Genomic DNA, 130,362 nt, shown 5'->3' with positions numbered 1-130,362 from the left:
TAACTAACAAACTTCATAGGTTTGAAGCTCCTGAATAATTCCTGAGCCAAAAAATCATAAAGGAAATGAGAAAATTCTTAGAATTATAACATATTAAAATGAGTGGGATGCATCTGAGTAGTACTGAAAGGGAACTTTATAGGCCTACGTGCTCATATTAGAAAAGAAAAAAGACTCATGAGCTAAACATCCAACTCATGAAATTAGAAAAAGAGCAACAGCAAAAATACAAAGAAGGCAGAAGGCAGAAATAATAAGAGCAGAAATTGATGACATGGTAAAACAACAGAGAACAAGAAGCCCTGACAAAGACCGAAACTAGTTCTTTGAAAAGATCATAAAACAGACAAACCTCAGGCAAGATTACTTAAGATTAAGGAGAGAACCTACAAATAAGAAAAATATCAGGCATGACAGAGAAATGGTCAATAATCCTTTAAAAAGATGTTTAACCTCAATAGCATCCACAGAAAGGCAAGTTTCACTCCCATCAGATCAGCAAAAAGATGAATCTGACAATATCGAGTACTGGAGAGGATGTGGAGTGCGAACAGTCAGCACTGTGACGGGGGTGTAAGTTGGGGCAAACACTGTGGAGAGCAGTTTGGCAAAATCTAGTGAAGTTGAAGATGAGCCACTGCCCTGAGATGCACCAATTCCACTCCTGAAAATGTGCCCAAGGAGACATGTACAATCAGCATTTTTGAAATAGCAAAAGAAAACCACCATCACCACCACCAACAGAAGTCCATCAATTGCAAAATGCATAGATAAATTATAGTACATCCACACACAGAAATAAATGAAACAGTAAAAAATGAACTAGAACTATACGTGTCAACAAGGATAAATGTTAACATCACACCATTGAGCCAAAAGTCCAGTCCCTTAGGAGAATGTAGAGGATTTACAGAGTAGACAAAGAGAAGAGAACTCGCGGACAGTGGCAGAGGAACTAGAGAAGCAGGAGCGAGTGCAGGTTTTTTCCCCGGACTAGACTAGAAAGCAATGTCTTGCCTGAGGCAAAGGGAAAAAATGTGTTCCTCTATGTAGACATTTCCCTGTATTCTTTTTTTTTTTTTCTTTACTGGCTTTCCCCCCCCCCCAAAACATTAAACACTAAAACACTAAAAAGTAGTTACTTTTGAAAAATGGAAAAGTAGGTCATTAAAACTCACAACAGCATTTTATAAGATTTAAATATTTTATTTACACTCAAAACAGAATTTATTATAATTTTTTGGCACCCATTTAAATTTTGTGCCCATGGTGAGGGCCTCGCTCTCCTCACCCTACTTCTGGTCTTGCTAGAGGTTATCAGGGAGTGGGAGTTGGGACAAGCGAGGTCTGTGGTTCCCAAGCAGTGGTTTCCTGGTGTGTCTGGGTGAGAAGACCTTCGCTGCATTTTCAAACCTCCCCTCACAGTAACCTCCAGGGTGGGTGTGCTTATGCTCATTTTAGAGCGGAAGAAGGTTTAGGAATGATAAGCTGTTTGGGCTCCCTGTACTCACTCAATTTCCTTATCTATAAAATGGGGATAATGATGGTAACCCACCATTATAGATAATTCACGTTATAAGGGTTAAGTGAATTAATACATAAAATATATTTAGAAGAGAGCTCGACACTTCACTGAACTGTTCTTAATTTGGAACCTGCTCAGGATGACCTAGTTATTTAAGAGTTGAGAACTGGGGTTCAACTCCAGTTCTGTCTATACCTGCACCATGAATGTGGTTAGTCTGAACGGAGATATGCTTTGAGTGTAAAATACACACCAGATTTCAAAGACAGTATGGAAAAAAGAAGGTAACATAGCTCATTAGTAATGTTTTTATATTAATTACCAGTAGAAATGATATATTGGGCTAAATAAACACATTTATTTCACCCGTTTCTTTTTTTTGGGGGGGCGTTCCTTTTTATTTATTTATTTACTTATTTATTTTAACATCTTTATTGGGGTATAATTGCTTTACAATGGTGTGTTAGTTTCTGCTTTATAACAAAGTGAATCAGCTATACATATACATATACCCCCATATCTCCTCCCTCTTCTGTCTCCCTCCAACCCTCCCTATCCCACTATTTATTTATTTTTTATTGTGGGTACTAGAACATTTTAAATGACAAGGGGCTCATGGGACAGCACTAGCCCACCCCAACGTGCTGTACTGTCTGGTGACAGCAAGGCAAGGTCAGAAGTATTCCTTTGCAGCTGCTGTAGGCAGCCCCAGTTGGGCTCAACTGGTTGCCTCACCATTCCTCAGATAGTTCTGCTTTCTTGCACCTTTGCCCCAGGGGTTCCTCTCCCTGGCTCATCTTTTTTCTGGACTTGTCTTTCGCCCAGTGAAAGCTTCCACGACCACGCAGTCACACACCAAGTTCCTAGACTTACTCTGTATATATTATAACCAGTTCTGATTAGTCTTTTCTCCAACCAGGTTGATAACTGCACCAACCAACATTTGTATGCAATTTAACTTCTACAAAATATTTTTTCTCAGCCACAATCTAAAGTAATCCACACAATCTCTGATATAGGAATTGTGGTTATTGTTATTTCATAGATAATGGAAGCTCAGAGACGTTAAACTACTTGGAGGAGGATGCACAGCTCGTCAAGGTCAGGAACTGAGCCTTCATTATTTCTGGGTCTTCTGTGCCTTGCACAATGCCTGCTACCTAGTCGGTGCTAAAAAACTGCTTAATGGGGAATTCCAGTGGTTAGGACTCTGCGTTTTCACTACTGAGGGCCCAGGTTCGATCCCTGGTTGGGGAACTAAGATCCCACAAGCGGCAGCGGGGCCAAACAAACAAACAAAAACTGCTTAATGAATGAAACCCATTTGGATGGAAAGCGGCTGTTGCCAATGTGTAGATCCCAAGTAAGAGTGTTAGGGGGAGGGGAGCACATAGGGTAGGTTCAAATCCTAGCCTGGTGACCTTGTTCAAGATACTTAATGCCTCTGTTTTCCCATTTCTCATCTGTAAAATGGGTTTTTGTGAGGATTTCAGTAAATTAATATAACATATGGAAGTGCTTATTATTGTTATTATTATTATTATTAGGAGCATCTTCAAAGGGGATAATTCAACCTGCTTAGTGAGGTTGTTGACAGTAATGTGCCTGGAGCATTATATGAGCTTAATAAGCGGCAGCTCTTATAATCCAGTGTTTTTTAAATTTTAAGAGAGCAGAATGGAACACCTATTCATAAATGGAACAATGGAACACCTATTCATAAATCAGGTAAAAATCTGAATTCATGTCACCTATTGTCCTCTCTTCCAGGCAGCCCAGGTTCCTCTGTGGAGCCCTCAGTCTCCAAGGAACAGGTTGAAAACCTCTCTTCTAATCCACCTCTGTCATTTTACCACCAAGGAAACAGTCTAAGGGTGGGGATGTAATTTTCTAAGATCACCCAACAAATCAGCAGCAGAACTGGAACACATCCCCCAAACCACAATCAAAACCCTCGTGCTGTAAGCATAGAAGTGACCCTATTTCGAAAAGCTGAAAAGGAGTGTTTCCCTGAGATGGATGCCCTTTGCCGAATGTTGCCAAGGCCACCCCAGAGTGAGACAGGAAATGGTGCTAGCCGAGTTCTCAGCCCTGGACATGAATAAGAGACAGTGTAAGCCTTTCTCAGCTCCCATATCCACTCTCCCACTTCTGGAAGCTTCCTCCCTGCACCCCCGCAGCCCCAGTCCCATCCCCCTCCAACTCTCTTGCCATATTTCCCTTAGAAAACAGCCCCCCACCATCAGAGAATGGCTTACCCCACGCAGAGTCCAGCCTAGAAGAGGGATGCCGGGGTGGTGGTGGCTGGTATTTGTGCCTCACCCAGGCCTGGCGTGGCCACCAACCTATGGTTATTGTGCAAATTAAGTAAGGCCAGGAAATGCAGGCATTTGGATGGAGGTCCTAACAAGAAAACATCCGACAACAGGATGCACAGAGCAACAGGAAACCCAGCTCCCTGTCTGCCTTCCCTCTGAGCAGATAGAAATCCCTTTTGGAGTCAGAGCTTCTGGCTTCTAGATGAACCTTCCTCCCGGGCAAGGACTGGTCTGAACGCCCGGCACAGAGAGAGACTCAGTGCTTGCTGTGCTACACAACTGTTCCAGTTCCACCTCTGCATGGCTTGTCATGTGACTTTGGGCAAGTCCCTTCAGCTTTCTGAGCCCCTCTTCTCATTGTGAAATGACAATGACAAGACCTGTCCGATTCTCCTTGGGAAAACCAAATTGGCTGGCAATCTCCCCCATGGCTCTTTAACCAGGTCCATGGGGAGGCTGTGATGGGGTACCACTCCTTTCAAAGTGTAGGTAAGACTTCATGTCAGTGCGTTTGTTAGGAGGAAAGCGTTCATTTTTTTTTTTTTTTTAATCAGCATGTCAGTGGAGTTTCAAATATTAGGAACCACTGATGCGTGTGAAAACATTTTGTGACTTGACATCGTACAAATGTAGTATTAAAAGAGAAGCAAACAACCAAGTGCTTTTCCCACCTCAGAAAAATGCCAAACCCCCAAACTACATGACACTCTTTCCCCAGAGAGCATGCCCATGCTGCAGTGGGTGTCCAGGACCTGGAGCCCTGACCCCTGCTGAGTGTCTGCGAAGTGCACATTGAGCGCCGGGAAGCTGCTCAGGAAAAGGTGCGCCTGGGGGTTTACTGACCTGAACTGAAAGTGTGAAGTGAAAGCATGCCATCGTCACAGCTGGCCCCTCTGTACTGCTGTGTTGAAAGCCCAAAGGCACTGGGGACCATGTGTGAGTGAGAAGGAGCTGGCCCTTTGATTGTGGCCGCTACAAGTGCAGTGAGAAGCTGAGACTGGAGGCCGGGAGCCAACATATTTATTTCTTACTGGGAGTGGGGAGGCCTGGGTTCCAGTCCCTGTTCTGCCACTGAGTGACTTTGGGCAGGTCCTTTCTCCTGTCTGGGTCTTTCTTTTCTCATCTTTAAAGCAAGTGGGTTGCTTAGGTCACTTCTTGGGTCTCCTCTGGGAAACTCACAATGTTGGATCACAATGTCACAGGCTTGGCAACCAAACCTCCTTGGATTCAACCAGCCCTGGATTCAAATCCAGCTCTGTACCTCGTGGGCTGTGTGATCTTGGGCAAGTTACTTCACCTATCTGAGCCTCTGTTTCATTCATCTGTAAACTAGGAGGAATACTACCCCTATCACCCTGTTGTACAATCAAGTGATAGAAATTTATGAAATGAATGGTGGCTTCCAGTATGTGTCTAATGAATGGCAGGACATAGTAGAATTAGTTTATAGGATTCTTACAGGATTCTGTGCTGGTCTTGTCCAACTGTCATCTGAGAACTTAGGCATATAGAAAGCTTTTCACTCATCCTCAGTGGACACTTTACTACCATGAAGTCCAGACCATCACATTAAAAAAGAAAAACCAAAGAAAACCTGTTTGACCTGCATGAATGATCCATTAGTAATAGACCAAGTTGAGGCTCTTGACTTGCTTCCCAGCAGGGCTCTTGGTACTGTGTTCAGCCATAGGAAGGGTGTCATGGGGCCTTCCTTCCATCTTTCTTCTCCTAGTTCCCCTCCGTGCTTGGTAGCACTTGGTTGCAGTTGCAAGAAAGTTTTGTGGAGTTTTGGGCTGTGGGCTATATTCCTTTGCCCAAATCTTATTTAGTTTTTCAGGCCCTATATCAAAAGCCACCTCCTCCAGGAAGCATTCTCTGGTTTCTCCTTACCTGTCTACGAGGATGAAACTCATTGAGTCCTAATGCATGGATCACCGTCTACCTTCCATTATTTGTGTCTTTTCCTCATATTGCTCCCTGTGAGCTTCTAATTTTGAGAACCTGGGTCAAGGATTGGTGGCATCTTTGTGTTCTACTCACCCTCACACCAAAAAGAGCCCACAGTAGACTCTTGGTGGAGATCTTTTGATGAAGGACCCAAGCTAGGCTAAGCAGCCCTATGGAGATGGAACTCAGCCCACATAAGCAAGGCAATTTGATGGCCCCCAAGCCACCACTCCCCATTCCCAAGTCATGGCAGACATTGTCCATCTGTCCCAGTCCTCCCGCGCCCTAAGCCTCACTGTGAGCTTCTCACTATAGTGTCCCTGGCCCACAGATCCAGACTTCCGGAAAGAGGCAAGAACACAAGCAGCAGGTTGAAAGCAGAGAGTTAACTAGAAGGTTGGCAGCTGTCCAGGATCCTTAACCTTATAAACAGAGCACCAGGATAGTCATTCCTAAAATGAATTTGCCAGGGGAGGTGGGCCAGCATGTGGAAGAAGGAACTTAAAATTTCTCCAGTGATATGAGTCGCAGGAGAAGGTTATCGATGCAAGGCAGAGTATAGAAATTGCCTTAGAGGAGAGATGCAAAGGGCTGCCAAAGGGGTTATTTCCCAAGCTGATTTCTCTAGTACTTTCCTCCTGGATTTCCAGCCCTTGGGCACAGGGCCTGGCAAAAAGTAGGCTCTTAAATATCTTCAAATCAACTTATTGAATAAATGAATGAACAAATGTCGATTAGGAAAAAAGCAGGTTTCTTCAGACAAACTTTCGTGTTTCCTTTTCCCTCAGCTGCCAGGAAGCTCAGAGCTAAATGCAGTACAAGCCAGCAGTGCTGGGTCATTCAAGGTTGGTTCCTCATTCACTTATTGCTCCTTTTAGTAGTTTCTAGTGTTTTTCTTTTTTTTTAATTAAATATATATATATATATTTGGCTGTTTCGGATCTTAGTTTTGGCACTCGGGATCTCGTTGTGGCTTGCGGCATGTGGAATCTTTAGTTGCGGCATGTGGGGTCTAGTTCCCTGACAAGGAATCGAACACGGCCCCCTGCATTGGGAGCGTGCAGTCTTAGCCACTGGACCACCAGAGAAGTCTCTCTAGTGCTTCACTTTTATTTCCACTGCCCTAATTCATAACATAGGCCACCTCCAGTCCTTTTAGGAAAGCATTTGTATTTTAAAGAATTGGGGCAAAAGATCATCATTGAGGTCTCCTCTACAATTCCTTTCTCAAATGTCTATTGGTCGTCAAAGAAACCCAGTCCCCATGAATCTGCCTTGTGGGGCTGAAGGATTTTGTCCCAAGTCTGCTGTCTACTCACCATTCATCATTCCTGCCCAGGGGTCTGTGGGGTCACCACCTGCTGTCTGGACACTCATTCTCCCTGGACCTTCCTTCATTAATCTGTATCACCTCCAGCCTCTATCCCAGGAGGAATTGAGCTAAATGATGCCTGAATCCTCTTTCCACTGTAGCGAAGGTTAAATGCCACATCTTCGGAATGAAGCATTGCAGGGTTCAAATCCCAGCTCTGCCACTGATGGGCTGTGTGACCTAGGGGCAAGTTACTCAAACTCTCTGAGCCTCAGTTTCTTCATCTGTAACTGGGGAAATTAATACCTGAATTCTTTTTTTTTTTTAACTGTTCACAAGTTTACTTCTGAGTTGCAAAAATATTTTCCCTGTAATACCAGCATTCTTGATGTGCAGATGAAATAATTATTTAAAACAAGCAGTAGCTTGGCCGCCTAATTGAACGACAGAGCGTGTGTGCAATGTAGTAGAAAGAAAAGCGTCCCAAGTTAGGAAGCAGATACTCAGGGTTTGAACCTGGCTCTGGCACTGGTTAATTCTATGCAGAAGTCACTTACTCTCTGTTGCCTCCATACTGCCATCTGAAAAGAAGATTGGAGGACAGTGGTGATGGGCACTCGGCATTGCACTAGCACTTTCTCTTCAGTATCTCATTTAAACCTGATATTATTATTTTCAGTATTTCATAAATGAGGAAATTGGGGTACAGGGTTGCTAAGAGACTGGCTGGGGGCGTCAGGAACCTGTGCTCTTGTTCATTCCTCTGAAGACCCAGGGTCCCATCCTATTGCTTTACACTCTTTACCTCCAAGCCATTACACGGTAAATTAACAAACCTGAAATCTGCCCACAGGACAGTTTTGTTGAGTCTTTTCAAATATCTTCTTCTTCTTTTCAACTACCTTATACTCTAGCAACTTCCCTTTCAGAGAATAGACTCATAAGGCCCACATTCAGATCATACTTGACAGTTTGCACAGCAGGGAAGGGCTCATGGCTATTATATGAAGCAGGTAGCATTCCTTGAGCAAATGGGTTTAGAGAACGCAAGTCACTTGCCCCCAGTTCACAGCAAGTGGCAGGCCAAGCCAGACTTGAGCCTTTATGTTATGACAAAGTCAAGTTGATAAAGGGACAGGATCTAATGCATGACACTGCCCAGGTGACGCCAGACACAGGCAATCTTTTGTCTTTAGTCCCAGGGTCAAATCACATCTCTTTTCTCTTTTTGTCTTTTTCCTCTTCTGACCAGTTGCACTCAGTCATGCCTCCTTTGCTACTATTAGCTGGCGTGGATTTTAGTCCTGTCCCCATCAGCCTGGTGAAGTCTTGATCTGCATGGATTTGCCAGTCAGGCTGATTTCCAGTCCTGGCTCAGCCAAGTATTAGTTTTGTGCCCTTGGATAAAGTCAATTACTTCATTCACTTCTTTTCCTCAGTTTCCTCATCTGTAAAATGGGAATAACATATAGTACACATTTCATCGTTGGTGAAGCACGAGGACTAGTTGGGATAGCATCATGATTAGTATAGTGCCTGGTACACAGTTAGCCCGCCACTGATGGCAGATTATATATGTATATATAATATGTACACATATTGTAGCTTTCTCCTCAAAAAAAAATTTATTTTTTTTTTGCTATGCCACGTGGCATGCAGGATCTTGTTTCCCTGACCGGGAATGGAACCCGCTCCCTCTGCAGTGGAAGCGCAGAGTCTTAACCACTGGGCTGCGAGGGAAGTCCCTCTCCTCACTTCTCAAGTTCTTTGTTAGTTGGCAACAAATGAGAGTGACAATGCCATGTCTGCTATGCCCTTGGGCTGGTGTGAGGGCAGGGGCGTGGTCAAGGAGGAAGGCAAAAGGCAGGAGAGAGGGGGTGAGCAGACGGAGAAGATCCTGTTTCCGGTCAGGACCTTTGGAGCTGAGTGAACAGGAAGCTGACAATATGTCTGGGAGCTTGACGGATTATTAACCAGGCTGCGGTAAAGAAGTCAGTACCCGACAGCCTGCAGTCATGAGGAGAGCCCTGGGCCAAGGAGATAAGAGTCTGGATTCCAGTTCCAATTTTGGGTGGAACTGATGCCTGAGAACCTCAGGCAAAACAGTCCCCTTCTCAGAATGTCCATCTGCACCAGATGAGATCTCAAAACCCTTCCAACCTGGTTCTTCCATTTTGTGAGTTGTGCAATCAACTGCACACAACTGGGGCGGGCTGGGGCGGGGCCGGGGCAGGGCAGAGGCGGGGAGTGGGTGCGGGAATGCGTCAGGTGGGAAAAGAACTAACAGTGAGAACGCCTGGAGCAGCAGTTCTCAAACTCCGTGGGCTCAGCACCTCTTTACCATCTCAAAAGTTACCCAGATCCTAAAGGGCTTTCCTTGCAGGTTACATCTTTCAACACCTACTGGGTAGAAACCAAAACTGACAACTTAGAAACAATATTTAATAAAGCTGTTACGTGTTAATAGAAATAACATGTTTTTAATGAAAATAATTTTGGGGGGCAGGTATCTTTATTGCCAGGCAGCTGGATTCTCATCTGCTTCTGCATTCAGTCTGTTATAATGTGTCGTTGTGGTTAAAGCGTATGAGGAAAATGAATTTTTCACTGTCTCCCGTGCTTCCTTTGTGGCAGGCACTACAGGAGGCATTTTACCTGCACTCTCTCCTTTATCCTGCAAACTGCCCTTGCAGATAGAAATGCTTTATTCTCCCTATGTTAGAGGTCAGGAAAGTGAGGTTCAGCTGAATGGATTTGCCCAGTGTCTCACAGCTTGTAGGTGGCAGGATCAGAACCCAAAGCCAGGCTGCTCTGCTACGGCTGGTGCCAGACCCAATCCTTGGAAGGCAGGCCAGCCTGGATGGAGGGGGACGGGGGTCTTTCTCACACTCTGGGCAACAGTCTCTTCCCTGGTCTCCTTTTCCTCCTTTCCTCCTTGGACCGTTTCCTCTAACCAGGGCCTCCAGCACCACCATTAGCTGCCAGGGCATTGACAGGTCAGCTCCAAGAGATCCGGGGTTCGTTGTCTGTTTTGTTCCCTGCTGCATCTCAGGGGCCCAGAATGCTGCCTGGTCCACGGCAGCTGCTCGAGGAATATTTGTCCAGTGAATTGGTTGAAGGAGTTCTGTGACACTTGTGAAAATCCTGAGGGAGGGCTACCTTCTTCAAGATTCGCAAAGTAGACACAACTGCTCGATTTATGGGGGAAAAGACGGACTGATAGAATACACATCAGCAGGAAGGGCACGCCTGGCTTAACATTTCAAAAGTGACTCTCAAAGCTTCTGTGGCAAGAGGACATAGGGAAAGCCTTTTAGAGCCTGACCTGCCCGCCTTGAATATATGGGCGAGAGGGGGATCGCAGGGTAGGGGGGACTGTACCTTAATGACAGTGGCTTGCTGTGTGCCAAGCACTGGGCTTTGCGTGTAAACTCAGTTACTCCTCACAACGAGGAGGGGAAGGTGGTGCTATTCTCACGTCCCTCTTTTACAGACGAGGAGATAGAAGCACAGGGGAATGAAGTGACTTGCCCAAGGTCATACAGAGGGTAAAGCCCAATTTGAACCCAGGCCCAGGCCCGTCACCCTCAGTCAGATCCTGAAGCTTTCTCCTGGGGACCTCTATCCTTTGGGGGGGGGAGGTTCTTGAAATACTGTAAGTACATAGGCTTCCCTCTTTCCTGCTTTAGCAGATCCCAGGGTTCAGAGTCCCAGGATGGGCACCTTGACATGCTGTCTGAAGACATGTGTCTTAGTTCTGCCCCTGCAGGGAGCATCTCTACGATTCAGGGCTTCACTCTGATTCTGTGCTGGTTATCTTCATCTTGATAATAGGAACTAAAGGCCTATCTTCCTCTTTCTTTTTTGTTTTTTTAATAAATTTATTTATTTTTGGCTACGTTGGGTCTTCGTTGCTGTGAGCAGGCTTTCTCTAGTTGAGGCGAGCGGGGGCTACTCTTTGTTGCGGTGCGCAGGCTTCTCATTGCGGTGGCTTCTCTTGTTGTGGAGCACGGGCTCTAGGTGCATGGGCTTCAGTAGTTGCAGCACGCGGCCTCAGTAGTTGTGATGCACGGGCTTAGCTGCTCCGTGGCATGTGGGATCTTCCCAGACCAGGGATCAAACCTGCATCCCCTGCACTGGCAGGCGGATTCTTAACCACTGCGCCACCAGGGAAGTCCCTATCCTCCTCTTTCAAAGAAAACCTATTACAGAAAATTTTAGGAACTCAATCATTAAAGTGTAAATGCCCGATAAGAGTCTCTGGCTTCCCCTCACCCTGGGGGTACTTGCTGCTGGTGGAAGCTTGGTCAGGAGTCAATGGGAAGCATGGCGGGGGGAGCAGGTGGGTTTAGGAGCATTGTTAAAACTGTTAAAATTACACCTAGAAGTGGCTGGTCAGCCCCCTCCGCCCATGAAGTGCTCTCTGTAGGACAAGCAAAGCGTTGTAATGGGGTAGGGGGAGGGGGGGCAGAGAGGCCATTAGTGGATGCTGAGGACTTTTCATGGTGGCTCCTCTCTGTATAGCAGAGAGTAGGAAAAGGTTAACCGCATGGTGGGTATTCTGAATCCCTTGTGGTTTCCTTTCAGGCTGCTCTGCCTCTTCCTGGCTTGGCCAGATCCCAAAGGGTGTGGTCCCTCCCTAATCTTGATTCTGGTTGTTTCTAGGGTTGCAGCAGTGGGGGTGGCGGTTCCAATTTGGGCTGGTCCCCGAGCAGAGGCGGGAGTGGTGGGGTGATGACGCGCAGAGCCCTGGAGGCTCAGCTCTTGAAACACACCGGTGCTCACGACAAAGACAGAAAGTGACACTGAATGAGCACTTACTGTATACTGTGGGCCAGACTCCATGCTACGCCCTTTACACATGAACTCATATATTCCACACGACGAGCCAATGAGGGAAGTGGTATGACTCCCATTGTATAATTGAGGGAACTGGCATCAGTAAAGAGGCTGAGTCGTAGGGCTGCAGGCCGCTAAGATGTGAGCGGTGACAGAGTGGCTGGAGGGTCACAGGGACAGCTGGACAGCGGCTGATGCTAAATGAAACCTAGTGTGGGCACTCAGGCCATGGACAGATAAGGAGAGGCCAGACATCTGTGGAGCTGACCCTCATGCAAGTCCCACGATAGGCTTTTGTGATAGAATGAATTCACGTGTGTTTGGGGATCTGTCTGGCTTCTGGCCTCTGTGGCCGTGAAGAGGAAAGCACATTACCATTTCTGGCCTAGGATTTGGGATCAGATCCAGCAATACTGATTCCTTCAGTATACCCACTTGCAGGGTAACCTGGATTTCTATCCCCTGCTTCTGTGAAGAGAGGTGGTGAACAGGTAAGGATCAGCTCAGAATAAGAAGGGAATAGTTAGAGGTTTAAGAGGCAGCCTTGAGTCACAGTTGTGAGTTCTGATTCTGCCCCCTTATTAAATCTGTGGGCTCTTGGGCAAATTACCTCACTATCCTGAGCCTCAGTGTCCTCATCTGTAAAATGGGGTTAATGAAATTATCTCCCCTCAGGGCGCTTGCGAGGGGTGAATGGGGCGGGCGGCAGGTAGAAAACGCATAACACAGTGCCTGGCTGGCACTTAACAGATCCTCATAAACGTTAGCTATTACGTTTATTGTTTTTGTGTGCATTTTTCTCTGCCAGATTACTTAAGGATCATATCCAAAATTTAAAGAGTAAAATAAAATAGAATGAGATGGTTGGACTAGACCATCTCTCATCTCTCCTGACTCAGGAACTATTTCACAGTAAAATATAATTTTACAAACCCCCATGAGAATTATTTGGGCTATATCATAATTTTCTATGGTCCATGAAAAAGGAAGTGTTTTTAAGTCAAATGTACTATTTTTTTAAAATTAATTAATTAATTTATTTTTGGCTGGGTTGGGTCTTTTTTGTGGCGAGCGGGGGCTACTCTGCGTTGGGTTACGCGGGCTTCTTGTTGCTGTGGCTTTTCTCGTTGCAGAGCACAGGCTGTAGGTGCGTGGGCTCAGTAGTTGTGGCTCACAGGCTGAGTCGTTCCGTGGCATGTGGGATCTTCCCGGACCAGGGCATGAACCTGTGTCCCCTGCATTGGTAGGCAGATTCTTAACCACTGTGCCACCAGGGAAGCCCCCTAAATCAAATGTACTATTTTTAATAAGTGTATTATTTCCAAAATTTCCCTAACATTTATTTTATTTAAATTATATGCATAATATATAAAAACAAATTTTGACTTCTCCCCACTTTACAGTGGCATATGTGCTTGATTTGCTTTAAATTCATGACAGAAGAAAATGCATGGTTGCTGAACAAATTTTAAAGTGATGTTTTATGGGGGGGCCAAATAGACATTAAAATAGAATGAAATGGGGAATTCCCTGGTGGTCCAGTGGGTAGGACTCAGCGCTCTCACTGCCAGGGGTCCAGGTTCAATCGCTGGCTGGGGAACTAAGATCCCGCAAGCCCTGCGAGATCACTGTCATGAGTTGGGGGTTGGCATTCTTGCATTTGATGCTTAAAAGTCTGATTTGTAGGGCTTCCCTGGTGGCACAGTGGTTAAGAATCCACCTGCCAATGCAGGGGATGCGGGTTTGAGCCCTGGTCTGGGAAGATTCCACATGCCACGGAGCAACAAAGCCCGTGCACCACAACTACTGAGCCCACGTGCCACGACTACTGAAGCCTGTGCGCCTAGAGTCTGTGATCTGCAACAAAGAGAAGCTACCACAATAAGAAGCCCATGCACCACAATGAAGGGTAGCCCCTGCTCGCCTCAACTAGAGAAAGCCCGTGCGCAGCAATGAAGACCCAACACAGCCATAAATAAACAAATTTTTAAAAAATCTGATTTGTACTTTAAAAGAGAATGTTATGTTTGTTGTATGGTAAGATAAAATAGCTCTCAGGTCCCTATTTGCAAGCACCTCTCTGCATATGCCTTGCAGGTATAGATTACCTTTATGCCCAACACAGGGAAAGAAAGAGTACATATTATTTTCTCTTTCTCTTTTTCTTTTTTGCGGTATGCGGGCCTCTCACTGTTGTGGCCTCTCCCGCTGCGGAGCACAGGCTCCGGACGCGCAGGCTCCTGGGCCCAGCCGCTCTGCGGCACATGGGATCGTTCCGGACCGGGGAACGAACCCATGTCCCCCGCATTGGCAGGTGGACTCTCAACCACTGCGCCACCAGGGAAGCCCTATTTTCTCTTTTTAACATTTTGTAACTCACAAGAATTTTTATGACAAGGTATATAAGGAATTTGATCAGATAAATGCAAATGATAAATCTTAAGACTTATCTGCGGAGGAGTCATCATCTTCCTTCTCCTATTTCCTTGTGTATTCGACCTCAGTGTTCACTTTGATTCCTTTATTTAATCATTGGTTCATAAGAGGTATAAATTAAACAATACAAGATTAAGAATAAGACCAATGTAAAACCTTGCATCAGCCAAAGCCACTCCAGTGGCCAAATGATGAACAGCCTGGTTGGGGGTCATGAGGTTATTGTTTGTTTGATCACTACTAACTGCTGCTTTTGATTCTTCCATTTATTTTATTTTATTTAAAAAAATTTTTTTGGCTGTGCCATGTGGCTTGCAGGATCTTAGTTCCCCAACCAGGGATCGAACCCAGGACCCTGGCAGTGAGAGTGCCAAGTCTTAACCACTGGACCACCAGGAAATTCCTGATTCCCGTGTATCTTAAGAAGCTCTCACCCTGAGAAAAATATCTTTTAAATGGCAAAATAATTATTCACTAATTTTTCAAAAAATGAAAACATTCTAATAATGTGAACCTTCTGGAACACCTTCTTCCCTGTTGGGAAGAGCTGGTGGAAAGTAGTGGAAAGACAGACCCCGGCTTGACTCTTGTCTTTGCCATTTACCTGCTGTGTCTGAGCCTTGGTGGCCTCATCTGTCCAATAAGTATTACGTGACAACTTAGAGAAGGTCCATGAAGCACCTCACTCCCCCCTGGTCCTCAGCAGGCTCCCATCTCCTGCTTTTGGCTCCATCAGATTCCCCAGGATCCAGGCAGATACACGGAGACACATAAAAGATGGACTCATTGAACTCTGACAGAGGCAACACTGTGAATGCAGCTGTGATTCTCAAAGAGGAACTCTGGAGTGGCCGCAACCCCCAGAGAGGAAGGCAGGGGGGCTTTGGTGGGAGGGACTGCTTCTGACTCACTGGGTAAGCAGATAAGGGGCCTCCCCTGTGCAGGTGGGAGCAGGTGGGGGAGGAGAAGAGAAGCAGCAAAACCCACAGGACGCCCAACCCACCCATGTTGTCTCTTCTGCCCGAGATCCCACAAACATCCTCCCCATTTGGATGGGATACCCACAGCTTTCCTTCCCACGCCTGGGTCTAATGACACTGGGGAGGATCCTCCCCACCTGACCTACCCCACTGATCTGCCCTGGTCTGCTATTTTCTTTCCTTTGGGGTCTTCGCTGCATGGGGGTGAGGGCAGGACACACCCCATGCTCTGTGGACCCTATCTCTCCAGGATATGGTGGGAATAGGGAATAATGGTCTTGTCCTTTTCTGCTGGAAGAGGGCTGACCCTGGAGCTTGCATTGCACCTTACTGCTTACGAGGCACTTCCCACAACTGTTTTCCTGTTTGATTCTCACCACAATGTACCGTGGTTCTGGATTCAGACACACCCGGGTTTGGGTCTTGGCTTTGCCACGTGACCAGCTGTGTGAACTTGAGCAAGGTCTTAAGCCCGTGTCAGCTTCAGTTTCTCACCTCTTAAATGTGGGTAGTGACAGCATCTCTCCCACAGGCTGCTGTGAGGATTGAAAAAGGTAAGTCTTCAGGGCTAGCAGAGCTCCAGCATATGGTGCTAGAAAGTTCAGTAAATGTTAACTTCAGAAAATAAACAAGCACCCCTTTGAGACAGGTAGGTAATGCTACCATAGCTTCATATTTAGAGTTGAAGACACTGAGGTTGAGAAAGGTGATGTGGCTCAGCCAGGGCCTCCTGACTAATTGGTGAGGGAGACTTGGGTCTTCCACAGGATTCGGTGATGGACAGCACAAGCTTTGGAACCCGCAGAGCAGGACCCAACGCTGGCTCCTCTCTTCGTCGGCCATGTGACCTTGAGCGAGTACCCATTGCCTTTGAGCCTTGGTTTTCCTCCTCTGTAGGGTAGGACAGCCTGTCTCCCTTCAGAGTGCCCTTGGTGTCTCCCGGCTCAGAGACTTTGCGCAGGGGTGGGGTGGAAAGCAGAAGCTGTTGGAAGACAGCCCTTCTTCCTGTCCTTTGTGAAAAACCTAAGAAGGTTAAGCTGGTGTCCCAGGTGGGTAGGGAGAGAAGAGCCAGCATCTGTGATCGAAAGCCGAGGAGAGAGGAGAGATGGCCCCACACAGGGAGGGGACCAGAGGTCATGGGTCCTTGAGTGTTGGGGACCTGGGCTCTGGCCTGGAAGTGCCTTGGGGAGACGGTGGGACCTCTGGGGAAAGTTGCCAGGTGGCATACCCTGAGGGTGAACCCAAGACACAGGGGATTCGAGCCTTGGCAAAGAATCCGGGCTCCAGGCTGGACTTCAGAGGATCCAACCCATTTGGACAAGGGGCATTCACCAAAGGAGGAGCCTGGGTGGCTTCTCTCACCCTGTGCTCTGCAGGTGACCCTAAGAGTTGATGTGTGATGCTTGAAGGTGGGGGTGGGGGCGGGGGAAGCTCCGTACACACTGAGGTTCAGTTACTGACCAGTTCAGGAGGATGGGGGCTCAGAGTCTTATTGAATGGGCTTTAATAAGAATGAATAGGGACTTCCCTGGTGGTGCAGTGGTTAAGAATCCGCCTGCCAACGCAGGGAACACGGGTTCGAGCCCTGGTCCGGGAAGATCCCACATGCCACGGAGCAACTAAACTAGACCCATGTGCCACAACTACTGAAAGCCGCGTGCCTAGAGCCCATGCTCCACAACAAGAGAAGCCACCGCAACGAGAAGCCCACGCACCGCAACCAAGAGTAGCCCCGGCTCAACGCAACTAGAGAAAGCCTGCGTGCAGCAACGAAGACCCAGCACAGCCAAAAAAAAAAAAAAAAAAGAACGAATCAAAGAACATTTTATGCATATCTGAGAGCGTGAGGTAAGATTCATAGATGCAACAAGATGAGGAAGGAAGAAAAGAGACTGGCGCTGAGGGCTCTGCTCAGCTGAGCCGGGCTGCCATTTTCCCACCTTAACCCGACCTTAACAAGCCAAAGGATGAAGGACATGCTTCACTGATAGAAATTGATGCTTGGCCCCAGGGCAGGTTAGGGGCCGTCTCGAGGTGAGCCAGAAGGCGGATGCAGAGCTGGGGCCAGAGTCGTCGGGTGCCACCTCCCAGGCCTCCCCAGATTCCTTCCCAGCCCCTCCCCCACCTCAGTCCTGGTCTTTATGCCCTGAAGGTGTCTACATGCCACCCGTTCCAGGGAAAAGCAGCGCGCAGCCTCATTTATCCTCATCTCTAATCCAGGGCCAGAGCAGGTGGAGTCAAGATCAGAATCTCCACCTCAGCCACCTGCTGAGCCCAGCACAGGTACCCATCCTAGCGCCGGTATCATCCCATCGACACTCCCACGAGCCTGTGACTGATGGTCCCGGGCCCAAATTTCTCAGAAGAGGAAGCTGAGTGGGAGAGAAGTGGAGTGATTTGTCTGAGGCCATAGGGCTACTAGAGGCTGCGCTGGGGTTCGCACCTGGGCACTGACCCCAGAACACACTTGTCAACACTACTGTTCGCTGAGTGGAACCTCCAGGGAAGTGGACCCCTAGCCTCCTGGGTCTAGCGTGGACTAGACTACACTACGTTACCGAGCTGCCTCAACCGGGCAAGCTGCATCTCTCTGTGCCTCAGTTTCCCCACCTGTAAAACAAAGGCTGGGACTCACCAGATGGTCTTTTCCAGCCTTAGTCTTTTGGGGTTTATTCCTGGCCCACCATCGGCTGTTTAGGCCTGTACCTTGTAAGGCAGGAGGGCCTAGTGGTTGAAGAGTGGGCCATGGAGCCAGAATGCCTAAGTTCAAGACCAGAGCTCTCATTTAACGCCCATATGACTTCAGGTAAGTCGCCGAGCCCCCGTCTGTAAAGTGCGGAATGGTTTAGACCGTCGTGAGGATTAAATAAACATGAAAGGCCCTTAGCGCAGCACCTGGCACGCAGCGAGGCCCTCTGCGGGCTGTGATCGTCACCTTGTGTCCTGACTTGGGCGCACATGAATGCTGAGAGCTGATTCTTGTCCTGTCCAAGGGTGAGGACGGCACCAGCCCTGGACCTTCCAGGGGTTGGTCCTCCAAAACCTCAGGAGTCCTCTACAACATCAATCCCCTGGCCCCAGGCAGTCGCACCCAGCTTCCTACAACCCTGGAGGGAAGGGGTAAGGTAAGAACACAGGTTTTCTGGAATGAGGAAGAAGCCCAAAATAAGACAACAGAAAAAGCTACTCACGGTTGTCCCTGGCTGAGCTCCCTGACCCAGCTGGATGTTGAGGGGTCCTGGCAGTTGTGTGTCTAAGGCCCAGCCCTGGGTCCCAGTCAGAGCTCCTGTGGGGCTGCTGCCCTCAAACCAGCGTTCTCTTGCTTTTGCTTTCTCACAGATGAGTGAGTGTGGGCAGCTCTGGCCTTCCGTCCCTGTCACCACTTCCCCTCTGGGTACCCAGTGTCACAAGGTCCTTGCCCTTACAGTTGAATTGTTTCTCATGGGGATCTCTGGCCAGGGCATAGGCCCTGGAGTCATGGGATTTGGGATCCAACCCAGCCTAGCTGTTATGATCTTGAGCAATTCACTCAACCTCCCTAAACCTTAGTTTCTTCACCTGTAAAATGGGGATAATGCACCCATTTTTTTTTTTTTATACAGATCACCTAAAAGGACATTCCATTCTAATGCTCTTCCCCACCAGACTAGAGCTTTGAAATCCAAATGCCTACAGGCACCAGGCAGATAACATAAATGGGTGAAGGATGCTGGTAGGGGGCAGTAAGGAGTGGTGGGGACTGCAGGGGAAACGGGGAACACATCTCTCAGCTCCAGGCAAGCCTTGCTACTTGGGAGTGCAGTCCCGATTGCTAGATGTTCCAAGCATTTGGAAGATGTACCACATTTTTCAACAGATACTAGAAAACCTGACTTTTATGTAGTGGCTTCCAATTTTAGAATGTTGACCACAAAGTCAAATCTTCTAAAAATGCTAAGTGGGTCAAATCATTTTCAGTTTATGTTTGCTGGACCATGCGATCCCGGAGGGCAGGGAGTGTGTAGCCAGTGCCCAGTCCGACACCTGATACAGTTCAAACTATTCTCACACCTGTTATGAGCTAGAATATTTAATGAGAACCTACTTCTCCTTAGGGATACAAAGATGAGTACAATAAAGTTCTCACCCCCTAGGGTAATGGCCTTTAATTATGTCATCAGATCTTTTCACCTAATGCCCCCCACCCTCATACACACACACCTCAGACCCCAAGGCATAGATCTGGGCCAGTAATTCTCAAGAAGGGAGATTTTGCCCCCGAGGTGGAGTTACTAGATTCAGCGAGTAAAAATCTAGGATGGTAATATTTGAGACATACATATACTAAAAATCATTTGTTGTTTATCTGAAATTGATATTTAGCTGGCCATTCTATATTTTATCTAGCAACTCCACCCAGAGGGGACCTCTGGCAATATCTGAAGATGTCACACCGAGAGGGGATCCTACTGACATCTAGTGGGTGGAAGCCAAGAACGCCGCCAAACATCCTATCGTGCGCAGGACACAGGAATTATTCAGCTCACAATGTCCATAACACGGAGGTGGAGAAATGGCTCTAGAACCAGCCCAGGTCCCTTCTGAGCAAACCCCACTCTGGGAGGCCCTTCATTTGATGACAAGTCTTTTGGGGAGTCCTCTTGTGCCTTTCCTAAGAGCAAGTAATTGACAGTAAGGATGGGAAGAGACCCTGGGATGCTAAGAAAGAGGAAAAAGGAGACAGGAGGTAGCTGGGGTGTGGGGGCCACCTGCAACCTACATCAGACTTCTGTCTGGACCGGAATTGGAGAACACCAAGGTTGAGCTGGCAAAGATCCAGCAGATGCTTCCATGACACTGACTCCCAGACCCCTGGTTTTGAGGAAACCCCATCATGAAGAAGAAAGGGGAGGTTGACCCCAAAGCCTGCTCTCCATCGCAGCCCAGAGAGTGGAATGGCAGGCTGAATGCATGAATGAGGAATAAATGAATGAATGAATGAAGAAAAGAAGGAAGCTACTTAAAGGCTAAGGTGGAAAGAACACTGGGAATCTGGGTTCTAGTGCGGTTCTGCCACTGCCTGGCTGTGTTACTTCCTTTGTCTGGCCTCGATTTCCCCACTTCTAAAATGATAGGTGCTTCTATAACTTGCGTGTGTATCAGAATCACCCGAAGGGCTTGTTAAAACACAGATTGCTGGCCCACCCCACCCCAAGTTTCTGACTAAAGTATTCTGGGGTGTGGCCTGGGAATCTGAATTCCTAACAAGTTCCCAGGTGATGCTGCTGGTCCTTGGCCACACCTTGGGCAGCACTGGACAACGTGATGGATAAGGGCCCGTCTTGCTCGGTCGGTCCAGATCTCCAAGTCCTCTGGCTATCGTGGGCAGGGCTGAGGGGGCCCACGCAGGAAGTCGGTTCTGCTTTTCCCCAGGGAGGGCTAGGTGCACCTGCAGGGGAGGGTCCAGGAGTCGGTTTTTTCAGTTCCTAGTGGACAGCTTCCCCCGGCCCTTGTTCTGTGAGACACTGCCATCTACTGGACGCATCTGCCCATAGTTGGGCCCAGAGCACTGCCATATTTGGGGCCTGATTGAAGGAGGAACATTCCTGGGTCGTGTCTTTCCTACCAGGCTTCAGGGAAGCCGCCTTGGTAACTTCTAGGCCATCTGACTCTTTCAGAGGACTCAGCTTCCAGTATACAGGGCACCTGAATTAACCTGGGAAAATAAAAATAAAATGCTCTGGCAAGCTTGTGGAATAACATTTTCACCAAACTGTTGCTATTTTCTGCTTAAAAAAACCCTGACGTACAATTATCTTAATCTACTAAATGCAGATATTGGTGGTGATACTTACACGGAAAAGGATTTGTGTATCTTTGCAAGTTTTTACTACTAGCACCCTTTTAGGTGGTTGCATAATGCATGCTTAAGTCATGGTTATTCACTTACCAAACTGGGCAAAAAAAACAATAGCAATGATGGAAAGCCTGTGATGAGACACTCTTGTACATTTAGTGGGAATATAAGCTGAAAGTAAGTGGAACTAGGTTCTCCAGTGTGGTGGGTGGTTTGAGTGCAGTCTCTGGAATTGGGCTAGTCTTAGGTTTACATTCTGGTTTGGGGAGAATCTACAGTTGCTCAGTCAAAGCACTTTCTTTTTTTTGGTCTCAATTTTTTCAACCAGGAATGAGGAACCAGGTCCCAGTCAATGTTTCTCAAACTTTAACTTCATCAGACTCTCCAGGAGAACTTATTAAAGTACAGAGATGCTGTACAGATGGCCAATAGGCACATGAAAGATGCTCATCATTGCTAATTATTAGAGAAATGCAAATCAAAACTACCATGAGGTACCACCTCACACCTGTCAGAATGGCCATCATTAAGAAGTTTATAAATAACAAGTGCTGGAGATGGTGTGGAGAAAAGGGAACCCTCCTACACTGTTGGTGGGAATGTAAGTTGGAGCAGCCATTATGGAAAACAGTAAGGAGGTTCCTCAAAAACTAAAAATAGAGTTACCATATGATCCAGCAATCCCACTCCTGGGCATATATCTGGACAAAACTATACTTAAAAAAGATACATGTACCCCTATGTTCATAGCAGCACTATTGACAGTAGCCAAGACACGGAAACAACCTAAATGCCCATCAACAGAGGAATGGATAAAGAAGATGTGGTACATAGATACAGTGGAATACTACTCAGCCATAAAAAAGAACAAAATAATGCCATTTGCAGCAACGTGGATGCAACTAGAGATTATCATACTAAGTGAAGTAAGTCAGAAAGAAAAAGACAAATACCGAATGATATCACTTATATATAGAATCTAAAATATGACACAAATGAACCTATCTACAAAGCAGAAACAGACTCACAGACATAGAGAACAGACTTGTGGTTGCCAAGGGGGAGGGAGGGTGGGGAGGGATGGACTGGGAGTTTGGGATTAGTAGATGCAAACTATTACATATAGAATGGATGGACAACAGTGTCCTACTGCACAGGGAACTATATTCAATGTCCTGGGATAAGCCATAGTGGAAAAGACTATAAAAAAGAATGTATATATCTTTATACACACACACAACTGAGTCACTTTGCCGTACAGCAGAAATTAACACAACATTGTAAATCAACTATACTTCAGCTGAGAGAGCCCTTGCCATGTCTCAGGAGGTTGACACAAAGGAGGTTGTGCCTCTCGGCTCTGCTGATTGTTCCTTGAAGGAATGAGCTCAAGTGGCCAAACCATATGACTTTTCAAGAGATACCCCAAATCTGGAATTCCTTGATTTTTTAATCAAACATGTGTTTAATTAAACAAAAAACACATCTTCAGCCCGGATCTATCCTGCGGGCCTCCAGTTTGCAACCTCTGCCTAAGGACCCTTCTGGCTCTGCATTTCCATGTTGTCCCATCCTCTCCCTCTCCAGCCCTCCCAGTGAGGATAGCTGGTAATTTCTCATAGATGAATGCACGCACATCCCCTCCCCAAGGGTACCTATTCTTCCCTTTTCCAAGGTATTGCCTTTGTATGTCAAAAGAAGGGGACGTGTGACTCCGCATCCACTCACAGCTAACTCTGAAATGCATCAGACCCCACCTTTGCTATTCGTTGGGTCTTTTTTTCTGATTATGAAATTAAACAGAAGTCACAGACAATGTCCACATATGTGCAAGTTAAAAAAAAGAGAGAAGCAGAATAAGACGTGTGGCATACTACTATTTTTGTAGATTAGAAAACACTTACACACAGAAAACAATACAACATATTTTACAAGGATACATTTAAAGTCAAGGTTATTTGGTGACCAAAGAGGTACCGCATAGAGGTTACCTGTAGTGGAGAGGGAGGGGCAGAGGGGAGCGCAGGAGGAAGGGGGATAAAAGAAATTCAGTACATCAATGAATCAGTTACCTGCGAGGAGGGTACCCTAGACTGGAGGGGGCTACTTAAGACAGTAAACTCACCCAAGGGGCCCCCCTAAAGGTGTAATAATTCTCATTACAGACATTTGGGAAATTTAAAATATATGTGAGGGAGAAGACAAAAATGCCTGCCTCCGATCCCTCTGCAGGGAACCAGAGAGCCACTGCTAGCTTTCTGATCTTTTGCTCTCGGCTGCCGCAAGTCCAGGCCAGAGGTGCTGAGGGCCTCAGCATGCCTGTGGGGGCCTTGGGGACAGAGGAGAGAGGACGGCTAAAAAGATGAATTAGAGGGTGGATCAACAGAGCCTGAATTTGGAGCCAAACTTTGGGCTCTGGTGCCCAGGCGAAGCATGTGGGTCTTTCCATCGGCTCTTTGCCCTGGGGGGCAGAGCCCAGCCAGCAGGGAAACAATTAGCTCTATAAATAACAGCGTTGGCAGGGGCTGAGGGCAGATCTGAGCCTGCTAGGCTCAGGGACCTGAGAGAGTTTAATAGTAGCCTCGTCTCTCACCATGGGGCTCAGACAGCAGTGCAAGTGCAGGCAGATAACCTCTGGGCTCCCGATCAGGACCTGTGGCAGGCGTCTTCAGTAGCAGAGTACTGGATTTGGATTTTCCAACTGGGTCTGGCCATGAGAAGCAACGCAGCGCGGTGGTTAAGCATCTGGGCTCTGAAGCGGATGGACCTGGGCGTCCATTCCCAGTTCTGCCACTGAACAGCTGTGTGACCTTGATCAAGTTACTTAATTTCCTTGAACTTCAGTTTTCCTTTGTACTAATTAATGCTCCCTAGCAACTAAATGCAAGAAACGGAAAGCACCATATAAATATCAGGGACAACTGTAAACACAAGGTTAATAAGACAGATATAGATGCCATCACTAAGACTCTCTCCCCGACCAAACTGTAGACAGGCTCCTCGGAGTCCCCTTTTCAACTAGGCCTTGATGTTGGTCCCTGTCCTGCCTTAGGCCTGCCCAGCCCAGTCTTAGCAAAGAAGGCTACTAAGTCATCCTCCTCTCCCACCATTGATATCTTTCAAATTCCTCATCCCCCAACTTTGTTTTGTTTTTTGGCCGCGTGGCATGCAGCAGCTTAGTTCCCTGACCAGGGACCTGCAGCGGAAGTGCGGAGTTTTAACCACTGGACCACCAGGACTGTTCCCTCATCCCCCAACTTTGCTGTCTCAGTCCTTGGCCTGCCTTTAGCAAGAATCCCCCTACCCTCAATATCTCTTCTTAGTAACTTTCAACCCACTGGCACCCTCACCCTGCGCCTTGGCTTTAAATCCCCAGCTGCCTTTGCTGTATTTGGAGTTGAGCCCCATCTCTCTTCCCTATTGCAATATTCCTATTGCAGTATTTCTGAACAAAGTTTTCCTTACCATTTTAACAATTGTCAGAATAATTTTTCTTCAATGTCCCCAATCAGAACAAAAAATTTAAAAGTTAACCCAAGAGAAAACCATCGTCGGGCAGTAAATCCTACATTCCCATCGTAAACTTCATACTATCCCAGTACCTGGCGCAAATGCCCAACCCACGGTGGGCGCTCAACAAGTATGTGTTGAATGAGAAAATGGGGAGTGTCCCCGGGGAGGGAAAAATAATGGGAATCATAGTGCTTAAGAGCTGAGTTCTATCTGCTCCCTTAGCTCAGGGGGTGGGATGCTTTGTGGAAGAGCACCAGGGGTCAAGAGATCTGTGTCCGGTCCCCAGGGCTGCCCTAGCTCTCGCTATGAGCCCCAGTCCCCTCATCTGTGAAATGAACAGGCTGGTTTAGTAAAAGTTAAAAAAAAATTTTTTTACCGTAATCCATGAAAAATTCATTTTACATTATGACCCATTACATTTCTAACATTTATACTCGGCCATAAAAAAGAATGAAATAATGCCATTTGCAGCAACATGGATGGTCCTAGAGATGACATGCTGAGTGAAGTAAGTCAGACAGAGAAAAACAAATATCATATGATATCGTTTATATATGGTGTCTAAAACAAATGTTACAGATGAACCTATTTACAAAACAGAAATAGAGTCACAGATGTAGAAAACAAACTTATGGTTACCAGGGGGGAAAGGGGGGGAAGGGATAAATTGGGAGCTTGGGATCAACATATACACACTACTATATATAAAATAGATAACTCATAAGGACCTAGTGTACATCACGGGGAACTCTTTTTTTCTTATGGAATAACTTTTATTTATTGAGCTTTTTTTAAAAACATCTTTATTGGAGTATAATTGCTTTACAATGGTGTGTTAGTTTCTGCTGTATAACAAAGTGAATCAGCTATACGTATACATATATCCCCATATCTCCTCCCTCTTGCGTCTCCCTCCCACCCTCCCTATCCCACCCCTCTAGGCGGTCACAAAGCACCGAGCTGATCTCCCTGTGCTATGCGGCTGCTTCCCACTAGCTATCTATCTTACATTTGGTAGTGTATATATGTCCATGCCACTGTCTCACTTTGTCAGCACAGGGAACTCTTCACAATACTCTGTAATGACCTACGTGGGAAGAGAATCTAAAAACTAGTGGATATATGTGTATGCGTAACTGATGCACTTTGCTGTACAGCAGAAAGTACCACAACATTGTAAATCAACTATACTCCGATAAAAATTAATTTAAAAAGAAAGATGAACATCCAGGACACAATACGACATTGACCCAGCTGTCCTTCCTCCCCCTCCCCCATATCCTTTAGTTTTGTGGGTCTTTCCAAGGGAAATCAAAGTGAATCATGCAAGACCATCTTAAATTGATTTCGTCACTTCTCTCAGGACCTTTGCTTCCTGCTCTGGCGAAGAGCATATGAATTATGAGCTGTGTGGAGCTGAGGCTATGCCAACGTCAGGTGAGGTTGTTGAACATGCATAGTGTGCTCATCCTCTCTGAATTATTTGAAATACAGAGCCAAGTGATTACCATATCAATATTTCCTTCACACGCTCTGTGATGGAGTTTGCTGGTCAAAACGTCATTATTTCTTTGTTGGACAGTTTGAGATTTGATATCTAAGTCTTTGAGATATTCCAAGTTTTCCATTAGCTTTTGTGGCAAGCATTAGTAAAAAAGGAAAATTGTACTTAAATAGCAATTTAATTACTTAAATAACCAACTATCTAAAAATAATAATAATAACATTTACATGCTATGAATAAAATTACAGCATCAATTTCATGTAACAGTAATAATCCTCTTTATTCTCTTCAAATCTACTCTGTTTTATTCTTTAAAATGTTATTTGTAGCCAAAAACATAATTTTTAATCACCCACAAACTGAAATTTGCAAACACTTGTTAGAGGGCCTCCTGTCCGGGTCTGGAATTCTGACCTGCCTGCATATCACTGCCTCTGCGTCTTTGGTTATGCTGTCATCCCAGCCTGTAGTGTCCTCTCCCTCCTGCTTCTCTGTCTGATCTTGACTCCTTCCTCCAGGCCTAACCAAATCCTTTCCCCTATGGATCTTCCCTGCTAGGTCACAAATCCCACTTCTCAATCTGTTTTTGGTTTTGTTTTCTTCTTGAATGGTTACATCTGTCAAATAGCTGGTAGGTATTTCTTTGCCTACTTCTGTGTCTAGAACTGTGCTTGGGTCTGTGGAGGAGTCCAAAAGGCACATGTGATCAGCAAGACATAGGGAACAGGGAACAGGAGAACGCAGCCTGGGTGGGGTGGGGGCGGTTTGAGTAGCGGGCGATGTCCTGGAGGAGTGGGGAGGGCAGAGAACCCTCTTTTCACTTCCCAATTCAGAGAAATGCAGAGAGGGCAAAGAGAGTTAAGGCTGAGGACAAAATGAGCCCGAAGGCAGGGGAGGAGCAGGAAGGACCCTTCTTTAAACAAAGAGGAGGCAGCGCCCAAGGCCTCCATGCAGGGTCAAGGGAAGTGGGTCAGAGGGAGGCCCTTCCTGATGCCTGACTGGCTGGGCCCGGTGATTAAGTAATCTTAGGGTCAGCAAAGGTGGTTTCCACTCTGGGCAGATTCCAAAGTGTCCAACTGGCTGGACACTCCTGACTCAGAGTTGGCTCAAGAAGCTGTCGATAGGTTTATCTTGAACCTTCTGAGAAAAGAAAGTTGACTGGACTATTTCACGTTTTTTAATCGTAGACTGAATAGCAATAAAGATTCTCTCCTCGACCAAATTCTACTCAGGCTCCCCTGAATTTTTCAATCAGGCTTCAACTTTTGGACTTTCATGTTCATCTCTGCGCTGTCCAATTTTAGCAAGAATTCTGTGAGGTTGGTTTAGTTAGAATCCCCCATCCTCCATGTCTGATCTCCCTCCATATCTAATTGGCTTCCTCAGCCTCCACCAGCCCCAGGTGATGTCTGATCGCCCTGGCCGGCCTTCAGCAGGAATCCTGTTAGGGCAGTTTAGCCAGAAACCCACCCCTCACACCCCTTACTCCTGATGTTGCCTCTTAGTAATTTTCCATCCACTCACACCCACCCTGCCCCTTGGCTAGAAATCCCCACGTGCCCGTGCTGTATTCAGAGCTGAGTCCGATCTCTCTCCCGCTGCCAAAAACCATTGCAGTGGTCCCTACACTCATCATAATGCTCCCCTACCCCCAGCCCTTGAATAAAGCCTTTCTTACCATCTTTAACAAGTGTCATGAATAATTTTCCAATAGCTTTCAGGACCCATGAGAGGACATAGGAGACAGTCCACAAGCAAGGGGTTGTGGGGAATACCTGAATGGTTGAGGAAGCAACGGTGGAGGCAGGACTGGATTGGGGTTCAAGTTCTAGCTCTGCCTCATCCTGGCTGTGTGATCTTGAACAAGTCTGAGCCTTAGATGCTTCTCCTGTAAAATTAGAGGATGGGGTGGACCGCCCAGCTCTGATTTTCAGTAGGTACTTAGTAAACATGCATTGGATAAATGAAAGGAAAATAAAAACAACCCCCAGGTATTGAACCCTCACCGTGCACAGTTCTAGACACATAAGCAGACAAATAAATACCTACCAGCTAATTGACAGATATAACCATTCAAGAAAACAAAAACAAAAACAGATTGAGGGGACTTGCCTGGTGGTGCAGTGATTAAGAATCCACCTGCCAATGCAGGGGACACAGGTTCGAGCCCTGGTCCGGGAAGAGCCCACATGCCGCGGAGCAACTAAGCCCGTGCGCCACAACTACTGAGCCTGCGCTCTAGAGCCGACGAGCCACAACTACTGAGCTCCCGTGCCACAACTGCTGAAGCCCACACGCCTAGAGCCTGTGCTCCACAACAAGAGAAGCCACTGCAATGAGAAGCCCGTGCACCGCAACAAAGAGTAGCCCCCGCTCACTGCAACTAGAGAAAGCCCGCGCACAGCAACCAAGACCCAATGCAGCCAATAAATAAATAAATTAAAAAAAAAAAAAAAACCCAACAGATTGAGAAGCGGGACTTGTGACCTAGCAGGGAAGATCTATAGGGGAAAGGATTTGGGTAGGCCTGGAAGGAGTCAAGGCATAGAACTAAACTTTTCAACAAACACTTTTTCATTTGTGAGAAAATCTTCACAAGTCTTAGCAATAAAGATCATATATCCATATTACATTACATATGGAAATATAACATAGTCTTTCCTAGGAAGGAGTTAGAAGGAGGTCCAAGTGATTTGGCTGAGTTGAGGTCTACCATCCTTTGTGCCCTGGATTAAAATCTTCAAAGGGTCTTATAGGCCAGGAGGCAAATCTTCTACTTTACTTCATGATTTCCTGTCCTCCTGCTTTGATTTATGTTTCTTCAAAGCACTTACCAAGGACTTCCCTGGTGGCGCATTGGCTAAGAATCTGTCTGCCAATGCAGGGGACACGGGTTCAATCCCTGGTCCGGGAAGATCCCACATGCTGCAGAACAACTAAGCCCGTGTGCCACAGCTACTGAGCCTGCACTCCAGAGCCTGTGTGCCACAACTACTGAAGCCTGCAAACCCTAGGCCTTGTGTGCCGCAACCACTGAGCCAGTGTGCTGCAACTACCGAAACCCGAGCACCTAGAGCCCATGCTCCGCAACAAGGGAAGCCACCGCAATGAGAAGCCCGCACACCGCAACGAAGAGTAGCCCCCACTTGCTGCAACTAGAGAAAGCCCACGTGCAGCAACAGAGGCCCAGCACAGCCAAAACAAACAAACACTTATCATCTGACACCCACTATATAGTTTTTGAAATATCACCAAACACTTTATTTAAAAGGCTGACATTTACTATTACTCACTCATTCATTTATTCCAACGTTCAAAGTGATGTGGAATGCCTACTCAGTTCTCAAAGAGTTCTTCATTCATTCCTTCTACATTGCTCTTCTTTATGTGCATCCAAGTTTCTGACCTATATTTTACTTCTTTTTGAATAACTTCTTTCAAAATTTCTTGCAGAGAAAATCTGCTAGCAATTAATTCCCTCAGTTCTTGTTTGTCTGAGAGTCTTCATTTCTCATTTACTTTCGAAGGATAATTTTGCTGGATAGAATTCTAGGTTCATGGGCTTTTTTCTCTCAACACACTAAATTATTCACTCCACTCTCTTCTCACTTTCCTGGTTTGGGATGAGAGGTGTAATTATTATCTTTGTTCCTCTATAGATAAGGTATTCTTTCTATCCCACTATCCCCAACTTCCTGACACCTTTCAAGATTTTCTCTTTGTCTTTGGTTTTCTGCATTTTGAATATGATATGTCTAGCTGTGCATTTGGGGGTATTTACCTCACTGGATAAGATTTCTGTGCTTCTTGGATCTGTGGTTCAGTGCTTGTTATTAATTTTGGAAAGTTACCAGCCATTAATATTTCAAATATTTCTTCTACTCCATTCTTTCTTTCTTCTCCTTCTGGTAGTCCAAGTAAGCATATCTTATAACTTTTGATATTCTCTCATTGTTCTTGGATACTCTGACTTGCTTTTTTCTCTTTGCATTTTAATCCAGTTCAGCATTATGGTTTGAAAGCCAGAAACTTGTATTTATCCAAAGGTCCTTTCTGTAAATCTCTATATTTCACTTATTTGTTCATTTGTCTGTTTCTCTTCCCTAAAATATAAACTCCACGAGGGCAGGGATCTATGTCTATTTTGGTCACTTCTACATCTCCAATGCCTAGAATGGTGTTTGGTACATACTAGGTGTTCAATTGATATTTATTGAATGAACAAATGAGTGAATGAAGTAGCTGAACCTCAGAAAGGTTAAATAAAATGACTTACCCAATGTTATCCAGCCAGGAAGGGGCAGAGCTGAAATTCAAATCCATGGAGTCAACCCATTTAACTTCTATGTCATAACTGTCTCTTTTATTCAATGAATGTTTATAGAGATCCTAATTCCCATTGGGCCCCGTTCTAGGTGCTGGGGTTACAGCAGTAAACAAAACGAAGTCCTTGCCCTCATGGTGCTTGCATCCTAGTATCCTCTCATAAGAAAAGAGATGTAACTTTATAATATTGGGAAGGTGGATGCAAGGCCGAGAATTGAGTTGCAACTCCCAGTTGCATGCCCATGGTAGACATGACTAGTCGATAGAGGCCCTTATTCCTGCTGAGCCCAGTGCTACACACAATCCTCCACAATGCAGCACTACAGGCTGCCACTGTCCACTGGAGTTGGCACTGAAATAAACCTTATTTGCCATGTGTGAATAGGTGAATCAATAAGGGCATGAATCCCAGTCATGCACTGTGCAGCCAGAACCTCTGGAACCACAAATGCAAGGCCCATGGCTGGCCCAGGGCTTGGGGTTTCTTCCCACTGGTCCCAGGCAGTGTCTTCCTCTTTCCTTTTCCCAGCCAGTGACCTACCCTGGGGGAATGGAGGGCAAGGAGACTCACCAAGGTGCAGATCAGATCGAAAGGCCCTACAGGTGACCAGGTTATGTTGAAGCTGGGAGTGTAGCCTGGTGTGAGGAATGGGCATAGGCTCTGGAATGGGCAGCTCTGGGTTAAAATCACTGCTTCTCCATTATTTGTGTGGCTTCGGGCAAATCACTGCACCATTCTGAGCTTTAGTTTCCTCACCTGTTAAACAGGATAATGCTCTGGCTTCAAAGGGCTGACACGAAGATTAGATGAAATAATCTATATAAAGGGACCGGCTTAGTGCTTGACACATAGTAGGCACTCAACAAATGTTTGATGAGTGAACAAATGACTGCATGAGTGAATGAATGCACAAGTGTTCTAGCATGGAAGGTGGACACAAAAGCAAGACTGGCAGACTGCATTATCCAGAGACGACCTAAACAAAGTCTCCCATCTGTATGACTTCTCCCATTGAGAGGTGAGGTTTATGTCACCTCCTCTTGAAATTAGGAAGACTTTCATGATTATTTTAACTGAAGGAGTATGCCAGAAGTGATGCTATGTGACTTTCAAGGCTGGGAACCCTCGCTCTTGAACACTTCAGTTACCATGTAAAGGATCTGACAGCCCTGCGGTTGCCATGCTGTGTGGAAGCCCAAACTCACCCATGTGAAGAGACCACAAGGAGAGGCTGTGAGAGACCATGAAGACAGAGAGATGCCCAGTCGGCTTCATCCACCATCTGCCACCAGCAACCACATGAGAGACCGAAGTCAGTCTGCCCGGCCGATCCTTCCTGTATGCTGGACCCACAGAAACTTGGAGAGATAATAAAACCATTGCTGTTGCTTTAAACCATTAAGCTTTGGGGTGACTTATTAGGCAACAATAGTAACTAGAACCACAGGTAACTCAAATACTCTCCAATGAGTGCTATAATAGAAGTGTGCACTGTGTGTTTGAAAACACAGAGGAGGGAGCCATGAAAAGTAATTGAATGTACGACGTGAAGAAAGAAATTACACTAATACATCTAAGAGGATACACTGTCAAACTGAGTTGTTGTTGGAAGAAATCTTTACTTTATTTTTTATTTTATTGAAGTATAGTTGGTTTACAATGTTGTGTTAGTTTCAGGTGTACAGCCAAGTGATTCAGTTATGTATATAGATAGATAGATAGATAGATAGATGATAGATATAGATATACATATATTCTTTTACAGATTCTTTTCCCTTATAGGCGATTACAAAATATTGAGTACATTTCCCTGTGCTATAGAGTAGGTCCTTGTTGGTTATCTATTTTATTTATAGTGGTGTGTATATGTTAATTCCAACCTCCTAATTGATCTCTCCTCCACCCCTTTCCCCTTTGGTAGCCATAAATTTGTTTTCTATGTCTGTGGGTCTATTTCTGTTTTGTAAATAAGTTCATTTGTATCTTTTTTTTTTTTTTAGATTCCACATGTAAGTGATATCATATGATATTTGTCTTTCTCTGTCTGGCTTACTTCACTTAGTATGATAATCTCTAGGTCCATCCATGTTGCCACAAATGGCATTATTTCACTATTTTTAATGACTCAGTAGTATTCCATTGCATATATGTACCACATCTTCTTTACCCATTCATCTCTCGATGGACATTTAGGTTGCTTCCATGTCTTGGCTATTGTAAATAGTGCTGATGTGAACATTGGGGTGCATGTATCTTACCGAATTTATCTTTAGATGAAGGTTTTCTGATACGGGAACTCAAGGACAATCTCCATTCCATGCTGTCTTAGGAAACCTCCCTGAATTTCCATTGCCCCACCCCCAACCCCTTTTCCCAGACCTGGGGTCAAGTTCTGAACTCCCATAGCTTTTAGGCTGCTGAACAACAGAAAGAGCATTGGACTTGGTGTGAGAATTCTTGGGTTCAAGCCCTGGTCCACTGGCTACTAGCTGAATGATTCTGGGCAAGTCAGTTTGCCCAAGTCAGCTAAACCTCAGGCTCCTCATTTATGGAAGGGAAATGCTGTAACTGCTAATGTTATTAAATGCTCTGTACCTCCTGGGCTTTGAGCCCTTTAAACACACCACTTCCCTTAATCCTCACAACCACCCAGTGAGATACAGATTATCATCTCCATTTTCCCAGTGAGGAACCTGACCCAGAGACATTAAGATACTTGCCCAAGGCTGTGCATCATCTGAGTGGCAGGGCTGGGATTCAAAACCAGGCTGTCCAACTCCAGAGCTTGGGCTCTTAACATTGTGTTGACCCAGTGGGGTGGGGCGGAACTCAAGGAGAGCTTGTGAAAGTAAGGGAAAGTGCTTCTCAAGGAGAGCTTGTGAAAGTAAGGGAAAGTGCTTCTCAAGGAGAGCTTGTGAAAGTAAGGGAAAGTGCTTCTCAAGGAGAGCTTGTGAAAGTAAGGGAAAGTGCTTCTCAAGGAGAGCTTGTGAAAGTAAGGGAAAGTGCTTCTCAAGGAGAGCTTGTGAAAGTAAGGGAAAGTGCTTCTCAAGGAGAGCTTGTGAAAGTAAGGGAAAGTGCTTCTCTAAGTAAGGGAAAGTAGTGCTGTATGCAAAACGTGAAGAAACTTATTTATAGTTCTTTGTAGCTCCCTCAGAACACTTGGCTTGCTCTGCTGTACAGTGTACACAGTTGCTCTCATTTCTGACTCTTGTTGTCAAAATGCCTTAAAGGCAAGATCCATGTCTCATTCATCGCTGCACCCGCAAAGGATCCAATCCAGCTCCAAGGACCGAATTGGAGCTCAGGAAAAAAGAGTGGATGGAGGGAGTGGATTCCTTGTTTAAGCTGAAGGGCTAAGGCAATTATATCTGCTCATTACAGTGTAATGAAAACAAGAACACCTTTCAAAAACACATAAACATAACACAAAAACACACAAAACACATAAAAACACACAAAAACACATAAAAACACACAAAAACACATAAAAAAAATCTCAGTGTTCCTGAAACACTTCTAAACCACACTTTCTATCCTGGGCTTTAAAACTCAACGTATCATTTTCTCGAGTTTGCAGATGCGGTCTCAACAGAAGGGGAAGAAAGAGAAGCAGAGAGTCTTTATGGCTCCAGCAGACTTTCCCAGACACATTCCTCAGGGTAGGAAGAGGACCTTCTGTTCACAAGCAGCAGAATCTGACTGGGGAGGAGGTGGGGGAGAAGTTATTTGAACGCAGAACTCTCTCAGGCCCAGAGGTTCTGTGGAAACCTGTTTTTTCAAAGTTCTCTTGTGTGTGACCTGATCCAGAAACACTGGGGAAGTTCAAGAGATTTGATGTTATGAGCTGCCCATGAAGTTAGGTCCAAAAGCTTCCCTCAAGCTGAGGTTCTTCTTATAGAAGTCGTGAGAACTGGGACTTCCCCAGTGGCGCAGTGGATAAGACTCTGCGCTCTCAATGCAGGGGGGCCTGGTTAGATCCCTGGTCAGGGAACTAGATCCCACATGCATGCCGCAACTAAGAGTTCCCATGCCACAACTAAGGAGCCTGCCTTCTGCAACTAAGATGTGGTGCAACCAAATAAATAAATATTAGAAAAAAAAAAAAGAGGGCTTCCCTGGTGGCTCAGTGGTTAAGAATCCGCCTGCCAATGCAAGGGACATGGGTTTGAGCCCTGGTCCAGGAAGATCCCACATGCCGCAGAGCAACTAAGCCCGTGTGCCACAACTGCTGAGGCTGTGCTAGAGAGCCCGCGAGCCACAACTACTGAGCCCGCGTGCCTAGAGTCTGTGCTCTGCAACAAGAGAAGCCACCACAATAGGCCCGTGCACGGCAACGAAGAGTGGTCCCTGCTCGCCACAACTAGAGAAAGCCCGTGTGCAGCAACGAAGACCCAACGCAACCAAAAAAAATAAATAAATAATAATTTTAAAAAAAAGCTAAAAAAAAAAAAAGAAAAGAAAAGAAGAAGTCTGGAGAGCCTATACCATTTCCAGTGTAGCAAGAAGGGAAATTCTTCAACATGTTTGTGTTAGTGGGCTTGTCACTCATTTTCCACAGTGAGTAGCGAACTTCCTTAACAAGTTGACATTGAACCAAAATAGGATTCATTTGACGAGTGCTAAACGCAGGTGAAAGAGCTCATTCTTCTGCTCATGAACAGTCATCTGAGACTTTTGGCAATTTTAAGCTCTAAATTATAACCGATAACATTTGACATTCACCTGAGCTATTGAAACAGCCAAGTGTGCATGGATAGTACAACAGCTGAAAACAACAGCTTTGGAATCAGACAGGCTGGGTTTGAATCTCAACCCCATCATTTTGTAGCTGTGGGGCCATAGGTAAACAGTTTAATCTGTTTAAACCTCAATGCCTTCCGGTACAAACTAGGTCTAATCATAGTTAAAGATTTCCAGGGTTATTGTCAGGATTAAATGAGTATATGTACATATACGTGGCTTAGTATATTAAATCCTCAGTAAATGTTAGCTCTTCTGGTAGGCAGCCCCTAAAATGGCTCCCAGTAACCCCTGCATCCTGGTACAGTCAGCCCTTTGTATCCATGCGTTCTGCATCCCTAGATTCAGTCAACCACAGATTGAAAATATTCCAGGGGAAGAAATTCCAGAAAGTTTCAAAAAGGAAAACTTAAATTTGCCACAAGCAGGCAACTATTTACATAGCATTTACATTGTGTTTACAACTGTTTACATAATATTTACATTGTATTAGGTGTTATAAGTAATCTAGAGGTGATTTAAAGTATATGGGAGGGTGTGCCTCGGTTATAAGCAACTACTATGCCATTTTATACAAGGAAGTTGAACATCCACAGATTTTGGTATCTGAGGGGGTCCTGGGACCAAACCCCTGCATATACTGAGAGACAACTGTTTTTACATCCTTTCCTCCTCTTGACTGTGGGCTGGACTCAGTGACTAGCTTCCAATAAACAGAATATAGCAAAAGTGGTGAGATGTTAGGGACCCTGAGTAGCCAAAACAATCCTGAAAATGGAAGAACAAAGTTGGATATCTCACACTTTCTGATTTCAATACTTACTACAAAGCTACAGTAATCAAAACAATGGGAAACTGGCATAAACATAGACACACAGATCCATGGAATAGAATAGAGAGACTAGAAATAAACCCTCACATATATGGTCACATGATTTCCAACAAGGGTGCCAAGACCATTCAGTGGAGAGAGGACAGTCTTTTCAACAAATGTGCTAGGAAAACTGAATATCCACAAGCAAAAGTATGAAGTTGGACTCTCATTTTATACCATATACATAAAATAACCCCAAAATGCATCAAAGACCTAAACATAAGAGCTAAAACTCTTAAGGAAACATGCAACAAGAGCTTCACCATGTCAGATTTGGCAAAGACGTGTTGGATTATGACACCAAAGACACAGACAACAGAAGAAAAAATAAGCAAACTGGACTTCATGAAAACTAAAAATTTTGTGCCTCAAAGGACATTATCAACAGAGTGAAATGGCAACCTATCGAATGGGAGAAAATATTTGCACATCATATATCTGACAAGAGATTAATATCCAGAATATATAAAGAACTCCTAAAAATCAACAATGACACAATGACCCAATTCAAAAATGGGCAAAGAAGTTGAATAGATATTTCTCCAGAGAAGATACACAGATTGCCAATAAGTATATGAAAAAGATGGTCTACATCACAGATCACTAGGGAATTGCAAGACAAAACCACAATGAGATACCCTTTCACAACCATTAGGATGGTTAATATAAAACAAAAACAAAAAAACCCAGAAAATAACAAGTGTTGGCAACGGTGTGGAGAAATTGGCACACTTGTGTAGTGCTGATGAGAGTATAAAACTGTGCAGCTGCTATGGAAAACAGAATAGTGGTTCCTGAAAATTCTTTAAATATAATTACCATACGGTTCATCAATTCCACTTGTGGCTACAAAACAATAGTTGAAAGCAGGGACTTGAACAGATAGTTGTTACACCCATGCTCATAGTAGCATTATTCACAATAGCCAAAAGGTAGAAATAACCCAAATGTCCATCTACAGGAGAATGCATAGAGAAAATGTGGTTTATCCTTACCAGTGGAATATTACTGTCTTAAAAAAGAATGGAAATTCTAATACATATTACCACATGGATGAACCTTGATGATGTTATGCTAAGTGAAATAAGCTGGACACAGAGGGAAAATATATGATTCCACTTCAATGAGGTACCGAGAGTCGTCAAAATCATAGAGACAGAAACCTGAATGGCGGTTATCAGGGGCTGCGGGGAGGGGAACATGGGGAGTTAGTGATTAATGAGAACAGAGTTTCAGTTTGGGAAGATGAAAAAGTTCTGTAGATGGGTAGTGGTGATGGTTTCACACCAGTGTGAATGCACTTAATGCCACTGAACTGTACACCTAAAAGTGGTTAAGTTGGTCAATTTTATGTTATGTATATTTTACCACAATACGAAAACAGCGGTGGGATGTTACTTCTGAGATTAGGTTGAAAAAGACTGTGACTTCCATCTTGCTTGCTCTCCCACTTCAACTCACCCTGAAGGAAAATATTGCCGTACGGTGTGCTGTCCTGCGGAGAAGCTCCCGTGGCAGGGAAACGAAGTTTTCAGCCAACAGCCAGGAAGAACCTGAGGCCTGTGGACAGCCAGGTGAGTGACTTTGGAAGTGGATCCTTCCCCACATCCAGCATTGAAATGACGGGCTGACTCCTTATCGCGGATCATGGGAAGACCCTGAGCTTCTTTCTTATTTATTGAATAAGAGAAAAAAATGAAAGCTCAAAATCAAATTACAAAAAGAATTGTTAAGAATGAAATACATGAACAGGTGATTATCATCCTATCTCAAAATGAATGAACACAGGAATGAAAACCGGACTATCTAAATAAACCTAATTTTGCCAGTCGTCGGAGTTCCAGGACTGTCTGCTCATACGGGTTGCTTTGCATGGCAAGAACACATGGGCACTTCCGGCATCCAGTGCTGGTACAAGACAACCCTCAACATCCACTCTTAATGATTAACACTGTTCAGGCCCCAGGGAAACGCTTTCCAAATCTCTTGCCCTGTGATCTTGAATCATAGGGCAATCGCATCCAAATGACATGAAGGTCTGTGGTTGATTTTGTCGTTACGAATGTAAATTTGACAAGGTACTAAGATAGGACATCTTTTATTTAAATGATTTTTAGTTTGTCCCATTTAAATAATTACACAAACGATATGTGGGTCTCCGTCTGCACCCTTGCCCCAGACCCCATATGTCAGGGATAGGTCTCAGTATCATAGTATGTTGAAAAAGAAGATCCATGCTATAAGGAAGTATCTTTATTTTACTTTTTTACTTCTTCTTCTTCTTCTTTTTTTTTTAACTGTGGTAAAATTCACATACCTTAAAATTTACCAACTTAACCATTTTTAGGTGTGTAGTTCAGTGATTAAGTCTATTCATATTGTTGTGCTACCATCAGCATCTCCAGCACATTTTCATCTTGCAAAACTGAAACTCTATATGCACTTTTTGTTTGTTTGTTTTTATTGAAGTATAGTTCACAAGATCATGTGAAACTCTATACTCATTAAACAATAATTCCCCATTCTCCCTCTTCCCAGCCCCTGGTAAGCACCATTGTACTTTCTGTCTCTATGAGTTTGACTACTCAAGGAACTTCATATAAGTGGAATCATACAGTATTTATCTTTCGGTGATTAGCTTATTTCACTTAGCATAATATCTTCAAGTTTCAACCATGTTGTGGCATCTGTCAAAATTTCCTGCCCTTTTAAGGTGGAATAGTGTTATCGTATGTATATGCCACATTTTGCTTACCCATTCACACATCAATAGACACATGAGTTGCTTCCATGTTTTAGCTATTTTGAATAATGTTGCTGTGAACAGGGGTGTAAAAAATAATCTGTTTTTTGGCCATGCCGCGGGCATGTGGGATCTTAGCTCCCTGACCAGGGATCGAACCTGCACCCGGTGCAGTGGAAGCGAGGAGTCTTAACCACTGGACCGCCAGTGAAGTTCCTGAGACCCCACTTTAAATTCTTTTGGGTATGTACCCAGAAGTGGAATTGATGAACCGTATGGTAATTATATTTTTAATTATTTTAGGAGCCATCATACTCTTTTCCACAGTGGCCATGCCGATTTGCATTCCTACCAGCAATGCACAAGGGTTTCAATATCTCTGCATCCTCACCAACACTTATTATTTTTTGCTTTTCTGTTTTTGTTTTTATAATAGCCATCCTAATGGTTGTGAAGAGGTATCTCATTGTGGTTTTGTCTTGCAATTCCCTAATGATTTGTGATGTAGACCATCTTTTTCATATACTTATTGGCAATCTGTATATCTTCTCTGGAGAAATATCTATTCAACTTCTTTGCCCATTTTTGAATTGGGTCATTTTGTCGTTGGTTTCTAGGAGTTTTTTATATATTCTGGATATTAATCTCTTATCAGATATATGATGTGCAAATATTTTCTCCCATTTGATAGGTTGCCATTTCACTCTGTTGATAGTGTCCTTTGAGGCACAAAAGTTTTTAGTTTTCGTGAAGTCCAATTTGCTCAGCTTTTCTTTTGTTGTCTGTGTCTTTGGTATCATAATTCAACACATCACTGACAAATCTAAATCTTGTGTCATGTTTCCTTAAGAGTTTTAGCTCTTATGTTTAGGTCTTTGATGCATTTGGGTTTTTTTTTTTTTTTTTTTTTTCTTTTTGCGGTACGCGGGCCTCTCACTGTTGTAGCCTCTCCCGTTGCAGAGCATAGGCTCCGGACGCGCAGGCTCAGCGGCCAGGGCTCACGGGCCCAGCCGCTCCGCGGCATGTGGGATCATCCCGGACCGGGGCACGAACCCGCGTCCCCTGCATCGGCAGGCGGAGTCTCAACCACTGCGCCACCAGGGAAGCCCTGGGGTTATTATTTTGTATATGGGATAAAATGAGAGTCCAGGGACTTCCCTGGTGGCACAGTGGTTAAGAATCCGCCTGCCAATGAAGAGGACACAGGTTCGAGCCCTGGTCTGGGAAGATCCCACATGCCGCGGAGCAACTAAGCCTGTGTGCCACAACTACTGAGCCTGTGCTCTAGAGCCCCTGAGCCACAACTGCTGAAGCCTGCACACCTAGAGCCGGGGCTCTGCAACAAGAGAAGCCACCACAATGAGAAGCCCATGCACTGCAACGAAGAGTGGCCCCGCTTACTGCAACTAGAGAAAGCCCATGCACAGCAAAGAAGACCCAACTCAGTCAAAAATAAATAAATAAATAAATAAATACCTTGAGGATATTAAAAAAAAAAAAAAAAAGAAAGAGTGGGATTCTTTAAAAAAAAAAAAAAGAGAGTCCAACTTCATACTTTTGCTTGTGGATATTCAGTTTTCCTAGCACATTTGTTGAAAAGACTGTCCTCTCTCCACTGAATGGTCTTGGCACCCTTGTTGGAAATCACGTGACCATATATGTGAGGGTTTATTTCTAGGCTCTTTATTCTATTCCATGGATCTGTGTGTCTATGTTTATGCCAGTTTCCCATTGTTTTGATTACTGTAGCTTTGCAGTAAGTATTGAGATCAGAAAGTGTGAGACTCCAACTTTCTTCTTCTGTTTTCAAGCTTCTTTTGGCTATTCAGGGTCCCTTGGGACCCATATGAATTTTAGGATGGATTTTTCTATCTGAAAACAAGTGTCATTGGGTTACTGATAGGGATTGCATTAAGTGTATAGATCACTGAGTAGTATTGACATCTTAACAATATTAAGTCTTCCAATCCATGAACATTGGTGACTTTCCACTTATTTATGTCTTCTTTAATTTCTTCTAGCATTTAAAAATTTTTTATTTTAGTTTTCATTGAACAAGACTTTCACCTCCTTGGTTAAATTAATTACTAAGTATTTTATTCTTTTTGATACTATTATAAATGGAGTTTTTTTCTTAATTTCCTTTTCATATTGTTCATTGTTAGTTTATAGAAATGCAACTGATTTGGGGGTGCTGACTTTTTATTATGCTACTTTGTCAAATTTGTTTATTAGTTCTAATTGATTTTGGTGGAATTTTAGGGTTTTCTACATATAAAATCATATCATCTGCAAACAGATAATTTTACTTCTTTTCCAATATGGATGACTTTTATTTCTTTTTCTTGCTTAATTGCACTGTATAGGACTCCTGGACTACGTTTAATAGAAATGGCAAAACTGAGCATCCTTGCCTTGTCCTGTTCTTAGAGGAAAAGCTTTCACTCTTTCACCATTGAGCATGATGTCTGCTGTGGGTTTTTCATACATGACTTTTATTATGTTGAGGTAGTTTCTTTCTATTCCTAGTTTTTTGAGTGTTTTATTTTGTCAAATGCTTTTTCTGCATTAGTTGAAATGATCATGTGGTTTTTACCTTCATTCTATTTAAGTGGTGTATTACATTGATCAATTTTCTGTATGTTGAACCATTCTTGCATATCAGGAATGAATTCCATTTGGTCATGGTGTATAATCCCTTTACTATGCTGTTGAATTCAGTTTGATAGTATTTTGTTGAGAGTTTTTGTATTAATATTCATAAGGGATATTGGTCTGTAGTTTTCTTTTTCTTTTTTTTCCTTTGCGGTACACGGGCCTCTCACTGTTGTGGCCTCTCCCGTTGCGGAGCACAGGCTCTGGACACGCAGGCCCAGCAGCCATGGCTCACGGGCCTAGCCGCTCCGCGGCATGTGGGATCTTCCCGGACCGGGGCACAAACCCGCGTCCCCTGCATCGGCAGGCGTAGTCTCAACCACTGCGCCACCAGGGAAGCCCTGTAGTTTTGTTTTCTTGTCGTGTCTTTGTTGGCTTTGGTAGCAGAGTGTTATAAAATGAGTCAGGAAATGTTCCTCCTCTTCAATTTTTGGGAAAATTTTGAGAAGGATTGGTGTTAGTTCTTCTTAAATGTTGGTAGAATCCACCAGTGAAGTCATTAGGCCAAAGCTTTTTCTTTGTCAGATTTTGATTACTGATTTAATCTCCTTACTAATTATAGGTCCAGTCAGATTTTCCATTGCTTTTTGACTCAGTCTTGGTAGGTTATATGTTTCTAGAAATGCTTCCATTTCATCTAGGTTATCCAATTTGTTGGAGTACAGTTGTTCATAGTACTCTCATAATCTTTTTATTTTTGTAGAATTGGTAGTAATGTCTCAACTTTCATTCCGGATTTTGAGTAATTTGAATCCTCTCTTTTTTTCTTAGTCAATATCGCTAATTTGTCAATTTTGTTGAATTTCTTTTTAAAGAACCAACTTTTGTTGATTTTCTCTGTTGTTTTTCTATTCTCTATTTTATTTATCTCTGTTTGAATCTTTATTATTGCCTTTCTTCTGCTACCTTTGAGCTTAGTTTGTTCCTTTTCTAGTTCCTTAAGTAGTAAAGCTAGATTGTTGACTTGAGATATTTCTTGTTTTTAGTGTGTTTGTACGTACACATTTCTCCCTTAGCACTGTTTTTGCTGCATTGCAAAAGTTTCAGGATGTTGTGCTCTCATTTTCATTTGGTTTTAAGTAGTTTCTAATTTCCCTTGTGACATATTTGACCCACTGATTGTTTAAGAGTGTGTTGTTTAATTTCCACAATTTTGTGATTTTTCCAGTTTTCCTTCTGTTATTGACTTCTGACTTCAGCCTGTTGTGGTCAGAGAAGACACTTTAAATGATATCCATATTTTAAAATATATTTAGACTTAATTTGTGACCTAAAATATGGTTTATACTGGAGAATGTCCCATGTGCATTTGAGAAGAATGTGTGTGCTGTTCTTCTTGGGTAGAGTGTCCTGTATATGTGTTAGATCTGGTTGGTTGATTGTGTTGTTCAAGTCCTCTATTTCTTTACTTATATTCCATCTGGTTGTTCTATCTTTTAATGAGAATGGCATATTGAAGTCTCCAACTATTATTGTAGAAATATCTATTTCTCCCTTCAGTTCTATCAATTTTTGCTTCATACATTTGATTGTCTGTGATTAGGTACATAAACTTATTCTTTTAAATCTGTTCAGGTTGATAGTTCTTTTCCAGTCAAAACACCCATTTTCATGGGGAAGTGACCTTTTTGCTTACTCGTAGGCAGGACTGACATTTAGCCAATGGCCCTACTGGCTGTCTAATTTTGATTGGTCAATTGTCTGATTGGATGTTGTCTGTGCTACACCAGTTGTTATTTTATATTACCATCCTTTCTTTTGGGTAATAGAATTCTGTGGTCACTTTAAATTTTAAACTCAATTTTTTTTTTGAGACTGTCAAGAGAATTTAAATATTTTATTATATAAAGTTATACCCAAAATTGTGCTTCATTTTTTCACTATATACTTTAACTCAAGGACATTTGTAAAAGTAGTACACTTCAGAAATCCTGGAAGAAATTCCACTAGCTATAGGCTATTTAAATACTGCTTACAGAAAGTATTAAAAACAACAACAACAGAGGAGTACAAATGAACTTATTTACAAAACAGAAGTAGAGTAACAGATGTAGAAAACAAATTTATGGTTACCAGGGGATAAGGGCGGTGGTGGGGGGCGATAAACTGGGAGATTGGGACTGACATGTACATCCTACTATACATAAAACAGATAACTAATAAGAACCTGCTGTATCACACAGGGAACTCTACTCAATACTGTGTAATGGCCTATATGGGAAAAGAATCTTAAAAAAGAAAAGGAGTGCATGTGTATAACTGATTCACCTTGCTGTATACCCGAAACCAACAAAACATTGTAAATAAACTACACTCCAACAAAAATTTTTATAAAAAAGTATTAAAGGAAAGCCAGCACCATATAAACAGCATACACTTAAATCAAAGAGATGAATGCTTAACATACAGAGTAATTTTTTTTATTCACGGATAAACTAAAGGTCCACTTCAAGATGTTTCTCTTGTATACTTCATTTGTTTTGTTAGCAAGCAAAGCGCTGAAAGGGACGGCTTCATCTAGTCCTCAGACTCGGATCCATCTTCATCTTGACTAATCTGGAAGTAACGAAGTTCATAAGTCTCCTTGTCAGATGCAACCACACGGAGCCAATCACGAAGATTGTTCTTTTGAAGGTATTTCTTGGTAAGGTATTTCAAATACCTTTTAGAGAACTTTCTCAGAAACAACTGTGATTTTATTCTTGAAGCGTTCAATGTGAACGACATTCCCAAGATTTCCAGTTTTTCCATTCACTTTAACCTTCTCCCGTAGAAACTGTTCCTATTTTAAAACAGAAAAAAATGCCACACTAGGGAAGAAAACCCTAGATATTCACTAGGGAAGGTACCAAAATTTCCAGAATCAAAAGTTCCACCTTCCACTGGATGAGTAAGGTCCAAATTAAACTTCCAGGTTGACTTCTTAGGCTTCTTGTCTTTCTTCACCGCCATCTTGCACGCCGGCAGCGCGATCCTAAACTCAGTTTTTACTCAGTAATTAAAACTGGTCAGTCCCGGTTATAATCAGAACTCTGAACTTGGTTGAGAGTTGATGCTCTCTTCTTCCTTATTTCTCCTTCTGCAGCTTGCTAACTATATAGCTTTTGACATCTCTGAGATTTCAGTCACAGAGGAAGAAGTGTAAAGGAGAGCAGGAAAGTTCCTTCTGGATCAGAGCTCTTGTCAGATGGCTTCATGTTTTCCTGGCTTGATGAATATCAAAAGCTGCCTCTTTTGCTCTTGGGCACTTTGGGGGGTCCTTCAGGAACTCCTGTTCGTGAGTTCACCTGGCTGTAATTTCTTTGCAGTGGGCTGTGCTCCTCCTTAGGCTGGCTCCTGCAGAGGCTCCCTCAGCTGTGCCTCTTAGCAGTACGCTTTCACTGCAGGAATACCCTTGTGGGCAGGATCCCTCTGAAAATAACCCCACGTATGGGAGACTATATTTATAGTCTAGTTTTTCTTTGCTTCCTTTCTAATTGGCGTTAAGAATATATGTGCAAGTTTACTAGGCTGATGATAGCCTGGACTCAGAAGGGTGGCTACCTTCCATTCCAGGGCAAGCTGTATTCTGAGCATTTTCTAGAAGTACAGACCCTGAAGACTAGGTCAGTGTAGCAGGCTAAAAGCAGAGGTTTTTGTATCTCATTGACCCAGGTGTGAGTTCTCTGCGTGTGATTTGGAGAAAATCATTTAACCTATCTCTCTGAATCTCAATTTTCTCATCTGTTAAATGGGGATAATAACATTACTTACCTTAGGGGGATTCTGTTGAGAATTAAATAAGATAATGCATATAAATTGCTTAGTACACTGTCTTGCTCATTGTAAAGTGGTCAATACTTACCCCTTATTATCTAATGAGGGGTACATTTGGAATATGCAAAAGGACATAACTTTGAATTGCACAAGGTAACACTTATAACAAAATAAAATAAAGATCTATCAATTAAAGGCAAGGAGACGGTATAAAAATTCAGCCATGGTGAACTGGAGTCAAGAGACCAGACTGTCCTTGGGGAAGATATGTCACTTCCCCACGCATTAGAAGCTGTGGAGATTCCTTGGTGCTTGTGTAGTCACACCATGGTGTCAACTAGGCCAAAGTGTTAATCGCCTATTAAAGCTATGTCGCTATGTCTTTTGTGCTGTGGCAAAACACAAGCTCTTGGGCCATGGAAGCTTGAAGCTCAGTCTCTTCCCAAACCTATGCAATCAGCCAGAGAACATCAGCCACGTGAGTCAGTGGAAAATTCCAGATGTTTGTAGCTCATTAACTGCCAAATCGGTGACTATGGAGGCTGTCAACTGTGCTGAGTAAGTAGACCTTATTAGCATCATGTTCCCTGAAGAAAGAACTGTCTCACAGGCATATTTCTTAAAGGGGCCACATATAACATGCCATCTTTAAAAAACCTTTTCAGATTCTTTAGACTACTTCCCTTCTGTGTAAATTCACTAACTCCTCTTACAGACCCAATGTCACAGAAGCAGCCATAAATAACAAGGAGGGAGGACTTCCCTGGTGGCACAGTGGTTAAGAATCCGCCTGCCAATGCAGGGGACACGGGTTCGAGCCCTGGTCCGGGAAGATCCCACATGCCGTGGAGCAACTAAGCCCGTGCGCCATAACTACCGAGCCTGCGCTCTAGAACCTGCTAGCCACAACTACTGAGCCCATGTGCCACAACTACTGAAGGCCCTGTGCCTAGAGCCCGTGCTCCGCAACAAGAGAAGCCACCGCGATGCGAAGCCTGAGCACCACAACGAAGAGTAGCCCCCGCTCGCCGCAACTAGAGAAAATCCGCATGCAGCAATGGAGACCCAATGCAGCCATAAATTTAAAAAAATAAAAAATAAAGATAACAAGGAGGGAGAATAGTATCTCAAAGCTGGAAGCCTGAGACTTCAATTTTACCCTGATGTTGGGGGCATACATTAAAAGTCTTACCTATATATTTACTCTAGTAATTTCACCTCTAGGAATTTATTTAAAGGGAATTTATTTTAAAGAAAATTTATTTAAGGAAGTGAAGATTTATCTATAAGGATGTTCAACTCAGCACGTAATAGCAAAAGATTGCAAGCAACAGTGGGGGGGGGGTTGGTGAAATTAACGACAGATGATCACAACATAAACACTGTTAACAACCATGTAGGCATGTATATATACACAGAAACACGTTCACAATATATTGAGTTTAAGAAGTGAAAAAAAAGTCATAACAAAAGAACATATGCCATTTATTACCACTCTTATAACAAGAAAAAAAAAAGCTCAATAACAAGGACTTTCTATGTGCCAGGCATTGTTCTAAGTACTTCAAGGATGTTGACTTAGTTAATTCCCTACACTAACTATTAGGTATTGTATTATCCCCATTTTACAGATGAGGAAATTAAAGCACAGAGAGGTTAAAAATCCTGCCAAGGTCATATGCCAGTAAGTCACAGAGCTGAGATTTGACTCTGGACAGGCTTTGGAGTCTGTGCTCTTACCACTCCATACTGCTTCTCAGTATAGAAAAAAGGCTGGAAGGACATCCTCTGAAAGCCTTATCTGTGCTTATCTGGGAGGCAAGATGTTTTATTTTATTTTATTTTATTTTTTGTTTATCCGCCTTTTCTACAGTTAACACACATTACTTATGTAACAAGATAAACTCCAATAAAAATGTTTAAGAGAGAAGATCTTTGTTGCTGACTTGAAAAAGTCTCTCTGAGCCTTAGTTTCTTCATCTGTAGAATGGTAATAACACCTCTCCTGTAGAGCTAATGCCAAGATTGTAATAATGCTTGTGAAAGCACTCTGATAGTGTAGATTTGGAATGTGTTAAAAGTGCTACGTGGGGCTTCCCTGGTGGCACAGTGGTTGAGAATCTGCCTGCCAATGCAGGGGACACGGGTTCCATCCCTGGTCCAGGAAGATCCCACATGCCACAGAGCAACTAAGCCCGTGCGCCACAACTACTGAGCCTGTGCTCTAGAGCCCGTGAGCCACAACTACTGAGCCCGCGTGCCACAACTACTGAAGCCCACGCGCCTAGAGCCCATGCTCTGCAACAAGAGAAGCCACCACAATGAGAAGCCCATGCACCACAACGAAGAGTAGCCCCCGCTCGCCGCAACTAGAGAAAGCCCGCACGCAGCAACGAAGACCCAACACAGACAAAAATTTAAAAAATTAAAAAAAAAAAAGTGGTAGGTGCTACAGTACAAAGCAACACAAAGTAGAAAGTGACAAGGCAAGATGTCTGCAGGAATTCAGAGATTGTCAAGCTGAGCAGACATGGTGTGAGAGTTTGAGGGGGCTCGTATCTCATCCGATTCTCTTTAGCGACTCCAACGACTTCTGAGCTGAGGATTGTGTGCCTCTTCCTCATGCCCTGGGTGTGACTAGTTGGGAGACAGGTATTGTCATGATCTTATATATTCCGTAAGTTGTTACGGAAAAACCTGAGCGAACTTTTTGGCTAACCCAATGTAAGTAGATGGCTCTCATCTCCCACTATTTTTTTTCGGTGAGCGTCCCAGATTTCCTCTTATTATCAATCCAGTTGCCCGTCTGAGCCTGTTTTTGTTGTTCTTCTAAACACTGCTTCCCATCTCGCTGTTCACACAGCTTCTGACCTGAAGGACTGGGAGCTCAGCCCCTGCAGTGGGCCAAGGAATGGACAGCTTGGCTCAATGGACTAGCAGGGAGCTTGCTGGTAGAGCCTGGAGTCCACTTGTGAGATAAACACTTTACGAAGTTAATCTAAGTACCTCTGGGTGTTCAGGAGCTAGTTTCTCACTTTTTCCAGTTGTTTGTGTGATCACCACCTTTGAGGATTATGGAGGACAAAGGGGGTCCCCTTCACACATACATCCCCATGCTAGGGGACTGCCCTTAGAGAAACTTAGAGCAGGAGCTGTCAACCAGAGTGAGACACTGGAATGAGATGCACGGTAGGCAAAACTTGACTTCCACTTTCGTAAGCTCTTCAGCTGGACCTGAGAATTAAATTGATGTAAAGCAGACTAACAAGGTAGAAACATTCAAGTCTATTTAATATGTTTTATGTGATGCGGAGCCTTCATGGGAAAATGAAGACCCTAAGAAGTGGTAAATCCTAAATGCTTTTCTACTAGATTGAACAAAGGCAGGCAACTGTGGAAAAGTAACTAAAATATATGGAGAGCCTAAAAGAAGATAAGAGTTGTTACTGAATTTGGTCCCACTCTTCACTGCCTGCAAAATCAATACTCTATCAGTGTTGATAGAAAGGAAAGTTGCCTTTAAACTGAATGCCGGCAATCTGGGGAGACGGTGGACTCAGCATCCTCCAAAATCACATCTGAAGTTTCTGCTCGGCCATGAAAGTTTTTAAAAGGAAACAGGGAAGTAATGTTAGTTAACCATTGAGATCAGGGGCCAGAGCCGTCCCCATAACCCCCTGTGCAGGCTTGTCGACTCCTCCTGATCTTTCTTTCTTTATTTAGAAATAAGCCAAAGGCCAAATGAATTTTAAGTAAAATAAGTCCTTGGGGACTCATGATCTTTATTTAGATGCTATTTTGTTCACATGGTTTGTTCAAGAGATTACTGAAGGGGAAGCTAGGAAAGAGATCCGGTCATCTATTACTTACTTATTCTTCATGTCTACTTCACTCATCTAGGGAAAGAACCAACAAGCTAGGCAAATTATTGTGTGATCAAAAGATTTAAAAGGGGTACTAGGGCCAGAGATGAGTAGAGCATGGGGATGCCTGGTTTAAGATTAGTGTAAAGATAAACAGCTCTCTCCTGCAGAGAGCTCTTTCCTGCAAAGAGTTTTTTTTCTGCCAAAAGCTGCTCACAAATCCCCGCTTGTCAGAACATCGTTCCCTCTCTATGGGATCATGGGTGAAAGTCCGTCTTCTGTAACTTCTTCATGCTGACATAGCACACTGTATCCTTAGAGTGGAAGATGTCGACACGGGTATGTAGCATCTCCCTGACGACAGTTGTCTCGCCCCTTTACATATATGGGCAGAACAAGCTACAATTATTTTGATGCCCACAAAGATATAGATTATTATGAGCAGTAGTGTTAATCCCATTCTCTTAAGGCCAGTTCTTGCAGCTGTGCTAGCCATAGTTTCAGTACTGCTCAAGATGGAGCTAACTGGTCATCATGCAGTTAGCTTTTGCCCTCTGGTGGCAGTTTCAGTACCTGTAAAACAACTCAGGAAGGTGCATCAGACACTGAGTCTGTGACTCTGTTGTCCTAATCATTAGCTGCTTGAGCCTGCTCTTTTGTGACTCAGGGAGGCCTGGGAGACTTCAGCTTTTCCATAAACAAGAGGCAGGAGATGTGAATGGGCCTTTGTATCAATACTTGGGGAGGGGTGGGGGGTGGCCCACAGGGGTCTGCTTGGTTCCAGACTTACTCTGACAAGGTCTGTTTGCACAGAATTCTCTTGGCCTTGACACCCTCCCCAGCCCCCGCCACCCGTCTCTGGTGATAAGAACATTTCTTTCCTCTTGGTATAGGAAGGGTATCTTTTTTTTTTTTTTTTTTTCTGGCTGTGTTGGGTTTTTGTTGCTGCACGTGGGCTTTCTCTAGTTGCGGTGAGCGGGGGCTACTCTTCGTTGCAGTGCGCGGGCTTCTCATTGCGGTGGCTTCTCTTGCTGTGGAGCACGGGCTCTAGGCGCGTGGGCTCCAGTAGTTGTGGCTCGCAGGCTCTAGAGCTCAGGCTCAGTAGTTGTGGCCCACGGGCTTAGTTGCTCCACGGCATGTGGGATCTTCCCAGACCAGGGACTGAACCTGTGTCCCCTGCATTGGCAGGTGGATTCTTAACCACTGCACCACCAGGGAAGCCCAGGAAGGGCATCTTTCACAAGGGCGTTTTCTCCTGCTTTCAGGAAGAAAAGGGGAGGAGGGTCAGAGCACCCTTCCTGCACCTGCTGTTTTCCAAGTGCCTTTAGCTCAAAATAATCATTATGCCAAAGTGGCATATTTAGGAGTGGCATATTCTGCCAGCCTTCAGCTGGAACTGGAACACCCAAGCACCCATCCTCAAAGATTCTGATCCTGGGCTGGGGGTCCAGGCAGCAGAACCCTTTAAAGATACTGAAGATTGAGAATCGCTGGGTCAGAGTCAGAGGAAGTGTGGGAGTTTCACATTGACTTCCTGTGCCCCATTTAGTAATTAGACCGAAATGGCTGTAATGGCTGAGGACTGATTTGCAACCGCTCTGGAATGTGTGAGCAACTGGGGAGCGTGCAGCAGCTGCTTCCCCAGGAAACAAAACCACTGTGCGCATGTTTTGATACCAGTTTGGCAACAAGATAAGAGTCCTAACGCACATCAAAACATCAGGCAGGTTGTCCGTCCACTTTCCTCTTGGCAGATGCCAAGAACTTGCTTGCCCTAAATGAAATAAGCCATCAGCTGACAGACCTGCAAGCCTTCAAAGCTGTCCTCTGAATTCATAGATGAGCTTGAGGAAGAAACAGAACCAAACCGGCTTGTTTTGAGATAGACACCGTGGCGGGGTAAGTGATCCAGCCTGAAAGCCAGTCAGTTCAACTAGAGACTTGTTCCAAATATTTGGCAAACTCGGGTGTTTGTCTCACTTGCTCTCCCCCTCGTGGGATCTAAATTGAATAAGCATCCGCCTGCAACTTGCCAGTTCTCCAAAGCTGGACTTTCAGAAATGTCTTTTGCCTCACTTCTACTTACAGATTAGCTGGGTAATGTTGATTTTTAGCTCCCACAGATACATAATGCAAAACAGATTCTCGGGGGAAAGGATTTCAGCGAGTGTGGAAATCCTCTCCTTTTACCTTCCATTCTACAGGGTCTGAGCCCAAGGTCTGGAACCTGTACTCCTTCGCAGTGTTAGCAGGTTGATTTTTGTGTTTGCATACAATTGGCACTGCCTGTCCTTGACTCTCTGGGGAAGAACTGAGGAAATGAATCTCCTCAGACACCAGCTTCCCTCTCGGAAAAGTGGTAAAGGGAAAAGCTTTCTGAGATGTTTAGGGCTGCGATGGAGCCTCATTCACTGCTGTATTCCCACGGCTTGGCGGAGTGCCTGCCTCAAAGAAGGCACCAGGTAAATCTTTGTTAAATAAATGCTTGGTATTAAACACACGTATTTATTATGCATTTGGTGCCCAGTATTGGTGGCTGATCGACATCCTGAGAGCTGTTTGTTTATATCAACATTTTCCTATTTGATCTGAGAATCACTAATTGGATCATGTTGGTGGAACCGACTTTAAAGCCCAGCCTGGGACAGGCAGAGGCTGTATCAGATGTCCTGAAAAGGATGTGATTTTTAACTCCTGCTCTCCAGTTCTGAGCTGTTGTGGGCACTTGGTAAATATTAATGAAGGATGAGGCTGGAGCTATATTGGGAGGCTCCTGGGAGTCTGGGACATGGTAAAGGCTTTAACGGCAGTCTTTGGCGGGCAGCCTGACTCTGACCTTCTGGCAGAGAAGCTGGCTCAGCCAGACGGCAAGATGGAGGCTTCACCCTGCCCAAGCTTCCCCAGCACCCCAGTCAGCAGCCAGTCAGTGTCTGCTCTGGGCAAAGCACATTTGGGGCCCTGGGGAGGACACAGGGGTGACACGGATGCTGCAGGGAACACAGGGTGGGCTCTGGAACCTTAGTGTGTGGCTTTCAGCTTTAAACTGGCCTCAGAGTTTGGATCTGTACAGTGGAGATCAAAATAGCACCTACTCCACAATTTGTGAAAATTAAATGAAATGATGTAAGCAAAACAATTTAGCACAGGGCAGAGGGAGGCAGAGTAAGTATCCAATACAGTACACCGTGTGTGTGTTTGCAAGCATCCAATACATTACCCGTATGTTTATACAGGTAAGATCCGGAGGGTGATTTAATTTTGTAATACAATTTGGGGCCAATGCAGTGTTTGTCGTTGTTGTTGTTTTAAAGTAACACAATCAGATCCGTGAGGGTAGAAAGGAGGGTGAGATAGGAGTATAGGAGGGATGAATGTGAAAGATATTTGGATGATGATAATAAAAAAGAATTAGAAAAGAGAAGTGCTCGGACTGAAACCAGACTGTTCATTTTACAAATCACTATATTAAAAAATATATTGTAAGGGTCTTTTCTTACGTCAAAGTCTTGAATCCATTAAATACAGCCTGGCTGTAATCTGGTTGGATGTCTAGCCTCTTGAATTTTTAGGAAATAGATTACACGTTCAGTAAGGTCGCTTACTATGTACATCTTACTTGACTATAATGATTAGCAGCTGAAAGACCCATGTGCTCAAAATATCTTTTCTATTCTACACATTTTACCAAACTAATTTGATTAACAAACTCCTCTTTTAAGTTGGTTTTCTTAAGAAACTTAATTAAGGTCCATGGCTACAAGAACATAGGGGTGGGGGATGATGGTAGCAGAAAAACTGAAGATTAAAAAACGAATTATGTGGGACTTATAAAAAGTACATATAAATCCTGTAACAAAAATGCGTACACGTTCATAGAAATTGGTGTTCTTTAAAACACAAACTCTGGGTTGCTATCCATTTACTCCAAAGAAGTTGCCCTTTTCCTCTTCCCTGCACCTTGGTCGCATAATCAACTGAACTCTACCTTTTCTCCCCGCTTTCACTTACAAACTGGGCAGAAAGGGGAATAAGGGAGCCCCATTCTCGCAGCAGATTTTTCTTGTGCGCTTACAGTGTGCTCTGCGCTCGGAGAAAGAGGTGTGTGGGGGGGTGGGGTGGGCAGACACGTAGCCGCCACACCGTGTGACTGAAGTTCAGGGCCAGTGGGACACAAAAGAGGAACTGATTAACTTGATCCGCACCTGTGTCGGAAACGCCTTCACAAGGGAGGCAACTACTCAAGAATTTCGAGGCTGCGGGCAGGGGGGACAAGAGGGAACCGCAGAGGAACCGCAAGCTGGAGAGCTGCAAAGAAGTCCCCGTGGCCGGGGAACAGAGTGACAGGAGTGTCAGGACTAAGTGGCCAGGGGCCAGCTTCAGAAATCAACTTGCTGGAGTACCTTCCATCAGTAAGAGATCGAGTACACGACTCGGTGAACTTAACTCGGGAACTCAAAGCCCCTTAGCTGACTCCCCACGGCGGGGAACCATCGGGTTCCAAGGGCCGCGGGCCCCGCGAGCCGGGCAGCCCGGGTGAAAGCCGCTGCCCGGGCGTGCGGCTGACGCCCCTTCCCCGGCGCGCCGGCCTCGGGCCCCGGAGTCGCCACGAGGGGGTTGCGTTGGCCGTGTTCTGTAAGTGCCGGGCGAGGCCGGGCGGGCACCTCCGGGAGAGGCCGGTGTCACCCGGTAGCCGGCGGAGGAACGGCAGCCGGTGCCGCGGCAGTTGTTCCCGACATGCTCTTCTCGGGGAGGATTTCAAACCCTCGGCCGCAACCACCTCCCCTCCCCCGGCCCCGTCGGGCCTCAGCAACAGGCGGCGGCCCACGTATCATTGGCCGGGCCGCGCAAAGCCGTGTTTTGATTGGCCGCCGCGCCCCCCGGCCCCGCTCTAGCGCTCACCGCCGCCTCCATTTTGTCGGTAGAGGCAGAAGGGGAAGGTCGGTCGGGACGCTGAGGTGGCCTGCAGCTGTCTCATCGGTGCTCGTGGGCTTCGCTCGTTCCGTGCCTCGTCGCTCCCTGGAAGGGGAGGAGGCTTCGACGCCGAGCAGGAGCCGCCGCCGCCGTAGTCCCGGGTTCGAAGTCGGTGAGTGGCGGCGGCGCGGCGGGTGCGGCCATGTTGGCGGCCGCGCTCCCCATTGTTGGGGGAAGGAGGCGAGATCCGAGGCCGGGCGGGCGCTAGCGGCCCGGAGGAGCGGGTTCCCGGGCCGGGCTCGAGGAACGCTGAGCCGCTCGGAAGCCCAGCGCCGTCGGCAGAACCGAACTTTCCGGGCTCGCGTTGGGAATGACTCACGATCCGGGAACTAATTTCTTTAGGGCTGTTAACATAGTCTGGAAGGGCCGCTCACCTTTTCGAAAAGAAGAGGGCTTCTTATTTGTTCGGTAACTTGGTTTCTTGGAATATCAAATGAAATCTCGAATGTTTAATGTTCACGATAGGGAGGCATTTTTTTGTATTTAAGAACTGACTTCGCTTGTTACGGCTTGTGAAACTTATTTTAAGACGGGGAGGAGTCAAGAGTTCATATCCAAAGGAAGAGCTGCATGACGTAGACACGTTGGGAGAGGAGGTTTTGTGAAAACAGATATGTGATGTGTCCAAAGACTGGGAAATTCTGTGGGACTTTCAAAACATGGTCTTTAGGAAAGATTTTAAGCCCATTTCTTGGCATGGCTGTAAAAGTTAATGCTTCCGTGGTTTAACATTTTGGTCACAAAATCCGTGTGAGAATCTGAAAGGTTCCTAGGAAAAAGATGCAACTTGTTGCGGGATTTGGCGAACACCCCTCCCCAGATTCCTCAGGGTTTCCTGGATCTCGAGGGTATTTAAATGATGACAGTTACAAGGTCAAAGCCATCTTTAGAGACTTTATTTTCTGCCTTTTAGTTCAGGAAGTAGTCACTATTTATGTAGTAAATATAAAGGATCACTTTCTCCTGTGTTTTTGAATTGAAATAATGAAATATTTGCTTTTCTAGCTAAGACTTCTCTCAAACTTGTGTGCTGAGGAGACTCAGATGTTGGCCTCAGCTCCTAGGCTGAACTCAGCAGATCGGCCCATGAAAACTTCTGTATTGAGACAAAGGAAAGGATCTATCAGAAAGCAACATCTATTATCCTGGGCGTGGCAGCAAGGAAGAGGACAGGTGGTGGAAATCCTGCAATCTGAAAAGCAGACTGAAAGGTATCAAAACCTTCCCGTTGTAATGGGGCATTTTATGATGGACTCATCCTAAACTGTTTTTATTTTTAAATAGAGGATTATTCAGAATTGTGGATAAGCTCACTGTTCTTAGGAAGGTATAATAAAGTGCGTGTAATGAAGTGTGAACAGTATAGTGAAGTTGAAGCAGCCGAATAGCACATATTTGGGTCTTGCCCAAGATTTCTGGAGTTACAAATTGGAGCTACTGAAGTTTCTCAAAGTTTTGAACTATTTGAAGTGGAATTCTACTCAATATTCTGTTTACATTCACTTACAGGTGACAAAGAAGCTGAAGATGGGTGGTGGAGAGAGGTATAACATTCCAGCCCCTCAGTCTAGAAATGTTAGTAAGAACCAACAACAGCTTAGTAGACAGAAGACCAAGGATCAGAATTCCCAGATGAAGATTGTTCATAAGAAAAAGGAAAGAGGACATACTTATAATTCATCAGCAGCTGCATGGCAGGCCATGCAAAGTGGGGGGAAGAACAAAAATTTTCCAAATAATCAAAACTGGAACTCTAGCTTATCAAGTCCCACCTTACTTTTTAAGTCTCAGACTAATCAGAACTATGCTGGAGCCAAATTTAGTGAGCCGCCATCACCAAGTGTTCTTCCTAAACCACCAAGCCACTGGGTTCCTGTTTCCTTTAATCCTTCTGATAAAGAAATAATGACATTTCAACTTAAAACATTACTTAAAGTACAGGTGTAAAATGAGATAAAGTATTCTGTGTTTAAATTTAGTCATATTTAAGGATAATTGGCAATTGTCTCAGACCAAATTCACTAGGGAATTTAATCTGTAAAACTTTTAATTAATGTAGAAAATATAATCAGACTTAACTGTTTTGTGTGTTATGTGCACTGTGATGGTAGAATCAGTGCAAGTTAAAATAACTAAATTATTGATAATTGTACTTCATATCAATACTAAGTGTTCTCAATTGAGTAACCATTCAAGTGAAACCAGTCAAGTTTAGATTTGGGGAATGGTAAAGGAATCAACTTTTTCTATTGCCTGTTGGGGGAAAATAGTAATTTAAGATTATCATTCACGGATCAGCAGAGTGACTTGTTGAGATCTGGCAAATGTGATTGTAAGCATCCAGTTAAGACATACAGGGGTTGAAAACTAGCTGAATATTTGAAAGTTTAATGTCCTAAACCAGTAATATGCCAACAATCTGATGCACTGCCAAAAGAAAATGTGAATTTTTTTTAGAGTATAGTTGTATTTTAGTGAACTGTATGGTGGGGAATGCGGAAAGGGCACTAGGGGCTATTTAGAATGAAACAGTATACCCCATTGTCCCTGTAACTGACATGCAGTGGATAGGTGTCTGCCAACAAATGCACCGAAACCATTTTATATAGAAATAGTATTCGGTGTTCACCGAGTAGCTTTCAGAATACATTTTAGTATTATGGCACTGCACAAGCTATTCTTACAGTGATCTGGCTTCAAATCATCCCTGCAAAGCTTGTTTAAAGTTGGGAGCTATATAATGTGAAAGTTTTACATATCTAGGAAAGAGCCATGTAAATACATGTAATAAACTTGTAGCATATGTAAAGTTTTGTTGGCGTTTATCCTACAAAAATAGAATATTTTAGTATGAATTTGCTGAATGTAAGACATGGACTCTTTTTATACTATGGCCTAATTTTAAAGGTCCAAAAAAACCTTGTTTTTAAAGTTTGCCCTTGTGCTAAAGTGCCACTGTATGTATACTATAATTGATCTTGCTGTAAACTATATTTCAAAGTAAATCCTAGTGTAAGAAGTTTTATATAACTGAAAAGGTAGGTTTTAAGCTGCTAAAACACTTCCTATTTTTGAGAGATGTGAAATGCAGTATGGGATTATTTTAATTTCTTAAGCCCAAAGATTAACTATTAAGGGGTTCCTCTTACCTTAAAAGATTAATTTTGGCTTTTAACAATTTGTGTAACCTATGAGTATAGTGTACAATGCCAGTGGGTTTTTTTTTGGTCAACAGGTACAACCCAGGGGACCACTCATTGCAAAAGATGCAATTTCTTGCCTAATACCATGATAACATGTTTTGCTTATCTTAAAGATAAGCGCTAATTTTAACAGCCAACTCAGTAGTAAATTAAAAGGAAAGTGTGTGTGTGGGGGGGTCTATTTACAATGAGTGTAGGTGCCCTCTTCTCTGATTTGGCAGCTTTTTTGATACTTTTAAGCAGAATGGGTAAGTTGTATTTCTCCAAATTCAGGTGAGATAATATTGCCCATATCAAATAATGATAAAAGACAAGTTTATATAATAGTACTTAATGTACATACAGGAATTTGAAGCATGAAATTAAAAAATAAAATTGCTTTTTCCCGTGTCTTCTTTTTATTGTATAAAAAATTGTTACGACCATGTAATGTTCTTAGAATGCACATAATTAATCCTACTGAAATAACAGTAGGACCGTTGGTTTTAAGAGGCAACCAATTTGCTAACTGATAATAGACATTTGGATTAGCAGCTATACAGTTAAAAAAGCAACTGTGGCTTCCTCCTCCCAGCAGGGCTAACAGTAAAAGGCCACAGAATATTACTTTGGAAATTTACATAAAGCTTCTGAATTCATCTCATACCAAATTGAGTAAAGCAGGTGTAATCGCCTGTCTCCCTCTTCTACATTTTAAGATGACTTCGGTAAACACAAGAGTTCTTGTCAATTTGAGAAATTCTGCAAATTTTTTTTTCTATAAACAATTTTCACAAGGGGACCTTGGAGGAGAGAAAAGACCCAAGAACTAAACTGGCTTTCTAAAATACGTTCCAAATGATAGGATAACTCAAACTAGTTCAAGAAAAATCTTTTAATTTCTACACTAAGCAAGCAGTGAATCCCAGAGCCAGGTTGTATTTTCTCATGCAAACTGTCGGAAGAAATTGATTTGGCAGAAATAATGAGTCTTTTTTTCCTGTTTATTCCCAGTGTAATTTCTATTAACAGTGGCAAGAATTGCCCAGTTCTTTGCAGTACTGCACTGGAATCCCGCTCGATTCAACAATTTTCATCCCAAGCATCTTTATGTTAGGTTTTGATGTATACATGTAAATACAGTATATACTAGATTTCTGGTTTGGGACTGACTCCAGTGGTAAAAGTGTTCAGAGAATTAAGAGCACAATGGCTTTAACTACAAAAATTTTTAATAGCTACGGTTAACTTAAAAAGTTAATAATCGTATTTTATATCTCATACCTTAGAAAGGTACTAATAAAGTTATGGTTAGCGTACAGGAAGTATGGTTGACATGAGTTTCTCAAATCGTACTTGTAAGAACCAAAAAGTTGTTAGAGCTCATCTACCCTGTAGGGCTGCAGTCAGCCATAGCATGAGCCTTGTCAGTGTTACAATTTAAACTTGTCATACCTTTTTGATGGCAGCGTATATAGTACAATGGAATCTTGAGCCCATAACCTATCTTTACACTTCAGTTCTGGTAAATTCTCTTCATCCCCGAAGCACAAGGTGGAAAATAACTGAAGGAAAACACTAGTTTTCTAGTGTTTAATTGTCTCATAGGCAATTACTTCGTAAACCAAGTGGGATAGAGTACATCTCAAACCTCTTACACAAATGAGGAAAGCCTACTGAGCCACAAATCTGTCAGGCAGAACTAAACCTAAAAAAAAAAAAAAATCCAAGATTTTTTGGATCCTAGACCAGTTTATTTAATTATCTAGCATTCAGAGATGTGCTCTACAACAAACGACACAAAGGCCTTTTACTTCTTTACAAACTACTCTGTCAATTATCAACAAAATGAATTTACATGCCTTGCTTTGTACTCCAAATAAAAAAGGAATCCCCCATCTTTAACATAAGGGTGAAACAACTCTTAGGAATACATAGAAGCAACACAATAAACATAACTGACACTGCTGGAGGAAGGGACAAAGGGAAACCCCCCCAAAAAAGATCCTTTTCCATAGCAGCTAGCTATGTCTTATAGATGTCAGTAGTTGAAGATGGAAAGGTTGCTGACTTCTTTCATCAGTGAGGACAATTCACTCCTGGGACTCCTAAAAGCTCTGATAGACCGCCTAGTTGAACACTTATTTTATTCCTGTCACAGCCTCCCCTTCAAAATTATCTCAGGATTTTGTAAACAGGAATATGGTCAAAATGCAACACGAGATTGAAATTTGGAAAGCCAGGCTGGAAAGTGAGTCAACAGCTGTTGAGATCTTAGATTACATTTAACCCCTTTTCCATCCAAGAAGGTTACAAATACTTTTTGTAATTAAATAATTTTCATAAATCTATTAAATCTTCCCTCTAAGTGAACTCTAGATTCCATTATATTAATTGTATTGTTATAAAATTTCCCCATTTGTAAAAAAGAAAAAAAAAGATGAACCAAATGAAAAACCTTGGACACTTATCTAGTATCTGCCACTTACTTGCTGTGTGATCTCGGGCAAGTTTGAAAAATTAAAACGGGTAAAAATACCTCCGTTTCATATCTCCCTTAGGTATATTCTATATTTTCAAAATCTTTATAAATTAAAGGCTTAAACACGTCTGTATTTTTAGATGAGTAACTTTACACAAAGTTTTAAATGTGGCAGAAATAAAGACAAAAACCAAATATGCAAGTGATGAAATCAATGTATAGATAAACTTCATATCCTAATAAGGAACTAAGGAATCCAAAACATTTTGTGATACTATAAAAGTTATTTATTCACTATACACAGAACATGTCCCCTATAAAATGTACATGTAAATCGCTAGAAAGTATATTTGGTGAACATTTTCTCAATTACAGAACATACTAAATCAGTTGGGAATAACAGCTATCTGCCTCAAAATAATCTAATTATAGCACCCAGAGTCTCCTTTACATCTGATGCAAAGTTAAATATTTTTGGGGATTGTTTCCTAACGTGTTTGAGGAGGCAGAGTTAACAATTATATATAACTCTAGTATATTACAGTCACTGCACAATAAATCAGTTTATTACAGATTAAAACATATCATTTTTTCATTATTTGTATTAATGGGATGAAAACAAATACTGGATACTTTTAAATGGCAAATAACCACAAAATTACTTATATTTGATAGTATATTGGGTTTTATAATTACATAGGATATAAATGGTGTAAAATAGTTATGAATAATACACCTCAAACAAAACAGTGAGGCCACACTGTAATGATTCACTAGATTGTGCTCAGTAGACATTTATTGAATAAGTGAATTTTATCTATTTTTCTCCCCAATTACCCAGTACAATTTTTGCCCACAGTAAGGGCTCAGTAAATGTTTGCTGAATATACTGACTAGGAAAGAGGTGAGAAGAGATGGACCCTCTTAGCTGGATGTCAAGTATAATTGGAATTTATGTGGGAGAGTGTTTAAGGAAGATGTAAACCGCATGTGGCATACAAGTAAGGAAACTCAGATGCCAACAAAGCAAACCATTAAGCAGAAAACACTGGCACTGGAATAAACAAAGGCAAGATTTGCCAATAGCAAAAACAGAACTGACTTTAAGAGATAAGCAAGTTTATATTGGACCATACCTTTTCTCACCCAATTCAGTTTGAGACAGACCAATAGAGGCACTGTAAGAGACTATGGCTGTCTTCCTTGATATTCAAACATCCTAGTTTCCAATTTAACATGGACCTGTTACCCATGAATCAATATAAACCTATTCAGATTTAGGGATTAGTTTCCACAAGTACAAAGTTGAATTTCCTTTTATTTGTCCTAAAAGGCTTACTTTCAAACTTGAAGGGACTTCAATTATTCCATGTAGTTTCGATAACATTCTTTTATCTTTTCAGACCAGAGTCAAAATATTCGTACAGTATTCATACTGCAGCACCTTCCACCCACCCTTTGGTCGCTTGAACTGCCCTTCTTTGGTTCTTTTTCCGCTTTCTCAGATCTTTCTTGAAGTGTAGTAAGCAGAACTGTACTGGGTATTCCAGCTGCAGTTTGGTCTTAAATAAAAGAAGGATGTTTGTCAGTTTGGTTTTCTTTATTCTTCTCTGTGGTATACAGGATTTTGTTAGTTGAACTGGATGTAGCAGCTTACAGGGCCAAATTTTCAAGAGAATAGTATAATAGTTCCCAGGTCTTTTCCCTGGGTTGTAACTTAACAGCTCATACTCTATGTAGCACCTTTCCTTTCTCACTGAAGCATTATCTGTCATTATTCTTCTTGCTTACTTGGCTTCAAAAAAAAAAAAAAAAAAATGCAGAGATCTTAAGCAAAAAGAGAGGTGAAGTGTCAGCTCTCACTTGAGTCTTGATATGTTCTACTCCAATACTGAGCCGTGCCAGACACACAGTAGATACTCAATAATTATGGAACTCAACTATGTAACCCAATATTAAAGCCCTGTATAAGGATCCTTAAGTATCAGTAGGATCCTATCTATCATGGGTTCAACTATAAAATAGTCCCTTTGAAGCTATGTTATTTAGGTATGTCACTTTAGAAGTAACATATAAGGTTCTCAAGAAAACAGCATGAGTCTAAAAATAAGTGACACAAGTAAAAAATAAAAACGAAACCACTACTTCTAATTCTATACAGACAGAAAAATTAAACGGGCTATTTCCCCAATCTACTCTAATTACAGTCCATTTAAAAAAAAAAACATCTAAGGATCCGGCTGAGCTCAAATCCTGGATCTGCCTTTTACTGCTTTTTCTTTGTGCCTCCATTTCCTTATATCTGTTACACGAGAAAATAAAAGTATCTTTCTCATAGGGTCTCGTGATGAGTAAATGAGTTAACACATAAAGCTTTCAGAACAGTGTCTGGCACATCATAAATACTCAATAAATATCAGCTATACTTGTCATTATAAAGCAGCTTGAACTCAAACCACAAAACACCTAAACCAGTTCCCCACAGTGATTATCACTTAATATTAAGTGCTCACGAACATTCAATGCAAAAATATTTCAAATCACGCCATAAACATAAGGCCCAATTCCATCTTGTTTAGGATGGGGAAGAGTAGAATTATTGGTCCATCTAATAATGAAAATATAAACTTAAAATTAGCTAACTCAAATTTCATTTTAATGCGTATCTTAACACTACCAATAACCTCTGTTATTTAACCCAAGGGGTTTAATAAGCAATAATGAAACAACTCTGACATTACATAAGGAATTTTTAAGTACTACGTAAAAGATGTACCTTTCTGGCAGGTTCTATCATTTCCAAAGTAAAACCTGTGCCTAGTGCAACACTGATTTAAAATATTCCTAAATCCGTTGTTATTGTATAATCTCATTCAAAACTATAATAATTCCAGTTAATCATTATTTCCTTCATTTTGTTTTTATTATAGCATGTTTGCTTAATTTACAGCAAGCAGAAAATAAGCTGGGTCTTGTTTTGATCCAAACATTGATGTTTTAAAGGTTGTACACAATATTTGTTAAAAAGAACATATAAAAATACCTTTTTAGAAGCTTCTATAAGAAAGAAAATACAAAGTTTAACCCCACAACTTTCCTCTTTGCTAGAACTGCAAACTACTGCTACAGTTTTAAATAGACTTTTTGTTGTTTAAACTATACATCCAGGAAAATCTAAAAAAATTAAAGAAACGTGCATATAAATGATTGCATAGCAGAACATGAACATTAACTGCAAACAGTAAAGAAATGAAAGTTAGAAATACTATCAAATATACAAAGGTTCTAGAATCAATCCTTTAAACACATTCCACAAACAGTATTTAAAAACCACCTTTTGTTCTTTACAGGCAAGGCCTAGATTACTAAAACCAAAATTGAAAAAAGTAATCCTCTAAAAGGAATGGTTTCCCTAAAATATTTCTTACTTATTATGCCTGTAAGCAAGCAATCTAAAAATTTTAAGGATGCCAGCTTTTATTCTGAAATGAGATTGGACACGTCAAGTCACTTTTTATTGCCCCCAAATGGTCTCGCAGAGAGATGTTAGAAATTATAAAGAGTTAGGGTATTATTTTCATCAGGTACTACATGGATAATCAGGCAAAACCTCAAGAGATGTGACTTCCTTAAAATTAGTTTTTTCCAGAATTATTTAAAATCTCATGGCACCACAGAATCACGTAGAATGGGAGTGTTGTCTTTTTACTTGCCTCACATTAAATAAACTGAGGCGTGAAGAACAAGCCTCCTTCATAAAGATATGGGCAAATTTTGATACAAATGCACACACCAAGTGCTTTAAGTATCAAAATTCAGTCCTTTTACACTATGCGCACACACAAACAAAACCTACTTTGAAAACACTTTACTTGCTTTTAACAGCAGTGAGAAAACTAAGCAATATTATGGTCAACAATGCTCCTTAAAGTTTAGAGTAACTGCATAAGAGCATTCTTTTCCCCTTAAAATTATTTCTGCCATCATCAACCTGCCCAAATTTTAAGGTGGGTTTTTCCGATGTTTGTATGGTTCCAAATCTTCACAGAAACCAGAAAAGTGAAGGCTCCGTGTTTCAATCAAAAACGCCATCTCCCTGAAAATGCTACTTAACCCAGTTGGCGTCATTCCCCGAGACAGTGGGGTTAACAAAAGAACTATTCCACACTGTGCCATAAATTATCATCGTGGGTCTCGACACCTTGACAAGACAAAAAGGTCCACCCTGAACCTAAATGTGTCTAGTCGGGTCAGTGTTGTACGGTGGCTACAACTTCACTTTTGTATCATTCTACCTGATTAGCAAGCTACATTTCTAGGTTAACAGTTCTACCAAATATGGATATGAAAGTTTATTTTTAATAAGACAATGTTGCAAATTATGGTCAACCAACATCTTTTCACCAATACCTCAAGCATTAAAAAATGAGAATCTTTACAAAAATATACAGAGACACCACAAATTGGTAGCTGCCCATAACATTAAACAAACTGGACTCTTAAGAGTGGCTTCTCAACAGCATATCATTTTAATAATAACCATTGCCTGGTACAGGGAAAACTGACAAGTGTTTTTTTAAGCATCATTGCAACATTGTATTCCTGATAATTTAAGTAAACCAAACTATGAGAGTAAATGAATGATACATGCCTAAAAATATCATGGTTTATACTATCAGTGGCCACTGGACTTAGGACTAGTCCAAGACCTTGATCTAGATTTTGACCTAGACCTAGACTGTGATCTTGACTGAGATTTGGATCTAGGTGGTTCTTTTTTCCTTGATTCCTTTTCATATCTTGAGCCAGACTTATAATGTGTTTTGGAATCTGTTTTAGAGGTGCCTCTAGTTTTGGTGTGAGATGCAGACCTAGAACGTGATTTAGCCTTCATTTCTTTCTTGGGCTGGGACTTGGACCGTGATCTTGAATTGGATTTAGATCTTGAAAAAGATCGATTTCGGTGTTTGAATCTTTCAAAACAGAGGAGAGATACAATTAGAGTAAAAATTAGATTCTATATTAATCAAATTTGTTATTTTTAGAGCAAAAGTTCACTCTGAAATTGATATGTATAGTCTTTTTCAAAGCAAAGTTATTTACCTATCATTGTCGGAATGGCTTCTGCTACGCCGTGGTCTTCCAGTCGGTCTACTGCTAAAAAGTACATCAGAAAAAGCAAACAGTGACACATGTCTATTTACAGGTTTCTAATTAAAAAAATGAACCATAAAACTTTTAAAATAAAGCACTAAAAATATTTTTAGTCTCAATGAAGCATACAATATACATAATTAAAAGTATACAAGAAGATTTTAAAAAATTAAAGGCCAACAAACTAAATCTTTTCTGTGGTACACATCACTTACTTTCTAGGGCTATAAGATCTTCTATAGTTGTAATCAAAGGAACGACTTCTTGATCTCCTTCTTTCATAACTTCGGCTTCTAGAACGTCTATATCTGTCATAGTCATCATAGCGTGAAGAACTATACACATTCCTCCCTTCCTTGGCTTTCATCTGATTTGGAGCTATGAAATACATAGAACAGAAATATTTACAAACATTAAAAACGTAGTATTTAAGCCTCCAAATTATAGGAAAAATTCCTGCATCTCCTTCCTTTATGTTTCCAAATCTGTGGCTACTTGTGAATGTTAATCTTGGAAAAGGTATTTACTTTCAAGCAAGTCTATCAGAAGACTGTTTTATGTTAAAAATGATACCCTCAAATATCTCCCCAACTATTTTGTTTTTTCAAAGACCTCTCACATCTAGTTTGTTGTCCAAAAATATGCCAACTACTTGGACATTAGGAAAATATACCATGAAAGTATTTTTAAAATTCCAAATTAAAATACAAATGACTTTTGAACCATATGCTAATTTGGAATTATCCTACCATGGTTTCCATTCAGTAGGAACAAAATTAACAATAAAAAAATACTTAATGGTGCCCTACGAATGATATGTAGTGTCAAAACGCAATAATATATAGTCATACAGTTCTGAGAAACCGTGACAAAGAAAAGCAGAAGAAAACTAACACTTGTCGAATGCCTTAGACATACCCACACCCCGGACAGTCCTCAATCCTTATGTTATCTCATTCAATCCTATGAAGCAGATACTTTATGCATATGTGTATGAATGTATAAATAACACTGACTACCCAGGAACCTATCATTCAACCCAAGAACTAGAGAATCACCAACAGCTTGTGTCTACCTAAGTACTCCCTCTCTCTTTAGCAGCTTTTTTTTTCTTCCAGCAGTTATTTTAATCTCTATCTTTTAATACCTTGCCTAAGGAAACATAACAGTTGAGCCAGAATTCAAACCCAGGTGTATCTGACCCCAAAGCCTGTACTTATGCCTCATTAGCATGCAGCCAACACCTGGTGTATGCCTGCATTATTAATAAAAACCAAGTACTAATAGAAAATCTTTTCTAAATTTAATCTATATAGTCTTTCCCAGTCTATCTGTTCATTTCTACAGCCAGGCACCTACATAATTACCCAATTACACCTTGATGATCTTTATGCAGAAGGGAAATGGCTCAAGAGAACCAAAACTTTCCAAAGTTTATTCTTTTCAATTCCACTCTTAGTATATTAAACATGCCACAGCTGATGGTACTGATCTACCTTCTTAAAGAGTCCAAACATATCTCAGGCATTCTGATCGCTGCATTCTAAGTCGTTTGTCTACCCTGAAATTCTGCAAAGTATTCAAGATACTCTATCTTCCCAAAAACTATCTTTCTGGGTTTTGAACAGAGAGACATATTGCACAATACTTCCAAGAAGCACTCTCAGAACAATTTGTATAAATATGATGTATTTCCGCGTGCCACAACTACTGAAGCCGGTGTGCCCAGAGCCCGTGCTCCGCAAGAGAAGCCACCGCAATGAGAAACCCACGCACTGCAACAAAGAGTAGCCCCTGCTCACCGCAACTAGAGAAAGCCCACGCGCAGCAACAAAGACCCAAAGCAGCCAAAAATAAATAAATCGGCTGAAAAAATAAAATTAAAAAATAAAATTAAAAAAATCTGTATTTATGTCAAACCTAACCTCCCAATTCATCCCACCCTCCACCCTTTCCCCTCTTGTGTCCACACGTCCATTCTCTACGTTTGCATCTCTATTCCTGCCCTGCAAACAGGTTCATCTGTACGATTTTTCTAGGTTCCACATACATGTGTTTCTCTTTCTGACTTACTTTACTCTGTATGACAGACTCTAGGTCCATCCACATCTCTAGTGGGAACCTGTGGTATAGCACAGGTAGCTCAGCTCAATGCTCTGTGATGACCTAGATGGGTAGGATGGGGGTGGTGGTGGGGGGGGAGGCCCAAGAGGGAGGGGATAGATGCATACACATAGCTGATTCACTCTGTTATACAGCAGAAACCAACACACCTTTGTAAAGCAATTATAATCCAAGTAAAAAAATATATATATATACAGAAAAAAAAAGAAATGATGCATTTTACATATAGGCATAAAGGTACTTACTCTTTCGATCCCCCTGTGCAAACTGTATTTCAATTTGGCGTCCACAAATCCATTTTCTGTCCAAATTATGTAAAGCATCTTCTGCATCACGAACATCCTCAAATGTGCTAAATGTTAAGGGGCTTGGGAAGTTTTGCAAACTTTGATAATGAATGAAAGTTCAGTTGGTAAGTCTGGAACAATTCACAATCTCTCGATATTATTCTAGAAAATCAACCAGACCCCACTAACTGGTTGGTTGATTCAGCTATAAACACTTTAGGGTATTAAAGCACTTGTGACTCCGTAAGGCATGAGTTTGAAAACACTTATGAATACATATTATGAAGTTATTACTGAAATAAGGCCTGTTACAGCTGAACTACCAAGTAATCCCATCAGAAGATTTTCCTGAGTTTTAAGAATTTTACAAAACAAGACAAAAAAGAAAAACAAATGTCAATTTTATTTTGTATGCTAAAGCAAAAATTGCTTAAAATAAAACCAAAACTGTTTTTCTATTTTTGTTTCAAATGAAAAAAAGAAAATGCCAATAGTTCTTGTGTAAGCAAGCGGAATATACCTTACAAGAAACGAAAGCATCAACCTCAAATTAATCTTCCTATTTTTCTCAGACATATCTAACATTATTATTTCACTTAGCTGTCTTCCTTATTATACCTTACTGGGAAGACTGGTATACCAGCCACTTGTAGATATCAAGAGAGTGTCAAGCAATACTTAAGACATATTATATCCATGCACAGACCATAAAAGCATGCTGCCAAGAAATAACAGACCATTTCTAAAGATTCCTGGACTGGAAAGCCCTAACCATGACACCGAACATAAAGCTTCCCGAAGTGAAGTGCGTTTGGGACTGGTTTTCAATTTGAGAAATTTCAAGATAGTATTTATAAGCCTAAAGCAGGAACCGCTGGTACCCATTTTTGATCTGAGAGGCTGTTGCCTTGTTCTCCCCAAACAAAGTTATTCTGACCAAATTTAGTTCCTTTCCTAAAACCACCATTCTAACAGAAGCCAAGCACATATTCAGAGCAGTGTTTGATATAAAAGCTTCTGAAGGGGAGCTAGGCTAGGTTTGGCTGTGGATTTTCATTCTGTACTAAAATTCACTATTCTAACTTGTCCATTTCTATTTCTTAAATTTGAGAGGAGTGCAGATCTTGAGTGCTGATTAAAAAAATCCCTGAAGCGATATACTCTCTTCAAGACTGATATTAATATTCTTTTACTCCAGAGACTAAAAGGTCTGCCTCACTAGATTTCCTATTTTTTGTTCTGGAAGGACTTAAAGAACACAACAGGGTCCCAGTTCTCTCTCTCTGAGGCTATTATGTGTAGTGAACGAGAGCTTTTCTCAAGTCCTAAATCACGAAGTTTTCACCATGAAAAGAAAAAGGTTGACGGGGAGTTTAGAACCTTGAACGCTATAATCAACCACCCCTCCAGGTTAATGCAGTTGGGCTCTAAAATAACTGAAAAGAACAAGTTCATTTAAAGGGTATACTACTTTGATACTTTGAGAGACAGAATAACTTCTTAAAGGATTCAGACCAAGAAGTATAAAAATTATTTATGAGAGCCTATCATCCTCTGGGGCTACCCTCAAAAACAGAATCTGGGATTGGATGAACCATGGCAAGGTTCTACCAGACCTGTTAAGAGAAAGCTAGCTGGGAATGGGGTCAGATAGAAAAGAGGACCACAGCAGGGACAGTCAAATATCATTCTGATGCCAGTTACGGAGAAATCTGTACTCAGGGTCTTTGCGAAATCCTGATACCTATTTCTTTTTAACTACTTGAAGACCACAGACAGACTTTGTGTATAAAAATAGCTATAATTCACCTTGAGACTCCTTTGGTTAACTCTTTCCTGGCTCAAGTATCACATACTCTTCAAACTGCTGATCCTGGTTCCCAGGCCACCCCCAAACCAGGTAAAATCAGGCCAACACATTGTAAGCCAGAATGTACCATTACTTTTTTTTTTTTTTTTAAACCAAGCCAGATATACCTCTTATCCTCTCTGTAACAGAGCTTTGCAACCAATTCCCACAACTGTCCTTGATCACTGGGCCTGCAGGAGTAGCAGCTTTTGGCATTTTGCCTAAGTCTCATTAGAACTCTGCTAAGTTTCAAGAGATCCACTGAATTTAAGCAGTAAGAATTTTTCCTAGCCTGAAGTCCACAGCCCAAACCTTTGTTGCCACAAGGAGATGATCTCACTGAAGGAAGTAATGTCACCTGAAACTCTGGGCCAAGGAACAATTTCCCATAGATCCTGATTACGTACCCATACCAAAGGCCTTCTGCAACCCATTCTGGGCCAACTGATCACATGTGCTAAAGCAGTCAGGGCCAGCAGGTTTCACAGAGCTAAGTTTCAGATGTTAGGACTATGTGCATGCCCCTAACAGCCCTTTTAAAAAATCTATAAACAGACAGTATCTCTAGTGGATCTGACCTTAGAAAACCACCAGAGCCATTTCTAAGTAGTCCCCAGTGCATGCACCTGTGTGCCCTCTAAGCATGGCTCTATGGAGTTGGCCTGACTCCAGAACTTCATGCTACTCCAAAGAGCACTGCCTGCTACGCTATGGCACCGGACCACTTGGTCCAAAACAGAAATATGCTGAGTTTAAGCTTAACAACATTACATCCTGGTACACTTTAACTTCACAAGCTAAGAGAGAGTGCATTTATACAAGACCACATCACAACATCAAAAAGGCCCATGTAAATCAAGTTACAGGTTTTGTCACTAGACCAAACCAGAATAATTTTGAAAATTAACTGCTTACAAAACATGAGGAGAAAAAAAAAAAGGAAAATAGTTATTCTGTAGGATACATCAGGTATGACTCCTTTAATCTTGGCCATCATTCAACTTCATCTTGACCTTTAACTCTTTAAGTGCTTGTCAGAAGGACTTGTCATGAGATGCTTGGCCAAATATGACAGATGGCTTTATCTTTAACTTTGAAAAACAACCTTTTCCCCCTTTTGTAGATAAAGCGAGGCTTTGTCTCCCATTAGGCTTGTCCTTCTTCCAGCTTTTCTTTATATTTTCTTTTCCCAAACTCTCCCTTCTCTTCAAGCCTGATCCTTAAGAGGTCTTTGGCTTGTCTACTTGCCTTAAGTGTTGAACTCTACTCTAAAGGTTCTTTCATGCTTTCTCTTTGGGGTCGCCATAACTGTACAGCTTTACATTCTCTGAGGTAACAACAGAGGACAGCAAATTAGGGGACAATATTAAAGAAGTTTACCTCATTGTTATACAATTTGTTTTTGATCAAGTGATTCAAGTTAACAAACAAGAATACCAAACTTTAATTGCTAAGCACAAGAACATATTAACTTTTGAGTTACATTAAAGGTGGTAGCAACCAGAGTGTATTCAGATTTAAATCACATAATCACTGATTTGAGTTTCAGCAGCATGAATGGGAATTTAAATATTTTACTGTTTTTGGATCAACTTTAAGAAATAGTAAGAGCAATGTGTGAGTCAGAATTAACTTAGAAAAAATTGAAGACAAAACATTTATTAGAAGACAAAAAAAAAACAACTACTTTTTAGATGTTACCTCTTACAAAAACTTGAATTTCAAACTTCAACACCCCTCACTAATCAGCCATCTGAAGAAAGGATATTGAACATATGCAAATCCTCTTGGACGGCGAGTGTAGAAATCAAGTGGAACATACACATCAACTATAGGACCATAACGACCGAATTCGCGTCGTAAATCTTCAGACCTAAAACATCATAAAAAGAGGCCAAATTTTTAAGTCCACTCCTTTAAAAGTTACTTTGTAAGAAATAGGTTTCTTTCCGTAATATCTCAATTAATGAAAGAGACTGTGCTATGTTCCTGGGTGACCTGAAACAAACAAGCTTTCTAAATCTCAACATCAAGAGCCAACGGTAAGAATATACAACAATGTCTTTTTGAAAAAGAAAAGCCAGAATGCAAGATTCTGAAAGATAATAACGCAGTTTATAATAAAACCTTAACAACAGGAAAAGACATTTAAGGAAACTTGACTACAACTTATCTCTATTGCTTTTATCCACAGCCTTCATTTTTCATAAATAGTATAGTAGCATTAAGTTGTACTTAACTACTGCTATGTTTTTTTTTAAACAGTATCAAAGCAACTCTAGTATTCTGAAAAATACAAAGCACTTATTTTACCTCCAAATTTTAGCGACAGGGTTACACACTTAATGGTAGATACGGTTTGAAAAATAAAAGTCACAAATATATATACTTCCTCAATAAATGTCAATATGACATAAAGGGGAAAGTATCCTAGACGCTACAGTAAGTACTATTGCTTACTTGCCCTACTTAAAGACAGAAAAATATAAATCATACGAGGCTACCTAATTTTTTTTTTCATTTGTGTGTGTAGAGTGATTATTTGTTAAACAGTAAATCTCATCTTGTGATAAGATCTCTTCAAAAAAGTCTGACGGCAACTCCAAGCAATTAAGGGAACTGGCGAGAACAAAGGGACGGTCCAGGTTAATCCAATTTAGCTATCAACGTCCTAATGGTAGAGGCTTCCTAAACCTCCGTTTTCAAAGGGTGGCCAGTATTTCCCGGAAATGGGAAGAACTAGTTCGTACCATTTAAGTGGAAGAATTTTATATCTTTAATCTCAACATTCCCTTTATCCAAACATCTACAACACCAAAAAAAAAAAAATCGCAAATAAAACACAACAAAAAGGGTAACAAATGCTTCGCCACACTCCCCTCCCCCGATCCGTTATTTTACTGCAGAGCAGTTTTTTTTTAACTAGAAAAAAAAAAATTCTGGGCCAAGGGGGCGTGCACCCCAAAGAACGTGAACTTCAAATCAATGGGGGGAGCTGATGTTCGGTGGAGGCAGAGGCTGAACGCCCGGAGAGGAAGCGGGAAGGAAGGGGCCCCCATCTGCGGAGGGGGAGGGGACCGAAACGCCGCCACGCGGCCCGCTCTCCCGCGGCTGCCCGGGAGGACCAGCGGCGCCGCCCTCGCTCCCACGCGGCGGTTATGCCGGCTGCGCGGCCTAGTTCGGGCCAGAAAGCCGGCGCGGGACCCGCCATCTTCACCCCTTCCCCTCCCCCGGCGCAGGCCCAGCGCGCCGCCGCCGCCACACCGGTCCTCTCAGAGCGCCCGCGGCCTCCCCTCTTGGGCCCGGAGTGCCTCCCCTGTACATACCTGGTATCGTCCGCCACGTTTCTTACGAAGAGAGACGTGTTGGGGGGACGCAGGTACCGGGACATGACGGCGGCGTGGGTCTCAGCAAGGACACTAACGGGCTCAGCAAACCGTCCGCAGCTCCGGCGCCAGATCCTCGAGACACACAGCCAGAGAGCTCCGCTACAGCAACCGCCTCTTCTCGCGAGAGTTCACTTCCGCCTCCCCCCACCTCCTACCTGAGTGCAACGCCGGGACCTGCAATGGTTCTTTCCCGCGAGATCACGCGGCGTGCGCCTGCGCATGCGGGCGGCGGGAGTACGTGCTGCAGCCTAGATCTCATTCATTGGCTTCTTGAGCTGCCTCCCCTTCTCCTGCTAGCCCGCTCTTTCTTTCTTAAGTGCTTTATTTTGCCGCCCTTTTCTCCCGTGCACCGCGTTCTCCCCTCCTGACCGCCCCCCCGCAAGTCAGGAAGCAGATGTTTTAACCTGTACACCACACTGTACAGTTTTTACAAACTATACTGAGTTTTAAATATTATAAGCCGGAGGGACAGGCTTTCCCCTGTCTGGTCCATGTTATAACCTGGCTTTTATCAGATCTCACATCGGCAAGAGAAGAATTTACGGCCTCTCGTATTAGTGTGAAAGGGAAGGAGGTGTGTGTCCTTGCAGAGATAGGCCTGCCTCCCCAGTGCTTTCTGCACGCGGTGGACTCACTCCCTGAGCGCCTTTGCCCAGGTCGCCCCTCGCGTACACCTTTCTTGGTTGTTTCCTTCACCCATCCACGGGGTTTTCTCCCCATTAAAGGCTGTTCCCTACCAAAATGGGACGCAAACCTCACATCTTAGTCTCCATTGTCATCTACGCTGTCTTTGTTGCTAACGGCTTCCTGAGTGTGCATTGTTCATGTATTGCAGTGTTTCTCCATCTATTAGAATGCTTCTGGCATGTAGCACATTGCCAAGCAGATAGCAGGGGCTCAAGAACTGTTTAAATTAACTTTTATTTTACAAAACGACAAAAAAGCATTATTTTTGCATCAATCCGCATCCATAGCAATTGATTTGATAATCTGTTGTGCTCTTTAGGAGAGACATTGTTTTTCTACGTTTATATTTTCCAAGATGCTTTGGACACTTGGTTTATTAAAACATTTATCGATTACCTATTATGTGTCAGAGATTACGTTAGATTTTGTAAATTCAGTGGTGAAAAACATGGAGCTTATGATTCCGTAGGAAACAAGCTGGTCAACAAGTAATTGCAGATCTGTGATATGAAAGAGACAGTAATGTGACAGTTTAAAAAAAAAAACAACTTTTGTTTTAAAACGAAGAGTTGCTGAACAAGTGTTTCCTTACTCCCCCCTCCCAAATTAACTTAAGCACTTTTTAGTGGCTAGAAAACAGACTCCTGTAAATTACCCTCAGTAATGAGGAAATGAATTCAGTTTGGTGGTACTCCACCCAACTTTAATATGGATAAATGTTTAGAGCAGAGTCTGATGCATAGCGAGTGCCCTATAAATGTTAATTGGACTGGCTACATAATCTGTGGGGCTCAGTGCAAAATGAAGACGTTCAAAAATTAAGATGACAATAGCAGAGCACTAAGCCAAGTGCAGGGTTGTTCCGAGAGTGGGGTCCCGTGCAACTACACAGGTGGCACGGCTATTGAAGCCTGCCCAGAATGTTAGCAATTATTATTATTACTCATAATGCCTTGAGAAATAATAAGAGCAAGTGAGGTACAAATATTTACTCACTGGAATCACTTTCTGCCTCACATACCAAGTGCCCCTTTATCTTTTGTGCTTTAGTATCCCAGTCTTGAAAAAGATGATACTGGGAAAAGTAGAGAAAGTAAGCACCGCTCAGCTGGGGCTTGAGCTGGGCAGTTTACCAAACTCTAAATCTGCTGCAGGTGGTAGTGGGAGCGCGTGAGGCAGGTGGGGAGGGAGGTACACCAAGGAATTTTGGAAGTAAAACACTTCCTCACAAAAGTTCTGCCATGTGTGGTTAAGAGCACCGTATTTCATTCCGAGCACAATACCAAGGTTGGTAATTTTTTTGAAAGCCAAATGTTAATCTCTGAAAACGGTCTGTTGGCACTGCACCTCTTCTTGAAGAAATTATGTTTTATTGGGATTTATGTCAGAAAACCACTTTCCTTGCGTACTGTTCTCAGAATTGCACAAGTAAGACCCGAGTGTAAAATATATACCTATGAATTTCCTTGATCCTAAAACAGCTCTTTCCTGATTTGTGGGCGATAGTACAAACATCACACCTGAGAGGGCCGTGCTGCTAGCTAGAGGGAGACTCACAGGGACAAATTCTGTGTGTTAAAGCCATGGAAGTATGAGCCCGTCTCCATAGACAAAACCAAAACCTTGAGTCAGTACATCAAGCTTAATTTTATTGCTAAAACTGTTTGATTCAGACAATTGCCATGGATGGTGCTCGGCACTGCCTCTGTCTCCATGAACAAACAATCAATTAGAAGCCTGCTCTTTAAATGCGTTTAATAAGACATGCCTGGTGTTTCCTAGATGCCTTCTAACTCTAATGGGTAGGCAGCAAGCCAAGTTCCCCAGGCTGAGGACTCAGTGTTCCCTTTTAGACATTCCTTACTTGTGGGTCAGAAACTTTGGGGCACATACATAAACACATTATCAATTTACCTATGTACAGACTGTTCTTTTAACCTCAGGCTCCCACTAGTTCTGCTCTGTGGGTGAATTCACCACTACTGCACATACTTGTTTATCTTATTCCTTAGATGATCTATTCTAGCATGTGGATTGCTACCTTGAATATGCTTAAGGTAAAAATCACTTGTTATATCTTAGCCTACTTTTTAATGTCTTAAAATAACATTTTTCCCAGTAATAAATGTCCTGTGTTTATTGTTAACATTTTGGAAATGAACTATAAAGACAACAAACATTACCTGTGATCATACCACTCAGAACTAATTACTTCTAAGACTTTTCTGAATTTCTGAGCATTTCTGTAATTGTTTAAATTGGGGTCATACTATATATACAGTTTTATAATGTGTTTTCTTCCTCACTAAACATTTTATAAAGAATTATCTTCTGGGGCTTCCCTGGTGGCACAGTGGTTAAGAATCTGCCTGCCAATGCAGGGGACATAGGTTCGAGCCCTGGTCTGGGAAGATCCCACATGCCGTGGAACAACTAAGCCTATGTGCCACAACTACTGAGCCTGCGTGCCTAGAGCCCCTGCTTGGCAGCAAGAGAAGCCACTGCAAGGGGAAGCCCGCGCACTGCAAGGAAGAGTAGCCCCTGCTCACCGCAACTAGAGAAAGCCTGCGTGCAGCTACAAAGACCCAATGCAGCCAAAACTAAATAAATAAAATACATAATAAATTAAAAAAAAGAATTATCTTCCCTGGCCATTAGATAGTTTTAATAGGTATAGTTTTTGTTTGTTTGTTTGTTTTTTGCGGTACGCGGGCCTTTCACTGTTGTGGCCTCTCCTGTTGCGGAGCACAGGCTCCGGACGCGCAGGCTCAGCGGCCATGGCTCACGGGCCCAGCCGCTCCGCGGCATGTGGGATCTTCGCGGACCAGGGCACGAACCCGTGTCCCCTGCATCGGCAGGCGGACTCTCAACCACAGCGCCACCAGGGAAGCCCAATAGGTATAGTTTTTAATCACTGCTGTATCAGTTATGAATTGGGTTCAATTGCCTGTAACAAAAACTTGAAATAATAATAATGTTGATCATGTTAGCTTACACTTATTACTGAGCACTTAAATGCCAGGCATTTTTCTCACAAAAGAGCAAGAGAAATGGCTCAAGAAGTAGCAGAATGTTACAACTTTCAGAGGTCATTCTGCTCATAGTTTTCAGTTATTTTAAGTCACATATATTAACCCATTTAATTCTCACTCCAAACCTATGAGCTAGGTTACTATTATTCTTTCCATTTTATAGGTGAGGAAACAGGTATACAGAGTGGTAAAAACAAATTAGAGTTTCTTATTTATTTTATTTATTTATTTTATTTACTTACTTATTTATTTATTTTTTGTATAATGAGAAGTCAGGAATAGGGAGTCCAGGACTGGTATGGCAGCTTCAGGATATCCAGACGCCTCCTTCATTCTTTCTTCTCTGTTATCCCTAGTGCTGGCTTCTAGACGCAAATTGCCTCATGGTCACAAGATGGCTGCTGGAGCTGCAGGCATCATGTCTACAGTCCAAAAAAAAAAAAAGAAAGAGTAGGACAAAGTTCAAAAAGCATATGCTAGCTGAATCACCACCCACCCCCCACACTCAAGGAACTTATTAAGTTGGAGACAGCAATACCCACTTATACTTAATTAGCCAGAACTGAGTCTTGTAGCCAACCCTATCATCAAGGGAGGCTAACCACTCTTATTCTCAACAAAATTAGAATTCTGTTTGTAAGGAAGAAGAGGGAAAGGAAAGATGTTGTGGATACATTAAAAGGGTACATTTCATTACATGGTTGTAGCATAATTGATTTATGTAGAAACAGTGATGATGATGATGATGATGATAATAAAAGCTAACACTGAATAAGAACTAACTACATGCCAGATACTGTATTTATCATTTTATCTGCACTATCTCATTTAATCATTTAATCCCCATTCTACAGATGAAGAGACTGAACCTTTGAGACATTATAAGGCTTTCTGACAGTATATAAGGCTGAGGGAATAAAAGGTAATTTAAGACAGTTCCTGTGTTTTCAAGGAGCTCTTAAGCTAGTGAGGTACACAGTATTTGTAAAATTGAGTTTTAGGTTAGTTTTACATGGTTCATAATTGAGTTATCTTAATTTTAATCAGATTAGTTTTATATCATCCAAGATGCCCATCAATTACTATCCAGTCCCAGAGAGTAACAATAGGCCGAGTAAAAAAACTTGTTTACAGGTATCTATACCTTTTATGAGTGTCACTGAGCCTATAGTCAGAGACTGTTTGAAGCACAACACACAAATAGACAAACATAGTTAACTTGACTAAGCTTTGGGGTGCCAGACATTCGGTCAAACATCATTCTGTGTGTGTCTGTGGAGATGTTTTGGGATGAGATTAACGTTTGAACAGGTAGACTGAGTAAAGCAGGTTGTCCTCCCTAATGTGGGCAGCCTTCATCCAATCAATGCAAGACCTGAATAGGACGTCTGAAAGAGGCTGTGTAAGAGGGAACTTCACCTGCCTAACTGATTGAGCTGGGACGTTGGTCTTCTGCTCTCGGACTGGATCCTGAAGGCACTGTGGCTGAGGCTATTAGCTAACAACACACGTGGTGGGGGAAGGTCACTCTTGAAAGGGAGACCTAAGCGGGCACACTTCTGTTACTGAACTCACGTTCCGAGTTCATGTGCCTGACACACAGTGAGGCCAAACAAACCGAAATGTTGGACTTTGGAGTAGAGAAAGGTTTACTGCTGAGCCATGAAAGGAGAATGTGTGGCTTGTGTCCCTCAAACCCTGAACTCCCCGAAGGGCTTCAGCAAATCATTTTTAAAGGCCAGGTGAGGGAGAGGGTGGTCACAGGGTACGTCATCAGCTCATGCACAATTCTCTGATTGGTTGATGGGATTGATCCTTAGATAGGCCTACATGCACATGATCATCAGGTAGTTAATTTCTTGCATTTGGTGGTGGTTTTTAGCATCTGAAAAACTCAGGAAATATGCATGAGATACTATTACCTGGGTACTTCAGAGAGGAGCTACAGCAGAGGATATGGGGGAGGGGTCTGTCCCAGGAAGGCCCCATAGGGTCCTGCTCAGTTACACTCACATGATGGCTAAAGTCCATGCCTTGCTTCATGCAGATCCCCTTATTCTGACATTATTGGGGAGCATCTCCTTCATGGGTCCCATTGGTCTTTCCTACTAAGGGGAAAAATTGGAAGAGGGAGGCTCTTGGGATGAACTACAGCTCCGTAGCTGCAGCTGCTCTTGGGCCACAGCTGACACCCATCTTGTCCCGCCTCCGCTATCCTCACACTCATGTCACTTCTTCAAATCTTGATGGCTCACCCGTAGTGGTCTGAGCCCCTTGTCACCATGTCCTTCTCAGGTCAGGGTTGCAGCACTTGTCCATCTGCAGTACAATTGTCAAGTAAGTGATATGAAGAGACCTGACTAGATCACCTGGGTTCTTTTTTCTTGGCTGCGCCATGCGGCATACAGGATCTTAGTTGCCCAACCAGGGATTGAACCCATGCCCCCTGCATTGGGAGCTTGGAGTCTTAACCACTGGACCACCAGGGAAGTCCCAGGATCACCTGGGTTCTACACGCATTCCTCTCAACCCCTGTGGTATCACAGTAACACTATCTCTTCCTGCTGAAGGGGTTGGTTGGCAGTTGTGAGGCATCGTATCCCGGGCTCAGCATTGATCTTTGTACCTGGCAGGTTGGCGGCAGGTTGGCAGCAGCTAGGTAGGTCAGTCTTGGTAAGTGGGAATGTACATCAGGCGTCAGAAAACTACAGCCCTCGGGCCAAGTCTGGCTTGCAGCTTGTTTTTGCACGGCCCATGTACTAAGAATGGATCTTAATGTTTTCAAAGAGTTGAAAAAAAATCAAAAGAAGGTTTATGTTTATTTACTTGTTTATTACCTGACTCCCGCTGCTGAATATGTTTCTTTTTATTTATATTTACCTATTTATTTTATTATTTATTTATTTTGGTTGCACCATGTCTTAGTTGTGGCATGCGGGATCTTTAGTTGCGGCATGCATGTGGGATCTAGTTCCCCCACCAGGGATTGAACCCACGTCCCGTGCATTGGGAGGATGGAGTCTTAACCACTGGACCACCAGGGAAGTCCCTGAATGTCAGCTTCTTAAAAGCAGGGACTTGGCTGTTTTATTCATGCCGGAACCATCTCGCATCGCAAAAGCACATAATAAAATGTGAATCTATGGAACCCTTGTGCATTGTTGGTGGGAATGTAGAATGGTGCAGCCACTGTGGAAAACAGTTTGGCCCTTCCTCAATAAATTTAACATAGAATTACTATAGAACATAAACATAGAAATACCCAGCAATTCCACTCCTGGTGTATATACTCCAAAGAACTGAAAACAGTGTTTGAACAAAAATTTGGACATGAATGTTTATAGCGGTACTATTCACAACAGCCAAAGGTGGAAACAACCCAAATGTTCATTAGCTGATTAATGGATAAATAAAATATGGTATATTCACACAAAGGTATATTATTCAGCCATAAAAAGGAATGAATTACTACCACATGGTTGAATCGGGAAAACATTATGCTAAATGAAACAAGCCAGACACAAAAGACCACATACAGTACTGCATGATTCCATTTATAAGAGATATCCAGAACAGGTAAATCTATAGAGACAGAAAGCAGATTGTGGTTCCTCCTTCTGGGGGAAGGCGGAATGGGGAGAGCCTGCTCAATGGGTATGAGGTTCCCTTTTGGGGTGAAGAAAATGTGCTGGAACAAGGTAGTAGTGATGGTTGCACAACATTGTGAATGTATTAAATGTCACTGAATTTCACATTTTAAAACGGTTAAAATAATAAATAGTATGTTATGTGCATTTTACCACAGTGAAAAAGGACATAAAAATTAAAAAAATTAAATCTATCACTGAATGTTTGACATTTGCATTGTTTCCACATTTAAAACTAACCCTGAGATAAATATCTTTGTACATTTTGGTTAGGACAGACTTCTCAGTTTTGAATCACTGAGTCAAAGGAATATTAAAGAATTTAAGGACTTGATAGACATGATCAAAATGCCCTTTGGAAATCTGTACCAAATTCACTCTTCTTATTCATTCAATAAACATAGAATAAACGTGTAGGGTTTATATTCTCTGCTAGAACTGGGAGTACACTGAAGAATAAGCCACAGTTCTCAGGGGGTTGAAATTTAACTGGGTGATACAGTCATGTAAGTAGCCAGTAACAATAAGGGATAAGAGATGGAAGTTTAGGGTGACACTGAAACAAAGAAGGAGGACTTAATTCCCTCTGGGTTAGGAAGGGAGATGATATCTAGGAGATCTAGGAGTTTTCCCAGCCTGGGTCAGCTACTCTCACCGATTCTGGACATCATCTTAAAAAAGAAGTTGCAATTCTTAAGAATTTTATAGATTAAAACTTTTACTTCTTAAAACTACATTTATTTGATTGTTGGTGAAATAAAGATTTTTTTCATGTTTACTGACCATTTCTGTTTCTCCCTTAGCCCATTTTTCAATTTGGATGTAAACATTTTTCTCAGGATGTTGAAGAGTTCTTTATATAGTAAGGATACCTCTGTTACAGTTATTTTCATGGCAAATATATTCTGCTAGTTTGTAGTTTGTTTTCAAATCTTGTGTAGGGTGGTTTTTAAAGACAGCTTTATTGAGGTATAATTTACATACCATAAAATATGCCCACTGTAAGTGTACAATTCAATAATTTTTAGTAAAACTTTTAGTAAAATTTAAAGTGTACAATTCAGTGATTATATGTGTATACATATATAGACAAATTCTCTCTATACGTATGCACACACATATATATGGTGTATAAATATAGAGTAACTATAGAATTGTGCAGGGTGTTCTAAAAATATGTATATATCTTTCACTGTATATAGTCATAGTGTTTTTATTATTATTTTTGAGCTCAAACTACTGTAGAGATTAAAAACACCAGTAAACAAGTCTTCAACATTCTTTTTGGAACCATATTTCATAATCAATTGTTATTTGTTTTCCTGTCTGGAACATCAGAGGAGGCACACAGTTATGGGGGAAAAAATCACATTAGATTTTTTCACATGGAGAGACCTTCCGCACGAAAAGCAAAGAGGCAGAGATTTAATTGTTTAGCCTCACTGCTGCTGTACTGGAAACTATGTGACTTGGTTAACAGGCAGCCCGCAGGCATGTGGGAAGATCAGAAGATTTGGAGCCCTCTGTGAGAAGCTGCCTCAGTTACCCAATCCTGATTTAGGGCAAGATGACCTCTGTTCTAGCACTGCCCTACGTTTTGACTTTCCTCCCTCTCCTGGCTCCACGTGCACACAGTGTCCCATTTTAAAGCACCTTCTTCTTTCTCTTTTTCCTTTCCTGAAGTCTGACTCCTTCTAGAATGCTCTTGGCTCAGTGTTACCTGTTGGAGAGGAATGACTTCTAGATGATTCCCACTTTTAGAGGGCACTTCAGCTCAGGTCCTTGCCTTGATGGTCAGAACATATCACCTCCAGGCATGCTCCCTACATCTCATCCCTCTCCTGGGATTTCATCTCCCTTTGCCCCATCCTGCCACACCCCGAAGACAGGGAGGCTGGGTCGCCCAGGTATGCCTTTGTCTCCTGGGCTTTTATGCTGTGAAGTCAGTGTCATTATCTCTATTTTCAGTTGAGGAAGCTGAGCCCAAGAGAAGACAAGGGGTTTTGCCAAGATCCACAGGTTAAAGCAGTACAGACATTGCCCTTCTTTGTTCCTGCCCATGACTTGTTTGGGGAATCCCTTGCTTTTCATGTCTTGGTAAGAGGCAGAGCCTGTCTCACAGTATAGATGCTTGTTTTCCCAGCCTCCCTTGTAGCAAAGGTATGGACCTGTGATCTAAGCTTCACCAATCACACGCCCCTTGTCCAGAGTTAGACAGCAGGCTGGAGCCACACAGGAGCAGGGACCACAGAGAACTCTCCCTGGTGGCAGTGGTGGTCACAAGAGTGGCGGAGACCAGTGCCCAGCCACCATGCAGCATTCTAAGAGGGGCTGCTCCTCTGTTGGAAGTGATGCGTGGAACCTGGGGTTTAAACCCTCAGCATCATGGGAATCTTGGGAGTGAGTGAGGTCCCCACTCACTATGAACTGGGCTATGAACTGTCATCTTTTTTGTTGTTGTTGTTGCAGTACGCGGGCCTCTCACCGTTGTGGCGTCTCCTGTTGCGGAGCACAGGCTCCGGACGCGCAGGCTCAGCAGCCATGGCTCACGGGCCCAGCCGCTCTGCGACATGTGGGATCTTCCCTGACCGGGGCACGAACCCGTATCCCCTGCATCGGCAGGCGGACCCTCAACCACTGTGCCACCAGGGAAGCCCTGAACTGTCATCTTTTAATGGGCCATATAGTTTTGGGTAATGAGCCTCTTAGTGTCAACCTCGACACACTGAGGATCAGAGAACTTTCCCACAAATTTCGGCATTGCCTAAGTGCCCTGATACCCAAGTACAATTCTGGGAGAAGGGGAAGGTTGTGGGCCTCTACATATAACGAAGATTATATTTTTTTCCCATACACATAGATAAGCGTTCAGAGCCAGATATAGTGTGACGTAGACAAATAAAGAAAATATTATATCTTGTATCCAGGTGTTATGGAGCAGAAAACAGCTGCACTTGGGAAATAATTCACGTTTTAATTTTATTTAGATCTCCTTTTTCCCCTACCCTCATAATCGTAGGCATGATGATTGACTATTCATACTGAGAAGGAAAACCTGGTCTGGATCTGAAAATGTTATGGCTGCTCATTAGGACATCCTCTAGTTCTGTTGACTGATGCTGAGTTGAAAGACAGGGTCTGTGAAGGAGCAGCCAGCATCTGTCCTTCCATTTCACCTCCTATTTGACCACAACTCTGACATCAGCCCTCTTTAGGAATGCAATGCTCGATTCCCTGGGAAATTCTGAAAGAGCTGGAGACACGAGAGGGAAGGAAACAAGGGCTGCTGATAACAGGCTAGTGTCTCAAAGCCTGCAAATCTACATGGAATAAGTTCTCAGACCTGGGATCTTGAGGCTGAGGGGGAAGAAGTACAGGAGTGCCCCGAGGGAGGCATAAAGAAGCAAGGACCACAAAGAACTCTCCTTGGTGGCTGAAGTGGTCACAAGAGTGGCCCAACTGTTTAGCTGGAGCCAAAAAGACTAACAAAAACTCAGAGAATGCAATTAAATGCTCATTGCTATAGGAATTGCTGGTACTTAACTTACCTAAAAAGGTCCCAAGACAGCACTCCAATTTGAAGTGAGAGCACAGGCCCACAGAGAGGTAAGCACATCTCTAGTTAGCAGCAACATCAGGATGGAAATGGGTGCGTGTTGACTTCTCTCTGGTGTGATTATGCAACGTGACTGCTGTTTCTGGTTAACTGAATGTTCCAATTACTTGTACGTGTTCACTGATATCAGAAAAATGTCAAGCTTGTTGGCAGAGTATGGAGCGTACAGAAGGTGTCGTGGGTGGTGGAGTGGAAAGAGGATGAGCTTTGGAGTCAGACGTGGCTTTGAATCCTCATCTCAGCCACTTTCTAGCTCTGGCTAGGAACCCTGGGGTAGTTTACTTAGTCCCCCTGAGCCTCGACTTTCCCATCCGAAGATAAGGATGAAATATTTATCCCTGCTAGGATTTCATAAGGATTAAATGTTAATATATGTAAAGTATCTTGCACATATGTGGTCAATAGTGTATTAATGTTATTATTCTCATTTCTTGCCCATGATTAAAAGTTAATCAATAAGAGAGTACTTAACTCAGTACCAGATATTAATGTCGTTTCATCTCTGCTGGTAGGGACCCAAGGTCAGGAAACAACGGGTATTAAGAAAATAAAAGGTGAAAACTTAAATATTGTCCAAATTGAAGAGCGTAATCAAGGCTGCTATGTTTGGATGTTCAGGTTGTCTACCACTCAACACAGGGGTACAGTTCACACAAACCCAATGTAGATGGTGCCCTCTGGATTTGTTCAGTACAATCTGAACAGTCATATGTGGTGGCTTTCAAGATAATAGATGATTAATAGTCTTCAATGAATAATTGGATGTTTTGTAAAAGGAGACCAGAAAGCAATTAAAGATGTCTTTGGATTTGGTGGTTGCAAGGGCCCTTGGGGATTATCTAGCTCAAATTCCTAATTTTTCAGATGAGGAAACTGAGCTCCAGAGAGGGAAAGGGACATGCCTCATGCAGGGCAGAACTGGGACAATAACCACGTCTTTGGTTCTTTGCTGATTGCCGTTCGTGTTGATGAACAACTTTCTTTGTTGGTAGGAGTTAGTATTCTGAACTACATCTTTTTTAAAAATATATTTATTTTTGGCTGTGTTGGGTCTTTGTTGCTGCGCACAGGCTTTCTCTAGTTGCAGCGAGCGGGGGCTACTGTTGATTGAGGTGCACGGGCTTCTCATTGCGGTGGCTTCTCTTGTTGTGGAGCACGGGCTCTAGGTGCGCGGGCTTTGGTAGTTTTGGCACACGGGCTCAGTAGTTTTGGCTCGCGGGCTCTAGAGCATAGGCTCAGTAGCTGTGGCGCATGGGCTTAGTTGCTCCACAGCATGTGGGATCTTCCCAGACTGGGGCTTGAACCCGTGCCTCCTGCATTGGCAGGTGGATTCTTAACCCCTGCGCCACCAGGGAAGCCCTGAACCACATCTTAAACTTCCGTAGAGAAGGAGGATTTATAGCTGCTTTGCTTCTTTTAATCTTTGTCAGGAGCAGACTCAGGATAGCTAAGCAGAAATTTGTTTAGCTCTGAGTCTTTGCAAGTTTTCTCAGGTCACAGGATTCCTGTTGAGCAACACCCTTGAAAACATTTTGTTTGCTTCTGCTTTGACTTGATATTAGCTGGCAAGCTGTGTGGTTTAGTAATACCCTCAACCAGGTTGCTAGCTTGGTAGTAATCTGAGAACAATGTCTCTGGAGGCCCGCTGAGCTCCTCTGAAGGTTGCTATGGAGAATTGATGAACTGCTCCAAATTATAATTCAGAATTAAACAGGCAGAGCCTTAGTGGGGCCTATGGGAGACAGCAGGAAGCTGATATCCGGCAGTAAGTGCCTTGGGCTTCCAATTAATAGTCGGCTATGTATTGCCAATTCATTTTCCCTATCCTCCACCGCCAGAAATCAGCCAGTAAATGGATAGGTTGGAGGCAATATGCCACTAGGTGCCATGGGGTTGCCAGGAAGGCTAGTTGGTCTCTATCAGTGGCATAGACTTGAGGAATTCAGAGAGTGGAAGAGTGCTGAGGGCTGACGCCTTTGGGAGGGGACTGTGTGGAGGAATTGAACCTGAGCCATACTGTGATCATTGGGTAGGTTTGGAGCAGAGGAGGTAGAAAAGATGAGAAGGGGAATGCATTTTAGGTGGGAGAAATGACAAGCTCAAAGGCTTAGAGGGAGAAATATACCAGATGTGTTTGGGAAACGACATATGGATCAATCTAGTTGGAATAGTGAGAAGTTACGAAAGGAAGCTTGGTCTAGCTTGGTAGGTTCTTAACCTCCAAGCTGTGGGGTTTTGACTTTACTCTGAAGGTAATGGAGAGCTATGAATGGTTTCTAAGATGTAGGCAGCATTGGTAAGTAACTTCAATTTAGTCTTTGAGTCTTTGACCTAAATATAGGTAGAAGAATAAGAAGGGATGCTGAATGACCAAAAGGGTAGATTATGCTGGTCATTTGCCTATTGCTCTTGGCCCTTATCTGCCTTTCTGTGCTCTGCTATGTATCAGAGAGAGACAAATGATACTTTCCAGACTCCCGAGCTAGCCGGTTTCTGTTTAGGTTTTGTCAACGAAAGGCAATGGAAGATGAAAGGAAGAGAGAATTGCCTCCCTTTCTGACTCTGGTTTCTTGTGGTGTCTTTGGCATCAGTGACAGCAGTACCACTGAGCAGTACGGCGTTGGTGGTGGTGACAGCATTGGCTCTAGTGACAATGGCAGCAGTGGATCTGGGTGGTGCCTGTGGACACAGGAGCAACAACCTGTAAGTGCAGGCTCCCGGGCTCCTGCTCAGGTAACTGGGCTCCAACAACCAACAGAAACCTTAGGGATACTGTGCCCCGGGCTTCAGGTAACATTTTTGCACTTCTAGCCCAGAGTGGTGATGGTTTCCTGAAGTTAATAATCTTTGAGTAATCGCCCCTCTCCTCTTCTGCTCCTCCATCTTTTCTAATACTCTTGTAGCCAGTTCCTTTATTAAATTCTTCTGTCTGAAATACCTAGAACTGGTTTGCTTTCCTTTGATTGGATCCTGATTCATACAGTACCTAGTATACTCTCTTCACTTGGTTTCTACGGCACCACACAGGGTTCCCCGCCCCATCCTAGTAGACACTCTTTTTCAATCTCCCTTGCTGGCTGATTCTCCCTCTTCAACTTGACTCTTCATATTGGAGTGCCCTAGGGCACGAGAACGGTTAATGACTTCCACGTGAATAGTTAATTTTCCAGTGATCTAAAGCCTTAACCTTATCTGAATACAGCTCCATCACCCAGGAGCGCGGGAATACTTTCTTTTTATTGATGGGGAAATTTCAGATTTCTTGCCCTAGGGACTATTTTATTCATACCATCTTGAGAGGTGATGCCACCTGTTGCTTCTACCTCTGAAGCTGAGGCTAATCCCAGATTATTATAGCTGAAGAGGAGTCAAAAAGGATTTGCTCACTCAGTAAAAAATAGGATTGTCCCCAGTAAAAAACCCACAGTCCCAGCACTGGTCATCTTTGCAGGTTCAGAAACTACTTTTTTGTTGAGCCCACCCTGAAATCTATCAAATTCGACAATATAGAGTATCCCAGTAAAATACTTACACTTTTCAGATGTTAGCAATATAAAACGTAAACCACCATTTAAAATAATGAATTACTGCTGATGGGCATTAGTGGTTTTAAGATAACTGAAGTATCTCAGCAATATTGAGTGTTACAATCTATAAACATGGCGTACACCTCTCTGTTTAATTAGGCCTTCTTTAATTTGTCTTGGCAATGTTCCGTCGGAATTTTCAGCCTTATGGTCTTGCATGTGTTTTGTTAAAATTATGAAAATGAATTCTACAATTTTATATCTAACTTTTTTTTCTTAATATTACTTTCAAAGCATTCTATCACGTCCTTTAAGGGTTTTATTAACATTTGTGGGACTTCCCTGGCGGTCCAGTGGTTAAGACTCCACGCTTCCGCTGCAGGTGGCAATGGTTTGATCCCCAGTGGGGGAGCTAAGATCCTGCATGCTGCGTGGTACAGCCAAAAAAAAAAAAAGTAATGGCTGCATAATCCAGGTGGCAACTTTTAAACCACTAATATTACTGGTTTTGCTTAATACCTTTCCTTAGTGATCATTTCATTTTATTTTTTAGTTTTTTTAGTTTTTGTTGTTGTCGTCTTATCGCACCAAGTTTTATAACATCAGTTTTATTGTATTAAGCAGGTCCAGTGTTGCACTGAGCCCCTTGAGGAATGCAGCCTAGAGTAATTGCAGGCTCAGTTCCAAAGCCAACACTTCAAATAAAGAGATGTTTTAGTGCAAATGTCAGTTTACCTTGAATATCTTCCTAATCATGTAAGCAAGATTTTCTTGCCAACATTAGAAGTATTAGTCCATGATCTCTTAGCTACTTCATTGTGGTTAAAAAATCTTCTACATTTTGACCACATCAAACTTAAAAACTTTTGTGCATGAAAGGACACAATCAACAGAGAGAAAAGGCAACCTATGGAATGGGAGAAATTATTTGCAAATCATATGTCTGATAAGGGGTTAATATCTAGAATAAATAAAGAATTCCTAAAACAAACAAACAAAAACCCCAAATACCCCAACCAAAAAATAGACAAAAGACTTGAATAAACATTTCTCCAAAGATGAATACAAGTGGCCAACAAGCATGTGAAAAGATGCTCAACATCACTAATCATCAGAGAAACGTAAATCAAAACCACAATGACATATCACCTCACACCCATTAGAAAGGCTATAAAAAAAAAAATAAGAAGGGTTGGTGAGGATGTGGTAAAATGGGAACCCTTGTGTACTGTTGTCAAGATTGTGCAATGGTGCGACCACTATGGAAAACAGTATGGAAGATCCTCAAAGAACTAAGAATAATACTACCATGTGATCCAGCAATTCTATTTCTGAATATATATCCTAGAGAATTGAAAGGAGGGTCTCAAAGAGTTATTTGTTCAACCACATATAGAGTAGCATTATTCACAACTGCCAAGAGGTAGGAGCAACCCAAATGTCTATCAACAGATGAATAAACAAAATATAGTACATGCATACAATGGAATATTATTTAGCCTTAAAAAGAAAAGAAATCCTGTCACACGCTACAACATGGATGAAACTTGAGAATGTTATGCTGAACAAAATAAGCCAATCACAAAAAAGTAAATACTGTATGATTCCACTTACATGAGGTATGTAAAGCAGTCCAATTCATAGAGACAGAAAGTGGAATGGTGGGTACCAGGGGCAGGTGAGCGGGGGGAAAAGGGGGGTTGTTTAATGAGTACAGAGCTTCAGATTTACAAGCTGAAAAAGTTCTGGAGATCTGTTTCACAACAATGTGAATATACTTAATACGACTGAACCGTACACTTAAAAATGGTTAAGATGGAAAATCTTATGTTAGGCTTTTTCACTACACACAAAAAAATAGTCTCCATTTTGCTATATTTCGAGGATTTTGTGGGGGAGCCCTACTTGTTGGGAGCCAAGAAGTTTTCGCCATTAGAAGATGGCCAACACCCTGCTTCTCTTCCTGATTTATGAGATAGAAGTTCGCGCCTAAAATGAAAGCCCGCGCACGCAGCACCAATGATGATTAGCCAAGTACTTCCCTCATTCTGAATCCCGCCCCCCTTTCTCTGCAGTGTATAAATACAGCTACCGCAGCAATAAAAGTTTGAGGCTTGATCAGGATTCTGTCTTGCCTCCATTCTTTCGCGTCTCCTGCCCTTCCCCCTTTTTTCAACCCCCACAGGTTCCTCCTCAGACTCACAAGGATTTCTCCTGCTGGTCGGGACTCCCGGGGACGCCCGGGGCCGTACACACCTACTGATTCAATCTTTACTCAAATCTAATCTTGAACTTAAATGTCTCTATAATACTCCATATTACTAGATAGCTGTGCTGAATTCCATCACAAAGCGTATAAACCCACAATCATTCAATCAACAAGCATTTAGCGAGCCTCTTTCTGGTATGTGAGGTGGGCATCTGTTACATTCTGGAGTTACAGAGCTGAGTAAACGGTTTTTGCCCAGGAACTTGCAGGCTTACCCTGTTGTGCTGTCTGATTCTGTCTGAAGCAAATCAGTACAGGCCATCCCTGACACATTCCTGGAGACCTGAATCATGTCCACTCCCTCTGCTGTGTTCAACTGCTGATAGAGTCCTGGGGACTAAATAGAACTCTCATGGGTCAGTGAGATGAGAGTGAGATGAGACTGTCTTCAAAACCCAACCAACTTAGGACAAGACTGACTTCTTCCAGAATGCTCTGAATTTCTCCTGCCCATCAGAAGACTGGTAAGGATGATTCTTTGCAAATATGTGGCCAGCTGAATCTGACCTTCCCCACAGCCCTCTGATCCTTGGTTTAATGCTCGAAATATAAGCCTCCCCATTATATATCTTCTTTCACACCCTCGTCTGCATTCTGCTCTGTGTTGCCTTTTCCTACTGCTTTGCTCCCCTAAAGCCTCCCACTGCACCCCCTGGAGCCTCATCCTATGCTAAGCAAACCCTACCAAGGAGTGTGAGCTCTTCATGGAAATTTCCCTCTACCTCTTGGCTAATAGAAACCCAGAGCTCCTCCGAGAGATTTCTCTGCAGCTCTCTCAAAAGGATACTATGCATTGCCCACATCTCGAACACCTGGGGTCAGAAGGTAGGTTAGCAGCCCTCCTTCCTTCCCAGGGCTACTTCTGAACTATTTCTAGTATGAAGGTCCTTGGTCCTACAACTACCGTATAACCTGGGAGCAGGGCAGTACACCCATCTCTGCCCTGCTCTCTCCCCACTTCCTTCATCTCCTCTCAGTCACTGAAAATTTTTTGGAGGTGTTATCATTAAGAATGTGGGCTTTGGGGCTTTCCTGGTGGCACAGTGGTTGAGAGTCCGCCTGCCGATGCAGGGGACACGGGTTCGTGCCCCGGTCCGGGAAGATCCCACATGCCGCGGAGCGGCTGGGCCTGTGAGCCATGGCCGCTGGGCCTGCGCGTCCAGAGCCTGTGCTCCGCAACGGGAGAGGCCACAGCAGTGAGAGGCCCGCGTACCGCAAAAAAAAAAAAAAAAAAAAAAAAGTGAACAGAAGAAAATAATTGTAAATTGATATATGTTCTATGAAGAGTTTGAGACAGAATGAAGGAGAACCATGATGGGAAGGGGGTTAGGGAATGAGGTGCCATTTAAGCTAAGACCTGAAGGAAGAGAAGGAGGATGACATGAGATAAAGCAGGTGGAAGCACTCAGTATGTGTCAGTGATGAGTATTACCGTTAGCATTGCTCTAGTCAGTGCCTGGCTCTGAGGCTTCCTGTGCGTTTTCGGTGTCCATGTACATGATACGTTCCACATCCATCCTGCTAGTTCTCTTTTCTTTTCCCCACTTCCTAGAACTTTATTAAAGAAAAAGCAATGATGGTAAATCTCTAGACCATCATCCATTTTCTGGGGTTTCTCCTTTGAAAATGTGACATTTGATTTCCAAACATACGCCAGAGCGTACATGGTTCCCAATTGTACTAAGCAGGTGAGAAGCTGAAATCCTACAAGGTTCGTCCTCCAACTTTCCCCAGCCTGTGGTCTGTCTTTGGATCAGCAAGAATCGCCTGAACAGCCACTCTGGCTGCATTCACTTTTGTCTGCAGCTCTCTGAGCTCTTCTATATGCAACAGAATTTGAGTAGCTTCATGGAGAACTGCATTTCCTGTGTCCAAACCAAGAATATGCTTGTCTAAAGCAACAGGCAAGCCTTCTTTTGTTCGATTTCCTCCAGCAACTACATCCTGTTCAGGAGGTCCTGGACCATAATGAGAATTGCCTTTTTTTACCTTGTTACCTTGTTACCAGGTAATCACTGTGACGCTGAACCCAAAGGAGGTTAGTAAAGCCTTTACCCCAGCCTTCCTAGCAGGATTATTTACATCCAAACTGATCAATGGCTCTGCATTTTTAGTTGCACTGTCTGCATGTTTTGCACCATCAGGTCCCAAGTCTTTGTATTTTTCAGCATTACCTCCATAGTCAACAGCTAAATCAAGAAGCCAGCCAATTGCTACTTGGCGATCTTGAAAAACCAGTTCATGGCGCTGAGATACCTTTCAAAGAACTTGGGTCAGTCACTGCTGTGAACGTTTCTTAAATTATTTCTGTCTTTAATCTCATAGTGTCTAGTTTTCTGGTCTTCGAGCCAAACAATTGTTTCTAAATTCTGTTTCATCTTTGCACTGTAGTTGGCAGGATTGCGGTGGTCCCAGCTTCTGGCTGTGGTCCCCCAGGCTTCAGCCAGGAGAGGAGAGGGGAAGAGGAGTGGGTGACTCAGGCACCAGCAACGTGGTGAGAGCAGCCTGTTGGTTCTTTGACCTCCTCAACTCCAGTGACCTTTCCCTCTGTTCCACCTTAGGTACCCACCATAATGGCCACAGCCTGGACCTTGCATCATCGTTTCTTAAATCTGGGACCACACCCTCTCATTCTTCCACATTTTTTTAACCCAGTTGCTCCCACAATACCTGTTCTTCAAATTTGTTAAAACTGCCAAGCCCCTGGCCTCTCCGTTGTCTCCCTTTCTATTCAGTTCTAAGGTTCTAAGTTCCTTTCCTGCCCAGGAAAGACTGAATGCCTTTACCACGTCTTTGCCAATCACTCCTCTTTTGCCCCACGGTCCTGTTATACCTGGATACTGTTGGTGTTTGTGCCATAACAAGGTCCTGGTCTCTCTCTCAACTGGGACTTCACTGTTGCCTGGCAATCTTTCTGTACCTTCCTGATCAGCTTTCTCTTTCATACTTAATTTTTTATTTATTTATTTTTAACATCTTTATTGGAGTATAATTGCTTTACAAGGGTGTGTTAGTTTCTGCTTTATAACAAAGGGAATCAGCTATACATGTACATATATCCCCATATCTCCTCCCTCTTGCGTCTCCCTCCCACCATCCTATCCCACCCTCCCTATCCCACCCCTCTAGGTGGTCACTAAGCACCGAGCTGATCTCCCTGTGCTATACGGCTGCTTCCCCCAAATATGGAATGCTTCACGAATCTGCTTCCCCAAAAATATGGAACGCTTCATGAATTTGAGTGTCATCCTTGCGCAGGGGCCATGCTAATCTTCTCTGTATCGTTCCAATTTTAGTATATGTGCTGCTGAAGCGAGCACCTCTTTCATACTTTAAACCTTCTTCATTCTCCTCAAATGTCTTCCCTATAGAATAGAAGGGGATATAGAATTTTTCATGTGTCACTCTCTTGTCCTGCCAACCCACAGCTGTATAGCAGAGGCTGCTCGAGCTCTGCCCATGTCCCCTTGGATTCCTTCGCTGTCTGGGGGCACACCAGCACCCCCATGTGCCTTCACTCCCCACAGCCAGCACCTGTGTCTCTTGTCTGAGGACTGCCCTCAGGCTGCCTGAATCGGGAGTATAAATACCCCCACAAACTTGCCCGATGACTGGGATGACTGAGCTGTGAGAGCTCCCCGGGGGGATGCACCCAAGTCTGGGTGCTCTTCATGGCACTTTGCTGTCATGGCATTCGTGCTCGGCCCCCTTCCCTTCCTGCTTTCTTTTCCCGCTCCCCTTCAGGTCATTCCTGAGAATGCTTCCTCAACTAGGTCATTGCCCAGGAATCCTCATCTCACCTGCATCTGGCTTTTCCTCTTCTCATGGAGGAAGAGATGCCTTCCCTTTAATATGTCCCCAGGTATTAGCCCTCGCTCCCTTTCCTTGCCCTTCTGAGGTAGGAGGTAGATGGGCTCCTGGGCTGGAGAGCTCGTGTTTGTCAAGTGCACTAAAACTGAAGCTTTGTTTTCCCCCAGACACTCCAAGGACAAAGCTAGCGGCAGAAGCTGAGCTCTGCTGGAATAAAGAAGGAAGATGACCACTGCTGAGGTCAGGGAAACTTCCCCGACTGCAGAGGAGCAGAAAGACTCCTTGGGGGTCAAAAAGGAGGGGGCGCCACCCCATAATAAGGGTGGACATACCGTCACAGGCCTCTGCTGTGGGATCCGTCTTAGCGAAAAGTTGAGCACACATGCTGGGGAGGATCCTAGGCCCAGTCAGGTGTGAAAAAAGAAACAAGATAATTGGCCAAAGGTAAACAAAGACCCAGAAGGACTGCCCTGTACAAGTGATTTAAATCACCTCTTTACTGTGCTCCTCATTAGGAAGGATGCCCACACCCTTTCTCTCTGGATGTGTATTTCAGCCTTGCTTCAGTCAAACACTTTCTCTGTGTGCTCTCCCACTTGTTGTGCTGTGTCTGCAATAATAAACTTTGTACTCCTTTGTACAGTTTCTGCCTCCTTGAAACATTCTTGCTTTCAAACCCGGCAAGAGCCAGGGCCACTTTACTTCCAGCCTCTAGCCCCTGGTGGTCTACTGGTTAAGATTCCTGGTTTTCATCCAGGCTACCCAGGTTCAATTCCTGGGCAGGGAACTAATATCTCTCTTTGGGACCGCTCACTGCAGTCTGGAAGTTCTAGATCAGGGTGTGGTGGTGTTGGTTCCTTCTGAGGCCTGTGAGGACAAAACCTGTTCCCTCCGTCTCTCCTAGCTTCTAACGGTTTGCTGGCAATCTTTGATGTTCCTTGGCTTGCTGCCTTTATCTTTACATGGCATTCTCTCTGTGTCCGAATTTCCCCATTTTAGAGGGACACCAGTCATGTTGGATTAGGGCCAATTCTCATGATCTCTTTTTACCTTGATTACCTCTGGAAAGACCTTATCTCCAAGTAAAGGCACATTCTGAGGTAATGGAGAAGAGGATATCAACATATAAATTTTGGTGAGACACAGTTCAAACCGTAATACCACCTCTATGCTCCCAAGCCCAGGTAGCTCTCCCAAACTATAGATACGCGTAGTCATCATCTACCAGATTGCTCCACTTGAATGCCCCACATAGCTATGTTTTCTGGATTCTCAGTACTTTTTGCTCTGTTTGGGGGAATTTCCAGCCTCATCAGTCCCTTTTCCTCAGAAAGGTGTTTCCCAGTCTCTTTTGTGGTCAGGCTTAGGCCTGTGAGCTATTCTCCACCAATGGGACTCGCCCATATGAAACTTTGATTCAGAATGGCACAATTTGAGGAAGGAGGCTTGGCGTGGAAACCATTTTCCTGGCAGTGGCAGAGGTGAATTGTTTTCAGGGATACAGCATTTTCAAGTTGAGCTGAGCTCTTGATGCACAAGTGATAGCATTACCAGTGTAGCGGTGGTTATAATCAAATGGAGCTTCTGGTCGAAATGCAGATGGCGGCATTAGCACATCATGGCGGCAACTGCAGTAGCAGAAGCAGCAGTTTCTTCATCAGGCCAGGTTTTTGGTTTTCAATCCTTTTCTTGGAAGCTTAATCTTGAGCCAGTTTCTTCAGTTTCACACAGATTCTGTGGGCTATTGAGATTGTTTTAAATACATTTATTTTCTCTGTAATCAGCCAGGATCAGCTTCTGTTGCTTACAATTAAGAACCCTGATGCATGTAGACTTTAGTATTTTAAGGTGGTTTCTGGAAGTCACAGGCCCTAATCTGTGGGATTGACTGAGTGGAGGAGAATGGTAGTTAATGAGGTCCCCACGGCTGCAGCCTGGAAAGCTGGTGAGCTTTGTTATGCAGTGGCATTCGATCAAACTGTTTTTTGCTACATGTTGGGACAGAGCCATGCCAATCAGGGCTAGAGGAAATGGTAGAAAACATTTAGAAGGTTGCTGTGTACTGATTTCCTGCCCCTTTTCCATTAAGGAGTATGTGCCAGTTCAAGGGAGAAGGTCTACCAGCGAAGAGGGCATTGGGCGTTTCCTCCCCCGCTCCAGCCCTCCCCCATCTTTCATTTTGGATTGTCTCAAGACAAAGACCTTTAAGTGAGAAGTAGGTTGGCAGAATACAGAGGTAAAAAATCAGGTCTTCAGACTTAAGTCTGTAGGGGAGGCAGAACTGTATCTCTATTCTCGCAGGGTCTCTGGCTGGGCCTGAGAATTAAATTGACTAAGATTAATAGGAGAAAAGCACATGGATTTTTGTGTGGACATTTCCCATAGGAAAATGAAGACCCCCCCTTGACCTCCGCCCCCTTGACCCCCCCATCTAAGTTTATAAACTTAGTTGAACAAAGAGGAACAACTGTGGAAAAGTAAAACATATGGGGAGACCAAGGTAGGATGAGTTGTTTTAAAAAGGTCTGTTTGTATAGATTTCTCCGGCTTCCACCCCCCATCTCTGGTGGTAGGAATGTGTCTTTCCTCCTGGCATCTTGCACTAGGAAGTTATTTATCTCCTGCTTTCAGGAAGAAAAGTGCAATGGGTAGGGGGTGGGCACAGGTGGTCAGAGTGTCCTTCCTGTACCTGCTGCTTTGCAAATGTCTTTAGCTCAAAATAATCCTTATGGCAAAGTAGCATATTTGGGGTTGGCATATTCTGCCAATTTTCAGCTCTGGAAAAGAGCTGGGCAAGATCTTTTGATGAGGGTTATTCATAGAACTGAAACAAATAGAGGAAGCCTGCTAAGATCTTGAAGGTTTGGATTATCAAAGAATCCCCCAGGCTGTTCAGTACAGCCTGTGAAACCCCCAAGGCATTGATGGGACCTGATCTATGTGAGCAGCAGTGTCTGCTGAAGCTTGACAGCCTCCAGGAAGGGTATTCTTCCCAGTGCCCGAATCAGGTGCAGTCACAGGGATAGGGATAGAGTAGGATAAATAAATGTATTTTAACAAAAAATTCCACTTAGGGGACTAAAGACAGAGAGGGAAATTTAAGGGAGTTTGGGAGACTGTTGTAGGCTAATTACCACTCAAGAAAAGAATCCAGTAACCTAGTAACAATCTATGCTACCTCGAAGGAAGACCAGGCACACTCAAGCCACAAACCTGAAACACAGGACAATAGATATGGGGTCTGAATCTTGTTACATGAAGTCAGGAAGTTAATGGTCCTTGAAGAGTAGCATTTCTGCCTGTAGCCAACATAGGAATAGAGGTGAAAGGGGAAAAAAACTAAGTGAAAGGAGGCATTATACTGAAACCTGAGATGAATTACCAGATTTTAGTATATGTTACCACCCTTCCGCTAATATACATGTGATTTAAATGGCGCCATGGCAGTCCCGGTTAGAACATATAGGGTTTAAGGAGGAACTAATGACATAAGCCTTGATATCTACACCCAAATGAGGAAGAAGGTGGTCTTCTCCCCCTCCCCACTTTTCTTTTGCTTATAAAAATAAAGTCCTCTCAGTCCTCGGGGTAGAGCCTTCTCACCTGCCCGCTTGTATCTCTCACAAGCGTCTCGTGCTAATAAACTTACTCTTTGCCTGCTGCTTTGCCTTCTGCTGAATTCTTTCTGCTCTGAGACAAAGAACCTGAGCTTCAGTAAGTCCAGACACCAGGTGAGTGGTTTCAAGTAAAAGACAGTGGGGGGACTTCCCTGGTGGCGCAGTGGTTAAGAATCCACCTGCCAATTCAGGGGACACGGGTTCGAGCCCTGGTTCGGGAAGATCCCACGTGCCGTGGAGCAACTAAGCCCGTGCGCCACAACTACTGAGCCCACGTGACACAGCTACTGGAGCCCACACGCCTAGAACCCGTGCTCTGCAACAAAGAGAAGCCACCGCAATGAGAAGCCCGCGCACCGCAGCAAAGAGTAGCTTCCGCTCGCGCAACTAGAGAAAGCCCAGGCATAGCAACCAAGACCCAACGCAGCCAAAGATAAGTAAATAAATAAGTGTATTAAAAAAAAAAAGACAGTGGGTTCAAGTTCCCTCTTAAGTCAGGGATCATGGGTTCAAGTCCCAATCTGAGTTTTGACTGGGTTCAAGCGCCATCTGAAAAGTGCTATCTGGTTTCAGTACGGAATAGCAAACAAGGAAAATCCTTCCAGAGGCCAGAACGAGGGCTGCTAAGGAGCTAACCAAGGAGTTCCACTGCCAGGACAGTGAATGCTCACTGTTCCTGCCCAGTGGGATTGTATGAGCACCAAGGACCAGTGGCAGCTGGGTGTTTGCCATGCTCCCCTCTTCCCAAAGAGGTTTGAAAATGTGATCAGTCAATCACTTGTATAAGTGATCACTTCAGTTATACCTATCTCTATTTATATCTATATCTACATCGGTAACTGTATTTATAACTCACTACTGTTGGGGAGAGAAACTAGTCTTTCAGCTTTAAGCTTATGGATCCTTGCTCAAGGGAAGCCACATCTTGACTCTAAGCCTCTAAGGATCCTGGACTTCTCACTGGAGTCGGTGACGAGATGGAACTTTGCAGCTGTATTTCTTGGGGAGGGGTAAGTGCTTTTTATTTATGGGAAGAAGGATGTGTTTGAATGTTGGCTAGCCAAAGGGATGGACTGTGGCAGAAACTGCTGCTTTTCTACCTCAAATCTACTCTCTCTTTATCTCTTTTTAACAGAGCCCTAATTTTGTTCAGGGTGGCAATGTGCCAGCGAAAGTACTGTCTGCTTCAGTCTCCGTTGCAGGCAGAGGTGGCCAGATGACACACAGACTTAGGGTTTCTGGGATGTTTTTGCTTTTCTAACAGTTTCCTCGTGTTTTCACCTCCTTCGTCTTCTGCTTGTCTGGAATGTAGCTGCTGGAGTTGGAATAGCCTGTAGGTGACCAGGACACACAGGCGGGAGGGTGAAGCCCTACATGGTAATGTTGGCAACTGGAAAGACAGAAGGAGCATGGCTTCCTGATGGCAATGGGGTACAACTGTACCAGCTCTGGACTGCGTGCCTCTGGTCTTGTTATATGGGAAAAGGAAACCCCCATAGCCTTGGGTTTTTGTTTTTTTGCTGGGGAACACATTTTTAAATTGATACACATCCAAAATGAAACTCATCACTTTCTCCCTGAAATCCACTTCCCTTCCTGTGTTCCCTACTTGGTTCCCTTGACCACCATCTACTCAGAAATCAACATGCAACCCTTGACTTCTAACCTTTATTTGCCCCTCCCCCAATACCTAATAAATTTATTAGTTTTATTGATTCAATTTTTAAATCTCTCCCTATTACAAGTTGAATTGTGTCCCCCTAAAAGCTGTGTTAAACTCCTAGTCCTGGGCTTCCCTGGTGGCGCAGCGGTTGAGAGTCCGCCTGCCGATGCAGGGGACATGGGTTCGTGCCCCGGTCCGGGAAGATCCCACATGCCGCGGAGCGGCTGGGCCCGTGAGCGATGGCCGCTGAGCCTGCACGTCCGGAGCCTGTGCTCCGCAACGGGAGAGGCCACAGCAGTGAGAGGCCTGCGTACCGCAAAAAACCCCCCACAAAACTCCTAGTCCCCAGAACCTCAGAATGGGACCTTATTTGGAAATAAGGTCGTTGCATATGCAATTAGTTAAGATGAGATCATGCTGAAGCAGGGTAGATCCTTAATCCAATACAACTGGTGTCTATAGAATACGATGTGAAGAGACAAAGACCCACAGGGAGAACACAGAGGCAGAAATTGGAGAGATAGAGCTGCAAGCCAAGGAACACAAGGATTGATGGCCCCACCAGACGCTAGGGCGAAGGAAGGAGGACTCTACCCAGAGTCTCCGAGGGAGCTCAGCCCTGCTGACACCATGATTTTAGACTTCTAGCTTCCAGAACTGTGAGAGAATACATTTCTGTTATTTAAGCCGCCAAATTTGTGGTACTGAGACAGGCTGGGACCTGGGACCCTTTGCTGGGACCTGGGATACTTGTGCTGCTGTGCTGCAATGCTTGCACCTGACACACCTCTCCTTGAGCAACAAAGTACAAAGAAACTATATGGGATTAAAAATAACTGCCTGCATGGGCAGTTGGGACAAATTCTGGACCCCAAAGATACAAAGAGACCGAAAAACCCAAATGCCACTTTTGAAGAGCCTGGAGAAAAAACAGGGTGTCGGGAGCAAAAGCAGCGCATGCCCCCTGCACACAACACCACCTAAGCCACCCCTCTGGCCCGACCTCTGGACGCATCCCTACCCTCACCCCATGTAAGAAACAAGCTCTCCACCCCCTCGGTGACGGTTGGTGACGGAGCAAGCAAGGGAACATGTTTTTGTTCTCACTCCTCCCTGCTGCAGCAGAGGAGCCAATAAAACCATGACTGAATTTCTGGTCTGGCCTCTAGTCAATTTCTATTGCTTGGGGAAGGCCAAGAACCCTGTTCGTAACAGTACTTTGTTACAGCAGCCTCAGGGTACTTACACACGCCCTAATGAATTCACACTCTACCAAGTCACCAGACTCTTGTTTTGCTGCAAGAGCCTCGGAACTGGTCCCCCAGCTTCCAGTGTTGCTTCCTTTCCATTCCTGCCCAACATAACAGCCTGAATGAGCTCTGTAATGTTCAAATTACTCACCTGTTTACACACGTTTCAATGGTTTCCCGGTACTCTAAAGATAAATTCTGAACTCCCTTACCTGATACAAAAGGCCCTGTGTGCCTTTCCATCATCAGCTAGTCCCATGCTTTTCAGCTACTTCCCATGCCTGCAAAATTCCCCCAGTGTTCCTACCCTGTTTGACCTCTGGGCTTTAATTCCCATTAGATGTCTCTTCTCCCGAGAAGCCATCCTCTACTCTCCCAACACTGATAGTGCCCCTGCTCTGTGCTCCCTTAAAGCCTGGTTCTTCCTGCATCAGAGCGTGGATCCCATTTATTACGATGCTCGCCTGCTTGTCTATCTACCTCCCTAGTCTGCAAACTCCCGGGAGCAGGGACTGTGTCTTCCCCAGCACGATAGCTTCAGTGACCAGCAGTGACTGCTCCATTTCCGGTGCTCAATATATTGGATTGAGGGGAGCAGAGGGCTGCCTGCTTTTATTGTCTTTCCCCTGAGTTTCAGATTTTGAAAGATTTTAACCAGTAAACACAATTTATTCCTTAAGTTAACCTATTGGGTCTTATCAGGGGATTCATGCATGGTTTTCTTTTCTTTCTTTCATTCTTTTTAATATTGAAGATTGCCTGAAGAACTTCTAAACTGTTTTCTTTTTGAGGAATAACTTGGGAGCCTAACAATACTGGGTTTTTTTTAACATCTTTATTGGAGTATAATTGCTTTACAATGGTGTGTTAGTTTCTGCTTTATAACAAAGTGAATCAGTTATACATATACATATGTTCCCATATCTCTTCCCTCTTGCGTCTCCCTCCCTCCCACCCTCCCTATCCCACCCCTCTAGGTGGTCACAAACCACCTAGCTGATCTCCCTGTGCTATGTGGCTGCTTCCCACTTGCTATCTATTTTACATTTGGTAGTGTATATATGTCCATGCCACTCTCTCACTTTGTCACAGCTTACCCTTCCCCCTCCCCATATCCTCAAGTCCATGCTCTAGTAGGTCTGTGTCTTTATTCCCCGTCTTACCCTTAGGTACTTCATGACCTTTTTTTTCTTTTTCTTAGATTCCATATATATGTGTTAACATACGGTATTTGTTTTTCTCTTTCTGACTTACTTCACTCTCTGTGACAGACTCTAGGTCTATCCACCTCAGTACAAATAACTCAATTTCGTTTCTTTTTATGGCTGAGTAATATTCCCTTGTATATATGTGCCACATCTTCTTTATCCATTCATCTGTTGATGGACACTTAGGTTGCTTCCATGTCCTGGCTACTGTAAACAGAGCTGCAATGAACATTTTGGTACATGACTCTTTTTGAATTATGGTTTTCTCAGGGTATATGCCCAGTAGTGGGATTGCTGGGTCGCAGTACTGGTTTTTGAATCTAGTCAATCTCCCTCCATTTAATAGAAAAGGGAACTGAGGCCCCAGAGGTGAGATGACTTGCCTGAGGTTGAAGTGCGTTAGTAATATCACGAGGTTAAGACTCAAGTTTTCTGACTTGTATGCAGGATTCTCTCTGCTCTTTCACAATAGCTAAGCCAATTGTGTGTTGGTGCAATGTTTAACAACCGACTCTCTAGGGGAAACAAAAAAGAGCCTGGGTTTAAAGCATTTGTCGGTTTCTGCTGAGTAAATGCTCTCATCTTGGCTAATTTCAAGCCACCTCTGTGAAGTCACTGAACAGGAGAATTGGTTCAAGCAGGCTCCAAACTCCACACTCTCTGCTTTCTTAAAGGTTTGTAGTTGGAGGCTTCAGCCCCTCGGAAAGTGGCCGTTGCCAGAACATGATAAATGCTGGCAATGAAGTGATGTAAACGGCTATAGATAAAAGTACCGGATCCCAAAGGAATGACCTGCTGAAAATATGACAAGATGGAAAACTCATATGAATAGAAGGTGCTGTTCATTGTCATGTGTTGGAACCAAAAGCCTGTGATAACCTCTGCAAACACGAGTTAAATGAAATAGAAATACAAGTCCCGAAACAGTCCCATCTCCCCTCAGTAGCTTTTCTGATTTATCTCAGGCAGAAATAATTCCTCCTTCCTTAGTAGTTCCCATATAGTTATAATCAGTTGCTTTTTTTTTTAAGAATTGCCAACAGAATGTATCCAAAGTCCCTAGCTTGGCAAAGAGGCCTTTTACCAAATGAATTTTCAAAGGAGGTGGGGTGGGGTGGCAGGAGGAACACAGGCTGTGGGGCTTGTCAGCTCTGGGTTCAACTCCTGTCCCACTACTTAATGCTCTGAGGCCTCAGGCCAGTGTCCTGACCTCAGTTTGTTCATTCTTGGATACATTCCTTGTAAGGCTGACACAGGATGAAACAATGTAAGACATGTCAGGTGCCTAACACGCCACCTGGCACAGTCTAAGAAGGCAAGAAATACCTGTTCTCTCCTTTGACAGGTTAAACATTTCCTGCCTGTACAGACCGTCTGTACATTAAAAAAAATTTTTTTAATTAATTAATTAATTTTAGTTTTTTGGCTGCGTTGGGTGTTCGTTGCTGTGCGTGTTCAGGGCTTCCTCTAGCTGCGGTGAGTAGGGGCTACTATTCGTTGCGGTTCACGGGCTTCTCACTGCGGTGGCTTCTCTTGTTGCAGAGCACGGGCTCTAGGTGCGCGGGCTTCGGTAGTTGTGACACAGGGGCTCGTAGTTGTGGCTTGTGGGCCTAGAGTGCAGGCTCAGTAGTTGTGGCACACGGGCTTAATTACTCTGCAGTATGTGGGATCTTCCCAGACCAGGGCTCGAGTCCGTGTCCCCTGCATTAGCAGATGAATTCCTAACCAATGCACCACCAGGGAAGTCCCCATCTGTACATTTTTAAGACCTTGTTTTCCTGTGAATTAATTAGTTCATTTGCTCAGTCTCCTAACAAATATTTAGAGAGAGAGAAATGCCTCTGTGCATCAAATCTCTGATTACATTGTCTTTAATATCTAGTGATTTTGCAGAACATGGACACAGGTAAGTTCTTGGACTCGGGTCAGGGTAGCAAGTAAGAACCCAGGAAAGTTGTTTTTAAATGTGGACCAAAGTGCAGAAGGGCAGTAATGAGGAACCTGCTCACGATTAAGCCTCACTAAATGAAGACTCTAACTGTGAGCTGCCGTAGTGGAACCCCACTAAGGGCTGGGCACCTACCTCACAGCCTTAAACCCACTCCTTTAACCCTCCCATTAACCCCACAGTGGTAGAATTATCCCCATTTTGCTGATGAGAAAGCTGATGTACAGAGAAGTCCATGCTCCGTCATGTTCCTTGTGCACTTCTACTATGTGCCAGGCACTGTTCTAGGCATTGGTGAGAGAGCATGGACGGACAAAAATCCCCGCCCTTGTGGAACTGACACGAACAAGACAACAAAGGAGATGAATAAGTGAAATGTCTCATATGTCAGGTGGTGCTAAGTGCCCTGAAGAGAAATAAAGCAGAGCAGGCGTTTGGGGCAGGGGAGGCTGCAGTTTGATGTAAGGTTACCGGGAAAGGTCTCAGGGAGAAGGTGACCTCCGCGCAAAGAGGGGAGGGAGTGGGCCAAGTAGATAACTGGCTCAGAAACTTGCCTGAGGTTACTAGGAAGTATCACTGGGCACTGGAAGGGCTGTTTGTCAGGCTCTAAAGCCAGGGCTCTCATTTCATCAGGCCTCTTTTTTCAAAAAGCAGCGCTGCTGTTCTCCAAGCAGGGTGTGTGTACAAGTCTGTCTGTCTGTCTGTCTGTGAACGTGTTATATTTCCCTGGGGCTGATCGTGTGGGGGCCCAAGCTTCCCTGACAGCTCCCAGGGCCTCAGGCCTCACATTATTGGTTTTCATGGAAACTTGGCAACTTTCTCCCCCCACCCCACCCTTTGCCCTGCACCACATTCCAATGGCTTTATTTGTGTGCCTTGGAGGCTGGCCAGGGCTGGGCCTGGGACAGGTTGCCATGGCGATCTCCCACTCCTTCCAGATAGAACTTCTCAAGGATGTTGCCTTTGGGCCTGAAATAGTTCAGGCCTGCTCTCCGGCACAGCAGGAAGAGCTGAGTTAGGAAACCCCTTTCAATCAGCTTTTGAACTTGCACAAACCCAACCCTGGGTGAGAAAGACTTCTGGGGGTTGTTCTCCAGGGCACCCCAGGTTTGGGATTGGGAATGGTTTTCCTTGGGCTACTGGAATAACTACTATCAGTTGTTACATACCAGGTGCTGTATTCAGAGCCTGCCTCTGAGACCTGCAGAAACAGAACAGTTTTTTAAAAGCTCAACTTTACTGATGAATCTGCATCCAATAAAATGCACCCATTTTAAGTGTACAGTTCAATGAGATTTGACAATGTATATACACTTGGGTAATGACCACTACAATTAAGATATAAAACTTTTCCATCACCCCCCAAAGTTTCTTCCTGCTGCTTTGCAGTTATCCTCCCACCTCCCCAACCTCTGGGCCCAGGCAGCCACTGATCTGCTGTCTGTCACCATGGATTCATTTTGCCTTTTCTAGAAGTTCATGTAAATAGAGCCATCTAGTATGTGCACTTTTGTGGCATGTGTCTTTTGTTCAGCATAACGTTTTTGAGATTCATCTGTGTGGTTGCCTGTTTATTCCTTTTTATTGCTGGTGCTATTGTATGGAGTGACTGTAACAGAGAACAAGCCTGACTCCATATTGGATCTAGTCCTTTAGCGCTAACCCTTGAGCGCTGTTGCCTGTGCTGAGTCATGCTGACTCTGCACCTTTGTGAAAGAATGTTGCCTGTAGCCTGAAATATACAAGATAGCCCATCCTCAAGGCTCTGACCTTTAAATGTGTAACACTTTTCCATTCCTATAGACATGAAAAGTTGCAGAACAGAGAATAACATTTGTCTTGTGGGAGGTTTATAGGAACACGGTGACCTGACCTACAGGGACAGCTGCAGGAGCAAAGGGTTCCAGCACCAAGAAGTTCACAGCAACCAGCTACCTCCTTCCCCCGCCACCCCCCCAGCCCACCCTCCCCTTTTAGTAGAAAAGAAGCCTGAATTCTAACTCGGGTAAGTTGGTTCTTTGGGACACTACACTTCTTGGTCTCCTGGCTTTCTGAGTAAATTCACTCTTCCTTGTCCAACAACTTGTCTCTTGACTTGCTGGCCTGTTGTGTGGTGGGCAGTACAAGCTTGGACTCCGTAATGTGACCACAGCTCGTCCATTCTCTTGCAGATAGACATCTGTGCTGTTTTCTGTGTTTAGTTATTGCAAATAAAGTTGTTATGTACATTTGTGTATAAATCTTGTGTGAACATGTACTTTAACCTCTTCTGGGTAACACCGGGAGTGGAATGGCTGGGTCATGTGGTAAATACTGTTTAACTTTAGAAGAAACTGCCACATAGCATGTTTTGAGGTAGCACTGACTGGGTGCAATTGGTTTTTGCTCACAGGGACTAGAACTAGTGAAACTGAGCCCCCCTAAAACCGAGTTCCCATGCTGGGTTTATGATTAACCTCTCAGTTCAAAACTGTATTCCCTTCATTATCCCACCCCCTTCCCCTCAGGATTGAGGAGTATCAAAGAAAAGCAGGGATTGAAACTGAGCAGGATTCTGTGGGGCCTTCCCAGGTGCAAAAGCCCCTCTGTGTCCCCTGTTTCTTGATTGTAGAAAGAGGCTTTAGTCTCCTAGGACTTCCCTGAGTTCCAAAGAACAGAATCAAGCAATTACTAATTAAGGAGGTGAGGGAATGAAGAAAAAAAGGAAAAGCAGTCTAGAAACAATAGTTCAGTGGATAAAACAGAGTCCTAGTTCTTCCTCAAGGGATATACATAACTATCTGATGCATATTTTTGAGTTGTTCTTCAGATACTGAGACCCCCCCCCCCACACACACACACACATACTCAGATGGAGGATGGTGACTCCTTGCTGACCACAATTATGTAGATCCTAGACTGGTTGCCACCAGAAGGTTGATGATTAAGATTCCTGAAACACCATCCTGTTACCTCATCACAAACCAATCAGAAGAAAGTCTGTGAGCTGCAACCCTCACCCCAAATGTGGCCTTTAAAAACCCTCCCCTGAACACCATCTGGGAGTTTAGGTCTTTTGAGCATGAGCTGCCCATTCTCCTTGCTTGGTGTCCTGCAATAAAAGCTGCACTCTCCTTTACTGCAACCTGCTGTCAGTAGATTGACTTTGCTGTACATTGGGTGAGTGGACCCATGTTTGGTTTGGTGACACTACCAATACCTTGTGAGAAGGGTAGAGCAAGGATTTCAAGGTAGCAAGAAGGGAGAGCAGGGTCCTTTATCAGTGAGTAACTTGCCTGCCTATTTAGGGACGTTTCCATGGATACCTACTGGTAGGTAGCTAAGAACAGGTGGGGAAAGAGTCAGGTAGTGAAGTGGCCACAAGGAAGAATGTTTAAGGGCAGTAGTGTGACTGGGTGAAGGGGGATTGGGGGTACTTTAGAAAGATGTGTGTGTAGTGGGGAGGGGACTCAATCACACACCCCAAAATCTCAGTACAAAGTCTGGTTTTCAGTGGTTGACAGTTCTCCTTAAGGCAGCTTGCTTTTCTGCCCCATTTTCCACTTCTGAATATCCACTACTGTCCAGGAGAAAGGAAGGCAAAAAGAGGAACACATATCTGCTGTATCTGCTCTCTCTCTCTCAGCACTAGACATACTTTTCTTATTTAATCCTCCCAAACACTTGGCAAGGTCTGTGTTCTTCATCCAGTCTTGGAGACCAAAAGTATTTTAATGAATAGTTGTAGATAATCATCTAAGGAGGGTGTTAGGTGGAGTTACTGCTCTTCATAAGAAAGGAATAGCTGGACCTGGGGGGTGAGGCTGGAGGGGCATCAGCAGCTAAGAGGGTGAAGAGGGGCTGGAAGATATAAGTGAGAGAGACAGAGAGAGGGACAACTGTGGCAGCTGCTAAAGGAAGAGGAATTTGAAGAAAGAGCTGAAGGCTGTAGAGTATGCCACCACAAAATATGACTGTAGGCGTTTAGGCCATGCCGCGCCCCAAAGTATGCTGCTTTGATATATCTATTATTTTGAACTGTAGGCATTTGAAAAACAACAAATGCACGGACAGGCTTTCTCTGAACTCCCCTATCTGCCTAAAGATAAATCCTCCCAAAGAAACTCAGATGTCATAAATCCCCTCCCTGGGAATTTCGTTAACAGGGGAAGATTCATTCTTATCATAGGAGAGGAGACTGGATGTCAATACCACACCCAGGTAACTTTGTCACAAACTATCTTATCTCCCACATATTCTTCTAAGAGCCCATTCATCTTTCCACCAAATTACATACTCTCCCCTAAGAGGCCTACATCCCCTTACCTCTTTCCCTATGAACATAGTATTTAATCCTGAATTCTAAAGCCACCTCTTTGGGGTGCTCATTTTTCCTGGGTATCTCCCATGTATACATGAGCCATACATGTTAATAAACTTCTGTTTGCTTTTTTCTTTTATGCTTTTCTCTATTTTTTATTACAAGGGTCTCAGCTAAGAACTCATAAGTGTAAAAGGCAAATTATTTTTCCTCCCCTACAAAGCCAAGATTTGGGGGAAGTTTTGCTATGTGATGTGTACTATAATTCCAGGAAAAATACTCATTACTCATTTTTGCCTTCAGAGGTGTGTGTGTGTTTTAATGTGATTATGTTTGAAATTGATTTTAAGTCTTGAGTGGGTTCATAGAGGCTCAGTTACTTGTAAATAACATGTAAATGGAGAAACAGAATCATTGAGTGAGTAATTTGCCCAAGGTCACACAGCTGGATCCAGATTTGAACTCAGTTTCCTGACTCCAGTGTTCTTTCCCAACCCACTGCACCGTTTGCTGAGGTTCTAGGAACTTGCCTTGGGTGCCAAGATAAGACACTGTCCTCTGTTTTGTAATTCCCCATTTTTTTTCAGTGATTCCATCTACAGATGGATGGCTGGTCTACATAACTTGTGAAGTAAATGAGAATATGTCAAAATATCCCTTTTTAATGTAAGAATTATTTTGAGCTGAAGGCAATTAAGAAATAGCAAATGCAGGAAAAGCTCTCTATACCTTCCCCAGTTCTGCTTAAAGGCAGGATATAAATTTTCCTTTACTATGACCCTGGACTCTTATCAGACCAGAGACAAACGTTACTGTAAACAAACAAACAAACAAACCAACCAACCATTAATTTTCCCCCATGTATTTACTTTCACACAGCTTGTTGCCCTTTGAAGCCTAAAACTTCTTTCTTTTGACCTGCCATTGCTCTACAAATCTATTGTTCTTTGTTGAAGAACAAAGATAAGCTACATAAGCTACCTAAGCCTGAGTTCTAAGCTACCTCCTTAAATTACTCATCTCTGAGTTTCTCCCATGTTTATATGAAATATACATGTTGACAAAATTCTGTTTGTTTTCTCTTGTTAATCTATCTTTTGTTACAGAGCCCCAACTGAGGAACTTAATTAAGATAGGTAGAGGAAATATTTTTCCTCCCCTACACGGGACCTCTGAAATTCACACATGTGGTGTTTGAATCACAGAAGACAAAACAATATCTGCCTGCAGAAGTCTGAGTAAGAAACTCACATCCCTGAGTCCCAGTTTACAGCTCTCTCCGCATGTTGAACTTCGCCTACATATGGTATTCGTTTTCTTATTCTCACCGTGTGATGAATATGCTACCTGAACAGAGGGAGAGAAGGTGAAGGAAGGCCTAGGGCTTCGGAACTGGAAGTGGTGTCCAAGATAACTTAGCCTGATTCCCTCATTTTAGAATGAGGGAAGGTCTGAAGCCCAGAGGTGGGACGTGCCTCCCCCCTCCACCCCTCCTCTCAGGTCCTCCCCCATTTATGCCACCAGCATTGACTTATTTTTAAGCCTCCTCTGTGAACTTTCTCAGTCTGTCCCAGCGTGCTCATTCCCTGCCCCGCCCCATAAAATTGTCCATTTGCTTCTTTATGCCTTTCCTCTCTCTGCTGTCAGTGGTCTGTTTGCATGGCTGTCACCGTTAGGCCGGGAGCTTTCTGAGGGCAGGGACAATGTCTAGCTCAATTTTTTGATCCTAATGCCTAGCACAGTGCCTGGTATATAGCCAAGTACTCAGTGAATTTCCTTTTATTATAAATGTAATGCACGTTTATAAACTCTCAAACATGTGGAAAGTATGCTTCCCTCTCCCGCAGCTCCTCTCTCCAGCCATCATTCAGTCTCTTTTGTGACCTTCCAGACATTTTCTCTGCATATAGAAAGCATACATAGGTTTACCCATCTTTAAAAACGTAACCCTCTTGCTATAGAAATGATTGTTGCTTATTTCTTTTTCCCAGTACAAATGTAAACAAATAAAGCGATTTTGTCCAAATTCACTTATCTGTTTCTGTGTAATTAGCCATTCTCAAGCTCAGTGACTTATAACAACAATCATATTATTTGCTCAGGTTTCTGTGGGTCAGCTATTTGGGCTGCGCTGGGCGGCATTTCTGCTGGTCTTGGCTGGGACTGCTCATACAACTGCAGTCAACTGTTGCGTTGGTTGGGGCCTCAGCAAGGGTGATTCTCTGCTCTTGGGTCCCCTGTGAGCCTTTACGGGATTCCACTGCCAATTCTATTCTTGAGAATGGGCCAGGGATTGAAGATGGCAGGGAGCAGGGCCCCTTCTCAGTGACACACTAACACTTAAGCTTCCCTGCTCTCCTCCCCAACTCATCTCTCTCCTCTCAATCCTGCAGCTGGAAAAACTGCTTTTACTTTCTTGCATGTTCTTCTGAATTTATTGAGACATAAATATTGTGCTTTGAATCTTTCATGACTTAGGTTTTAAAATTCAACAGCCTTTTCCCCTCCCCACCCCCACCCTCTTTTTTTCAAATATGACCTTGGCCATAAATTTCAAAGGTCTATTTTGAAACTAAAAAAGCTAAGAATTGACTTTCTGTTTTGCTGCGTTCTCCATGACTTCCTGGAGGGTAAGCTTCAAATGCCCTAGCTGCTTCTTGATGAGGGGAAGGATTCAGGAACAAAAACCACACTGGATAACACTGTAAAACTCTACCCTCCTGCATGGTTAGAGCTGTTTATTTACATAGGCCTAGGTGCACCAGGGAAAATAATTTGAACTTTGCTCTCACTTGGGGGTTGAATTTACCTGGGCATGTTTGGTGTCGGGGTGGGAATAGACTGGGTGGGGGGTTAATGGATCCACATCAGCTCACTTGTAGGTGGAATTGTGTTCCCCGGGACAGGCGACAATAGGGAAGAAGGAATGTGGCCATGCCAGGCTCGGCTATGGGGCCTTGGACAGGTGTGGGCGGTGGCTCCTCCACACAGGGTGAGGCAGTAGCTGGAACTCTTGCTAGTGGCTCATGGTTACACTGGGGAAGGAAAAAGCTCCTGGTGTAAAAGCTGAGAGTTGTGGCACCAGAAACCCAAGCAAAGAGAAAGTTGAGTCCTTCCCCTGCCAGCAGCTGATAAGCAGGCTGCAGAGTCAGATGTCCAAGTGGCATTTGGGGTGGTGCTGTTGGCAGCTTGTGGACAAGAATTGAGGTGGGTGGCAGGCGGGCAGGTAGCAACAGCAAGGTCGGGAGCCCAAGGGTGTGGATCTGGGTGATAGGTAAGGAGAAATGCAAGAACTCTTGGCACACGATGACTGCATCCAAACCCCTACACTAAGAGACGCGACCAACCCTAGCATGGCTTCTAGCAGCCTAAGGCTGTGTCCCTGAGACCTCAGAACCCGCTTTTGAGTTCCTTCCTGTCTGGAAAAGCTCAGGGCTGTCAAAAGAATTTACTGTTTGTTTTAGCCAATGCCTGACCTAGGTCTCTGAAGGCTTATTCTCCTTCTGTCCCTTTGAGATGTATATGTAACTCCTACAACTCAGGAGTGTCTTTTCCAAGGACCTGAGAGTCATCCCTTTGAAAGGCACTCATCAGGAAGGATAGGGCCTCCAGTCTCCCAGTCTCTCCCCTCCCTACTCCCTCATTCTCCCTTTAAAATGCCCTAGTCACCTCTGCGCAAAGTGCGTGGAGCTCAGCAATACCCCTACTGTCGGTAGTTACTGAATAAAATCTGTTTTTGCCGTTTTAACTCATGTCCAGCTTTGTTTATCTTTGACAGTTGCTAAGGAATTGGCAATGGCCTGGGAAACTCAAAGCTACGGACGGATGAGTGGCGAGTCACAGGTGTGCTGGTGTCCAGGCCAATGTGACAAGGACCGATGGACCAGTGCCTTGGACAGCATTGGTTTGGGCGGCATTTGAGGACACAGTGGGGGCTGCAGACGGGGGGCTTTGGTCCAAGAGGAGCAACAAGATGTGCAGTCCGGAGTGGTTGGCTGTCGGCAGAGAACATGGGAGACGCCACCTCCTGGCAGCCCTGGAAGAGATACAAGAGGCGGCCAGGAACCCCAGAAAGGAGGCAGCTGGCATCCTTCTCCTTCACACGTGTCAGTGTTGGACCACAGTCTCTCTGTTGATGGGACCACATTTGTGCACACAAACCTTAGAAGGAAACCCCTGTGTGTTATTGTGGCAATTCTTGGAGATTCCTGTTCACCCATGAATCTCTTTATTGGGGACCATTTCTGGACGTCATGGTCACTGACCTCTTGATTGAAAGGAATTTTTTCCTTTTTTCCCAGAAGGAGGGAAAAGTTCCTCCTGAGGGGGAAAAAATGGTGAAAAGAAAATTCTAGTAAATGGAAAATGATGTGGAAGGGCCCTCTTGTATGTGATAGGTAAGTGAATGGGCTCTCAGGATGAGGTCAGACTTTTCGGAAATTAAGGAAGCCCCATGGAGGGGGGGTGGGGGAAGAGAGGTGGAAACAGGGCACAAAGCCGAAAACCCAGGACCCAAAGACTTCCTGCCTGCCCCATGGGTGACCAAGGGTGATAATTTCAAGCCTGAATTTCGAGTGATATTCAATTTTTATATGTGGGCTTAGTATTTGCCATAGTATTTGCAGTTAATTATGTTTCCTTCTATATTTGTGTGTTAAGATGAATCACTGTTGTTCCAGGTATTTTTCTGAGCTAAGTGGAGGGGGGCACGTGCGAAGTGAGGCCTGCGGAGGGGGTGGGAGTGGGTCTGGAGAAAAATGATTTTGCTTCCGTTTATGGATTTGTATATATACTTGGATAACTGCCTGTTTGACTAGGGCTCGTTTGGTTTGGTTTATGGGTCTGCCTTGCTTCCCTGCCCACCCTCACACGCCCCCAGTGTCTTAGAACAAATCTTCACCTTCCTCCAGGGCAGGTGCCTATGTGTTGCAGGAAAACGGGGCGCGAGAGGATGGTCATGTCCCAGGTCTCGGGCAAGTGACCGATAGGGATGGGATAGGCTGCCAAGTGAGGGTCCTTGGCTTTGCACAAGTAAGAATTCAAGACCAAGCCGTAGTAAAGTGAAAGCAAGTTTATTTAGAGAGGTACACATTCCATAGACAGAATGCTGTCCTTCTGAGAAGGGAGACTGGTCCCAGGGCATAGGGTCGTTTTGGAAAGTGATAGCGCCCCGAAATATGTTAGTTTTTATGGGCTGGGTAATTTCATAGGCTGATGAGTGGGAGGATTATTCCAACTATTTTGGAGAAGGGGTGGGGATTTCCAGAATTGGGCCACCGCCCACTTTTGGCCTTTTAGGTAAACCTCGGAACTGTCATGGCACCTGTGCGTGTGTCACTTGGCTTATGCTAATGTATTACAATGAGCGTATAATGAGGCTCGAGGTCTACTGGAAGTCGAATCTTCCGCCATCTTGGGCCTAGTAGGTTCTAACCAGTTTTTGTCGAATCCCTCCTGTCTCATGTGGGGTGATGTTGGCCATTCAAAAGCCCTAAAAGGGTTAGGATGCAAACAGAAACATGATTTACTCTTCCCTCTTTCTCCAATCTTCAGGGCTGGGGAATCAATTTAGGGAGACTGCCGCCTCTCAAGGTTTCTTCTCTCTAGGCAGTTGAGGGGAAACCGAGAGCAGTGGAGCTGCTTGGTGGGGGGAGGCCGGCACCAGGAGCCATCCTCTGTCACCTGGGGTTAACTGGGGTAGGGGGTGCTCCCAGCCCTGGGGCTCATCCCCTTCCCTCTCCTTAAGTTCATAAGAGCTGATGTCAATTTGGGCTTAATCTTTAACTCTTTCCACTTCTTACTTCCAGACAAATTAGTTGATCAATAGCTGATTTGATCCTGATCATTTAGCCACAGATTGAAACTTTTTCCATTTCATCAGTCTCACTTTTCTTTTTTTTTCCTTTTCTGCTTAGTTTGGGTTGAATAGACACAGCTCTTTTCCTTTATTGCATGCTTTATTTTTTTGTGCTTTAAAACTGTTCTCACGGTGACAATTCCTTCCAGATGCACCTGTAACTTTCCATTCCTCATTTTCTCACCACTTTCAAAGTAAATGTTATTTCTACATTGGTTACTTTTGTAATTTTGCCTCTTATTAGTGCTTTCAAGATTCTCACGGGTGTTATGCTTATTGGTTATTATGGGGTTGACAACGTGTGAACAATTACTTGGGCACAAGGATGTCAACACAGTTGAGTCATGGACTGTATTGTTCACCATGGCAGGTCTCAAATGACCTTTCACTATAGTCGGTGCCATCTGTTGGTGGAGGGAAGTGTTGACATTCTTTTTTCTCGAGTTTTTCTTTTTGTGCATCTATAGACATTGAAATTTAAGTGGAAAAGCTTCTTTATACAGATTCTTCTGTGGCTTTAAAAGTAATTCATTATAGGGGGGTGGAGGAGGGATGGATTGGGAGTTTGGGATTAGCAGATGCAAACTATTATATATAGAACAGATAAACAACAAGGTCCTACTGTATAGCATATGGAACTATATTCAATATCCTGTGATACCATAATGGAAAAGAATATGAAAACGAATGTATATATATATATATGTATAACTGAGTCACTTTGCTGTACAGCAGAAATTAACAACATTGTAAATCAATTCTACTTCAATAAAATAAAATTTCAAAATAATTCATTATATACAATAGTTGTGTTTCCTTGTCAGTGCACCTAGATCTGCTTCATTCTCTTTGCTCTGTGTAGTATTCCACAGTATAGGTACACTATAACTTATTACAAAATTCCCCTGTGGATGGACATTTAGCTTGTTCCTAGATTTTTTTTTTTTTTTACTACAGATAATCTTGTAAAATACATTTCTTTAGGTTTAAATGTACTTTTCTTTGATTTTCATTGAAGCTGAGCATCTTTTTATGTGTTTATTGGCCATGTCAATAAGTAGACTTCTACTCCATGATTTTTAAGTGCTACACAATATTACACGATATGGCTTTATCACTACTTACCATAGCCCTTGATGTTGGACATTGTGTTGTTTCTTTACTAATCAAATGTTTTTTTATATCTCCTGAACTGTCCTTCAGTAGGGGTAGGGGTGGGGGACTTGTGTAGCTGACCAGCTGTCTGAAAAATGTCTTGCAATTAATGAACTGGCTTATGTCATCCACTCGGTTAGGTGGTTTCAGATATTTGTATTTTATTGTGGAGACAGAGAAGCATAATTTTTGAACTGTTTGTTCAAACACTGAGCGCCAGCCAAATTCCACACTCTCCTCTACTATTCTAAAGAATACTGATCAAATTATATCAGAACTATTTGTTTCCTTTTTTGATTAATGTATATATCTGGTTAAGTGCCTTTTTGATTAGGACTTGCTTTAATTTGTCCATAGGAAGATTTAAGGCATCACTATTTGTCATATAAGAGGAAACACAGGACAAACTTTTTAGTATGTTAAAGGGTTTTTTAAGGGTACTTGTCCAGTTTGTGGAGCTGACTAGAATAACCTTCAAAGATTTTACAGCAGCTTGAATTTTGTTTATAATTGGCTTGTTCTGATGTGTTTCTCTTGATTGATGAAGCTGCGTCATATCTGATAGATTTGAGCACATACTTCTCTTTGAGCAGTCAGCTGACGATTATAGACTATTTGATTTCTTACCATGCTTCCCTAAGGAAAGATGCTTGCCTCCCTCTCTTCCTCTCTTTTTCTTTTATCTATTGAGGGATAACACACAGATTACAAAGTTCATAGCCAGGCTAATCCTAAATGCTTGATGGATTTTCACACATGTACATATCCACATGACCATCACCCAGATCAAGGTGGAGAATGCTTTCAGCAACCCAGCTAGCTTCCTCAAAACTTCCCAGTCCATACCACCCCGCTACTGGAGGTAACCACAGTTCTGACTTCTATTATCATCAGTTTTGCCTGTTCTTGCACATACGGTATGTGCTCTTGTGTGTGGCTCCTTTTGCACAATATTTTTGTTTTTGAGATTCATCGAAGTTATTGAGTGTGTTATGGAACCAAACTTGAGTCTGCTTGCCCGCGTGTAGTAAAGCTGATCTACTGATACCGGTTGTGGTGAAGGAATATGTACCGTGTATTGCAGGGCGCCAAGCAAGGAGTCCAGGCAGCTAATGCTCAAAAGGCCCAAACTCCTTGATGGCTTTCAGGGAAAGGTTTTTAAAGACAGGGTAAGGGAGGGGGATTATGGAGTGCATGACTAGCTTGTGGACATACTTCTGATTGGTTGGTAGTGAGGTAACTGGGAGTCAACACCATCAGCCTTCTGGTTCCAACTGGTCTGGGGTCTCCATGCTTGCAGACAGCATACAGTTAACTTCTTCCATCTGGTGGGGGTTTCAGTATCTGCAAAACAGCTCAACGGATATAGCTCAGAATATTATCTATAGCACTTGAGGAGGAACTAAACGTCCCTGACTCTGTTTAACGGCTAAACTATTATTATTTTGTCTTGCTTGACTGTTTCCCTTTGCTTCTGCATTTTCTCACTTCTCTGATTAAATTTATTCTTTGGAATTTGGGGAAGGCCTAGGAGGCTAAAGTTTTTCTACAAACAAGAGGAAGGTGCAGGACATAGGGAGGTCTGTCCCAGGAAGGCCCCATAGGGTCCTGCATGGACAAGTGTACAGAGGGCTGTTTTGTTGTCATTGCTGTTGAGTAGCAGCCCATTATATGCCTCTGCCGCAGTTTATTTACCCATTCATCTGTTGACTAATTTGAATTTTTCCCAGTCATTGGCTATTACAAGTCAAGCTACTAGGAACATTCTGTACATGTCTTTTTGTGCAACCATTTCTCTTGGGTATATACTTAGGATTGGTATTGCTGAATGAGAAGGTAGCCATATATTCAGCTTTAGAAAATTTTGCTAAACAGATTTCCAAAGAGGTTGCACCACCTTATATTCCTACCAGCAAGAGATGAGCATTCCAGTTGCTCCAAGTCCTTGTGAACATTAGTCAGTCTTTTTAATTCAGCCATTCTGATGGGAGTGTTGTGATGTCTCCTCATGGTTTTAATCTGTATTTCAAGGCTACTTGGTTCTGTGGGTCACTCTACCCAGGCTTTTACTTTTTATCTGAAAAGCCCTTATATTTTACATAGTGGAATATGCAAATGTTTAAAATGGTTTCTGAAAGCTCAAAGGTGCAGCATTACTCTTATTATTATTAAATTTTTTTTGGCTGCACCACACGGCTCATGGGATCTTAGTTCCCTGACCAGGGATTGAACCCAGGCCCTTGGCAGTGAGAGCACAGAATCCTAACCACTGGACCACTAGGGAATTCCCCCTAAAATGGTTTCTTAGATGATTGGACAACTTTCACAAATTTGCTTATTCCCAGCCTTGGCATCAATAGTCTCATAGGCTGAAGAATGCCTCTGTGTGTGTGTGTGTGTGTGTGTGTGTGTGTGTGTGTGTGTGTGTGTGTGTAACTGGTAAGTGTTTCGGAGAAGAAGCTTTCTCTAGAATGTTCTTGGAATATGGAGTTATGCCAGGTGATTCCTCCTCAGATCAGGTATCTTTTCAGTTTTAGGAAAGGGCTTTGTTCCTGAGATTCAGTTTAAAGCATCTGTTTACATAGGATTGGGAAAGGAAATGTGAGAAATAGGAGGAGTTCTGTCTCAAATATAAATCTGGGTAAGAAAGGCCTGAAGGAGTGAATTTTGCTGGCCTTGGACAATTACTGGCAGTGCAGTGACTGACTGGAAGACATCTTGGATAGGACCATTGTTAGATTAGTGGTGCATCTCATCACTCTAAGTTATAACTCAAAAATCACCTTCTCAATGAGGCCCACCCTGATTGACCTATTTAAAATGTAACACTCTCCTGATCCTCTTTACCTTGCTCTGTTCTTCCCCCCAAAGCCCTTATCATTTTCTAACCTAAATTATCTTTTCATTATTGTGCCAGTTACAAGCTATTTTAGCTCCAACTCACCTTCCTATATTCTTTGCAATGCTGGTGCTGGGACTCTGCAAACTACATTTCTGCTTTGCCAGCTGGTCCCCGTTAGACTCTGCATAGACAATGCCTGAGGGAGATTGCAGAATGGAGGAGGAGGAAGGGACTTGCTCCTCCCAGTTTGCTTCCTGTTCCGGTGAACATCTCTCCAGCTACAGATCTTCACCCCAGCAGTGGCAGTTCCTTCCTGTAGCAGCAGCTGAATCCACTTTGCAGTGTTTATAACACCTGCAGAAGCAGCCTCACTGTACCCCCTTCAGAGGTACTGGCACCAGCCGAGCAGCACCCTTCTCTGTTCCCCCACTCCTCCCTCCATCCCCACTATAATGGGAGCTTCGTAAGGGCAGGGATTTTGTCTGTTTTCCTCACAGAGCCATTCCAAGCAATTAATACTGCACGTGGGCACTTTGTAAGTGCTCAATAATATTTGTGGGCTGAATGAGTGGGTGGGTGCATGGGTGGATGGTTGCTGGTTTATGACTTCATGTGAATAACTTGTTTGATTGAGTTTTCTATTTAAGTTTTTGTCTAATTCTGAGCCAAGATTATCTGTAAAGTGAGGTTTAAATAAATTAGAATGTCATGTTCTTTTTCGAGATAGATGCAGTCCTCAGAACTTGGGTATTTTGATTTAAGGTTCATCTAATGAAGTTTTGGGGACAGCCTTGGATTGGGAGATAGAAAAGCAGGTTAAAGCTACTAATGACAGAGACAGCAGAATATTACTTTGGTCAGTGGTCAGCTCAGGAAATCAACGTATTTAACAAAACATGTTTTGAGACAAACTCATTCTAGACCAACTAATAGCCTTGCATTCTGCTTTTTTAGAAACTAGAATTTTACAGTCAGGTCACGATCACCGGTAAAAGCCCCTGACTTATAGAGACAGGAGTAGAGAAGAATCTCTCCAGCAAGAAGCAACAAGACCAAGTAAGGTCATAGTGACAACTTGCCCAAACGGAATTAATGCAGTGGTTTTCCATTTGATCAAAGAACAAGTGAGTGATTAAGATCCAAAGGTGTCTTGAAGTGATCACTTCAGCAGCACATATAGTACTAAAACTGGAATGAAACGGAGAAGATTAGCATGGCCCCTGCACAAGGATGAGATGAAAATTCGTGAAGTGTTCCATATTTTTCAGCTCCCTCACTCAAACACAGCAGAAGACAGCCCTCTAAGACTCAGGAAGTGGGTTCTCACCAGACACCTCATCTGCAGGCATCTTGCCTTGGACTTCCCAGCCTCCAGATCTTTGGGAAATGAATGTTTGTTCTTTAAGCCCAGAACAAAACAAAACAAAAAACCCCCCACAAAAGTACCTTGGAGACACCAGTGACTCAGAAAGTCACTGTTCATTAAAATAACGTTTTTTTTTTAAACTAGAATTTTAGTTCATCAAGCACCATTTAGATAGTGCTAAATTTTTAGTTTGACCTCGGAAAATTCTTTTAAAGATTTTATTGTCCATTTTTACAGAGCTGTAAGCATTGTCACAGGCCTCCAGGACAGTTTAGACTGAAAATATATTACTTACCTGCAGCACGGGTCATGGAGTTGCTTCTTTAAGTTTTGGCTTCTTGTGAAGAAAATGGGATCATTGAGTAATTTTGGTCACTTTGTTAATGTGTGTGTCTGAAGCTTTAACTCATAGTGATATTGCATAGAGAGGGGTTTGGTGCACTCATTTTATCAATATTACTAGTGCTGTCATATCTACTAAACCCTTTAAGAAAAGAGTCTGGTTCACTGGGTGTTTGCATGGGGTAGATATCTTCTTAGAGACTGACTTGTGAACCTACACTGAGAAACCCCAATGCTTCCCAGCAGTTTATGAGCTCAGTGGAACAAGGTAAGGTCTTTTCTAGCATGAATCTAAAGAAGTTTTCCTTTGTTGGTCTTGAAAGTGGATCCACCAACCCAGGTGCAAATTGATGGCAGAAACAGGGAAGTGTACGTAGAATTGTTTGTTTTGCGGTGCTGTGAATGATAAGATTTCACAAAACCCATAAGAGCTTGGCAGAAACTTACAGCTTTATGAGTGCTTTTGAAGATCTTTTTTGGGCTTGTTTTCTTTCTTTCTCTTTTTTCAATAATAGGGGTAAATCAGGATTCTTTTTTATGCATCTTCTCCTGACAAGACAGTAGGAGCTCAGATCAGTTTACCTGTTGGAATTTCTGCAATGTTTATTAGCCAAAGGGGAGCGATTCAGGCTGCTTAATGTTTGTAGTGGCACGTATTTTAGCTAAATTTGTCTTTTATTGATAGAAAAAAAGTTTCGGTGCTTCTGAACTCTGGGGATAACTGAGACAATATAAACTGTCTTGAATTGGGAAGAATTTGGAGGTTTTTAAAAACAATCTTTCAAGTGAAATGAGCACCTCTGTTGTTTGACATGGAGAGGGTTGGTCTCCAGTGGGGATTAATATCACAAAGGAGTTTTTTAGCAACAGTGGCAGAAACAATATTTGTGCATAGGAAGGCCTTAATTCTTCCAGGAAAAAACCCCACAAAACACTTTATTTAATTATGAAAGAGGACTGATAGAAATCAGCCTTGGGAAACTGAATGAACATCATTTGGAGGTGCAGGAGGGCTGACCTCATCATTCCCCCTGTTTATGGGCTGGCCTCATGGTGGAATAAGTTGGACTAAGTGAACTTCCTTGAATGGGTCATCCAGGAATCTACCTTACGCAGAAACAATATTACCTCTTTGTATATAAAACAAAAGTTAAAAAACTTTAAAAAAAAAAAAAAAACAACTGCTGGGTTTGGCAGACAGGGTAATAAAAAGCCCCAGTCCAGTCTGATGTAAAACCTTCAGACTTTCATCCAATTTAAAGTTTCCCTTTTTCCCAGGCTCAGAAGCCTGCAGAGTGGGGAGGACACATGGTTGCATCTTCTCTTTTTCTCCTTTCCCTCCATCCCCACTCCCTGGGCCCTGTTTTGGGTCCCTCTAGGGCTGGGGCGGGGGAGGGAAAGATTGTTTTTGGTGGCTTCACTACTAATCTGACGGTGCCAGATTACTACTGAAGTAGTGGAGATCTAAGGATGACTGTCCTGTGAGGTGATTTTGTGGATGTCTTTTGCGATCCTCTCTCTGGGCACCCCCCTGCAGTTCCACAGAGTGGGGGATGCCTCCTCTGGTTGGCCGCCCCATCTCAGTTCTGTGTTTGACGCTCTGAAATCCAGCCTTCTATAGGTGATGTCATCTGACCTCTGGCAGATGACATCTGACTCTCTGGGGTAGATTTCTTTGTGGGTGTCTCATTCCTGGCAGTTCCCCTGGGGTCTGCCCATGGAAAGCACGCACCTTTACCTTGCTGTCAGCCAGACTTCTCCCTGGAGATAGATATTTTACTAGTTTCTTTTCTATCCTTCTAAGGATAGTCTGGGTTATTTGTTTGTGGTGTCAGTTAACAATTTATTGTGTCTCAGCATTGAAGCCACTATTCATTGCCCTGCTTTTGATAGTTAAGATGGACCCCTGTAAATATGTCCCCTTTGCCAGCTGGCACGATAATCAGCCTTGTCTGTAGAGCATGCTTGGGGGAAACTGCAGGAGGAAGGGGGCTTCTCTTCAGGATTTCCGTGTTCTTTTCGTGCTTCTGTGATGCGTAGTGGCTAGCAATGTTCAGTGACCAGTGGTATGTGGGACAAACAGCCGTGCTCATGCTACTGAGTTTTAGAGTCACCCCTGTGGGCAGCTTCCCAGTGAGTTTCAGGGGCACCACGTGGGCATCTTCTAGGTGAGTTCTGTTGGCACCCACTGGGTGGCTTCCCAGCTATTCTTCTGCATTAAGTAGTTCCCTAGTGAGTTTTGTTCTCACCCAAGTGGGCAGTTTTCTGCTTGTCAGCCCTGGCCTATGGCATCTCAGCAAACCTCTTCCCCATCTAGTAGAGCAACATCTTCTCTCATGAGGTCTGAATCTCTTCCAGATTTGTTCTTTCCTTGGGCGCTCTGCCTCAGTCCTATAGGTAAGGCCTGTTCCCTATATCAGCTATCGCTTCATTCTTGGGCATTCTCTTTACACCTTAGTCATTAATTACTCTAAAAGTCCTCTATTATTAGATAACAATACTTTACATTATGCTTTCCCAGTTCAAATTACTGTGTGTTTTCTGTCACCTGACTGGACCTTGACTAATACATTTGTCTTTTTCTTATTGATTTTTGGTAATTCTTTGTATCTGAATCTTAATACTATGTTATGTATTTGTTACATATCTTTCCCCAGACTCTTACTTATATGAAAAGTACACATATGGGGACTTCCTTGGTGGTCCAGGGGGTAACACTCCGGGCTCCCAATGCGGGGTGGGGGTGGGGGTGGGGGTGGGGGTGGGTGGGGCTGGGTTGGATCCCTGGTTGGGGAACTAGATCCTGCATGCATTCAACAACTAAGAGTCCGCATGCCACAACTAAAAGATCCCGCCTGCCGTGACTAAAACCCGGCGCAGCCTAAATAAATAAATTTTAAAAAGTACACATATGTATAATTTAACTAATTATAAAGGGCACACTTATGTATCCTCCCTCCCAAGGTCAAGAAGTAGCACATTGTAAACACCCTGCAAGTCCCAGCCCACCCACCCCCCAACCGCCAATCACAATTCCATCTTCATTTCCCCTCCTCCCACTCCAGATAACTACTATCCTGGCTTTTTTTTTTTTTTTTTTTTTTTTGCGGTACGCGGGTCTCTCACTGTTGTGGCCTCTCCCATTGTGGAGCACAGGCTCCGGATGCGCAGGCTCACCGGCCATGGCTCACGGGCCCAGCCGCTCCGCGGCATGTGTGATCTTCCCGGACCGGGGCATGAACCCGCGCCCCCTGCATCGGCAGGCGGACTCAACCATTGCGCCACCAGGGAAGCCCTATCCTGGCTTTTCTAATAATACTATCCTTGCTTTACTTTAGACTTTTAGTACATCTCTATGTGTCTGGATGTTAGCATAACTGACACAGTCTTGGGCCCATTTGGTTCCTCCTGTCCTTCCACTGACCCTACCTTGGGCTGTACTATGTAGCAAATCTCTTCTCTGTCGAGGGCTTTGTAGTTAATAGATAATGTTTAATGATTGTTAGGTCCAGGTGGCCTCTATGCTCTTAGTTCCCAAACAATGATGAAGACCTTGGCTGACTTCCTCCCAATGCTCAGCAGACTAGTGACTCATTCATAAATCTTGACTCAGGAGAGCACTCTGTGTTTCCAAGCACGTACCCCCGTTCGCTAGGTTAACTATAAAACTGTCCCAGTGGCCCCTCTGTGCTGTAGAGCGCAGCCGTGAATGCTTCCCATTGTCATCTGCCTGATCTCACTCCGTGAGCAAGTCAGCCTATGATACACTGACCCACTGAGTGTATGCAGGGCCTGCTTCGTTTTTCAGTCTCAAGATACTCTCAGTTCAGTGGGAACTTTTCATTCTCTTTGTCCTCCAACAGTATGCATCCTCAAACAATGTAATTATGTTTATTTTTAGTTCTATACGAATACAGTCTTACTGGATGTGTTCTTTTTTTGGCTGCCCCCGCGAGGTTTACAGAATCTTAGTTTCCCAACCAGGGATTGGACCCGCGCCCTCGGCAGTGAAAGTGCCAAGTCCTAACCACTGGACCTCCAGGGAATTCCCTGGATGTGTTCTTTTTTTTTTTTTTTTTTTGCGGTACACGGGCCTCCCACTGCCGTGGCCTCTCCCGCCGGGAGCACAGCCTCCGGATGCACAGCCCCAGAGGCCATGGCTCACGGGCCCAGCCGCTCCGCGGCACTTGGGATCCTCCCGGACCAGGGCACGAACCCGCGTCCCCCGCATCGGCAGGCGGACTCCCAACCACTGTGCCACCAGGGAAGCCCCGGATGTGTTCTTTTCTAACTTATGTTTGTGAGATTCATCCATGTCATTGTGTATAGTCCTAACTTATTGCTGTATAGCACTTCATTGTGTGAACGTATAACATCTAGTGTATCCATCTTACTGGTGATGGACAACAGAGTTGTTCAAAGTTTTTAGCTATAACGAGCCATGTAGATATGAATATTTTTGAACAAGTCTGCTACACTGGGCTCCTTCAACTGCTGGAGAGCCCCTCCCTGGCTGTTGTCTCTGCCTGCAGCATCCTTCCCCTGGGACATTCTCTACATGGCTGGCCCCTTCTCACGTTTCAAGTCGCAGTTCAAATGTCAGCTTCTCAAAGAGACTTGCCTTGATAATGCCCCCTAAAATAGCTCCATCTTCACCCTTAATCTCTACCACCTCACCCCATTTACATGCTGCTATCTGAAATTGTTAGTTTTTTAATTGATTTTTTTATTGTGGTAAAAATATGCATAATGTAAAATTTACCATTTTAACCACTTTTAAGTGTAGGATGCAGTGCCATTGTACATTCACAGTGTTGTGTAACCGTCACCACTATCTATTTCCAGAACTTTTCGTCATCCCACACAGAAACTCTACACCCATTAAATAATAACTCCCCCTTCCCTCCTCCTCTCAGCCCTGGGTAACCTCTATCCCACCTTTTCTTTTCTGGCCGCGCCATTCGGCATGCGGGATCTTAGTTTCCCGACCAGGGATTGAACCCATGGGCCCTGCAGTGGGAGCGCAGAGTCTTAACTACTGGGCCGCCAGGGAAGTCCATCTATCCCACTTTTTCTTTCTATGAATTTGCCTATTTCTAGGTTCCTCATATAAGTGGAATCATATAACATTTGTCCTTTTGTGTCTGGCTTTCAGGATGCATTTATGTTGCAGCATGTGTCAGAATTTCATTCTTTTTAAAGGATAAATAACATTCCATTGTACGTTGGTACTACATTTTGCTTATCCATTCATTGGTTGATGGACACTTCAGAGTTTTTTCTACCATTTGGCTATTGTGAATAGTGCTGTTGTGAAGTGTACAAGTTTCTGTTTGGGTCCTTGTTTTCTCTTGTTTTGGGTATATATCTAGGAATGGAATTGATATTGGTTTTTTGTTCATTTGTTTATTATCTCCCTTTCATTAGACTACAGACCCCAATGCCTAGAAGTGTCTGATTCACAGTAGGAGCTCAAAACACATTTTTTTTTTTGAAATGAACGAACTTCCCAGGTAAACTGAACAGGGCATTATAATAGTAACCTGCGTCATGGTTAAGAGGATTAAATGCCACATGTCCTAGCCCGGGGTGCTAGCATTTGGTCACAGTTCAGTTTACATTAGCTCTAAATGAAGACTTCACTCAGCCCAAGTTCCTGAAGTTGATGACGGCTTCTATTTAACTCTCTGTTGCCAAAAAGATTTTTTTTTTTTTGACATTCTCCAATTTGCCCAGTGCCATGAGGGCACCAAATATCAAGATGCTCAAGGCCCTGCACCTGTTCTCAGGCAATTCATAATCTAACTAAATTCAGAACATAGTCTTAAAAGCAGAAACTAGAGGAACTGCTCAGGAAGTGAATTCACTTGCGTTTTAATGTTAATCAAATTAGTTTCATAATTAACAATGTGACTTGGGAGGCATATTCAACATGGGTGAAAACAGACTCAGAACAAAAAGTTGTCCACTGTTTGTATTCTGCAACCTCTGATGATCCCAGTAGGATCCCAAGCCCTGGGCTGGAAGGTGACACCCACCCTTCAGCTTTACACTTTGCCGACGCATATAGGGTGACAAGAAGTTGCTTAAACTTTTGCCAAACTACGCTCTTATTTCACGCTCCTTGGAATTGTAATATGTGACTCTTTGGGGAAATCCTGGGTGGCAGGGGGAGGGGGAATGGAGAGATGAAGGAAAAGGAAGCAGGGACTGTTAATAATAGACTTTAAATAAGTTTCAAACCAACAAGTTATGATTAAGTGCCTACTGTGTGCTTGCTACAGTGCAGTGAGACTGGGGCTGGGGGACAGAGAGGTGATAATTTACTGCTGTTCTATCCTCAAGGAGTTTATGACCAAGATGGGGCAGATAGAACTCCTGGCTGAGAAATTCCCACAAGACAAAGATGTTAGTAAGTGCTGAGAGCTGAGAGATTTGCTGGTACAAACTTAGACTGTCAGGGTGGAAGGGCTCATTGAAATAATCTGATCTAGTCCCTCATTTTAGAGAGGAGAAACTGAGGCTCAGAGAGGGTGAGGGGTTTGCTTAAGACCACACAGCTAGACGATGTCAAAGCTAGGACCTGAACTCAGGTTTCCTGACTTCTCCACCAGTGTTTTTTCTGTTGATCCACAGATGTCTCTGTTAATTGAACAGTCTAGCTTGGCTCTGTCCAATAGATAAAATTCTGTAACGTGAACCATATATAGAATTAAAATATTTCTAATAGTCACACTGAAAAAAACAAAAAGAAACAGGTGAAATTAATTCTAACAACATTGCATTCAACTCCGTATATCTGGAATATTATGACTTCACCATGTAGTCAATATAAAAATTATTAATGAGCTATTTCATATTTTTCTCATTGTACTAAGTCTTAGAAATTGGTGTATATTTTATACTTCAGCACATTTCAATTTGGACCGGCCACATTTCAAGGGTTCACTGGTCACATGTGGTTGGTGGCTGCTGTATTGACCAGGGCCAGCTAGCTCTTTGAATTGAATGATTTATGTGCCAGATTTTCAGGGGAAATCTTGAAGAATGTTAAAGGTGTCATACAGACATCATGGTTTACAGTCAAAAGAATCTTAGAGTTGGCAGCCTGGGCTTTGAATCTTGGTTCAACCATTTGCTAACTGTGTAGTTTCTGGCGAATCAGCTAACCTCCTTGATCTTCCTTTGGTTTACATCTACCAAAGGGCAGTTGTAGAGATCAGTTGAGCAGAATATATAAAAATATTTATGAATTATATGTAAATATATATGGATGTATATATGTACATGTATGTATGTATGAAAATGATTTGCTCGTATAGCATCTGGTACTCAAAGTATTATTTTTATTTCCTGAGAATACAAATGATTTGGAAATATTGTCATGTGCTGAGCACCAGATGGGTGAGACAACTTTACTAAGCATGTTTAGTATCCTGTGAGATTGGTACAAAAGCAAGTGGGAAGCCACTAAGGATGTCACAGGATGTTAGAGCTGGGAAAGCCAGCTCATCTGGTCAAAATCAGGAGGAGCAAATCTTGCTGAGCCGCCAGTCCCTTTGCCCATGGGGCCCAACCCCAGCTGACAGCCGCTGGAGAGATCTGAGCTCTTTGGCCAGCAAGCTGCATGCTTTTGTAATCTGCTCTGTTAACATATTCACTTCAATTTCGGATTCAGAATTAAATAGGCAAAGGCTCTGCTGGAAGCTGAATTGCCTCAAAACCCAGCTCCAACCAATCCTTTGAGAAGGGAGAGGCTCACAATCACCCGGGTAGGTAGGCGCACTTGTTTTCATCGCTTGGCAGATGAAAAAACTGAATTCTGGAAAGGTGAAGTGATTGGACCAAGATAAGTGAGCTGAGATTTGAACCCACATAGCCTGCCCCCTGAGGCTGCTTTAGGGACTAGAGATTGTTATTGGAAAAATACCAAGTAAACTAAATGCTGTTAATTGCCTTCCCATCTTTGGCAAGCAATCTGGAATCTACCACTTGAAGTGGTTCTGTTTTTAGTTCTTCTGGTGGTCACCCTACACCTCTAAAGATAGATTTGTGTGGTTACTTCTCAATGCATTGATTTTAGACATTTCTACTGACTTCTCGTTGTGGGTTATACAACCTCCAACCTCTTCCTGTTCTCATTTTTTTTTTTTAACATCTTTATTGGAGTATAATTGCTTTACAATGTTGTGTTCGTTTCTGCTGTATAACAAAGTTTGGATACGTTATGTGCATTTGAGCTTCATAAACATCTTTTCTTTTCTGTCAGCTTTCCACAGTTATCTTTTGATCTCCAAGAAACAGAGTTTACATATTTATCAGTATGTAAATAGAGCCAGGTAATGTGCTAGAATGGCATTTTCTCCTCTGCTCGTTCAATGCCATTCAAGGAAAATGTCCACAGAGTCAATTTCAAATGGATTCTTCTTTAATACACATCACTGATTGTTTAAAATCATGACATATTTTATTTTTGGATTATGTCTTTCCCATACAATTCCTCCCCCTCCCCTGACATTTCTGAGCCTCAACGTTGGGAGAAGCTAATAAAAATTGCTAATCTTTTTTGAGCAACTGCCACACGCTGGGCACATTACAGAGTGCTTTACACATAATAATTAATTTAATCCTTACAGCTACCCAAAGAGGAAAGTACAAGAGTATCCCCATTTTATGGACGAGGAAATTGAACCACAGAGAGGTTAGGTGGTGGAGTTGGGGTTTAATGCAGACTCTGCCTGGTGCCCATGTCCACATGCTTAACTACTGTACTCTTCTCAAAAGGGACATGAGTCATCTTCACCACATTCCTAATCCATTCTAGCTCCCTACTCACTCTGTGTATTGCTCCCCTGTTCTAATTTAGATCTGTTTCTTTAAATTTTTTTTTTTTTTTTTTTTTTTGTGGTACGCGGGCCTCTCACTGTTGTGGCCTCTTCCACTGCGGAGCACAGGCTCCAGACGCGCAAGCTCAGTGGCCATGGCTCACGGGCCCAGCCGCTCCGCGGCATGTGGAATCTTCCCGGACCGGGGCACGAACCCGCGCCCCCTGCATCGGCAGGTGGACTCTCAACCACTGCGCCACCAGGGAAGCCCTGTTTCTTTACACTTTGACCACGTCTTTCTTGTCCAACTATTAATGTTTATTTTAAATGGGCATGTTTGAAGGGCCATTATTTTGCCTTCCACATCTGTGGAAGAGGTCCATGCAGGTCCTGGAAGTGAGTTGGGACCATTTGGTCAGAGAGTTCTGGGTGCTGGGTATCGCATGCATAGTTTGGAAAGGGGAGATGTCACAGACTGTGTTACCATGTTCCCTTGGTTCCAAAGACTCCTTGGCCCATGGAGAGCCGTGCAGCCAGCAGAGGGTCACAGTGCCCCCTAAAGCATGGGGCCCAGAGAAGACCCTCTGGCCTGGGTCTAAGGCCAATACTGTTTTCTCCAAGTGGTTTTTGTTTTATTTTATTTATTTATTTATGTTTGGCTGTGTTGGGTCTTTGTTGCTGTGCTCGGGCTTTCTCTAGTTGCGGTGATTGGCGGCTACTCTTCGTTGCGGTGCTCGGGCTTCTCATTGCGGTGGCTTCTCTTGTTGTGGCACACGGGCTTAGTTGCTCCATACCATGTGGGATCTTCCTGGACCAGGGATTGAACCCATTCCCCTGCATTGGCAGGCGGATTCTTAACTACTGTGCCACCAGGGAAGTCCCTCCAGGTGGCTTTTAACAGCTTTTCAAAGTAAACTCATCCTCAAAGCTCAGTGATTTGCTACCACTGAGATGATTCAAAAAAATGTAACTTGAGTTCTGACTGTCCGGTTGTGGGCGACCACTTAAGGGTCAAACCTGCCGGACAGCCTCTGGAGTGCCAAGGCAAAGGGTGCCCAACCCTATCCAAAATCTGATCAGAGGCAGATGCCAGAAATCGCTGAGGCATTTCCCAGGAGGAAGGGATGCTCTGAGCAGCACATCCTCTTGGCCATGGGGACTCCTCACCTAGAAGGGGCTACTGAATATATTGAAACCAGGAGAGTAAGTCACAATGAGTACCACTTACAGTATGCCCAAGTAAGCTCCAGCTAGACTGATCCTCCTGCAGACTGCAGCTATTAACCTCTGGACAAAAAATAAAAAGATAAAAAAAAATTTTGTTTAATAAAAAATAAACTAGGGCTTCCCTGGTGGTGCAGTGGTTGAGAGTCCACCTGCCGATGCAGGGGACACGGGTTCGTGCCCCGGTCCGGGAAGATCCCACATGCCGCGGAGCGGCTGGGCCCGTGAGCCATGGCCGCTGAGCCTGCGCGTCTGGAGCCTGTGCTCCGCAACGGGAGAGGCCACAACAGTGAGAGGCCCACGTACCACAAAACAAACAAACAAACAAAAAAACCCTAAAAATCTTACCTGAAGCACTGGAGAATAAACAAAGGCAGACAGATTCCAGAGAAGAGTCAACACCTGGAGGAAGGGAATGGCACAGGATGAGTTTCTCATTTTTTAAATGCCTTTCATTGTGCTGCAGTCAGCACCATTTGAGGTGTTGAGTAGAACATCTGCAGTATTTCTGGCCTGAAAACTCAGAGGACAGAGTTGAGGGCAATCATAGCCACTGGAAAGTGAGGCGGAAATCTTGGAAAGGTGAGAGTCAGAGGGAAGACTTCTTTATAAACTCTGTACAAATCTCTGGCCAACCTCTAAATTACACATACATAGGACAGACTACAAGCAGATCAGCTAAGGATAAAAGAAGTGAACTGACATTTGAGCAGCTTGCCAAAAGACAATGTTTGTATTTTTAGTCCAACCAAGTTAATTACCTGACAAAACGAGCGCAAAAATCAGCACTCTGTAGTGGAAATATAACATAATCCAGGGTCTTCATAACATAATATTCAAAACGAAATCCACAGTTATTTGACATACAAAGAAAAGGAAGATGTGATCCTTTTTCAAGAGAAAAGATAGTCAAAAGAGACTGACCCTGAGGTGACTGGTTAATGATTTTAAAGTAGCTATTATAGCTGTGCGTTTTGCTGTAAAGGAAAGTATGCTCATAATGAAAGAAAAGATAGGAAAAGCTTGATAGAGAAATAGAAACTATAAAAAAAGAACCAAATGGAAATTCCCAAACTGTAAAATTCAATATCTGAAATTTAAAAAGACATTGGGTAGGCTTAAGTCTCAAAGGATCATGAAGTGAGGGTGTTAGGTAACATTGATGAGTGAATTACAAAAGCAAAACAAACAGGATATTTGAACCAGGAAAACAGAGAATAAGGAGAGGCTAGTTTGGCAGAGACAGAGTGTATATCTGTGGTAGCTTTTAAAACATTCAAAAAAATTTTTTCTCTCTTCTGTTTAAAATATAATGCAAGTTTATAGAGATTTTGAAAATGCAGATGAGAAAATAAACATCAATTATAATCCCACCACTAGAGAATTCACTGTCAATATTTTGATGTTTACCTTCTAGTGTTCTAAAATATATACAATTTTAATTTTCATTAAATAAGCTTACACTTTATATACTGTTTGAAATCTGCCTTTTGATTTAAAAAAAAATAGTTTAATTTAATTAATTTATTTTTGGCTGCCTTGAGTCTTCGTTGCTGCCCACAGGCTTTCTC

The 130,362-nt window shown here is 43.3% G+C and overlaps 2 protein-coding genes, 2 long non-coding RNA genes, 2 other non-coding genes and 1 pseudogene across 13 annotated transcripts; 4 read left to right on the top strand and 3 right to left on the bottom strand.

The window, feature by feature from the left end:
- The first annotated feature begins 55,211 nt into the window (after positions 1 to 55,211).
- PNRC2 (proline rich nuclear receptor coactivator 2) lies at positions 55,212 to 59,063 on the top strand. Its single transcript, XM_030874878.3, has 2 exons — positions 55,212 to 55,350; positions 55,649 to 59,063. Exon 2 carries the CDS (start codon positions 55,667 to 55,669, stop codon positions 56,084 to 56,086), a length of 420 nt encoding a protein of 139 aa, XP_030730738.1. The 5' UTR covers positions 55,212 to 55,350; positions 55,649 to 55,666; the 3' UTR covers positions 56,087 to 59,063.
- On the bottom strand, positions 58,159 to 72,765 carry SRSF10 (serine and arginine rich splicing factor 10). Of its 7 annotated transcripts, XM_030874847.3 has the most exons (7): positions 72,544 to 72,764; positions 70,986 to 71,090; positions 67,327 to 67,430; positions 65,173 to 65,335; positions 64,907 to 64,960; positions 64,675 to 64,776; positions 58,160 to 61,365 (listed from the first exon to the last, which is right to left on the bottom strand). In XM_030874847.3, exons 1-7 carry the CDS (start codon positions 72,606 to 72,608, stop codon positions 61,305 to 61,307), a joined length of 654 nt encoding a protein of 217 aa, XP_030730707.1. In that variant the 5' UTR covers positions 72,609 to 72,764; the 3' UTR covers positions 58,160 to 61,304. The 7 variants fall into 7 exon arrangements, with proteins under 7 accessions (XP_030730727.1, XP_030730707.1, XP_030730720.1 ...); XM_030874860.3 differs by lacking the exon at positions 64,675 to 64,776 and having other exon boundaries at positions 64,907 to 64,957; XM_030874851.3 differs by lacking the exon at positions 64,675 to 64,776 and having other exon boundaries at positions 58,162 to 61,365; positions 72,544 to 72,762.
- A 12,528-nt stretch (positions 72,766 to 85,293) lies between these two features.
- Positions 85,294 to 89,126, top strand: LOC138842882 (uncharacterized). Its single transcript, XR_011377848.1, has 3 exons — positions 85,294 to 85,353; positions 86,180 to 86,291; positions 89,000 to 89,126. It is a non-coding gene; the product is annotated as an uncharacterized lncRNA (long non-coding RNA).
- Positions 89,127 to 91,088: 1,962 nt separating this feature from the next.
- LOC115867004 (RNA transcription, translation and transport factor protein pseudogene) lies at positions 91,089 to 93,190 on the bottom strand (annotated as a pseudogene).
- LOC115867325 (U6 spliceosomal RNA) lies at positions 92,598 to 92,704 on the bottom strand. Its single transcript, XR_004045061.1, has one exon. It is a non-coding gene; the product is annotated as a U6 spliceosomal RNA (small nuclear RNA).
- Positions 93,191 to 105,933: 12,743 nt separating the features above from the next.
- On the top strand, positions 105,934 to 113,816 carry LOC138842881 (uncharacterized). 2 transcript variants are annotated; one of them, XR_011377847.1, is made up of 4 exons: positions 105,934 to 106,039; positions 107,026 to 107,080; positions 108,287 to 108,486; positions 110,959 to 113,816. It is a non-coding gene; the product is annotated as an uncharacterized lncRNA (long non-coding RNA). The 2 variants fall into 2 exon arrangements; XR_011377846.1 differs by lacking the exon at positions 107,026 to 107,080 and having other exon boundaries at positions 105,935 to 106,039.
- A 4,373-nt stretch (positions 113,817 to 118,189) lies between these two features.
- LOC115867235 (U6 spliceosomal RNA) lies at positions 118,190 to 118,299 on the top strand. Its single transcript, XR_004045016.1, has one exon. It is a non-coding gene; the product is annotated as a U6 spliceosomal RNA (small nuclear RNA).
- The last annotated feature ends 12,063 nt before the right edge of the window (positions 118,300 to 130,362 follow it).

This window comes from Globicephala melas, chromosome 1 (genome assembly GCF_963455315.2).
Source record: "Globicephala melas chromosome 1, mGloMel1.2, whole genome shotgun sequence".
NCBI classification, from domain to species: domain Eukaryota; kingdom Metazoa; phylum Chordata; class Mammalia; order Artiodactyla; family Delphinidae; genus Globicephala; species Globicephala melas.
Note: the sequence above shows the minus strand (reverse complement) of the source record. Positions and strands in the feature narration are given on the sequence as shown.

What these genes read in the sequence shown, in the direction of transcription:
- PNRC2 (XM_030874878.3), top strand. Translation starts at nt 55,667, where the DNA reads ATGGGTGGTGGAGAGAGGTATAACATTCCAGCCCCTCAGTCTAGAAAT.
- SRSF10 (XM_030874844.3), bottom strand. Translation starts at nt 72,608, where the DNA reads ATGTCCCGGTACCTGCGTCCCCCCAACACGTCTCTCTTCGTAAGAAAC. An exon ending in TGCACAGGGGGATCGAAAGA is followed by an intron (nt 65,336 to 67,326) that starts GTAAGTACCTTT and finishes TGTATTTCATAG; the next exon opens with CTCCAAATCAGATGAAAGCC. An exon ending in AGATCTTATAGCCCTAGAAA is followed by an intron (nt 64,961 to 65,172) that starts GTAAGTGATGTG and finishes TGTACTTTTTAG; the next exon opens with CAGTAGACCGACTGGAAGAC.